We start from the raw sequence: 144,179 nt of genomic DNA on the forward strand, positions 1-144,179 counted from the left end.
CTCTCTTTGTAAGAGCCCCACAGTCTCCAGATTTACCATGAAGGTCCTCCTATGCAGAGTAAAGAACATTCAAGCCAGACCATGTGGTTGACACATTACATGAACATATTGAACCCAGTGTAAATCCTGCTTTCACTTAGTGTATACGAACAATAGAGCCACATTTTTTTTCAGGAGCGTTTCATCTCCATAACATTAAATTCGACGCAGACGCTGCAGAGAAACTTTGATGTGTTTTCCTCCCATATTCTGAAAATACGATAAAAAGGGAACACCCATTTTTAAAATGCCATCATGAGGTTTAATAATCGATGACACATCCTGTAAAACGGGTTAATTTATTGGCTCTAAACTCTAAACCGCCTCACTGAGTGTACTGTATGTATCTTAAGTCACGCAGGGTCTCAACACCAGCTGTGAGTGTGTGTACGTCCTGTCTTTGCAGATGAGCATGCTGCATAAAGGAGACAGAGTGTGGAGCAGATGAAAACATGTACGTCCACAGAGATCAGAGGAGGAACTCCCAGCCCAAAACCTTCCATGAGAGCTCAGAGCTCACTCTGCTTCCTCCCAGACCAAGATCCTCTGGACACACAGGGCTTTCCTCCAGATCTGAGCTGCTGGGTCTGCAAGGTGACGACACGATATCTGTTAGATGACAATGGATATGCATCTCAGATATATTCTATTGTCTCGTGCATTCATATATTCAGGAGCCTGGTTTATTATTCAGTCAGGTGTTTATGTGTCCAGATATTTTGGTGTGTTTCGTGTTAGATCAGGTGAAATTATTGTGATTGCATCAGCTTTTAAACGCTGTATGGCGTCTCTTACAGTAAAGTTATTGGTCCAAGAGATGAGCAGGTTCTAATGGCCCTTTTCCACTACACAGTTCCAGCTCTACTCGACTCGGCTCTACTCAGTTTGGGTTCCTTTTCCACCAGCCAGAGTACCGACTCACGGTGGGCGGGGTCGTCATAACACAGCTGAGCAAAACTGCGTTCACGTCATTTTGAATTTGACACAAACACAACAATCACAAACAATGGAGGACATGGTGTACTTGCTGCTTGGTCTGTGGCTTTTTGTCACAGGCCGAGCGTGAGAGGAAAGCAAAAGAGTACTGATGTCGTTTTTTAAAAATGGCGGGTTTGATTCCAGTGTTGGGCGTCGCCCTCGTGACTCTTCGGTGACAACATTCTCTGACCAGTCAGTGGCTGGCAGTCCGTCGACGTCACCTTTTAGTATCGGCTCAGTTTGCTTAGAACCAGAGCAGAGCAGGTACGAAAAACTGGTATCTGACACGAGGTACTGCGCCCGTGGAAACGCAACACAAACCGAGTAGAGTCAAGTCAAGTCGAGTAGAGCAGGGCTAAGACGGGCCGGTGGAAAAGGGCCACAACAGTCTACAGCAGGGGTTCCCAAAGTGTGGGTTGGGACCTCCTGGGGGGTTCCGAGACACAAATGGGGGGTCGTGAGATGTCTTTCAGAATGTTTTTTCACTAGCAAAGACCACGCCACACAAGGATCTAAGTTTGAACATGTAATGATTTATTGTGCGTCGTATAGCCCAGCAGATGGAGACTCAGGATGGGGGTTACGTCTCAGCGCTATCCTAGCTGGAGCTGATCTTGATCCCAGGCAGTACCTGGAATTAGACAAGGGCACAAAAGAGCAAAGACAAGTTGATTAGTAAGGGATAAGAAAAAGGGCAATTGAAGCGGGAGGGTGGGTTGAAGAGTAGCAGACGAAAGGTTGAGTAGGCTGGCTATGTTTCAGGAGGCTTGTCAGGTGGTTGAGGGTCTGGTTTAGGCGTGGTCCTGCTCCCTAAATTAAGTTAACACCTTAACTTAATTTGCTTCAAAAATATGTATCATTATTATCTATTTTTGTTTATTTTTTACCTTGTTTTCTTATGTCTATCTTCCTTTTTGTTTGTACTGTACATTATTATTATTTCTATATTATTATTATTATTATTATTATTATTATTATTATTATTATTATTATTATTTATTTTTTTATTGTTATTATTATTATTATTATTATTATTATTATTATTATTATTATTATTTTAAATATATATATTTTTTCTTCTCTTTGTTGATTTTGTGTTACTTATATATATAACTTGTTAACTTGTGGTGAACAAAGAAATCCTGAAAAAATGCAATAAAAAAGTTGAACAACAAAAGTTATGTAAAAATAGTAAAATTTATCCATTTATAGTAAAAAATATCAACAAAAATAGAAGCTAAAATTGAAATAAAACCTTGAAAATAGAAAATGGAATGAGTTTTCTGCCTTTCTTTTTGTCAGATGACTCCTTAGTTTAGGGTTAGTGAACAGGTAATTATCAAAAGCATCAGTAGCAGCAGGTTGATTCATGACGGCACAGGAAACACAGACACATGCTCATATAGGTAGGGTCATTTTCTGCAGACCAGCTACATGAAGCCACATTAAATCACTTTGAGGGACAGTGGGGGTCGCGAGTCTTTGGCACCTATATTCTGGGAGTCGCAAGCTGAAAAGTTTGGGAACCCCTGGTCTACAGCACTTTACACAGAAACAATACACTACTTATATTTTAATTAGAAGACATAAAAAATGTCATCTGATCCTGATGCTCTCCCCAGTGATGAATCCTCTCTTCTTGGCTGTACAGAGTCGTATTTGATCCAAGCATTGTGAACCAGCACCACTCTCTCACTTTGAGAGATAGTAGCATGAATGCTTTTGGAGACATATGCAGCTTCTATATTCCCCCAGGATTAACCAAGCTGTTCAACTAGGGGTGGAAATAATACTGAAACACTCAACTCAAGTAAACGTACTGTTACTTTAAAGACATTTACGCAAAAATGTCATTGTTTCATTTTGTACCGTGTCATCTATTTTCCCCCTCAGTTTCCCATCATCTCATCTTCAGCTCCTTTGTTCTTAGTCTTCTGAAATGTTTAGTCATCTCATTTTGTGTTTACACGTGTCATGATATGATTTATGTAGCGTCTTTTTCTTTCTTTTAATTTCATGTTGTTTTGTTTTGCAGTCTGATCTTTTGTTTGTCATCATAGTATTTCCCGGCTCTCTTACTAGGATTTTCTGGATGTGTTAGATGCTTTATTCTGATTGGTCAAAACCCCTTAATGAGAAGACACTCCAGCTGTAGACCTCCCTAGAGACGCCCCTCCACAGTCATGGATGGAAACACACGCAAAAAGTTTCAAAATAAAATCATGTTGAACTTCCGGTTTGACATTTCAGTCAACATTTTCCTCTAATTCCGTAAAAAGTATGCAAGATATTGGAAAATAAAACCGGGTGTTCACTTCTTGTTTAAGGTGGCGTGTCCACTACCGCCGTTTTTTGCACTGGGATTGCCATGACCTCAGCTTCAGAGCGCTTATCACCAGTGTTTACTGTTACTAGGTAATGAAAGTGGAAAAACAGTCACTTCCACGTCCCATTAGGTCTGTTTTAAAATGCTCTGCATGCTTCATACATTTTTTTATTTTTTTATTTTATTTAATCTTTATTTAACCAGGTGAGTTAATTGAGAACCAATTCTCATTTGCAGTAACGACCTGGGCGAGAAGGCAACACAGGTGGCATGACAATAAATAAAAGACAAAACAAAAAACAGAGAGGACATACAGACAGACCTAGAAACAGAACAGTACAATACAAACATATGACAGCAGTGAGCAACTTAAAAGCAATTTAAAAGCAAGTGCAGTGATGTTGAGTTATGGGGTGTATTAGGTTTTTGAAAGTGGCGAGTGGAATGAGAGAGGTCAGCTTTAGGGATTGTTGCAGGTGATTCCAGTCATTTGCAGCGGAAAACTGGAAGGAGGTGCGACCAAAGGAGGTCTGGGTTTTGGGTGGGATGAGTTTGATAAGGCTACTTGAGCGCAGGCTCCGGTTTGTGCTGTGAAGTTTGATTAGTGACTGTAGATATAACAGGGTTTTACCAGTGAGGGATTTGTAAATGAATAGAAACCAGTGTGTTTGTCTGCAAGAGTGGAGTGAAGGCCAGTTCAGTTGAGAGTACAGGTGACAGTGGTGAGTGGTGAATGTGGCTCCAGTGACAAAACGAATAGCAGTGTGGTAAATGACATCCAGTTTGTGAAGGAGGGTGTTGGAAGCAGACCTGTAGACTATGTCACTGTAATCAAGAATTGGGAGGACTGTCATCTGAACCAGAAGCCGTTTAGCAGAGTTCGTGAAGGAGGATTTGTTGCGATAGAGAAAACCAATACGGGATTTGACCTTAGTGAGTAGTGTGTTGATGTGTGCTTCAAAAGAGAGTTTGCAGTCAAGCCAGATCCCTAGGTATTTGTAACTGTCAACAAACTCAATCTCCGACCCATCCAGGGAGGAGATTTTGAGGGGGCTGTTGGGCAATGGTATGTTTTTGTTAAAAACCATACATTTAGTTTTATTGGAATTTAAAACCAAATGGAGCCTCATGAGAGCGTGTTGGACACATGCTTTCATTAAACAGCATTTTAACATGAAACTGTAAAAACTATTGATAGAAATCGTGTCAGCAGCATCAGCAGCAGCTCTAAACCAGGAAATGATACCTCGACAAAACTAGTGTGAGAACTTCTCTCCTTCGCACAGACCTCCGCCATTGTGTTGACAAAGATGATGTCAGAAGTCTCGTCCCTTCTTGATTCTGATTGGTCGGTAATCAAGAAGTGACATTGATGAGCGCTGCAGTGTTTCAAAAGTTGAAATGTTTTCAACTGAGAGTGCTGCAACTAAAATCAGCTGACGCAGAGAGCGTTTTTGCGCTGAGAGTGCCGAGCACTGAAACGCTGAATCACATAGAGTTTGAATAGAAAACCGGTGCTGCCAGTGCCAAAAAACGCCTGCAGTGGACACGCCCACTAACCTCTGAGTCATTTACATAGATCACTCAACATGATTTCTCATTTACGCTTGAAACTGATTCATAAAGTAAGAATGGAAAGTGATCTCTATTGAGTGTGAAATGCACGTGAAGGAAAACAAAGCTCATTGAGTCTGCAGCTGGAACCCAAGGCTCTCTTCTTTAAATGCATTGCTACTGAAATATCCCTTTTTAATATTTTAGAACATTGCTCTTTACTCTTATTTTATTCTTTATTCTTTGGTTCTTTATTAAGGAACTTTATTATGACCCTGTCCAGCCTTAAACATTATGAGGGACCCATCAGATATGAGACACACTGTGGGTTTAAATTTAGGACACAGTGAGCATTGGGACAGGTTACACCATTTGTTGCAAGTTCAGGCTTTTAGCTGCATGAAATGATGGAATGATGAAATGACAAACTATATGCAGCTAACGCTAACATCTGTGTGGCGTCGCTAATGCTAAAGTTTCTATAACTACTTTAAAACAAAAAATACACAATACTGGGGTCACATTCAGTAGTTTGATTAAAGTCTAAAACAATTGTAACCAGGTTCATTTCATCCTCACATGTTCATATTGTTAGCATCCACACTGCTGCTTTGGTAAGAGTATATCTTGAGTTTTACAAAATCGAATTGATCCTTTGTTATCGTCCTGTCACAGTGCGGGGGTTCTGCTGTCCCCTCCAGCAGAGGCCCAGCAGCGGGAGGACGACACACAGGGTGAGCCGAGGGGGAGGAGGGGGGAGCCTGACACTGCTGAACAGTCTGACAGGGAGGCTGGAGAGCGGAGAAAAAACAGAGACCAGGTCCATGACTGGGAGCATACCAGAGGCGGCCTCAGGAGGTGGAGAATCCAGCATGTGTCCTCGCAGAGATTCAGTCAGTGAAACAGCAGGTGAGTTAATCTGACTTTGGATCATATCTCTGTATCCTCAGTGCTGAGTGAACTTCTTCCCCCACACAAGCATGTGGGTCTAGACTGTACTCTATGTTCTATTATTAATAAAGACCAAACATCAAGACCAGATCAGATCCAGTTCCATCTTCCAGACAGGACTCAGTCTGATCTCATCTTAATCCACCATGAGCAGAGCACTTTGCAGCATTTAGCAAGTTACAGTGGCAAGGACAAACTTCCTTTAACAGGCAGAAACCTCCAGCAGGACCAGACTCATGTTAGCCACAAATCTGCTGAGACCTACTGTGTTGGAGAGAGGGATAGAGGGAGATGAAGAGAGAGAGAGATGATAGTGGGGAGACGGATAGTAGTAGTTGTAGCAGCTGGAGTCTGGCACGTCAACAGCAGCAGAGATCCAGAGGAACCTACGAGACAAGGGAGCTCAGGGACTCCAGAAAGGACTAAGAAAAGAGAGGGAGACCAGAAGGATGAAAAAGAGGAGAATACATGATGAAAGAATGACAGAAGGAAAGGACGGGATAAGAGGAGAAGGAGACATAAAGGATGAATAAACATGGAAAGAACAATGAAAGAAAGAAAGAAAGAAAGGAAGGAAGGAAGGAAGGAAGGAAGAATGAAAAAAGAAATAAGGAATGAAAGGAAAAAGGATGAAAGAAAGAAAGAATGGAATAAAGTGAAGAAGGAATAAAAGAGTGAAAGAAAGAAGGAAAGTAAGAAGGAATAAAAAAGAAAATAGAGAAAGAAGTAAAGAAAGCAACAAAGAAAAGAAAGGACAGAATGAGAGGAAAGAAGAAAAGAAAGGATGAAAGGAATCTACAGCAGAGATCCAGAGGAACCTACGAGACAAGGGAGCTCAGGGACTCCAGAAAGGTCTATGGTTAGTAACTTTAATGGGACAGGGAGAGTTAAAGTAAGAGACAGGCAGAGAGGGGAGAGAGAGGGAAAGACAGGATCCCAGTGTGTCAGTCTAAGCCTATAGCAGCATAACTAAGAGCTGGTTCAAGCCTGATCCAGCTCTAACTATAAGCTTTATCAAAACTAAATATTTTTAAACTTCCTCTCTGACATTTTGTCCAACCACAGCTGGTTTTTGTTTGTTTTTTGGAGTGAAACATATTTACACAGGAAGGTAAAACACATTACTTTGTCTATTATTTACAGGTGTTGAAGGACACCCTGGTTCATGATCTATTCTTACTTCAATAAACCCCTCATTTAAAAAATAAACATAATGTTTTCACTTAAAAAAGGATAAAAACTAGTGCTTGTGACTGTATAAATGTCCACTCTAGTGATAGATCAGTGGTAATGTGTCTCTTTTGAAACATGATTCACCTTTCTTGCAACCAGTGGAGCCGCCTCCTGCTGGACACAACAAAGAATGCATCATCGTCTTTAGTGTTTGAGATCAGGAGGAAAATGTTTCTTCTGTACAGATAATTATGGTCTGTTCATAAATGGTGTAAACCTCATGTCTCATAAAGAATAGCTACAGTGCAGAATCCTATGTTTAGTATAATTTAACCCAGAGACAAAGATCCCTCTGCGCACAGTGTGGTCTGTAAAATATCCTCATTGACACTGATTTCCTCTGGAGGGAGGGTTACTGAAGAAGAACTGAAGTAGTTCTTTAGAAGAGGAGCCTTGTAGCAGATATTATCTGTAGAGCCTGCAAGAAAAGGCATGACTGAACTGTAGGAAGAATAAACTTTGACTTTGAATGGGTATTTTTGCTTTTATTAGACGGGACAATCAAAGAGAGACAGGAAACATGGCCGTCAGTTGACCTCTGCAGCACTGTAACCTCACTTCATGGGGTGCAGCCTAAATCGCTATAGGCCAACCGACACACCTTCTTCCTGTGTCTTGTAAAGCCAGAAGGGTTGGGCACTTTGTCTGCATGACCCTTTACTTCACTTTGGAGAAAGCAGGAGCTTCCTCCTCTTCTTTTGTGCAGCCTAAGTTGTCCCACATGTAGATCATGTCGACCTTATGATCCATCCTCACGGCTCTTCTCGTCTCCACACTCTGGACCAAGCTCTTGTTTGAGAAGACGAGCTGATGGAAAGTTTGTTGTCTTCTGTAGGCTGAAACTCACGCTCTAATACTGTCCTAAACTTCTCACTCAAATTTAAAGCAGCAGAAGAGGAAGTTGATTATAGGTGCATTTCGACGAAGAGTTCCGGGGTCTTTTAGCCCCCTGAACTAAAAGGTTCCTGGGCCCCCATTGTTGTCTGCGTTTCGACCGCGGGCTGAAGTCCCGGGTAGATTGTGCAAATCAGGCCAGTGACGTATGGAGGAAATAAAAAGTAAATGCACTACACCACCAGACCAGTAGAGGGCAGTAAAACAAAGAGGAATGCCATTCATCACAGATGACACCATAGAAGCAGACGGACAGGCAGGTATCACAACAGTTAGCCTGTTAGCATGAAGAGACTCAGCTGGTGCTGTTTTAGATGGTGCTATATTTCATCACAGATGGATTCACTGAATCAACACGTGAGAGGAGATAAGCGCGAGTAGCAAAGACGTTTCAACACGGCTTTAAAATCCTTTTGAACTCAAAAAGCCGTGGCAGAGATCGGCCGGTGTTTTGGTTTAAATAGCGACCCTGTTAACTGGAGACTTTCAGCCGGATGCATCCCTCATAAACGTCTTCAGACGATCATTAAATATCTGATGAGGATATTTTGAAATCTTAATAAAAACTAAACTAGTTTGCATTCCCAGGAACTCCCTCTGTGTTTCAACAGCTGTGTAAACTCCACAAACACTGACACGTTCAGCTGAAGGTCTCCAGTTTACAGGGTCACTTTTAAAACCGGAACACCGGGAGAGACGCATTCACGGTGGGCTGAGAGAAGACTACTGTTACAAGCTGCTAAATCAAGAGAATCACAGCTTCTTCTTTTGAAAAGTACACACACATACAAAAAAGATAGAACAAATAAAGACTAATGAAAGAAAGAGAAATCAAGTGAATCACAGATGTGTGTGATGTTATTGTGGACGGCGGGCGGAATCAAAACACTGCGGTTAATCTACCAATCAGACACGTTCCCCGAAAGCCCCGGGACCTTTGAAAAGTACTACCCCCCTAGCAGGGGCTTTTCAGGGGGGAGATTATCTACCCCTGGACTAAATTTAGACCCTGGGTCCACCGGTTGAAACGCACCTCATGTGTACTTTCTGAAACTAACATTTGGATCAGACTCTAAGTGAAGATGTTATTTTACTCAGCGTCCTCTCAGGGCGTCCGTAGCTCTCTCACAGACCGGCAGTTTAAAACCAATCAATGACACAGCTGTAATCAGTACAACCAAAGCCAGATTTGATTCTGGATTAAGAGAAACAACAATGTCATCTCTATTGTCTCACTGTATCTGGAACTAATGTGCCCTCTTTCCTTTCATAATGGGGACTAAAGCTGCTGTTTACGCACTCTGCTCACCACTTTAAAGGCAGCACACAAACATTACAACTTCCATCTGCCTGCAGATCTCCATAATCAGATCCAGACAGCTTGAATTCTTATTCTTATTCTTCTGGCTTGGAGCAGGAACAGCTGGGCATGTTTTCTGATGCCTCCAAAAAAAAAACAATCCAATTTATCGCCAATTGACATGAAAGTTTCTGTGTTTTGCATTCCTTCTGTTTCATTTGGATTGAGGGCAGTGTGTGTTTCTGCTACAGTTTGGGGATTTGCCTTTTGGATATCCTCCTGAGATAAGCAGACGCAGTTGTTCACTTATAATCCGTCTTTTCTTTCTTGGCGTGCTGGAAATGACATCTGCATCATGAATGTGAGTGAGCTGTATCTCTGACCATAGCTCAAACTCTCTCTCACAGAAACACCCACAACCCCCTGCATGGAGAGGCCGGGTCTACACGCACAGCCCGGCGCCGCCACGAAGATGTCAGAGCTCCATTTGTATCTGCCTTCATCACTCAGTGATGATGAGGAGCAGGACGTGGAGACAGCAGAGATGAGGTATGAGCTGTCAGAGGTGGAGAGTCATATGAGAGCAGACATCTGCAGCGTTTTCAGGAACTGCCTGTTGAAAATGTCTGTCATGTCACATCTGGGGTTTTCACCCTTCTTTCCAAAAAGTGGAACGCTGCTCCAAGCTCGGTCTCAGAGGTGATGTCAGAAAGAGGGTGGGGGGACAGAAATAATTTTCCCAAGCAATTAGAAGAACTGCAGAGCATGTAGAAGCATGCCCACTGGGTCTATATCAGATCTGTTTTATCCATGGAGTCATTCTGTGCGAGCCAAAGAGGATGAGGTTACAGAGTATCCTCAGAAGACGGGTTCTGCAAAACCTCAATGTAGAGTGGGACGGCAAAACAGGGACTTTACGGAGAGGGAGAGTTACCTCTTCATTTAATACAGCAGCCCTGAGCGCTCAGAGGACTGCAGAATAAGAAAACACGAGGAAACAGCTTCATTAACTTGACAACACATGCACGGTTTGTAGAAAACAAGATGCACAAAAAGACACCACAATACAAGCAAAGACTCCTGAAGCAGGCAACACAACACCAGCCAATAACAGCAAGCAGACAAACACTGAAAACAACAACAAACACCACGCCACAATGATAACAACATGACCACAAGTCAACAAGATACAGCAAAACAGACAACACAGCCACACAACCACATCTAAACACAAAAACACAACACAGAAAATACAGAACACACAATCACAATTAAGAACTACAACTGAGGGAGATGTGACATCTACCCAGAGGAAAATAAACTTAGAGAGGAGATCTCAAAAGTGTTTCATTTCTGTCTCCTAGACAACAATGAGATCTGTTTGAAAGCAAAATGAGACTATAGCTTATGTCTCCTGTTTCTCATTCTTGCCTCCAGACAAAAGTTGCAAACAGTCTCAGCTTAGTCTCCCTTTCAGTTCAAAAGGAGATCTCATCAAAATCTGTAATGATTCTCAGGTATTTCTCAAGTGTTGTGACTCCTTTTGAGTTTTTAGTGATGTGATTTCTCAAACGTAACTCTAAACATTCGTGGATCATCCTTATTATGGAGTCCATGTAAAGAGCAGTGATGACATCGTACTGCTTCAAGCAACTCTCAACAACGGAGTCCAGCATGTCCGTAACAGCTGGAGTCCAGAACATCCACAGCAGGAGGACGTCTACGGCAGCTCAGAGGAACCTGAGACAAGGGAGCTCAGGGACTCCAGAAAGGTCTATGGTTAGTAACTTTAATGGGACAGGCAGAATTAAAGTAAGTGATGAGGGGGTTAGGGTGAAGGGGGTGAGATAGGATCCCAGTGCGCCAGTTCCCCCAGCAGTCTAAGCCTATAGCAGCATAACTAAGAGCTGGTCCAAGCCTGATCTAGCTCTAACTATAAGCGTTTATCAAAAAGAAAAGTTTGAAGCCTACTCTTAAAAGTAGAGAGGGTGTCTGCCTCCCGGTTTATAAGGTGGTCCACGAGGGACGTATCTGATCTGCAAACATCCTTTCTTCATTTGGAAGATGAGGCTGCAAATTCAGAAATGATCAAATTCGTCTTCTCATGCAAAAGTTAAAAATAAAGCAACAATGGAAATGTGCTTCAAATGAAAACAAATGCTATAAAAAGCCAAAACAACTGCATCAAAAGCAAACAAGCCACATATACATAAACAATGCAATCCAGAAACACATGAAGAATGCTGCAAATCCAGAACCACAGCAATGTGGACTTGACTTTCACTGCATGTCTCTGTGTTTCTTGAAGGACTTCAGCAGAAGACACAAATCCTCTGGTGTTTCCCAAACCTCCACACACCCATCAGGATGAGACCCACACAGGACCCACACTCCACCCAACACCTCCTGAAACCATCACAGAGGAGGACCCTGAGCACAGCTGAGGCGTGAAGGGTCAAAGACAGCAGAGCTTCCAGCAGATAACAGATCGAGCTAACCTGACCCCAAGGAACCTTCACATGTTCATCAGGACAGAAAGCAGTGATGGGAAACCAGAGCTCTGCTGATAAGGTCTGCAGCTGGAGGCCCCACACATGACAAGAAAACACAGACTTTGGGGAACATAAGAGCATGTGTGTGTGTGTGTGTGTGTGTGTGTGTGTGTGTGTGTGTGCGTGCGTGCGTGCGTGCGTGCGTGCGTGCGTGCGTGCGTGCGTGCGTGCGTGCGTGCGTGCGTGTGTGTGTGCTGCTGGGCAAGATGACGTGCTAGAGAGATACAGAATGGACGTTCCTTTAATTGGCACAGGTGTTTTAAAATTAAAAATCACAAGAGGCAGTCACAAACAAAGACCAAAGACTTGTCTGAAGAGATGGATTGATCTGAAAACAAGACAAGACAAAAATCTGGATATATATGTATCTGGTTATCAAAATAACACATGCCAGTTTTCCTGTAATAACAAGCTAAGTTCTCTAGAGGTTTTTTTCTTCCTGTCTCAGGATAATAAAGCTAGTTTTCTTTTGATAGCATGAGAAAAGAAGTCTTTTTTAACTTGAGATAATCAGATAAATTCACTTATTATCACCTAAAACCAGCTTCTATACACTGAGGAAATGGAAAACTATGTGAAGGTCTCAAGAAAACAACTGGGATAACTCGTTTTTACAGGAAAATAGAGTGAATGAAATGTGTGGAGTCAAGTCCTCTTAATGATCCTTCGAGACAAGGGAGCTCAGGGACTCCAGAAAGGTCTATGGTTAGGAACTTTAATGGGACAGGAAGAGTTAAAGTAAGTGATGGGGGGTAAAGAGGTGAGACAGGATCCCAGTGTGTCAGTTCCCCCGGCAGTCTGACGGCCAAATTCCACAAGATCTGTGTCCGATCTGTCTCAGATCCGTCACAGCACCAGATCTGATAGGTTTCTATTCTAGTCAATGTGTTAACTTCCACTGGATCCGCTCCATTACATTCCAGCTCTGGCAGGTCGGAGTCCTCCGGATCAGATACACAGGACTTCTATTTTTGCCAGATGCCAGAGCACGACGCATCAATCTCAACAGAGCAGATGGAGCGGGACAGGAAGTCAGGTTTCACCAAAACAAAATGAAAACATCCGGTTAATTTTCAGAATAAAACACTCTGTGTTATCACCAGATCGTATTTCACTTAACTACAACAACAAACCATCATGATGAGTGGAGCCAGGCCTGGAGTCAACAGGTCAGAGGTTTTCAGAGGACCAGAAAGACAACATGGATGAGGAGAGGAGGAGGAGAATCCTTGATTCAGTGATTACCGTGGGAAAACCTCGGTCACATGACTCCAGCTGTCCGGCGGTCCTGCTCCGTGCTGCGTTCTGAAAACACAACCGGTGGGTGTTGACGGGCAAGACAGCACGGAGCCGGACCGCAGCGGATCGAAGACGGATCTGGTGAAAGTCCTGTGTAAGCCTAACAGCATAACTAAGAGCTGTTCCAAGCCTGATCCAGCTCTAACTATAAGCTTTATCAAAAAGGAAAGTTTGAACCTACTCTTAAAAGTAGAGAGGGTGTCTGCCTCCCGGACCCTGACTGGTAGATGATTCCAAAGGAGAGGGGCCGGGGCGAGAAGGGTCTACCTCCCATACTACTTTTAGAGACTTTAGGTACGATGAGCAGGCCTGCATGTTGGGATTGTAGTGTCCTAGAGGGTTAATCATGAATCTATGTACATGTCTTGTGTGTTATGGCTCTTGATTTCATCATTTAAATAAGAAAAAGGCTTGATTCACCTTCAAGTTCACTAAAAAGTGTCTCCTTAATTTGCTTGCACATGCACACTTTTTTTTAAATTTGACATTAAAAACCTTTTAAACACATTTCAATTGAATCTTGTTGCCCTAAAAAAACTGTAAGACTTTTGTATCCAGTGATAAACAGACTTACTTAACAGGATATGTAGTAATATTTATATTTTGAGCACAATCGGGACATTATTGAGAGCTTACTTTGGAAAAAAGAAAATCATCTGAGCTGTTTTCTTCTGTGAAGAAAAAACAAAAAAAAACACAAACTTGAATGAAGTAAACTGTAACACCAAAAACATGAAGCTGGAAAAAGGGTGGATCACACAAACTTTAAAACACCCCATGACTCAGTTCCTCATGTGATCCTGTTTTTTTAAATGTCGTTGGTTTCAATTGACGTATTGTTTTTGTTGTCATGCAATCTTTTTCATTCCTCATTCTTAAACTACGTCTCCTGATCAGAAACTAAAAGGAAAAAAAAGTCTAATCAAAAAGATATTTACAAGATGTTCACAACTTCTTTCAAACTTTGTATAATGTGTACTAAACACCTTTAAGAGTCAGAATAAACTTAAAGCTGGGGTTGGTAATCAGATTTAGATACACTTTTTGTCATACTGGTTAAAATGATCTTTATGTCCTGATGGTAATCAATACATGATGTGTTCCTAAAAAAGAGTGAAAAAAAAACTGCTATCTACAGCCAGAGTAAACCTGGGAAAACACTAACCCAGGGGTGTCCAAAGTACGGCCCGGGGGCCAATTGTGGCCCCAGGTCCATTTATTTATGGCCCCAAGCTTCCATCTTAAATTGTGTTATTTATAGCAAAGAAATTAATCAGTTTCTTTCTACAAACAAAACTAAAGTCAATCCAGAAACGTCTCAAAAAGCTTCATATGGACTACCTGTCTAAAGCCAAAGCACTGGGAATTCTGCAAGACGGCAATAAAGAAGAAACACAAGAACTCTTGAAGCTGACAAGTTTTCAAATTAATGTTTTCATCATGATGTGAAAATGTTCTTGATGAACACTAAAACTTCAGAAGACACAAAAGAGGACACAAGACAAGATCAAAATTATGAAATTGTGCAGAAAAGGCAAAATTTGGTGCATCAAAAATGTTCAGAACTCAAGAAAATAATTATTTTGTTCTTAAAATGTTGCCTGCTTGTCAGAAAGGTCTAAAAAACCAAATAAAAAAGAAGTGTGATGAAATCTAGATCATGATCCTGCCATAGGAAAATAATGATACAATATTTTTCCCACATTGCGGGACCCTAATGAAAAACATTTTCCTCCAGAAGAAGATAAAGTTTGCTCATGTGTACATGGCTTGTGGAGAACTGAGGACTACCTAGTTACTGATTTATTGAGACAAAATTTAAAATGATTGTTATTAAATGAATATTTCATATATAACTTTTGGGATTCCTAAGTCTCAGTAGGAGCCACTGGCCCTGAGGTATTCTGACAACATCATATGTGGCCCTCTTTGAAAAAAGTTTGGACACCCCTGCACTAACCAATCACCGTTTTTTGGCTCCTCAAATTTTAAACCAATCAAATCCCATCCTGCCGTTCTGCCCTCCTCCTGCGCGTACATTTCCCCGGCGTGCACTCCTCCAAGTCCCCGTCTCCTGCCTCTACTTCCCCTGACTCTATTTACTGCCCCTCTCGCTCGTCCTCGGGCCTGTCCCCTCTGACCTGATGAGGTGCTTTGCTCAGGACTGTAGTCCGGATCAGAGTCTAAAAAGCTCTCACCAACAAGCAGAATAATTAATGACGTTCAGTAAGTCCTACAGAAAATGTATATGTACTGTAGCGTCCGTCTGGACGCTGTAGTGATGACGAGCCGATTGGTGAACACGTTGATCTTTAATAACCGTCACTGTCGGCCGTGATCACGCCAACCAACAAAATAACAATCAATGTTTGAATGAATGAAGAACTCTTCCTCTTGTCTCTCCTCTCTCCCACTCGCACACTCTACACCTCTCCTGATGCCTTCACTGACTGTCAACAGTGTAGGAATTAAGAACATCTACACTGAACAGGTTTAACAAACAGTAGAGCTGTTACAGTATTATATATGTGTTATAACTTTTCTCCTGATATCGTGTCACCAGTACAACTGGATAATGCTAGCATGATAGCTGTGAGTACTAACAGCAGCCATGTTTGTTTGTGTTTTTAACTTTCACTATGATAATGTTTTGGTGAGGACTGGTTTTGAATCAGTCACGATCATATGGTCATGAATCAGCGGCGCTCGTGCATGTGAGCGGGGGGCGTTGTTTTGGAGGAGCTCCGAGGGAGGAGGGGAGGGGTTAGACGGAGTCCTGAGGAAATGCTACATTCAAATTCATGCTGGTTTTCCGAGACTACCAACCCTAGCTTTAATAAACAGATGCATGGACTTTAAAACAAGCAAACAAAGTCACTGGATGCTAACTTATGAAGTTAAAATGCTTCACAGAGTCCGAGCCCGTCACTTTGAGCCGACTGTGAAACAATAACACCGTCCTGACTCCAGGCCCGCTGTGGGACACCACACCTTCAGGTCAATACATTTGACACGCTGAGACTTCCTGTCATGTTCCAGAGCGTTACAGCATGCTTATCCTTCACTGTGTGACATGTCTGCATAGTGTCCTCCTCTGGCCGGCCTTCTCTCGGTGCAGAGGTAGCAGATCATACACCACACGCTGTGCTCCGGAGAGATCTGAACGCCACTGCTGCTCCGGAAAGGCCTCAGAGCGCAGGAGCCTGAGGACACAAGGAGATGAGAGAGGAGAGAGGAAAGCTGGATTCAAACATGTGCAGAAATAACCCAAACCTTCACAAAGTTTCAGAGCGAGCTGCATACAAACTAAATTTCACCAAGAATGTTTCCTGCCTGCACCAAAGTAAAGTTTCCACATAAAGTCAGGGTGATGAGAGAACGCAGAAGGGAATACTCAGGAAAATTCATCTTGTGACCAGCGTGAGCTAGAAGCGACATAACAGGATGAATCAGAACATCTGAAGAGGAATAAGGAGAATCCCTGTCACGACAAGAACAGTGAAGACGTCCCAATGTCCGTCGGTTTACACGTAACATTGATATAAATGCAGAACTGTCATTATAGTGTCCATACAACCCAACAGAAAAATAAAACAATCCCTTTAATGTCTGAAACAGCTGTCACATGATCAACGTCTCACGAGGTAGCTGACAGAACGCTTCAGTACACATCAGTCCATATTGTTCAGCTTAACAGTGTCTTAGTTTTGACTCTAGACGTCTCTCCCCCTTTTGTTTGACATGCTGCTCTTCAACAGTTTTGTATGAGTTAACATATTCATAAGTTATGTGTGACGTCACACTCTTATGTCACCGCCCCCTGGAGGGCAAAAAAGGCTTCTTACTGCTAAGGGCTACGGGAAAATGAGCGGATTCTGCTGCCAACTACGAGTTGAAACACTTTTTAAAAGTGCCTTGAGGCGCTGGTGGCCTAGTGGTCTATCGCCCCACATACAGAGGCTTTAGTCCTCGTCGCAAAGTCACCTGTTTGACTCCCAGCAGCAACCATTTGCTGTATGTCTTCCCCCACTCTGTACTCCCCACATTTCCTGTCTATCTACAGCTATCCTATCAATAAAGGCAAAAAAGCCCAAAAAATAACTTAAAAATAATTATAAAAATGCCTGACAGCTGACGAGGAGTCAAATCCTTCTGCTTCTTAAGAATCCCATCTAGGAAAGAAAACTCTGAAGGGAGGAGATGTGGATTCATTCTATCAGACGCTCTTCTGTCCCTGCTGAGGGAATAAAACAAGGATCAGAGTCCACTCGTCTCTGAGCTTTGAACATTTCATTAGCAGTATCCATGCATCCATCTTCCTCCGCTTATCCGGGTCCGGGTCGCGGGGGCAGCAGCCTCAGCAGGGAAGCCCAGACACTCCTCTCCCCGGCCACTTCCACCAGCTCTTCTGGGAGGATACCGAGGCGCTCCCAGGCCAGCTGAGAGACATAGTCTCTCCAGCGTGTCCTGGGCCTTCCCCGTGGCCTCCTCCCAGTCGGACATGCCCGAAACACCTCCCCAGGGAGACGCCCGGGAGGCATCCTAACCAGATGCCCGAACCACCTCATCTGGCTCCTCTCGATCCGGAGGAGCAGCGGCTCTACTTTGAGCCTCTCCCGGATGTCCGAGCTCCTGACCCTATCTCTAAGGCTGAGCCCAGCCACCCTGCGAAGAAAGCTCATTTCGGCCACTTGTATTCACGATCTCGTTCTTTCGGTCACTACCCACAGCTCGTGACCATAGGTGAGGGTCGGAACGTAGATTGACTGGTAAATTGAGAGCTTTGCCTTCTGGCTCAGCTCTCTCTTCACCACGACAGACCGGTACAGCGCCTGCATCACTGCTGACGCCGCCCGGATCCGTCTGTCAATCTCCCGCTCCCTTTTCCCCTCACTCGTCATTAACAGTAAGTTGAAGTAAACACAGAGTATTTTAATTCATGTATGTGAAGTCCATGTCCTTCTGACAGGAGCGTGCCTATGTCCCCACATTTCCTTTTTCATAAATTTGTATCAGATTTTATCCCCCTTTCTTTCAATTTGGTAGCCAATTACACCCAACCTATTATCCAGTAGCAATGGACTACAGATGGAATCTAGCTTTTCGCTAAATCTGGTGCATCCATCTCTTTGTTTATTGCAAACATTTAATGTAAGTGCACATTGTCCTTTTTAATAAACAAACTAAACTAAGTAGCACAGAGACCTCGAATTGACTAGCTTCCAGTCTGATCAGTCGAACGAAGCGCAGCAACTGGACGCAAACCGTAGTTTGCAGTGTGGATAGGGCTTAAACTGAAGGGAAATGTAGGAGCACAAGACCTAATTTTGAAAATGTTCCAGAAATGTGGAAACATAGGGATGAGCCCGTTCTGACATGGTTCTGACATGGTCGCTGTGCGCGGTCCGATGCAAACAACTCCAGCGCTAACTTGTTGACACCACTAGCTAACCAGCTAACGCTAGCTTAGTAATAACGTCTCTGTTTTCACAGCCGGACTCTTTGATCCTGACAGTCTGGTGATAAAGTGTTCTGAGGTAAGGGGAGGAGAAGGTTTATATTTAGTGTTGAGGCTTCACAGTGAACGATTTACCACTTCTGCACGAATGATATCAGTCACCTTAGCTCTGATGAGGACGAGTTTCTGACCCTACACCTCAAACGTGGCAGTGTGAAGGGAAGGATTCTTTTTAGATTAATAAACATCACCAACGTGAAGTTCTGGTGAGGACTGAAGAGATGGACAATTAACAAGCTGCAGCTCCACAGAGCGTTCAATGGAAGACACCTTTTTACTCTTTATGACCTCCAGGCTTCACACTGGTCACGAGACTGAAAACTATAAATACATGCTTACTTACTTACTCACCTTTTTACCCTGGTTGTCAATGAGCTTAAGAAGCTTTACTTCAATCCACTACAGTATAATTATCTGACATGTTGGTGAAGTTACACCTATGTCAGCACAGTTGCATTCTGGGAGAAAGACTATCAGGTGCAGTAAACACACAAACAGCTGATGATCGTTCAGTAAAGCTTCAGTAAAGACAATGCAACAGTCTGGCTCTGTGTCTTGACATCATATTGTAATATTGTTTGAATGTGATTCAATGCATTACCAAGGATGAAGTATGCAGCAGCACTGAGGGAGAGGATGATGAGGAAGATGGTGCCCACACCCAGATCTCCCATGGCACAGGCGTTCGGACACGCACAGGGACTCTCCACCCAGATCTGCAGGGGCTCCTCTGCGCTCAGACTCAGGTCCTGGATGTAAGAAGCAGACTGGTTGGGGTTGCAGTGGTAATGCACCACTGTGAGCGGCTGCTGCTCGTGAGCTGACACAGGAGAAGAGGATATCATCACATAACACAGAGAAATGAGCAGTGAGTGGATAAACGTGATATTTAATGTATAACTCACCAAAGTATGAGACAGAGAGCGTCCTCAGGGAGTCGTTGTAGTGGAACTCGTTACCTTGATGTCGTCCATAGCTGTAATATCGGCTGATGAATCTGTTCAGCTTGTGATACCTGTTCATAAAGTCATCAAAGCTTCAGGTTTAGTTTTCTAATCATTTTTAAGATGGCTGAAGCACACAGAGCAGAATCTTTTAAGAGTTAATAATAAGAAGGATTGAATCTCTGAAAACAAAGGCAGCTTTATAAAGACCCAGAGCTGAAGTCAATCAAACACAGTCAGGTGGGGAGACTTCAGGTTGCACTGTAAAGAAAGGAGGTGCTGGAAAGGGCTCCCAGCCTGCTTTCAAATATTTTAATGTTGAACTAAATTTCTTCCTCAGACTTTCAAATTAAACAAACCAATGACACTCATGCTGCAATGCCCGTCCAAAAAAAAAGTCTCCACCTGGATTTAACAAAGAAGGTAGGTAAGTGGCTTCCATTGGATAATTACAAACGTTCTTCAGATCAGTGTGTTCATTTAGTCGTGGTGATGATGGCTATGACTGAGAAGGATGATGATTCTCTACCTGAGCACCACGACCATATTTTAAACCCACATTTGAGGTTGTTGAAATAAAGAATGATTGTTTGTATTGTTGTAAATCTCTGATCTGTTTACCACACAAACTTCATCACAGCCTCCAAAACATCAGCATCTAACCTGAGAAAGCATGTGGAGGTCTGGAGCTAACACACTGCTTTGATTCCAGATGAACATTGTAAACTTGTCTGTGCTTGTAGTAACTTAGTTTAGATTTCATGGTAGACTCTTTAGAGATGAAATCATGTTTTCTAGATAAACAGAACGGAGCAGAATGAACACCCATGCATTCTTGACTGACCTCATGCTTTGTGAAAATACGTTTAGAGATATTTTTAAAAGTATTTTGAATTCTTCAGTATTTTTAAAAGCAAGTACTCCAGGACTTTAACTCAAGTCAGAATCTGACTGAACAACTTTCACTTGTATTGGAGTAAAGTTAGATCAGGAGGATCTATACTCTGACTTCAGTAATGAAGATGTCTAGATCTAGTCATTACCAAAGGTTTTGATATTTTAAAAGTCACTGTGCTTGATGTTTGTTTATCAGATCATCCCTGTATAATTTATCTATAACTCTAAAAGTTGTAGCTGGATCAACAGTTATTGAAAAAAATATACATTCATGACAACACCACAACTGTTTTCATGGAAGCCATGAAATTTGAGACCACCTAAATTTGAAGTCATGTTGATGATCTACTAAAGTCATGCACCTCTAAAAGTGCAGAAGTAATTGATCATCAGAAGTCATCACTCCTGTTCAACTTAAACAGAAGAACAACAAGCAAAAGGCACCATGGAGAAACACTCCTTCTGTACAGGTCCAGAGAAGAGAGTGCCGGAGTGATATACACTGTAGTGATATAATGTGAATTTGAGTCTTGTCCACTTTACCTGACAATGAGACATGCAGCGACGTTGTTGCATTCGGCCCCTGTCATCTCCTCCGGCTGTGAGAAGGGTTGGCAGGGACTGAAGGACAGGAGGAGCTCTACACCAGGCTCCAGGTTCTCTGCGGACACAGGCCTCAGACGCCCCAGGAAACCGTCTGCATCTCCCATCGCTTTCAGGTTAATCACCCCGCTGCCATCCTTCATGATGCATTTACAGTTGTTGACTCTGAAGCAGCCTGACTTCTTAGCCGAGTGCGGAGGAGAGGAGAGAGTTAAAATGAACGGATAAAAACAAACTGAGAGAGTGAGGAGGACGGTCTGAAGACTCATGGTGACAGTGTGCTCAGCTGCAGGGGAAAGAGACGAGTGGTGTGTGGGGAGGTAACTACAGAGCAGCTGACAGCCTGGTGATGGTAGGAAAGTAATTAGAATAAAGGTGATTGTCATGCCGGGCATTCCTGAGGCCCACCGTGCTCAGATCAACATCTTTCCTAATGCAGCAAAACACAGACGTGCAACCTCAGCAGCCTGCAGCACAGAGGGACTGTGGATCCTCCAGACTAACCAGGATCATATCTGAAGAACTAGTGCTCTTTATGAAGGACTTTATTTACAATGTCAGCTCCATTATGATGGAATACAGACTACAGACAGAGACAGTTGTTTTTAGCTGCTGGCCAAAGATGAAGCCAAAGCAGAGATTATAACATAAAACCTAACTGTATGTAAACTTAGGACAAAGTTTTTCCAAATTAATTCAGTTCTTTCAACAAAGCATGATTCTAATTTCGCTTATCAAGGTTCCATTTAGAGTCAAACACTCCTTAACCCTATAACGCCAAGCGTATAATATTTGATACATCAGTTTTTGAGACCTCTACATCATCAGTGTGATATATTTTATCTGAAAAAAACTGAGTGCATGGATAATCCACCAGGTGTGAGTAATTCATGCCCCAGAAGGATGTCCCTTCAGACATCAAAAATGTCAGCTGTGGATCAGAGACCCACTGGAGGTTTTTCAGGGATATTTTTGACAATTTTGAAAAAGTTTGGATGAAAAAAACTTTAAAATTGTTCCTGAAACTTCAAGAGGAATAGTTACTGGATTGATGCAATGTAAAAGTAATTAATATTTCATTACTTCATTTATAGTCAAACCGTGTTGAAAGTTTCTGTATCAAAATGAATACAGCAGGTACATAAGGACATTTATTTGGAGATCTGTCAATCATAATTTTATTACATTTCATACATTATACATTCCATAAAGCAACATAAAGTCTTTTTATTATTTAAGAACATGTTTAAATGACATAATCAGGTATATTTAGAGGAGAAATTAAGATATTTATTAACGTATATTGTATTTTTATATATGCAACCTGCTGTATCATGATGATTGATGACTGGTTGAATGTTGCCATGGCTCCCTAGTAAATAATTATCTTTTGCTCATTAATTTCCACTAAAAACTGATCAATTCAGAGAAAAAATATACAGTAAATTAGTTTTTTTTTTGTTGTGTAGCAGATACAGAATAGATATGACATTGTCATGCAATATAGAAAGAAATACAATCTAGGTTTGAAATTACTTTGGGGTAAATTTGAAGGAAACTCAAAGTTTAATAAGTTAAAAATGTCGTTTGTTTAAAAAAATAAGAAACTTTGAGCAATACATTTGCACCAAATGCCTGATAAATCAAATATGATAGAAAATAAAACTCATATATGAAACTTGCTATTTAATTTATTTATTTTTTATTTGTCAGAAGTTCTAATAAACACTTTTTCAAATCATTAGAATTTTCTGACAATTATTTGATGGTTCAGGGTTTACCAGGTTGAAGCAGGTTTATGTTTGAGGGTGTGGGTACCTGGAATTGAAAAGTCCCTAATGAGGCTTTGCTTCCTCCAGTGTTTGGTTGAACCAAGGATACCCTGAGGAGGATGCTGTGCGGAGGCTGTTTCTCATAAGCCAAAATGATCATCCAATCATATCAAAGTTGGTGTATTCCAGCTGTATTCCAGTCTACATTTTGCTGATGTCAACAGTTCCAGTGACCTCTCTCTATTCTTCATCTCTGTGTTTAAGCCAGTATGATCATTTATGGCTCTAACATCCGGTTACAGCAAAGATTATGTTTTAAGGTCACGTCCCCCGCAGCTGCCATATCTGTCCCTTATGTCCCTTGTTGAGCATTGTAGTGCGCAGCTGTCTTGTGGCGTGGAGAGCAAAAGCAAAACTTGACTCGGTCCTGTCTTTAGCCATTGGTATATTTATTGAGGCCAAAAGGTTTCATCATGAAACACTGGCATAGTAACGGAACTGCAGGTGCCGTGCCGTGCATGCTCTCCTCTTCATCAACACAACAGGGTGCATGGGACGTGATGATGTCACATCTGGACACGCACTATGTAACCTTAAAGGTGACATATTATGCTCTTTTTTTCATCAAAATATATTGGTCTAAGAGGTCCCCAAAACATGTCTTTAGTGTTTATTGCTCAAAGAAACACTTATAAATCAGATTTTGGTCTGCCTGTAAACCCCTCTTTTTCAGCCCTGCTCAGAACAGGCTGTTTTCTGTGTCTGTGCCTTTAAATGAGAATAAGCTCTCTGACCACGCCCCCTCAGGAAGTGGATGTGGCCTCGGCTCTCCAGCACGTTGATCTAATGTTTACATGTTGGCTGAATATACACGGCTGCTCACAGACCCGCGTTACTTCAACCCTCTGAATCTGATCCAGAATCTGATCCTGACAGAGAGGCGCCTGCAGCAGGACCTTTCTGAACCATTGGTCACAGATTTAGTGTTTCTTGTTGTTTTATTTGTCAGTATGTCGACGTGTGTCTTGGTGCACAGCTACGAACATGTAGCTATGTGGCTATGCTAACTAGCGCTAGCACTTTTCCATGAAAAATAAAAATCATCCACTAGATCTTCAAATCTGCAGACGTGGGGAGTAAAACCGACCTTTGTGTTTATTAAGACAGCCTACAACTAGCATGCCTCCCTCCTGAGCTCCTTGTTAGCACACGTGTGCAGGGAATGAAAAACAGAGGAGGGGTTGAGTTGTATTTTATACAGTCTATGGGCTGAACAAGCTCCGAGCTCTGACTTCAGTTACAGACCGGATGGCGTTGTGACGTATGAAAAACACTGAAAACTGAAACGGCTGGTTTCAGCACACATTTACAGAAAGGTGGAGAAATCAGAACAGGGGCAGAATGGATTCTTTTCATTTTCGGGGGGTTTGTAGACATGCCAGGGAAACATATTTCAGGTAGAGAACCATTAAAAAGTCCATTTTGCATGATATGTCACCTTTAAACAGAACATTGCAGTTCACTGAGCAAGGGCGCCATCTAGTGACAATATTTAACAGGCACTCCAGATTAAATAAGGAACAATAATATAGAACCCATGTAGTCCGTGATTAAACCTTCAGAAGCATTTTGATGCCTCAAAGCTACCTTGAAAATGTTCACATCAAAAATGATCTGAAGTCCCTGTATAAAAACCTGAACACATACTCATGAATCAGAAAAAAAAACATTTGTTGTGTGTCAGAGAACATGGCCTTATCACACTTACTGATGATGTCAGCAAGAGAGGGAAAAACAGCCTAATTGTGATAAAGTGAGACATTTAATGACTTACAATTCCCCCTCTCTCTCTTTCTGGTATTTGAAAGCCTCCCTTGTGTACTGGTTCCTACATCCACCCAATCTGTGGCATAATCCCAATCTGGACCAAAACCCATCATCCAGATCAACTTTAGATAGACCTGTATTATTCTGGGATTGGCTCGTTGCTCACTCAACTGTGGACTCTGGAGGTAATCAGACAATCACATATTATATTCATCCTAAAATGAGTCTCTTGATGTTGAGGATGAGTGATGTTGATGAAGACTTAATGTTAGAGCTCCCTCTGCTGGGCTCAGCTGTGCACACACAAGCGGTCAATATCAATTTAACTGGAATCAGCTTACTACCACGAGATGATACACACGAGAAAAACCTGGAATGGATGAAGGAACAGGAACAGGCGTGTAACTTTGTTATTGGTCATGTAGCTCTGAGGTGAGATGCTGCTGTGTGATACTGGAGTTAATTACTCAGAGCATTAAAGGATGAAAATGTTGCTGCAGAAGGAGCTGGATACTTTCCTTCATGTGAAGCAATTTTGGATTTCTTTGTTTTGTAATCAAGCTTGTGATTTTGTCAGTCTTTGACAGTTTCCACAGTAACTGCAGCCGCCTCAGATCAAGAAAACAGAGAGATGAATAAAGAGGTGAATAAAGATACATAGAAACTAATCTGAGCTCTGTTCAGTTTTATCAATGTGTTACTTATTCAATATTAAATCAGTCCACACTGAGCTGCAAGGATATATTTTATTCATGTTTTTGTGATTATTGATAGAGACACCATGGATCAAACAAAGACCATACAACTGAAGATCCCTCTGAGTTATGTTTTGAGTAAATGGAATCAGTTTTAAAGCATTGATTGTTACTTAACATGAAAAACATAAAATAAAACATCATGTAGCCTCGTCAGAAGAGCACTTTAAACCATATTCATGATTTTCTATTTACTTTAAATTAGGGTACATTTTCTAAGGATGTCATGTGTCTGACCTCCAAATATGTTTTTGTACTTAATTACATCAAATACACATAAAATACATTATCTCTTTTGAGGAGTTTTCCTTTCTGAGCTGTTTACAGTTTTTATCTTTATATAATAACAAAAAAAGAGAAGAAGTCAACATAGATTAAATAGAAGGACCATTATTCTAATCAAAACAGAACAGAAAATAAAAAATGGCACAGCATTACCATTTTTTTACAGACTAAGGAGCCAGCTTGAACAACAGATCCCTGTACCGACTGTTTTAACATAAACAGCTTATTATAGATGGAAAAAATACACTTAGATCAAAGATTCAACAAGTACAGAGTTGATGAGTCATTCATTATTAAAGGTAAGATTACTTCCAAACTAACATGAAGGAAAGCAACATGTTGTGCCTTTGAGTCAAACTCAAGCACACAGAAGTCTCTTCTTTTGAGAACAGAAAACAAAAGGATCAAAGATTTAATTCAAAAATAAACTGAGCTTTTTTTTTTAGAGCAGGTTGGAAAATTGTTTCAACTTTTAAAAAGTTTTGTCTTATTTACTTGATCTGGTATACTGCACAGAAATCCAAACAACTTAATTTACATGATTCTATAAACTCTGTTTTGTGCTCCTCCACAGTGATCACACTTTGATGAAGATGGTGTTGTGTTCTGCACTCTGCTGTATTTTCACCTCTCAGTTATCTGCTGACAGAGCTCTTAGAATCACTGTTGTTGGTCCCTGGTTTAAATAGATCAGTTGTTTATGTTGCCATGGTTTCAATTACAGTTTAGTCTGCTCCAAAATATAAAAGTATAAAACCTCTGATTTTTCAGATGTCTGCCCTCCAAACCAAATGAAGATAGAAAGCGAGCCTGTGACTCCACATAAATTACATCTTATAGAATTGTACACCCTGATGATGAGTCCACTTCCTTCATGAGCTCCTCCAACAGATCAGTTATTTCTGATTCATGAGTTTCTTTCAGTTTCTCCCTTACCTCCTTAGTTTGTTCTTTCTTCGTTTCTTTTTCGTGTTTTTTCAGTAAGTTGTTGACTTTTTGCATATTTTGTTTCTTCTTGGTGACACACTTCACTGTTTTACAGAGTGCAGCTCGGTGTGTCTTCTTCATTTCTTCAGTGTTGTGGGCTGAAAGCGCCTTCAAGAGGTCGTAGTTCACATCTTTGTCTTGCATTTGTTTCTCATAATTCACATCTTTGTCTCTCATTTGTTTCTCGTACTCTTCCTTCTGAGCTTTAAAGTCTTTTCTGTGTTTCTCTTTGAACTCATTGAACTCTTCAGCTTTTTTTCTGGCTTCCTCTTCATGTGTTTTCTTCAGATTCTCCATCTGTGTCTTATTCTTCTCCTCCATGGCTTTCTTCTCTTTTTCTTCTTGTTGCTTCCTGATTCGGTCCTCTTCTTCTCTTTTCTTTTTGTTGTTTTCTTTTTCTGTTTCATATTCCTCCTGCAGCTTTTTCAGTTTTGTTTGTTCCTCACATCGTATCTGTTCATTTTCTTTCAGTCGTTCCTCCCACCATTCTCTCTGTTTGTTCTTCCAGTCGTCTCTTTCTTTTTTCAGTTGCTCTCTGGCCAGTACCAGCATTCTTTCATCCTTTTCTTTTTCCTCTGACTCTAACTTTATCTGTCTCTCCAAAGATTGAAGTTTCTGTCCCCACTCCTGTTGTTGAAGTTCTTCCTGTTGTTTTCTCTTCCTGTCTTCTTCTTCTCTCATTTGCTTTTCTTTCCTTCTGTCCTCTTGTTCCTTCTTTACGTTTTCCTCCTTTTCTTTAAGTTCCTTTTCTCTCTGTTGTCTCTCCTTTTCAATTTCTTCTCTCTGTTGATTCTTTAGCTTCTTTTCTTCTTCCTGTCTTTTCTGATCCTCTTCCTTCCTTTTTTTTTCATACTTCTCTCTTTCCTGTTCAAACTCTTCTTGAAGTTTTTTGACTCTTGTTTGTTCCTCCTGTCGCCTCTGTTCCTCTTCTTGATTTCGTTTTTCCCACCACTCATTCTGTTGTTTCTCCCGCCTCTCTCTCTCTTCTCTCATCTTTTCTCTGCTCTCCTCCAGCTGTCTGTCAATTGTTTCTTTTTCCTCTGACTCTGACTTTATCTTTCTCTCCAAAGATTGAAGTTTCTGTTCCCACATCTCTTGTTGACGTTGTTCTTGTTCTTTTCTCTTCTTGTCTTCTTCTTTCCTCCTTTCCTTTTCTTTCCTTTTGTGCTCCTTTTCCTTCTGTATGACTTTGTCTTTCTCTTGTAGTACTTTTTCTCTCTGTTTTCTCTCCTTTTCAATTTCTTCTCTCTGTTGATTCTTAAGCTTCTCTTCTTCTTCCTGTCTTCTCTGATCCTCTTCCTTTCTTTTCTTTTCATACTTCTCTCTTTCCTGTTCAAACTCTTCTTGAAGTTTTCTGACTCTTGTTTCTTCCTTATGTCGTCTCTGTTCCTCTTCTTTATTTCGTTTTTCCCACCACTCTTTTTGTTGTTTATTCTGACTCTCTCTTTCTTCTCTCATCTTTTCTCTGCTCTCCTCCAGCTGTCTGTTAATGGTTTCTTTTTCCTTTGACTCTAACTTTATCTTTCTCTCCAAAGATTGAAGTTTCTGTCCCCACTCCTGTTGTTGAACTTCTTCCTGTTGTTTTCTCTTCCTGTCTTCTTCTTCTCTCATTTGCTTTTCTTTCCTTCTGTCCTCTTGTTCCTTCTGTATGATTTCCTCCTTTTCTTTAAGTTCTTTTTCTCTCTTTTCTCTCTTTTTTTTCATCTTTTCTTCTTTTTTTTTCATGCTTTCCTTCATTTCTTTCATTTCTTCTTCGTGTTTTCTTTGAAGTTCCTCCCTCTCTCTCTTCATCTCCTCTTCTTTCTCCTTTAAGAGTCTGTCCATTTCTTTCTTTATGGAAGTTTCCGCTTCTTGCAGCATCTCGTTGGTGTAGCAGCTGCCTCCATTTGTCTTCACCATTGTGTCGATCTTTGCCATCAGCTCACTGACCTGAGTTCTGTTTTGTTCATCATTGTTATCAAACACGTGGTATCTTCCTCCACAGTCAGAGATCAGTTTCTTGAAGGAATCATCACATTCTTGTTTTATGTATTCTTCAATGGAGAGCTTTTGAAGTGAATCTCCTCCAGTTAAAAGGATGAAGGTGAACTTCTCAGCATCCTTCCCAAAGCCTTCTTTGATCAGTTTTAATGTCTCCTTCTCCTCTTGTGTTAATCTACCAATTCTTAGCACCAACAGGAAGACATGTGGACCTGGAGCCAGAAGACTGATGCTATTTATCATCTCTTCATGAACCTGATCATGAGACAGAGTCGTGTCAAACAGACCAGGAGTGTCAACCACAGTGACAGGACGACCGTTCACCTCACCGTGTGCTTTCTGACAGTCTTTGGTGACTGATATTTGACTTGGTTTGGCTTTAAACACCTTTCTTCCTAGAATGGTGTTTCCTGAAGAACTCTTCCCAGAGCCGGTCTTCCCGATCAGCACAATCCTGAGACCCTCTGAGCTCTGCTTCACATCATCACCTGTGAAACAAGAAGGGCTTGAGTTACTTTAAATGGAGGCAGATCAGTTAAATCTGAAACGCAATTTAAACAGGCTGGTTGTCATACAAAAAGAATCTGATCTCATATTTACAAAGTAAAAGTTTGTCACTCACGAGTAACCGGCTCTTCAAGCTTAGCTTGTAGTATGCTGATCTTTTCCATCAGGAAATGTGCATACGTTTCTGTTGTGTAGCTACTTGATTTGTCTTTATCTTTTTGCATGTTGTCCACCGTGTCCAACAGCTCTGGGATCTGCTGCTTGTCCTTGATGTTGCATACAAAAGATCTTCCTCCACAGCTTTGAATGAGCCCCTGGATTCCCTTAGTTTTCTGTAGAAAGTTAACAACAGCTGGAGCTGTAGGATCTGACTCTGCAGTGAACAGAATCATGGTGAAGTCATTGACTCGAGAGCTGAAAGTGTCCTGGATCATCTTAAACTCTCTCTTGTCTTCATCAGTGAGAGGACCCACAGGTAGGACCACGATGAAGGCATGGACCCCTTCAGGATCACAGAGGGAGACACACCTGAATGATTCCTTCATCACTGTCTCCGGAGGTTTTCCACACAGAGCAGGGAGCTCCACCAGGGAAACCCGACGTCCACACACCTCTCCCTGAAGTTTAACACACCCTGATGAGCTGGAGGCTGAATGAAGACCTGTCTGACCTAAAATGGCCTTTGCTGCTGAAGTCTTCCGAGCTCCTCTCCTCCCACACAGGACCAGGTTTAAAACTGGTTTCATGTGTTCAGACTTTGATGCAAAAGACTCTTCACTGAGGGTGAGGAAGTTTCCTTTGTTCTCACACACAAGGCTCTCAATATGTGTCATGAAGACATTAAGTGAGTGGATGTCGTTTTCAGCAAGGCTGTAGCGTCTGTCTCCACAGTCTTTAAGTAGACGTCTAAAAGAGTCTGATTGACCGACCTCATGTGTGCTGATGATCACTGAGTGTTTAAAGGCATCTTGATCAAACAGCCTGAGGATGAACTTCAGTCTTTGTCTCTTCTCTTCAGTGAAATCAGAAGGTTTCACTAACAGCAGCAGAACATTTGGTCCTGGAGGACAAAGACTCACAGCCTTCCCCATCTCTCCTCTGAGCTTCTCCACAGGCAGACTGAAAACATCTGGAGTTTTTACTACTTTTAGAGGCTTTCCTCTCCACTCTCCAGTCTCCACCTTTTGTTTGGCTGCAAAAGGGTTTTTAATATAGTTTGGCCAGTGTTGCTCTTTTGCAGTGATGAAATCCCCCAACTTTGACATTCTGTCATCATTTTTCCCCAGAAGCAAAATTCTGACTGTAACATAAAAGAGAAAAAGATGTTACAGACAAACACGTCATGAAATGTGAATGTTATAATATATTAGAAGTTGAAATCACCACAGCTGGATATCAGGCTGAAATAGTTATCACATTTAGAGAGGGGACATTATTCTATCCAGAAATAGTTACAAAAAACATGTTTCTAAAATATTCATTATTTCATTCAGGCACTAATACACTACTCTATACAGGGTGCAGAACGCAGTGTGATATGAAATCTTCTTTAAACAAAGCCTTGTTTAAAATCATTGTTTCAGCCTTAAACCACAGTAACACCTTCATCTGTCTGAATAAAGGGGAGTTGGATGGAGGTCCCTCTATTTGAGGGACATTTATTTCAAAACATTTATTTAAACCTAATCTGTAAACCAGGGCAACCTAAGGGAATTTACAGTGTTATTTTTGGAAATTAATCTATTAATTTTACCATCTAAGAAACTTTAGTTCACTACATTTATTTCTAATTTGACAACTACACACAGCACAGCCCTGAAACTTTCTCAATGATTCACATTATTTCAGCAGTACAAGCAGACGTTAGGTCTGATACTTTACCTTCATGAAAAATATACACAGACAGTAGGTGTGATTTTGTAGAAAAATTGAAGTAATTTTAAATATCTGATTTGATTCAGTTTATGATAAATACCTACAGACTATTTAATTTCTATCAAAGCAAAACTATCCAGAAGCAGATTTTGAGGGATAAAAAGACCAAGCTTAAAAATGTAACCCAGTGGCCGTAGACGTGACTGTTCTTTTTAAAGTATAAATTTTACCTGAAAGAAACAGGGAAAATGTGAGGAGGGAGACTGGAGGGCGGTCTGTTCATATTCATCGCTAATTTAATACAGAGGCTTTGTGGTGTGATGCATACAGTCTGTGTCACTGTAACTGCACAGCATTATGACGTGGCCTTATCAATGTACTATTTAAGCTGAAGATCTAAATTGCCCACAGAGAACAATGTAACGTAGTATAAGAGAATGTGAAAATCTCAATATTACCTGGTCCGGACCAGGTTAGCTTTGTTTATCAAGTTAGAATAGTGGTCTAGCCAGTTAACAGAGAGCGAGCTCCTTGACCCTTATACAATTCAGACTTAAGAAATAACAGACCAGATTTTTCCCTTTATTCTTCCTTTGAGGTACAGCCCTCGGTTGTCCATTCAGAATGTTTTTGGGTGTTTTTATGGCATTCAGGCTGCTACTCTGCCCTTTCAGTGCTATGGGCATCCTGCAACTTGGTGGATAACACTGCAGTGACTCTGCCTTCCATGATGCCATGTGCACACACTATATTTCGATAATCTTTTGTTGTCTGTTTGGCCTGCTGACAACTAGTGGTACTGTAGGTTGACTTCTTTGAGCTGCAGGAAATTGGGGTTGATGGTTTACAACACACATTGACATGCTCTTTTCAGAAACTTGTTTCAATGAGTATGATAAAAAAAAATGGACTGACATTATGAATATTCACAAATTCACAAGGAGCTAGGCGGATCTGCTTGTGGTCACCTGAGCGAGGGAGTATGATGTTGAGAGACCCGAAACACTAGATGACCTCAGGCACATCACCGATGATGTGAGGATGTATGTTTGATGCTGTTTACAACTCTGCCCCATTTTTTTTTGTAATTTTCCATGAAAACAAAAAATTAAAGGTGACATATCACGCTTTTTTCATCAATATATATTGGTCTAAGAGGTCCCCAAAACATGTCTTTAAAGTTTATGCTCAAAAAAACACTTTGAAATCAGATTTTGGTCTGCCTGAAAAGTCCTCTTCTGCATTCCTCATCAGAACACTCTGTTTTCCCCCTGACCACGCCCCCTCAGGAAGTGTATGTGCCTCGGCTCTCCAGCACGTTGATCTAATGTTTACCTATGATGTTTACATGTTGGCTGAATATACACGGCCGCTCAGAGATCGCGTTACTTCAACCCTCTGAATCTGATGCTGATGGAGAGGCGCCTGTAGCAGGACCTTTCTGAACGATTGGTCACAGATTTAGTGTTTCTTGTTGTTTTATTTATCAGTATGTCGACGTGTGTCTTGGTACACAGCTACGAACATGTAGCTATGTGGCTATGCTAACTAGCGCTAGCACTTATCCATGATAAATAAAAATCATCCACTAGATCTTCAATCTGCAGACGTGGGGAGTAAAACCGACCTCTGCCAGAAAGGGAGCAGGACCTTTTATGAAGGATTGGTCACAGATTTAGTGTTTCTTGTTGTTTTATTTGTCAGTATGTCGACGTGTGTCTTGGTACACAGCTACAGCTACAGCTACAGCTACAGCTACAGCTACAGCTACAGCTACAGCTACAGCTACAGCTACAGCTACAGCTACAGCTACAGCTACGAACATATAGCTATGTGGCTATGCTAATTAGCGCTAGCACTTAACCATGACATATAAAAATCATCCACTAGATCTTCAAATCTGCAGACGTGGGGAGTAAAACCGACCTTTGTGTTTATTAAGACAGCCTACAACTAGCATGCCTCCCTCCTAAGCTCCTTGTTAGCACACATTTGTGCAGGTAATGAAAAACGGGGGAGGGATTCAGTATTATTTTATACAGTCTATGGGCTGAACAAGCTCCAAGCTCTGACTCCGTGACAGACCGGATATTGTTGTGACGTAACAAAAACACGGAAGTCTGAAACGGCTCGTTTCACACACATTTACAGAAAGGTGGAGAAATCAGAACAGGGGCAGAATGGATTTTTTTCATTCTCGGGGGGTTTGTAGACATGCCAGGGAAACATATTTCAGGTAAAGAACCATTAAAAAGTCCATTTTGCATGATATGTCACCTTTAAAGCTGGGGTTGGCAGTCTCGGAAAACTAGCATGAATTTGAATGTAGCATGTCCTCATGACTCTATCTAAACCCTCCCCTCCTCCCTCAGAGCTCCATGCACGAGCGCCGCTGACTTGCGACCATATGATGGTGACTGATTCAAAACCGGTCCTCACCAAAACATTCTCATAGTGAAAGTTAAAAACACAAACAAACATGGCTGCTGTTAGTACTCACAACTATCATTCTAGCATTATCCAGTTGTACTGGTGACACGATATCAGGAGAAAAGTTATAACACATATATAATACTGTAACAGCGCTACTGTTTGTTAAACGTGTTCAGTGTAGATGTTCTTAATTCCTACAGTGTTGACAGTCAGTGAAGGCATCAGGAGAGGTGTAGAGTGTGTGAGCGGGAGAGAGGAGAGACAAGAGGAGAAGTTCTTCATTCATTCAAACATTGATTGTTGTTTTGTTGGTTGACGTGGTTACGGCCGACAGTGACCGGTTATTAAAGATCAACGTGTTCACGAATCGGCTCGTCATCCCTACAGCGTCCGGACGGACGTTACAATACATCTACATTTCTGTAGGACTTACTGAATGTCATTCATTCTTCTGCTTGTCAGAGCCCTGTAGTGAGAGCTTTTTAGACTCCGATCCGGACTACAGTCCTGAGCAAAGCACCTCATCAGGTCAGAGGGGACAGGCCCGAGGTTGAGCGAGAGGGGCAGTCAGTAGAGTCAGGGGAAGCAGAGGCAGGAGACGGGGACTCGGAGTACACGCCGGGGAAATGTACGCGCAGGAGGCGGGCAGAACGGCAGGACAGGATTTGAATGGTTTAAAATTTTGGCACCCAAAAAACGGTGATTGGTTGGTGTTTTCCCAGGTTTACTCCGGCTGTAGATAGCAGCTTTTCTTCACTCTTTTTTAAGAACACATTATGTATTGATTACCATCAGACCATAAAGATCATTTTAACCTGTATAACAAAAAGTGGATCTAAATCTGATTACCAACCCCAGCTTTAAGTTGACCAAATTCCAAGTTTGAATAGCAGACATTGCTGATTATACTTTATCTTTTTAATTCATAGTGCTCTTATTTTTATTATTTAAAATAGCCAGCTCTAAAATCTGGCACCTTTACCTTTTGATATTGCACATTTCCTGTTTTATACACGTGTTGTTTAATTGTTACTCCCTGCATATTTTATAATTGTATATCGGCTACAGTGTGCTGTACCTTGGCTCAACTGTATATGAGTCCTCCAGCAGTGTGTTTACTGAAGATGTTAGTTAAAAAATTATGATATTTATAAACATGACCTTACGGAGCGTATGACCTTCCCATTTCTTCTTTTCATTTTCCTGTAACTTTATCACAACCCATAAACATTTACTACTTTAATGCATGACATAAAGTTTATTTGTTCTCTCACTCTCATGAGTCACTTTTGTTTTTGTGTTGTATTTTCCTTGTTGTTCTCTTTCTTAGGTTTGGGTCTTTTCGTACCTTTTTCCCTCCATTCTGTTTATGCGGTGATGTTTCACCTGTAGTATTTAGTCTCTGGCTGTTTTCGAAACGGCCTGCTACATATTACCTACAAATGTCGGCACTGCCTACTACATACTGTGTTTGGATTTAGTATGTACTGTATCATAAAGACAGACACATATTAAGAAGTTCATTATTTATGTGTTGGCATCACAAACATCATTCACTTATTCAATTCAAAGCTTCACACACCAAAGGGATGGTGTCATTATAATCACTGCGCTTATTTTACATTTATTGTCCACTTGGTGGCGCTGTAGAGCAAATGGAGCACCATGAAGCTTCAGCCCATGAGTGAACCAATTGGATGGAAAGCCTCGATGCTTCAAGAAGCTTCATCTCACCATCACTAAAGATAACAAACTCTACAATCTTTACTATGACCACCGAAATTTAAACTTCAGAATTTATAGCTTAAAATTATGTCAAACTAAGATACAAAAAAATAAATAAATCTAAACTCAAAATGTATAATTGCACTGTGCAGAAGCCAAGTTGACTCATCCATCATAGACCTGAACAGCTCATCAGTGTAATGGTTCAGAGGTCATGGTTGATATATGAGCCTATGTACTGGTTCTCTGGCTAGTTTCTCTGAAAGTGGCTGATCCGACAGGATCCCCTGTGGGTAAAACATTTTCTACTTAATAGCACCTCATAAAACCACAAACTATTCTTGTAAACCTTTTCTGGAACTCTGCTTTTTATTTCATGTTTTAGATTTTTTTTTTATATACATGATTTCCTTTTAACAAATTTTGCTCTAGCACTGTTATAGAGCTTAAAACAAAGTGTTTTATCATCAAAGATAATATTGTGCATTTGAAGAAATAACTCAATACACATGAATAATGACTGGTGTGACCTGATTTTAACGACAATATCTCTCAGCTGTTATCTGAGCGTTTTAATCCTCCTGACGCTGCTTTTATTCAGACAGCATCACAGGTAGAATTTTATATCCTTGATTTTTTGATTGTTTTAGCCTTTTATCTGTTTGCTGGTTTTATTCTTCTTACAATGTTTTATGAACTGTTATCTGTTGGTGGTTCTTGGCATTTTCATCTTATTTCATTCAGTTTTATCTTTGGTGGTCTTAACCCTTTAATCTTTATTATTTATTTCTAATTCCTCTCATTTTGCAGCTGTTCTGCTCTTACCCCCCTGCTGTTTACATTCTTAAGTCATTGTATTCATCACATTTCTCTATTTTTTCGTTTTCTTTTATTATCTTTCTCATTTGTAAAGTCCTTTGTACTGCTGTTTTGAAAAGTCTTATATAAATAAGGTCTATTATTGCCATGATGCCTGTCAACCTTCACCACATAAGCCTATTTTCTTAAAACAAAATTAAGGACTGTCAATATTAACGTTTGTGCATTCATGATAATTTACTTACTTTCCTCAGAGGGCATGATGTCAACATTAGCAGGCGGCCCTATAATAAAAAAGACAGTTTCAGTTTTGGCTTCATGTTTCTTATGTAATATTTCACAGTTAGTGTAAATCAAGTTTTCATATTCTTATTAAAAATAATATTGCTCTTACCAGTAGCAACTCCACCAATGCTGCCAGGTCTTGTTTCCCTTTGATGTGTGATTTCTCTTTTAGCAGGGGGATCCATGAACACAACACAGTTGACATGCTCTCCATCGTGCCCCTTCACAATTTGACCCAGACGTATCAACAGCTCTGGAAGTTCAAGGTTCATCCGCTCCACATATCTGTTTCCACACTCTGTGATCATGTCTTTGAGGGGAGAATACTGAGTATGTTTGGAGCCCTGCTCTCTGGGTGGTGATATCAGTATCAATGAATGATCAAATGATCGATCACTGAAGCGTTTAAGGACATTGCAGAGTCTGTTTTTGAGTACCACCTCAAAGTCTTTAGGCTGTAGAACCAGCAGGAACACATGAGGTCCAGGATCAGAGAGTCTCACACAGTCTGTTACATGTTTTGTCACTCTGTCTTCAGAGATGTGGGGACTCAGCAGATCTGGAGTGTTGATGAGAACTATGTCTTTCTCCTTTATTTGTCCTCTGACCTTCAAACAGCCGTCTGGTTCTTCCTCAGTGTTGAACACAGTCTCTCTGAGTATAAAGTTTCCCACTGCACTCCTTTCACGCCAGCTGTTCCCCAGCAGAACCACCCTCAGCTCAGACACTGCAAATAGAACAGTTGTGCAAACAGATCATTATAAAATGTAGTGCCATGTCACTTTTAGCTTAGATGCACTAACAGGTTGAGACCCTATGCTCATTTATCTGGCCTGGTTTTGTTCCTTCCCAATACTGCAGACATATAGTACATTATCAGGTGACTCAACAAGGGTTGACGTTGGTATGAGAAAACTTTAAGACTTCTTTATAAACACAACGGGAAAACATATTTCAATAATGTCCTTCACTCATAAGTTTCTGTAAAATAATGTGACTATGAATGTTAAATTATTTTCTTATCACCATTAGTTTTAAAATCAGGGTTAGAAGTAGGGGTTTATGATCTGCTGTAGCTGCAGTGGCACCTCACACACCTCACTTCAGTTTACAGTCGTTGGTTCAACAGTTTTTAATTTCATTGTAAGATTTTAAAGAGTGTTCTGTACCACTGTACCACTGCAGTGGTGACGGCGCAGCTTAAAGGCACAGCGCATAAATTAGCCGCTGGTTGCGTCTACACCTGCTTCCTCTGTACCATAAGCTCTGTTGTTTTCCAAAACTTCCTTCATAGCAAAACACAAACATAGGAATTTACTTTGTTTGAGTTAGTCCTTCATACAATCTCCTGTTGCCCTTACTGCTAACCCAGTGATCTTAAAGAAAATATAAATATGTTAAAGACAAATGTTTAAAAATCAAGACAAAGAATGCTGTCACTGACAGAGATCAGGCATTTACAAGTGCAAATACACTGTTGGTTGGCCGTTTCAGTTGATTTGTTGACAACATTTGGAATCATCTACCAGTCAGGGTCCGGGAGGCAGACACCCTCTCCACTTTTAAGAGTAGGCTTCAAACTTTCTTTTTTGATAAAGCTTATAGTTAGAGCTGGATCAGGCTTGGACCAGCTTTTGTTATGCTGCTATAGGCCTAGACTGCCGGGAGAACTGGCGCACTGACTCACTGGGATCCTAGCTCACCCCCTTCCCCCCAAACCCCTCATCTCTTACTTTAACTCTGCCTGTCCCATTAAAGTTACTAACCATACACCTTTCTGGAGTCCCTGAGCTCCCTTGTCTCGTAGGTTCCTCTGAGCTGCCGTAGACGTACTCCTGCTGCGGACGATCTGGACTCCAGCTGATACGGACGTGCTGGACTCCAGCGGCAACAGCTTCTACTGCTCGTCTCATCACTATCACCTCTCTCTCTTACTCCCCTCTATCCCTCTTTCCAGACCCAACTCGGTCGAGGCATGATGGCTGTCTAACATGAGTCTGGTCCTGCTCGAGGTTTCTGCCTGTTAAAGGAAGTTTTTCCTTGCCACTGTAACTAGCTAAATACTGTGAGGTGCAATGCTCATGGTGGATTAAGGTGGGGTCAGACTGAGTCTTATCCTGTCTTGGTGTTGGGTCTCTGTTCATAATTTGACAGAGTGGTCTAGACCTGCTCTGTTTGTAAAAGTGTCTTGAGATAACGTTTGTTGTGATTTGGCGCTATACAAATAAAAGGTTGGTTTATTGATTGAACATCAAAAAGGTTCTTAAAAAATAAAGGTTCTTGTCTGTCTGATTAACAGATAAACGCAGAGCAAGCGAGATCCTGGTGTTGGTCGTCAGTCAACTTTAACAAACACAACGCAGATTCCCACCGGTTACATGTTCATATCCTGTCTAACTGCTTTCATGTTTGGTAAGATGTGTTAACATGGTTTAATTGAGATGTTTATCTCTGGATTTTGTTCTGGATTATACAGTATGTTGCTCTTTCTGAGTATTATTTGTGAAAGAAACTGGAGGATTTTTCTTTGTCTGTTCCTATTTGCATACATGACAAGTGTGTTCTGCTGTTAATTTTGTATACTGTATGCTGATATGTGTATTAACATGAGTGATACTGTCCTTTACCCTGCGTGTAACTGCTGACTTTTCATTGAGTCTATGTATAGCAATGTGTTAAGTGCAGGTTGGTTGCTTCTTTGGCTGTGTACTGCTGGGGACAGCCTTATTATCACCAGGGGGGAATATGTAACGGTCAGAATATAATTGTTGTAATGTACTGTAATTGGACTTTGCAGTAAATTAAACAATTATTCATAAAGTACTGTTAGAGATCAGTGAGATGTTTTTGTAAAAAGTGTTTCATTTTATCTATAGTAGTTCGTCAGATAACTGATTAAAGTTGTTAGATGTTGATGATAATTATGGCAAATAAAACTTCCCAATAGCTCACAAAATGTGATCTACTGTTCAATATGTGGTTCTAAATATATTATAGATACAGAGGAATTACTTCATCCATCAAGTCTTAAACAAACACATCTGTTGATATGGTCTGGATTACAATACAGACATTAATTATTAACAGTTTTTTATATTCTTGTCTTGGACACACGTGCGCTGATTGATTAACAACTTCTTATCTGCATTCGAAACCCTTGAAGAACTGTCAAAGACGGGTAAAAGAAAGCTTTCAGAACATATGTCTGACTTCATGAGTTAAAAATATGCATTTTCTGGAAAAAATGTACATATGTTTAATATTTTTTTCTGGATATTTTTCCCTTGAAATATTTGAACTTAGTGCACATACCTTTATACAAATGTGAACTCTGGAGCCGTGGCCGGGCCATTGTGTTTTTTACGAGGTAAAAAAAAGAAATGAAGTAGAATTTCCTTCCAGTTTTTAAGTAGTAGTGGCAGTTTCAATCTGTGCCCAGCCCATCTGATCACCAGACCTGAAGCAAAGATAACATCAATTCAGATGGCGAAGGCCACTCAAATGTGTATTTTTAAATAAGAGAACTGACTGAGTGACCACAGGTACAGAAACAATACAGTGTAAGATAATACAATTTAAAAATATATATACAAAAGCTTATCTACAATAGTCAAAGAAGCAGAACTTATTTTCTTCCTTAAAATGAATACCTTGATTAAACAGATCTTATAGCTGACCCTCTGATTACACAATAGCACCAAAAAGAAAAGCTAACCCTCAAACTCAAGAACTTCAAGTACTTTCTCAATAAATCAATAGATATATTGCCTTGATAACCCAGGAACAATTGACAGGCTTTTTAACTGTATTTTAGGTATTCATGTGTCATGGGTGGCAGAGAACTTTTCACTGCTCAGCCAGGACACAACTCAGGTTTTAATCATTGGTACAGGACCGCGGAGAGGGAAACTGCACACAAAACTTCATGCACTGGCTTTAAACCCATGTCAACAGGTGAAGAATCTTGGCGTGATGTTTGATTCACTCCTAAGTTTTGAGCCACATAGTGGACTTTAAATGGTACCTAAAGTTAGAACAAAGACTCACGGTGAGTCAGCTTTTTATCATCACAGCCCACGCCTTTTCTTTTCTTATTTTTAAATTTATTCTATTTTATTACTAACATTGTTTTTACCACAGCACTTTGTGTTACAATTTTTTTGTATGAAAAGTCATTTACAAATAAATTCTGATTGATTGAAAGACGCAGACAAACTGCCTAAGAGGAAGAAATGTCATCTGTGATTTTTTTGTTATTGGCAGAAGCCCCTGACAGAAGTCCCTGACAATAATTGTGTCAGAAAATGTAAATATAATCCATGCGTAATCCATGCGTCTGCACTTGTGCATATTTTATTATCATAAAAAAGGCTTGTTTTTGCTGGTGTGTGTGTGTGTCTTCTATAACATGTTGCTTATAAAAAGGTGTTTAGTTTAGCAAGTATGCTGGTGTGTTTAAGCCAACGAGGGTACTACCTTTGTCCCATTTTGATCCAGGAAAAACCCTGGTATCATGTTACTTATATTCATGTTGTTATGGTGGTGATATAAAGTTAAAATGTGATCAATGTCCCTTTTATTCTGAACTTCAGACTCTGCTTGTGGAAGCAGTCTTCTCTTTTTTATTATTCTCTCTCTCTCTCTCTCTCTCTCTCTCTCTCTCTCACTATCTCTCTATATCTCTCTCTCTATATCTCTCTCTCTATATATATATATATATATATCTCTCTATCTCTATATCTCTCTCTATGCAATCAATTGCCTGGGTAGGTGTTACTGCTGTTTAACAATACATTATCTACAGATATTCAGTTCTAACTAATCAGCAGATTTCACTCATCAGAATAACACAAGGACCAGAAACTGTTTATATTAACTCAGTAGTCCAAGATCATTGTCAGTCTCATGATAACTTAAATCTGCTTGTCTGTTTTTTATTTTAATTAATATTTCCATCGTGTCCACTCACCAGAAAAGATCCTCTTTGCTGCAGGTTGGTCTCAGAAGTGACAGGCTCACCTCAGACAACCTTTCCTTTTAGCAGAATGAGCAGGGCACATGATAGTAGGAACTTCTTCCCCAGTAAATACATCTTCTGGGAATGGGGGTTGGCTGGAGTTCTAAAGCAGAAGCGTAGCTGTGGGTGGGACCACTATCTGTTCCATCTCAAGGACTAATTCATAAAGCACTTTGATTTTAATATTCACACGCAAAAACTGCAACAAAGTCCTGCAGCTCTGTGCAGTTTGCTCCAGTCTCCAGTCTCCAGTCTGTAACCAGCCTACTGCATGGAGTGATGCAGCAAAAAGCAGCTTGTTTGATAAAAAATAAATAAATGCTGTACACGCAAGTTGAGGCACAGACAGCCCCTTTAACCTTTGATTGTTAGAATAGTAGCTTTATATACAGATAAAGTAATTTTAGGTTATCCAATCAAAAAGATAAGATAAGATACTCCTTTATTCATCCCACAACGGGGAAATTCATGGAGTTACAGCAGCAAACATGAAGGTGTACAGTACAAGAATATATATATTTTTAAAAAATGTTGTTTTGCCAAGTTCACAGAGGTGAAATAAAGTTAATGTTACAAATAACTCCTTATTCTTGAACTAAATCTTTATCCTCTTACCTGTTTTATGGACCAAAAAGAAAAAAGAATCAACCCAGTCCCTGTTACGGGTGTGAGGGTGAACCCAAAAGCAGCACACTGGAGACGGGAGGAAACAGCAGGTAACAGTCTTTACTAACCAGGTCACACAATGTCTGTTGAGAAGCTGGTTTCGCTGTGTGGAGGATCAGAGTGGAAACAGAAGAGGAGCAGGCAAATCTCTTGGTCGGGGACAGAAGGCTGAGGTAGTTACCAGGACAGAAACGAGGAAGGAAGGTCGGGGACAGGCAGGGTCGAAACCGGGAGATCAGTCCGAGGAAAAGTGCTGGAGAGTCTTGCATTTGCAGAGAGAACAATCTGGCACTGAGTGAGCTGAAACCGGGACTTAAATACTGGCAGCAGGTAATGAGAAACAGGTGATTTGTGTTGGCTTAATGAGGAGAGTGTGGTTCAGGTAAACGAAGGGGAGTGGAAATGTAGTGGGCTGAGAGGCTGAGCAGGTGTGGCAGGTGATAACTGTGACAGTCCCAGTCTTCAGAGTTTAGAAACTATAGCTTTTTTAAAAATGGACAAAATCTCCTAACAATTAATTACAAAGTATTATGTTCAGCTCAACCTAGCTATTTTGATACACAAAGACTGTTAATCTGTCTCTAACCTCATAATAAGGAGTTTGGGTCTTACTTAACAGCTTACCTGACAAGGAGAACTCACTGTACTTACCCATCAGGAACATTTGTTGTACTCACCTGGTAGTAGTCTGGAATCTCTGCCTGTGATAACATGAGAAAACCATAGAGGGTCTAACCATCAGGGAATGCCAAGTCTTCAGGACCGACCCCATGATTTACCTGCATGTGGTTGGTCTATGAGATGAGTTGTCTTGTCTGCAGTTTTCAGGACTAAGACTGAACTTTCAGTCTCAGCTGTGGGACTGCAGGTGTTTCTGAGGTGTAAGTCAGGCGTGAAGGATTCCTTTAGGTTTGAAGGTTAGCTGCATTAAACCATCATTCCGGACGTCCTAGTTGAGAAACTCTCTCACCTTGGCCTCTCCACCCCCATCTGCACCTGGATCAAGGACTTCCTGACAAACCGCCCTCAGTCTGTCAGACTTGTCCCTCACCTCTCGCCCACCATCAAACTCAGCATTGGTTCCCCACAAGGTTGTGTGCTGAGTCCGCTTCTCTACACTCTGTACATGCACAACTATACCGACCCATCTCTCGAACACCATCATCAAGTTTGCAGATGATACCACCATGATTGGGCTCTCAGAGTACAGAGGTGAGGTCAAGAGACTGTCTGCGTGGTGTTCAGTAAACAACCTCAAACTGAACACCACAAAAACCAAAGAACTGATCCTGGACTTCAGGAGAAACAGAGCAGACCTGCCCCCCCTCTACATAAACGGGGACCAAGTTGATAGGGTCCACTCCATCTGGTTCCTGGGCGTGCAGATTTCAGATGACCTCTCCTGGTCTGTGAAGACCACGGCGGTGGTGAAGAAGGCAGCAGCGACTCCACTTCCTGAGCGTGCTTAGGAAAAACAACCTGGAGAGGAGGCTGCTAGTGGCCTTCTATCGAGCTACCGTGGAGAGCATTCTGGCGTACTGCATCACAGTGTGGTATGATGGCTGCACTGCAGCAGACAGGAAAGCTCTTCAGAGGGTGATCAACACAGCCAAGAGGATCACCGGCTGCTCTCTGCTCTGCCTGGAGGACATTGCGAGCTCTCGCTATCACTGCAGAGCCACCAATATCATCAAGGACTCATTCCACCGCGGTCACCACCTGTTCAACCTGCTAACCTCTGGCCGGTGCTACAGGTCACACAGAGCACGGACAAACAGACTCAGAGACAGTTTCTTCCCGAGAGCCATCACAACACTGAAAGCTGGGGTTGGTAGTCAGATTTAGATCCACTTTTTGTTATACTGGTTAAAATGATCTTTATGTCCCGATGGTAATCAATACATAATGTGTTCTTAGAAAAGAGTGAAAAAATCTGCTATCTACAGCCGGAGTAAACCTGGGAAAACACCAACCAATCACCGTTTTTGGGGTCCAAAATTTTAAACCAATCATATCCCTTCCTGCTGTTCTGCCTGCCTCCTGTGCCTACATTTCCCCAGTGTGCACTCTCCCACCCCTGCCTCTGCTTCCCCTGACTCTACTGACTGCCCCTCTCGCTTGACCTCGGGCCTGTCCCCTCTGACCCGATGAGGTGCTTTGCTCACCACGATGACATTTAGTAAGTCCTACAGAAAATGTAGATGTACTGTAGCGTCCATCCGGACGCTGTAGTGATGACGAGCCGATTGGTGAACACGTTGATCTTTAATAACCGGTCACTGTCGGTTTTGATCACGCCAACCAACAAAACAACAATCAATGTTTGAATGAATGAAGAACTTCTCCTCTTGTCTCTCCTCTCTCCCGCTCACACACTCTACACCTCTCCTGATGCCTTCACTGACTGTCAATACTGTAGGAATTAAGATTATCTACACTAGGGGTGTCCCGATCCGATATTGATATCGGATATCAGCAAAAAAATGAGTATCGGATTATATCGGCCTGCATCTAAAATCTCTGATATAATCACTCCCATACAAGCAGTCCATTCCAGACTCCACTCCAGCACTTCTATCCAGCAGCGCCCGGATCCAGCATGCAGAACCCACGTGATCACATATTCATTATCGATAAAACTATACATAATATAATAATGAATGGGTCACTTTTTCTCATACCTACTGTTGCTGACTATTGTTCTCTGTTTGAGTAATATCACTTGATCAAGCCTTTTCTAACATTCCATACTACAGAACAAGTAATAAAAGTATGTATGATTTGTGATGTTGTATCGGATCGATATCGGTATCGGCCAATACTCAAGGCTGCAATATCGGTATCGTATCTGAAGTGAAAAGGTTGTATCGGGACACCTCTAATCTACACTGAACAGGTTTAACAAACAGTAGAGCTGTTACAGTATTATATATGTGTTATAACTTTTCTCCTGATATCATGTCACCAGTACAACTGGATAATGCTAGCATGACAGTTGTGAGTACTAACAGCAGCCATGTTTGTTTGTGTTTTTAACTTTCACTATGAGAATGTTTTGGTGAGGACCGGTTTTGAATCAGTCACCATCATATGGTCATGAATCAGCTGCGCTTGGTCATGTGAGCGGGGGCGTCGTTTTGGAGGAGCTCCAAGGGGAGGGGGGGAGGGGTTAGACAGAGTCATGAGGAAATGCTACATTCAAATTCATGCTAGTTTTCCGAGAATACCAACCCTAGCTTTAACACCCACAAACAGCTGACATAAACAGTCCACTCATGTGCAACATTTATTTTTATAACTGCAATAATACTCATGTCAAGTGCACTAACAGGAACTGTGAAAACTTTTCATTAAACCATCATTCCGGACGTCCTAGTTGAGAAACTCTCTCACCTTGGCCTCTCCACCCCCATCTGCACCTGGATCAAGGACTTCCTGACAAACCGCCCTCAGTCTGTCAGACTTGTCCCTCACCTCTCGCCCACCATCAAACTCAGCATTGGTTCCCCACAAGGTTGTGTGCTGAGTCCGCTTCTCTACACTCTGTACATGCACAACTATACCGACCCATCTCTCGAACACCATCATCAAGTTTGCAGATGATACCACCATGATTGGGCTCTCAGAGTACAGAGGTGAGGTCAAGAGACTGTCTGCGTGGTGTTCAGTAAACAACCTCAAACTGAACACCACAAAAACCAAAGAACTGATCCTGGACTTCAGGAGAAACAGAGCAGACCTGGCCCCCCTCTACATAAACGGGGACCAAGTTGATAGGGTCCACTCCATCAGGTTCCTGGGCGTGCAGATCTCAGATGACCTCTCCTGGTCTGTGAACACCACGGCGGTGGTGAAGAAGGCTCAGCAACGACTCCACTTCCTGAGAGTGTTTAGGAAAAACAACTTGGAGAGGAAGCTGCTCGTGGCCTTCTATCGAGCTACCGTGGAGAGCATTCTGGTGTACTGCATCATGGTGTGGTATGCAGGCTGCACTGCAGCAGACAGGAAAGCTCTGCAGAGGGTGATCAACACAGCCAAGAGGATCACCGGCTGCTCTCTGCTCTGCCTGGAGGACATTGCGAGCTCTCGCTATCACTGCAGAGCCACCAATATCATCAAGGACTCATTCCACCGCGGTCACCACCTGTTCAACCTGCTAACCTCTGGCCGGTGCTACAGGTCACACAGAGCACGGACAAACAGACTCAGAGACAGTTTCTTCCCGAGAGCCATCACAACACTGAAAGCTGGGGTTGGTAGTCAGATTTAGATCCACTTTTTGTTATACTGGTTAAAATGATCTTTATGTCCTGATGGTAAACAATACATAATGTGTTCTTAGAAAAGAGTGAAAAAAATCTGCTATCTACAGCCGGAGTAAACCTGGGAAAACACCAACCAATCACCGTTTTTGGGGTCCAAAATTTTAAACCAATCATATCCCTTCCTGCTGTTCTGCCTGCCTCCTGTGCGTACATTTCCCCAGTGTGCACTCTCCCACCCCTGCCTCTGCTTCCCCTGACTCTACTGACTGCCCCTCTCGCTCAACCTCGGGCCTGTCCCCTCTGACCCGATGAGGTGCTTTGCTCACCACGATGACATTCAGTAAGTCCTACAGAAATGTAGATGTATTGTAGCGTCCATCCGGACGCTGTAGGGATGACGAGCCGATTCGTGAACACGTTGATCTTTAATAACCGGTCACTGTCGGCCGTGATCACGCCAACCAACAAAACAACAATCAATGTTTGAATGAATGAAGAACTTCTCCTCTTGTCTCTCCTCTCTCCCGCTCACACACTCTACACCTCTCCTGATGCCTTCACTGACTGTCAACACTGTAGGAATTAAGATTATCTACACTAGGGGTGTCCCGATCCGATATTGATATCGGATATCAGCAAAAAAATGAGTATCGGATTATATCGGCCTGCATCTAAAATCTCCGATATAATCACTCCCATACAAGCAGTCCATTCCAGACTCCACTCCAGCACTTCTATCCAGCAGCGCCCGGATCCAGCATGCAGAACCCACGTGATCACATATTCATTATCGATAAAACTATACATAATATAATAATGAATGGGTCACTTTTTCTCATACCTACTGTTGCTGACTATTGTTCTCTGTTTGAGTAATATCACTTGATCAAGCCTTTTCTAACATTCCATACTACAGAACAAGTAATAAAAGTATGTATGATTTGTGATGTTGTATCGGATCAATACTCAAGGCTGCAATATCGGTATCGTATCTGAAGTGAAAAGGGACACCGGGACACCTCTAATCTACACTGAACAGGGTTAACAAACAGTAGAGCTGTTACAGTTTTATATATGTGTTATAACTTTTCTCCTGATATCGTGTCACCATGACAACTGGATAATGCTAGCATGACAGTTGTGAGTACTAACAGCAGCCATGTTTGTTTGTGTTTTTAACTTTCACTATGAGAATGTTTTGGTGAGGACCGGTTTTGAATCAGTCACCATCATATGGTCATGAATCAGCTGCGCTTTGTCATGTGAGCGGGGGTGTCGTTTTGGAGGAGCTCCAAGGGGAGGGGGGGAGGAGTTAGACAGAGTCATGAGGAAATGCTACATTCAAATTCATGCTAGTTTTCCGAGAATACCAACCCAACACCCACAAACAGCTGACATAAACAGTCCACTCATGTGCAATATTTATTTTTATAACTGCAATAATACTCATGTCAAGTGCACTAACAGGAACTGTGAAAACTTTTCATATATGTGCAATATCTTGACTCAAAATACCTTTTCTCCCAACTTGACTGCATATATTTGAAACCTGTTTTATATTAGTACTATATTTATATTGTCTTTTATACATATTTTCTACCTGTTTTTATTTTATTGTATTTATCACATGCACCTTCAGGAGCAGCGCTTCCAATTTCATTGTACACCTGAAAATGACAAATAAAGACTATTCTATTCTATTCTAAACACATGAAGTACAGTGGAGCTTTATAGATCAGTCATATATAGGTATATCCAAACAAAGTGCAAACATTTAAAAACTTTAATTCTATGCATTTAAAAAAAGGAAGAGCAATTACAAGTAAATATTGAAGAACATGATATACCGGTGGTAGCCTTAACCTATGATCATCACCTAAAAGTACTAAAAACATCAACAATGAGAAGAGGAATGGGAGACATAAGTAAGGTGTACATTTACACTGAGGTGAGAAGCAGTATTCAGACTGAATCTCACAAGTTTCATTTACATTCAACAGAGAATAAGCCTTTTCAAATAGACACAGCGCCCTCTGGTGGCAGCACAGTCACTGAATGTTAGAGAAAACTTGAGACATAGAAAGGACAACACAGTTTTGTTCATATTAATGTCGGTCACTCGACTATAACTTGTTTATTTTCATCACTTAAGCTTGCTGTTGAACCACACTTTTCTGAAACCTACAAGTCACCTGTTCCTACTCCGGCTGTGCACAGCAAACATCAACATTTCATCAGCTACACTGACACAACCCCTACGCTTGCACTGATCATGTCTCAGAAATGGATTATACAAAACCTTTGCAAAGAAAAAGAGCTGCGAAACACTTCCTGAAGAGCACTGCTGTACCCAACAGTTAGACAAACAATGACCTACCTCTGCATGTAAGGATGAATCAAACACCTCACCACACAAGTTGTCCCTCTCCTTTCCTCGGGCTGACTCCCTCTGCAAAAGTTAGTCATCTGAGCACTCTGGGTCACAAAAGTTTCCTCTGGTCTCCAAAGTAGGGATGTTCTGAGGCGGCGAGTTTAGACGTGTGAACGGAAATTTGAATTCTGACTGACTGACTAGTTTAAAGGAAGCAAACACTCAGAAACCAGTCAAAGCTGATATAACGACTAAACAAGATACCACAGAGTCTGTGGGTAAATTATGTCAAATTAGTAAGCAGAGTTTGACTAACGTCAGCAGAGCTAGCACCACCAGCTTTCAGTCCTCCTTGAAAGTTATTATCCACGTACCTGTGCCGGTCACTCATTGCTCTTGTTGAGTGGTTATCTGTCAGTTTAACAGTCTACATACAACTTTATCTCCATTTTCTAGATTAAAACACAACAAACCCATGGCACTTCAAAAGATGCCATCAGTGTTTGTTCACACTCAGGTAGTGGAGCATTTGTAGCATATTGGCAGTAGGTGTTAACCTAAGCTACAGCCTCAGCTAGTAGTGGGTGGCTATGCTACAGCTAAGACAAAACATAGGACCGACATCTCAAGCCTTCAATAATGAAAAATATTAATAATCCATCTAAACTGAATAGTACTTCTGTTTTTGATGAGCAAGGGTGATGACGTTTAATTCTCCAAAGTGACCTGTTCTGTTTCAATCTCAGTTTGATATCTCTGTGTCTCTTATCTTCCTTTTACCAGCTTACCTTAACACTCACTTACAATAGTCTCCATGGATTTGCTTCAAAGTGTTCTTATTAAACCTATACCAGTTTTATATTTTAAGCATTAAGCTGGTTACACTTTCATCTAATGGACCGTTTAGCTCTCTTTGAAATCAATCCCTTGAGTTGTTGAATGCTCACCAAGTATAGATGTTTCTATTCTCCTACAATGTCTTCAAAAATAAGATGATTTGCATCTTAGATTATAGCTTCATCTAACTGGAATGAAAGAGCTCAATAAGCTATAGAGAAGTGAAATCAACCTCTCTCCTGCTGTTGAAACAAATCGTTGTAATCTACAAAGCAGATATAAAATTGATCTACTTTATTTATCTGCTGGTATTGACCTCTTGCTGAGCTGACCTGATGTCAGTTTGATGAACACTTCTTTATCCCGTTTCTAATGCACTAAAAGCTGTTCACATCACCTTAAGCCTGATTTATACTTCTGCGTCAAATCATAGACTGTATAAAATAGCGTCAAATTGACGGCTTTGACTCACTGGCGCCATCTTGTGGGGCCCGTGCAGATGTGACTCAGCAACCCCTAATTTAGTATCCGGTGTCCTGAAATCTGTCAGGTTCCATTTTCTCCATCTGTCAAATAAAAAAGAACACAAATATGTAAAGTTGTGTGCAGGTCGTGATACGTATGAAGATTAAACCTTTAAAAGGTTTATATTACCTCTTGTAAAAGATTCACAGACCATGTGGTGATAATGTAGAAAGTTATGTAGTCATTTCTCAAGCAGCATATCACATACTGTTTGACTTAACATAACTAGCTTGATTGTTTCCATGACTCACATCGCTTCAGTCGAAGTCTCTGTCATCAAAAGTGGTTAACTTACAAAGTAAAAGTTAGTTTAAAGTTATTTTCTGTTGTTTTTCTGAAGTTCTCATTAAAAATAACTTTAAAAGCCATCTTCTGTTGTAATGGCAGACTTGGACAAGTCAGTTAGCGTTCTATCAATCAACGGTCAGCAAGTTGGTGAATTCAAAACGGACCGGTCCATGTAGTTGGTCAGCTTTAGACCGCTAACCCTGAAAGCAACGTAGGGAGGGGGGGTCAGAAAAAAATATTTTAAAAATGGCCTTCTGACAGTTTACCGCTTGTTTTCAATTCTTTATCTTATTAAAGGTAAAATGATTACCAAATCATCAAAAGAACATCAATTCTGAGGCAGGTGTTCCCTTCCTCCTCTTCAGATGCATCCATCCATGAAGTGTCAGCGGTCAGGCGCGAAATAATAAAATGATATCAGATCCTTTATGATCAGATCACAGTGAGCAGAGATGAATGAAAGCACAATTAAACTGGATAATAAAGGACCAGAGGAAAGGTACTGCAAACTGACTACACAGATAGGTGATAGTTGTTCTGTTACTGTTTGTTCTGTCAATCCTGTAAAGATATAAACAACTCAATTCTGTTAGAGACTGTACTTGTACACTGTAATATATTGCACAGTTCTGTATAGCTGTGATATAACATTAATTAGGTCAAATAAAACTATAATAATACTTGTATTAAACAGGGAGTGGTGCTTTGGATATCATTTATAATTCCTTCAGGAGGCTTCGTCTGTCTCAGACACATTGGCTCTGTTTTTAGTCATTTGACCTCAGCACAGGCTACATGAAACTAACTGAACTCCAGTTTGTAAAACAAACTGCACAGCACACTGTAAAAACACTAGTTCACTTCTTCTTGTCTCATATGTTAAAAAAAACTATTCAAACCACACTGCAGACTGTTTGAGCAGTAACCAATGAGAGTTTAACAGGAAACCAGCAGAGTGCAGCAGATACACAGACACAGGGCCAGATTAAATGTAACAAGGTGACTGATAAACCTGAAGAAAGATTTCTGTAAATCCTTCACTTACAGGAAAGTCAGCACCTGTCACATGCACCTCAATACTTCTTTTAAATGTGCGTCACCTGCTGTTGCTCTTCAACTGGACTGTTTTTCAATTTGTCACACTTTGATTTGTATCCCGCTAAGCATGTTATACAGTAAGGTTAATGTTATCACTGATAAATGTGAGGGCAAGAGGATAAAAGTTCAAGACACACCGATATAGGTCCCTATTGTATGCATACTGTAATAATTCATAAAGTATTGTTCATAGTTCAAAAACATGTCCTTTCACAGTCAGGACAGCATGTGTCTGGAGAACCCTCTACAGAAGTAAACATGTTTGTTTTCTAAATCCCACATGTTCACCTCTGAGTGTAATGAAGTCAGAAGAAACACTCACAGACACGTCTCTGGTGTTTTACAGATTTTATTTTACCGATAGAAAAAGCCTCTAAGCTTTGACAGCAAATTTGCGGATGGAGTAGAGGAGGTCTTTCCTCTGCTGTTTCTTGGTGCGCAGACCCTCTTCATGTTTGTTGAGCCGACGACGCAGAGCTCTGGTCTTCTTGGGTCTCAGATCCAGGGGCTTGTACTTCTTACCCTGAAAGATAGGAAATCAACTTTGAGTAGAGCTTCAAAAATACTAATCAGAAGAACTGATCACTTACTAAAGAAGAAGAAACTATTTGAAACATGATTCGTACTTCTTACTTTTCAATACTGTCATACTAATTATGCAGTAATATACCTTGTTTAATGAGTCCAGCACAGAAACATGCAAGAGATGGTGATAATACCATGTTCATTATGTTACACAGACCGCAATTAACCAGTACAGGACATCACTTTGACTTCAGGTGATCAACGTACAGGCTTTTAGACATCCTGCTGACTTAAGTTGCATTTTAAAAAAGGGTATCATCACTGATTGTCTTTAAGACATAGTGATAGAAATATAAAAAATTGTTTAAACATGAAGTTTAACGAGTTTACTTATAATCTTGCAGCCCTGGTAACATAATCCTGGATTGTTGGGAACGTTCGGGTGACTTTTGTCTCAGTCTTTTGGTAAGCAATGTGAAAGCTTCAGCAGATCATCAGCTCACAGGTATCATCTTTGACAAGAGCACCTAGTCCCAAACAGGCATGTGTGCGTGTGTACGTGTGTGTGTGTACTCAGGGAGAAGCTTTGGTAACTTCTTTCTCTTACCTTGTAGAACTTCCTCAGATTCTCCTTCTGTGTCTGGTTGATTACAGTCAGGACTCTGGCGATGGATTTTCGGACAACACGACTGCGAGGAAGAAAAGGCAGAGTCAAAAACGAGACATATAGCCGTGCACGCGTCAATAAGCTCATAAAGTCTGCTACGATCTGTCAGTCCATTTAAACCAAAGATACATGCATACTGTGTTTACAAGTCGTGCCTTCCTGCTTCATCAAACCAATATAACCCTGTCGCAGAGTTCAATGAATTAGAACCAAATCATAGTGACGGTGGGACTCTGCTCCAGCTCTGTGGCTTAAATGCTTGGTGAAAGGCGCTAGTGGGAGTGTTAAGTCTGGATCCAACGATCCCATTAGCTACAAGGGTTGATAACACCTACTAAAAGTGTAAATGGTTGCTTTAGACAGATTGGACCAAAAAAAAAAGGTAAAACTAGTTTCTTGTATTTTAGATTTGGACCTCTGCCAAATTTTACCTGCCATCAAAAAGGGTCAGAGATCAGTTTTAACAACAACTGACCGATCATTGAAGACCCCTACTTTCTCACATCTTGCATCAAAGTATGAGCCATAAATTCAGAGTTACAGGTATATGACAGTGGGAACATTCAGGTAACTCTTGTCTCAGTCTTTTGGTAAGCAATGTGAATGCTTCAGCAGATCATCAGCTCACAGGTATCATCTTCGACAAGAGCACCTAGTCCCAAACTGGCACATGTCTGTGTGTGTGTGTACTCAGAGAGAAGCATCTCATGTCAAAGTAGAAGACATATCAGAGCCCCAGGTACATGTTGACAGTATAAAATAGGATATATCATGCAGGCCCAAGCTTTTACCCATCAACCTGAATTATTTCTTAACTTGTTTGAATATAACACGTTTAACTATAGGAGGGAAATAAGGAAATAGAGAGTACGTACATCTTGGAGAGCTTGGAGGCAGCTCCTCCGGTCACCTTAGCCACACGGAGCTGGGACAGCTCGTTTTTCAGATCATCCAGCTGCTTCAGCAGTTCCTCCTTCTTCTTACCCCGAAGATCTCGTGCCTTGATCTTGGCCTGGACCAGGACAAGATGAACAGTTATTAGAGACTGACAGCACCACGTTTGTATCGACCATCCACCCCTCAACGTGAGAGAGCTGCCTCCACATGCGCTAGCCGAGCTAACACTTCTGCTAATCAGGTATACTGTCACATTATACCTTTACGCGTCATAACTCTAACAATACTTATATTAAAATCTCTATGAATACCAGTTAAATATAAATAAGCTGGCTGCAGTTTTAGTACAGCAGCTGAAAGCTAGCTAGCAGGCCGTGTATCGCCGGCCATGTTGTCATTTCACTACAGCTAGCATGGTAGCTTAGCGCCGTCAGACGCTACCATCGATCACAAATACATTATTTTAATCCATTATTAGAGCAGCCTTCTCATCAACGCGTACAGGAATAACTGTATAAGAGCCTTATACACTCATATACTCTGACTGAGATGGGTTAAGGTAAGCTTAACACCTCAAATAACGTATTTAAAGCCTGAGTCTCGGCTCCTCACCATGTTCCCTCTCGCTGCCCTGTTGGAAAGGCCGGACGCACCGCGTGTTCACTAAAAGTAGCTTCCGGCGAGTTTCTTCCTCGGTGGTTTTGGATTCATTTACACAACGTGGAGACAGCGCCATCAGTGGACAAATCATTGGAGAGATTAAAAAAATAACTTTTATATTTACAAAATATTTTTTTATTTTATTTAAATAGTTCCAACATTGTTTTTCCATATAAAATGTTATACAAGTATGATATCACTATTTTATTATCACTAACCTATGCGTATGTCTACATTGATTCTGTGTTTGCACATTTGTGTCTGTTTTTTGTTTTATTATGATTCTTTTATTCTATTCTATTTTATTTTCTGACAGTGTTTTATGTTTTGTATGTTTGAACTTATTTTACCTCACTGTGCAGCACTTTGTTTTATTAAATGTGCTGTATAAATAAAGTGGATTGGATTGGATTGGATGAGCTTGTCCAGCTTTTTGATTGGGATGGCCCAATATTTTATTTTATTTAATTTCATATTCATCTTATCATTATTACTATTACTTTTATTATTATTATTATTATTATTATTATTATTATTATTATTATCATTATTATTATTACAAATGTATTATTATTGTTGTTGTTATTGTTATTGTTATTGTTATTATTATCCTCATTATTATTATTATTATTATTATTATTATTATTTTAGATTAGGTTAGTTTTTATTTTTTTAATGATGTAAGCATATTGTTGTATTCTCCTGTCCCCTGTTGTAAGCTGCTGAAACAAAAAAAATACCCCCAATAGTGATCAATAAAGACTATCTATCTATCTACAGTGGTGAAAAAAAGTTTTTGGACACCCTTAAAATTGTACACAGTCTCAAATATTGTCATGAAATATTTGTGGAAAAATCTTGTTTGTGTTTCAAGTATTAGGCAGACACAAACAAATAAAAATGCTGATTTTGTTTGTTTGTTGTTTACAAGAAAAACTAACAAAACTAAATTCTTGAGAGTTTCAATATGTCAGTTCTCAACATTGTCGGTATCAAAGTCAAAAAAATTACAAAGAATGTGTTCAAAACTGAACAAAAAATAAACAAACCTGGCTGTGACTGTACTCAAAGAAATTGCACTTGAAGACCTAATAGTGACTATCTATCTATCTATCTATCTATCTATCTATCTATCTATCTATCTATCTATCTATCTATCTATCTATCTATCTATCTATCTATCTATCTATCTATCAAGTTGCATGTTTGCACTATCAAAAACTAAAAGCACTTAACCTCTCTGTAACACAGCAAAGTACAAAACATAAATCGGTAACACTTTATATTAACTACACACTTTTAAGCATTAGTTAAGCATTAATTAAGCATTAATTAATACTTAACTCATCATCTGTAAAGCATTGTTCATAAATTAATACTCATTTATATATCATGTACAAACACAGTTATAAATGTTTTATTATTCATGAATATGACTCTCTATGATGTGTTAACTAACTCTTTGTTCATACTTTATAAATTATGGATTCACCAATTACAAATGAGCTTTTATGGTCATTATAAACCAGTTATAAACACATTTACAGGTTATGGTCTAACATTTAGTAAGGGTTAGTGAACACCTTATTACATAGCAAATTATGATTAATTAAAGTAGACACAAAGGACTTATAAGCTGCTTGTTCATGGTTTTGTGAGCTGATTTAAAGTGAGGACTTTTTATGCTTTCAAAGCATTCATTAATGAGATTTAAGATCAGCAGCACCTTAAAACACAGAAGTCACAGATATTGATTCAATAGGATAAGGAAACAGACACAACACATGGACTTAAACTTGTGTTTATTAAAAGGAAACAACCTCTGTATAAAACCGCATTTATCAAAATAACTCTTCATATGAACTTAAAATACTCTGCAACTGAAAAAGAAAATCTCTCAAACTTAAAGTGCTCACAGTGGAAAAACTCAAATAAAATATGACATATCAAATATATAAAAAGACACAGTAACATTTAAACTGGCTGTATGAAACCATTTGTAAACACAAGTTAAAATGCAGCTGCAAAACTGAACAATGACTTGGATTCTGTGTTTTAAGGTGCTGCTGGTGCTGCATTAATGAATGCTTTGTAAAGGATAAAAAGTCCTCACTTTTGATCAGCTCACAAAACCATGAACAAGCAGCTTATAAGTCCTTTGTGACTACCTTGATTAATCATAATTTGTTATGTAATAAGGTGTTCACTAACCCTTACTAAATGTTAGAATCATAACCTGTAAATGTGTTTATAACTGGTTTATAATGACCATAATAGCTCATTTGTATTTGGTGAATCCATCATTTATAAAGTATGAACAAAGAGTTAGTTAACACATTATAGAGAGTCATATTCATGAATAATAATACATTTATAACTGTGTTTGTACATGATATATAAATGAGTATTAATGTATGAACAATGCTTTACAGATGATGAGTTAAGCATTAATTAATGCTTAATTAATGCTTAAAAGTGTGTAGTTAATATAAAGTGTTACCCATAAATCTTCTTTATTTAAATACTTGAGAGCTCAAAAAGAAGACCTTTGTCCAAAGTCACAATTGAAGGCAGGAGCAAAATAGAATATGCTACATTGAGATACTGCCAGCATGTTAGCATCCCAAATATTTGATTTTATGTAACAGATGTCTTACCTCTGATAAGGCAAAGAGCCAATCATAGTTATCAAAATAGGATTTTGGGGTGGTTTATCAGATTACAGCCAGTGCGACCCCTGGTCACCCCTCTGGTCACGCCATCTGGTCATGCTTACAGTATTCATATTTTGAACGTGTGTTTGTGATATACTGATATTCTTACTTCAAGATTTTATCTTCTTCTACTTGACTTCTGCTAAGGAAGTGCAACAGAATTTTGATGTACAGTATATAGTTCTCATCATTTTTAAATGTCTATTCAATGAGAACAAACAGAACAAAGATAAAACAATATAAAATGCATGTGCATATTAAATTCTGAACATTTTGCACCTGATATTTTCAGCCACTCTTTTCAAGAAAGTAACACTCTGAAACATGCCACACTAGAATAATAAAATGTGACATTTTTAACATTAGTATTTGTGAAATAGAAATCAGAATGGACGGACAGGTTTTTGCAACACCAGAATTCAAAGATGAGGAGACGTTCGACGTGATTTGATAATTTTAGATTTATTATTAATAAATGAGGAACAATGAAACATTTGTATTTGCAGCAACTGTTAAATTAACACAAGCAAAGGAAAAGATCTGTTGTGATTGTACAGAGGTGTGTCAGCAGAATCAAGCAGGTTGAAAAGTGCATTCATTATTCATGTTTTGTTTCTCACAGAGACAGTAGATCACCCAGAGGAGTCCCGGTATAACTTCATCAGTCTGCTACCTGTCATCAGTGACGTGAAGAGCTCTGCAGTCACAGATGGACTTCTGCATCCTGATTTATAAATGATGTAACCAGGAGATGAAGATACAAATGAAAGAAAGACAACGATCACACCTTTCAGACAGTTTTCTTTTCTGTGAGTGATCGTGTAATGCAGACGGCATATATGCTTCCCATTATGTGCATATTGCTGGATTCCTGCGTTCCCTAGAAATAATAAAAATTATACAGTATGTATAAAAAAAACAGACCAAATTGTTTTAGAAATTCAAAGTTGCAGTTTGACGGCAGGAGGCCGAACTCCTGGGCTTCTTCTGGTGTTTCAATGAACTTCAAGGTGTTTGTTGTGACCGTTGTCACACTGAAGGGGCGGGAGGACAGCGGGACACATGACGGGGAACACAGACGCAAGGAAGCATATGGGATCTGGTCCATGACGTTGATGATAAATACTGCAAACTGGTCACATCAAACCATTTACATCCACAGATTTATAAAGTTCTCAAAGCATACAGTATGTACAGACTTCTATGTATAAATAGACATGTGGAATGTACTTTCATTTACATTAGCAAAGGCAGGTAAAGGTAGAGCACGTCCTCAGGTCATCATTATCTCTTCACGTTGATGTTGCTGTAATCCAGGTGGACAGGTACAGCCTAGATTATCAATATGGGCATTAAAGGAAGTGAACCTGTGTTAGCTTTGATGGTCCTCATGTAGCAGCAAAGAGAGAAGACACTATTTGTTGAACCCTGAAATGAGCCTCTGAGGCAGCACCATCTCTTCTTCAACATGATCCCGCAACACGGTGTGATTATCCAGCTGTTTACATCACAGGTAGTTTGTTTTAGAGCCGTGGTTTACAAGAAGTGAGGACTGCTGTGAGGCTCGATTCAAGGTGATGTTAACAGTCAAATGGCCGAGATGACAGGATTTCCTAAATGTGCTGAGCCAGAGTGAGATCCAAGGATGCAGACAACAAGGAAGTGTGGTTTTCTTTGTGCATTTCCAAAACACCGTCACACTTCCATGATTTGTCCACCGGAGAGCGCTGACATGTTCATTTCTATCGTGGTCCCGATTTCTTACTAACCATGTTTGAGATCTTGTTTACTAACAGCTTAGTAGATCATTAGATTATGATGTTTTCAGAGATATGTGAAGAGATTTGGAGGATATGCAACTGAAGAGAAATGAGAGCATGAGATAACCGTCTCAGTTTGTAGTTGATTTCAGTTTGAACACGTCAGACTCTGTGGTGAAATGTCAGCGCTCTCATTAGGAAGAACATTCTGGTGTTTGAGGTTTGCTGCTAGACAGGAAGTGATTGTTACGGCCAAATTCCACCAGATCTGTCTCCGATCCGTCGCGGCACCGGATCTGATAGGCTTCTATTCTAGTCAATCTGTTAACTTCCACTGGATCCGCTCTGTTGCTTTCCGGCTGTGTCTCTGATCCGGATCAGATACGCAAGAATTCTATTTTTGCCGGATCACGACGCAGTCAAGTCCTCTTAATGATCCTACGAGACAAGGGAGCTCAGGGACTACAGAAAGGTCCATGTTTGGTAACTTTAACAGGACAGGAAGAGTTATAATAAGTGATGGGGGGTAAAGAGGTGAGACAGGATCCCAGTGTGTCAGTTCCCCCGGCAGTCTGACGGCCAAATTCTACCGGATCCGACTCCGATCTGTCACAGAACCTGATCTGATAGGTTTCTATTCTAGTCAATGTGTTAACTTCCACTGGATCCACTCCATTGCGTTCCGGCTGTGTCTCTGATCCAGCAGGTCAGAGCCCTGCGGATCAGATACACAAGACTTCTATTTGTGCCGGATGCCGGAGCACGACGCTTCAATCTCAACAGAGCAGATGGAGCGGGACAGGAAGTCAGGTTTCACCAAAACAAAATGAAAACATCCGGTTAATTTTCAGAATAAAACACTCTGTGTTATCACCAGATCGTATTTCACTTAACTACAACAACAAACCAAAGTCATGATGAGCGGAGCCAGGCCTGGAGTCAACAGGTCAGAGGTTTTCAGAGGACCAGAAAGACAACATGGATGAGGAGAGGAGGAGGAGGAGAATCCTTGATTCAGTGATTACCACGGGGAAACCTCGGTCACATGACTCCAGCTGTCCGCCGGTCCTGCTCCATCCTGCTTTCCAAAAACACAACCGGTGGGTGTTGACGGACGACTGAGCACGAAGCCGGACCGCAGCGGATTGGAGACAGATCTGGTGGAAGTGCTGTTTTAGAGGAGCTCGATAAAGCGGTCTTACTTGATTGCATTTCTTTGACCAAGCGTGCATATACTCTCTTTGAATGAAGAAAGTGAAACATTTCAGGGACAAATTTTAAGGGCTTTAAAATCTGTGAATCAAATTTGATCTGTAAACACATCTGTGTGATATTTATGATCCTAAATGTCACTGATACTGACGCTAATTCAGCGTTTGCATCCTGTAGTAGTCATTAAAAAGCCCTCTGTGCGTTATAATCAAAGATAAACAAAGCTAACATGTGTCCAGTGAAGACCGTCAGACCAAGTCACATGTGGTTTGAACAGAAATGTTTGTGACTGATTGGGAGCAGAGATGAGGCGGTTCCTTTTTTAATGCTGAGTCAGTGTGTCGTTTCTTTCAGATGTTTCCTGACGCAGACGAGAGGACATCAAGTGTGTCTCTGGTCCAGGGAGAAGAATGATGCTTGAGACACAACCCCAAACTGAACAGTGTCCATCTACCTTAACTATCAAAGGGGGAACAGTTTCAATTTAAAACCCTGGACTGATATAAATAGGCCTTTGTCCCTACATCCCATAATGTGCAGCCCTTCTCTGAAAAAAAAAACCCTCCCACGCAGAGTCCGAGTAAACTGAGGAGGTCTGTTCGAGTTTAAAGCTAGAGTCCTGCTCAGTAATGGGAGCCACAGAGGAAGGACCCCAGGATCCCTGGAGGTGGTCCTCTAGTTCCTTTCTCTCCATCACTTCAGCTCTCTCTGCCGCTCATCAGCTCATCCAGTTGGAGGAAGCACCTGAGACTGAGGGCCGGATGGTACCCTTTGGTGAAGGTTTGGATCCAAACCAGGACATCTAAAAGATTAAAAACCAAATGTTAGGCCAGGATAAAAATCAAAGACATAAACATGGGGACCAGCTGGACTCCAACTGCTACAACTTTGGTCTCAGCAGATGTTTGTCTAACATGAGTCTGGTCCTGCTGGAGGTTTCTGCCTGTTAAAGGAAGTTTGTCCTTGCCACTGTAACTTGCTAAATGCTGCTGGTAGGGTCTCCCAAGTGTTCTGACTCTATCACTATCCCTGTCTCTTACTTAACTCTACCTGTCCCATTAAAGTTACTAACCATAGACCTTTCTGGAGTCCCTGAGCTCCTTTGTCTCGTAGGTTCCTCTGGATCTCTGCTGCTGTGAACACTCCCAACATGCAGGCCTGCTCATCGTACCTAAAGTCTCTAAAAGTAGTATGGGAGGTTGAGCCTTCAGGCACCTCTCCTTTGGAATCATCTACCAGTCAGGGTCCAGGAGGCAGACACCCTCTCTACTTTTAAGAGTAGGCTTCAAACTTTCCTTTTTGATAAAGCTTATAGTTGGAGCTGGATCAGGCTTGGACCAGGTCTTAGTTATGCTGCTATAGGCTTAGACTGACACACTGGGATCCTGTCTTTCCCTCTCTCTCCTCTCTCTGCCTGTCTCTCACTTTAACTCTCCCTGTCCCATTAAAGTTACTAACCATAGACCTTTCTGGAGTCCCTGAGCTCCCTTGTCCCGTAGGTTCCTCTGTATCTCTGCTGCTGTAGACGTGCCAGACTCCAGCTGCTACAACTACTACTATCCGTCTCACCACTATCATCTCTCTCTCTCTTCATCTCCCTCTATCCCTCTCTCCAACACGGTAGGTCTCAGCAGATGTGTGTCTAACATGAGTCTGGTCCTGCTGGAGGTTTCTGCCTGTTAAAGGAAGTTTGTCCTTGCCACTGTAACTTGCTAAATGCTGCAAAGTGCTCTGCTCATGGTGGATTAAGATGAGATCAGACTGAGTCCTGTCTGTAAGATGGGACTGGATCTGATCCTGTCTTGATGTTGGGTCTTTGTTAATAATAGAACATAGAGAACAGTCTAGACCTGCTCTGTTTGGAAAGAGTGTAAGGATAACATTTGTTGGGATTTGGTGCTATAGCAATACAGATTGTTTGATTGAACTTTAACTCAGTTTGACTTGATTCATCATCATAATAACAGTTCATGTCGATCTGTTTCAATCTTCCCCATATTATCAGTATTAAAGCTGTTAATCGAGGGACTTGAGGTGTTACAATTATACATCCTCTTCTTTCATTATTATTATTTCTAATGTTACATATTGTTGCCCTTCTTTCTGGTATCATGTCTTTGTGTATCTTGCTGTTGTTTCTCTGTTTGTCTCTCTCCTTTTCTCTCTTCCTGCATATCTCTATCCTCTCTCTCAGCCGTTCAGCTCAAGGTCTCTGCTGTGATGTCTTTTTTTTTGCCAAGCATTTAACTCATGGTGGATTCATAAAATAATAAAGAGTACAGTTTAAACTTTCTCTAAAGTGTCTTGAGTTAACTGTTGTAATGAATAGAAGCAGTGGCGTACTCAGGCTGTGTGAGATGCAGGGGCGAAAACACCCCAAAAAGGCCCCCTCCTTTCAAACCCCTGGTTCTTAGGTACCCCTTTTTGACCGAGGCATTTTCAGGGCTGGTTCGGAGTCGGCGCTCAATTGAGAACCGTTTTTTTTGTGTTTCGACTGTGAGTCAACCGGTTCCAGAGCGGCTCCAACTCTTTGCTGGTCTAGAACTGTGAATCTGCTAAAACCTCATTAATATATGTTTCACTCTGTTTGTAGTCTCACTCCAGAATGCCATGTGCACACATGTTTATCAAATTGTATTTAGTTCTAAAAAAGATCATACAAAGAAAAGACTCTGTAGTCTGACACACTGGGATCCTGTCTTTCTCTCTCTCTCCTCTCTCTGCCTGCCTCTTACTTTAACTCTTCCTGTCCCATTAAAGTTACTAACCATAGACCTTTTTGGAGTCCCTGAGCTCCCTTGTCTTGTAGGTTCCTCTGGATCTCTGCTTTAGATTCCTTTCATCCTTTCTATTCTTCTTTCCTCTCATTCTGTCCTTTTTTTTCTTTGTTGCTTTCTTTACTTCTTTCTTTCTCTCTCTCTCATTCCTTTTTCCTTTCTTTCCTTTCTTTCTTTCTCTCTTTTATTCCTTTAAATCCTTCTTTTTTTCATTCTTTTCTTTCTTTCATTCCGTTCTTACTTTCTGTAATTTTCTTTTCTTTCTTGCTTTCTTTACTTCTTTCTCTATTTTCTTTTTTATTCCTTCTTACTTTCCTTCTTTCTTTCACTCTTTTATTCCTTCTTCACTTTATTCCTTTCTTTCTTTCTTTCTTTCTTTCATTCCTTTTTCCTTTCATTCCTTCTTTCTTTTTTCATTCTTCCTTCCTTTCTTTCTTTCTTTCTTTCTTTCTTTCTTTCATTGTTCTTTCCATGTTTATTCATCCTTTATGTCTCCTTCTCCTCTTATCCCGTCCTTTCCTTCTGTCATTCTTTCATCATTTATTCTCCTCTTTTTCATCCTTCTGGTCTCCCTCTCTTTTCTCTTTTCTTAGTCCTTTCTGGAGTCCGTGAGCTCCCTTGTCTCGTAGGTTCCTCTGGATCTCTGCTGCTGTGGACGTGCCAGACTCCAGCTGCTACAACTACCTTGTGCACACATGTTTATCAAATTGTATTTAGTTCTAAAAAAGATCATACAAAGAAAAGACTCTGTAGTCTCGGCCTTTCTGAGCCACACAGACTCTGACAGGAACAGTACAATAAAACGGACTACCTCAAAAACTTGCACATTGTACATTTGCACATTCAATTGCACAATGACATAAATAACTCAATCAGTCCATGCACAATATTTATATTTGTATTTATATTTGTATATTTATTATAATTATGTCTTCCTTTAATTGTGTGTTCTTTGTGACTTTATACAGGACCTGAGAAACAAAAGTTGGTCCCATATCATGCGACAGCTTGTATTGGTAAGACAATAAATAACATTGAATCCTTAAAAAAGACTGCAGAAGAAATGAACCTTGTTTCAAAGAAAACAAAAAGAAGGACTAACTCCTGGTGGATTTTAAAATAAATAGTTTGAAGCTTCAGTGAAACACCAACCTTGTACTCCAGAGTTTGTTTCAACATGTCCTCTTCCTCACGAGTGAAGTTTAGCAGCACAGAAACAGCTCGGATCAGCTGGAACGCCTGACCGTGCGAGACACATAAATTCAGATTTGTAACAGAGCCAGGAGGTCATTCAGTCGATGAATACAAGGCAGAACAAGAGAGCTGCATACAAGAGTTCTCCGGTCAACATCCAAAACAAGAATCCAGGACTCACCTCGGCCTCCCTGGAGGACATAAACTTGAGCACCACGTGTTTGAGATACTCAAAGTTGATTTCCCGTGAGTCGTTGAGGTCTGATGTGTTGGTCACTGTGGTGTTGGAGGTCGGGGGGCTCGGGGACGATGCTGGTGGTGGGTCTAGATAAAGCCTTTCTTGTTTTTCTGCTTTGCTTTCTGGTAACTTCTCCCTCCCCTCCGTTTCTGGCTCAGGCTTCAGTTTCTACAGAGAACACAGAATACAAGTAGTACCAGCAGCAGTCTGTAATGACCAGAGGAGAGCTGTGTGTGGTGATTTTTAAAAATCCTATTCTCTCATCGTGTGTGAAGCGTCTTTATTTCATTTATGCCTGGCAGTAAGAAGTGTCACTGAGTCTCACCAGCTCCTTCTGCAGGGTCCTCTTCAGCTCTGCAAGTCTCTGCTGGAGCTGCTTGATGATCTGAAACGAATCAACAGGAGAGTTTTATTCATGTTTGAAGACCGGTGCATCATCACGGTGTCTCTGTTTGGGGCTGATGTGGAAAAAGAGAGAGAGAGTTCAAAGATCACTGACCCTGTTCTTGTCACTCAGCTGCTGCTCCAGCTCTCTGTTGACTTTCTGAAGGTGGTCCAGATCGTCCACCGTCACGCTGCCGTTCTGATCCTCCTCACACACCACAGGCGTGTTGAGCTGCTCCGTGAGAGTTTCCACTTCCACCTCCAGGTATGAGATCTGGGCGACAAACATCCAAACATGTGAGCACTCATTTCAAAATAAAACGTCACATTTCTTTATTTATAGAAACATCATTCAAACAAGATCACAGCTGACTGATGGTGGCACACATGAAGAGAATGAATCTATAGAAAGTCGGCTCATTCCATAGACTGTATAAAATATGGACGTAGTATCCGTGACGTCACCCATCTGTTCCTGAGAGCTGCTTTGAAGCAAATCGACGGCAGCAGCCATATTGGTAATGCGGAACTCAACTAGGCAGAGTGTGACGTAGTGTGAGTCTCTTAGCCGATGGCTGTGTGTTCCCGACCGGGAGTCACGTCAGTCATGTCCTTATTTGGGCAAAAACTGGTAATCTTAATATCTTCTGAACCGTCATGTTAGAAAAAAATTCACCCCCCGTACAGTGTGTGCCGATAGAGCGATTATCTTTGTAGGGCCAAGACGTTTTTTGAACCAGGCTGCAAACATGTTTATTAATGCTGCAAAGATCGTCTTTTTTACCATTCATGTCTATGTAGTTTCCGGTGTTTCTGCAGCCAGCCTCAAGCGGGTTTTCGATGTATTGCAGTTTATAGCACTTCCGCATTGGCTTCATCGTTTGCCGCTTGGCTCATTCCCTCAGATCTGAAAACCTCTCCTGGATTCTTTACCTTCAGATCTCAAACATACACTGTTTAAAGGCCACTACCCTTCAGAGGGGAAGAAAACGGTGCCTAGATCTACATAAGGGAAGACGCATCCAACATCACTTTTGTACTAATACTTCTCCCTTTTACTTTTCTCTCTGCTTTTTTGTTTGTTTGTTTCTTTTGTTTATTCAAATCTTATGTGTTCATGTCTTTTCTGTCTGATCTCCTCCACATTGTCACCCCCTCTCACTCCCTCAGGTCTTCCTCTTCCCTCCACCTCTCTGTGCCCCCTGCCCGTCTCAGCACCATGGGGAGCAGAGCTTTCAGTCGCTCTGCTCCCCAACTCTGGAACTCACTCCCACCAGACATCCGAAACTCTGACTCACTACCTCTGTTCAAATCCAAACTCAAAACTCATCTGTTTCAAACTGCATTCCCTGTCTGACTTCACTGCCTCATTTTAACTTGATGTAACTCTGCTTGTTTTTCTTTATTTTATCACATTGTTTTTATTTATTGTGTTTTTAACCTCTCTGTAAAGTGACCTTGAGTGTTTACAAAGGCGCTTCTACAACCCCAATTCCAATGAAGTTGGGACGTTGTGTTAAACATAAATAAAAACAGAATACAATGATTTGCAAATCATGTTCAACCTATATTTAATTGAATACACTACAAATACAAGATATTTAATGTTCAAACTGATAAACTTTATTGTTTTTAGCAAATAATCATTAACTTAGAATTTTATGGCTGCAACACGTTCCAAAAAAGCTGGGACAGGTGGCAAAAAAGACTGAGAAAGTTGAGGAATGCTCATCAAACACCTGTTTGGAACATCCCACAGGTGAACAGGCTAATTGGGAACAGGTGGGTGCCATGATTGGGTATAAAAGGAGCTTCCCTGAATTGCTCAGTCATTCACAAGCAAAGATGGGGTGAGGTTCACCTCTTTGTGAACAAGTGCGTGAGAAAATAGTCGAACAGTTTAAGGACAATGTTCCTCAACGTACAATTGCAAGGAATTTAAGGATTTTATCATCTACGGTCCATAATATCATCAAAAGGTTCAGAGAATCTGGAGAAATCACTGCATGTAAGCGGCAAGGCCGAAAACCATGCCGTGACCTTCGATCCCTTAGGCGGCACTGCATCAAAAACCGACATCAATGTGTAAAGGATATCACCACATGGGCTCAGGAACACTTCAGAAAACCACTGTCAGTAAATACAGTTCAGCGCTACATCCGTAAGTGCAACTTAAAACTCTACTATGCAAAGCAAAAGCCATTTATCAACAACACCCAGAAACGCCGCCGGCTTCTCTGGGCCTGAGCTCATCTAAGATGGACTGATGCAAAGTGGAAAAGTGTTCTGTGGTCTGACGAGTCCACATTTCAAATTGTTTTTGGAAATTGTGGACGTCGTGTCCTTCGGGCCAAAGAGGAAAAGAACCATCCGGACTGTTATGGACGCAAAGTTCAAAAGCCAGCATCTGTGATGGTGTGGGGCTGTGTTAGTGCCAATGGCATGGGTAACTTACACATCTGTGAAGGCACCATTAATGCTGAAAGGTACATACAGGTTTTGGGGAAACATATGCTGCCATCCAAGCAACGTCTTTTTCATGGACGCCCCTGCTTATTTCAGCAAGACAATGCCAAACCACATTCTGCACGTGTTACAACAGCGTGGCTTCGTAGTAAAAGAGTGCGTGTACTAGACTGGCCTGCCTGCAGTCCAGACCTGTCTCCCATTGAAAATGTGTGGCGCATTATGAAGCGTAAAATACGACAACGGAGACCTCGGACTGTTGAACAGCTGAAGCTGTACATCAAGCAAGAATGGGAAAGAATTCCACCTACAAAGCTTCAACAATTAGTGTCCTCAGTTCCCAAACGTTTATTGAATGTTGTTAAAAGGAAAGGTGATGTAACACAGAGGTAAACATGACCCTGTCCCAGCTTCTTTGGAACGTGTTGCAGCCATAAAATTCTAAGTTAATGATTATTTGCTAAAAACAATAAAGTTTATCAGTTTGAACATTAAATATCTTATATTTGAAGTGTATTCAGCTAAATATAGGTTGAACATGATTTGCAAATCATTGTATTCTGTTTTTATTTATGTTTAAAATAACATCCCAACTTCATTGGAATTGGGGTTGTAAATAAAATGTATTATTATTATTATTATTATTATTTATGAGTCAAAGGCCTGTTATTATTGCTGTTATTATTATTGTTATTATTATTATAATTTAATTACTTCATTATTGTTTCTTTTCTGTACTTGGGGGAAAGGGTGACAGTACATATCTTTGTCTGAAAATATGTTTTTACACAAATGAGCCTTGAATTTGGTTATTTTGTTCTGAAAATGATAAAATAATAAAAACATATATTGAAAAAAATGTATATTTATATAGAATGTAACTCCAGCATTAAATGTGTGCAAAATACAGGTGGTCAGTAGAATGAATATAATATTAAGGTGACTTCATCAGTTGATTTGTGTTATTTTTTTCCCCTAATACTGAACACTGTCTTACCTGGACAATGTTTTTGTTAACATTAAAGTAAATCTGCAGTGGAGGACCTGTATCTCAAATCTAGGCAGTCTCATTATGAACATGGAGAACGGGCCAGTAAGTTACTCTCCCACCAATTAAGACGATCGGCAGCAGACAGCCTTATAACAGAAATCACAACAACAACTGGGGAAACTACGACCGACCAGGGGTGTATTAACGATCAATTTAGGAACTTCTATGAGTCGCTGTACTCCTCGGAGGTTGCCGATAGTTCTTCTGTTTCTAACTTTCTCAACAATCTGGAGCTCCCTACACTGGGCTCGGGAGAGGCTGCGTCTCTGGAGGGGGACATATCTAACAGAGAAATAGAGTGTGCGATTAAGGCAATGCAAAGCGGGAAGGCCCCGGGGCCAGACGGCCTGCCGATTGAATTCTACAAAAAATTCTCTAGCAAAATAGTCCCAGTACTTCAGGAGGTATACTCAGAGGCCTTCCGCCGGGGGACACTACCCCCTACCCTATCTCAAGCGGTTATTTCAGTCCTTCTCAAAAAGGACAAGGACCCGACAAAGTGCGATTCATACAGGCCAGTGAGCCTGGTCTGCTGCGACAACAAAATACTTTCTAAAGCCCTAGCGATACGTCTGGAGACGGTTTTAGATAAAATTATCCATCCTGACCAGACCGGGTTTATGAAGGGTAGGCAGTCCTTTGGTAATCTTAGGCGTCTCTATAACATAGTCTATACTGATTTTAGCCCCACCGCAGAGGTCCTTATCTCACTTGATGCGCACAAAGCATTCGATCGCATTGAATTTGAATACTTGTTTAAAACGCTTGAAAGATTTGGCTTTAGTCCAGGCTTCGTATCCTGGATAAGGATTTTGTACTCGGCACCACAAGCAGCAGTTCGTACTAATAATGTTATTTCACAGTACTTCCCCCTCCAGAGGGGTACACGTCAGGGCTGCCCCCTGTCGCCCCTCCTGTTCAACTTGGCAATAGAACCTCTGGCTGCCGCCCTTAGAGGCAGGACTGACATCGCCGGTATTATGAGGGGGGGCCACATGCATAAACTGGCCCTATATGCAGACGACCTATTATTGTTCTGTGCGGACCCTCTCAGATCAATTCCAACTGCACTTGATACAATTAGCTCATTCAGCTCGGCATCTGGATACAAAATTAATCTTAACAAAAGCTTACTGTTTCCCATCAATCCCTGTGCATCTGAGCTCTCCTATACAGATTTCCCCTTTAAAGTGGTTACGGACTCGTTCACATACTTAGGGGTGCGCGTTACACGACAATTTAAGGACCTGTTCAAGGAAAACTTTCTACCAACACTAGAAAAGGTTAAAGAGGACCTCAGGCGCTGGGCGTCCCTCCCCATATCTCTGGCGGGGAGAGTAAATACTGTAAAAATGGTTGTCTTGCCGAGATTACTGTATTACTTTCAGCAGATCCCTATATTTTTGCCTAAGTCCTTCTTCAAAGAATTAGACAAGCATGTCTCTACATTTATATGGGACAAAAAAATCCCACGCCTTCGTAAGACGTTTTTAGAAAAATCTAAGTCAGAAGGGGGTCTCTCTCTCCCAAATTTCTTGCATTACTACTGGGCTGTAAATACTCACAAGCTTGTGTTTTGGTTGTCTCACTTTAGGGAGGGGTCGGGACCAATTTGGTCCAGCATGGAGGCGAATTCTTGTTTACCACTGGATCTGGCCTCCCTGATGTGTGCTCCCCTGCCACTCAGTAAAAAATATCACTCAGCCAACCCGGTGGTTAGCAGCTCCCTTAGGATCTGGTCGCAGTTCAGAGTACACTTTGGGCTGAAACAGATGATTCCGTTGATTCCTATACTCCGCAATCCAGTTTTTAAGCCTGCCCTGTTGGATTCTGCTTTTCAACGCTGGTCTCGTAATGATCTGAAGAGCGTGGCCGATCTTTTTCAGAAAGGGGTATTCATATCTTTTGATAATCTAGTTAGAGACTATGGCATCCCAAGAACACATTACTTTAGGTACCTGCAAGTGCGAGACTTTACCCGTAGACATGTCCCCTCCTTCCCGACTGCCCCATTAAGGGGGTGGTTGGAAGATTGTCTTAACATCGACCCCTATCGGAGGGGATGTGTCTCTAAGTTATACAATGTGGTCCAAGATATATGCAACCCCTCCCTTAGCCATCTTAAGGACGCCTGGGAGAAGGAATTGGAAATTAAATTGTCTGATGAGACCTGGCGGCTAGCTGTTGAGAAAATACATAAATCCTCCCTGTGTGTGAGACACGGTGTGCTTCAGTTTAAGGTGTTCCACAGATTACATCTCTGCAGAAGTAGGCTTGCAAAGCTATTCCCTGGTACTGATCCCACCTGTCAGAGGTGTCATAATGCCCCTGCGACCCTTTCTCACATGTTTTTTTCTTGTCGATCTATTGTCCCATTTTGGACCTCCGTTTTTGAGACTCTCTCTCTTATGTACTCATGCAACTTAACACCTAACCCTGTAACTATTATATTTGGCGTGGCTCCAGAAGGGATGTCCCTTTCAGGTTGTCAATCAAGCTCTCTCGCCTTCGCCTCTCTTCTGGCCCGCCGACTTATTCTCCTTAAGTGGAAGGACAGGGCTCCACCTTCACACGCTCGGTGGGTCAGAGATGTGGCGACACATTTAAAGTTAGAAGAATTACGGTACCGTAGCCAGGGTTCTGCTAGGAGGTACTCTGAAACGTGGAAGCCCTTTTTGGACTATTTCAACAACTTACCAGGTGCAAAAGTAGCAGACTGAGGCCCTCGTGAAGCCCCCCCCCCCCTCTTCCCCCTCTCTCTCTCGTGTTTTTTTGTTTTGTTTTGTTTTGTTTTTTGTTTTTTTAGTTTTAGTTTTTCCTTTTAATTTTAATGTATTTATTTATCTGTGATCTACATGTGTATTTCAGTCTATTATTATTATCATCATCATCATGGCTTTATGTTTCTTTATGTATATATGTATGTATTTATATGTGTGTGTATATAGTATTGGTGGTGGAACCAATCTTTTCTATTTATTTATTTATTTATTTATTTTTTAGTATTATTTTTACAAGGGATGTTTGTACTGTTTGTATTATGTATTATGTTAAGGGTGAGTCGTTCCCCCCCTTACTTCATTTCATTCTAGACCAGATTTTGTAAGCTGATGTGCTGATATTGCCACATAAGAATGTCATGTGAGATTTGTAATTAATGCAAAAAAACCAATAAAAGACAGTTGAAATAAAGTAAATCTGCATTTGCAATGACCAGCAGGGGGCGCCTCAACTGATTGCCAGAACATAAATCAGCTTAAAAAGTCTGCTCATTCATGAGTTCCCAGTCTTAACCTTTAGATTTTATTCATCTTCATTAAAGCACTAGTTCCCAAAGCGGGGGTCGTGAGGCACTGATGGGGGGATTCAGAGATCCCATCGAAAAAAGTGTTTCTTTCAAAAGCCTTTTTTGTTTCTTTTGTTTGTATATCTTAAATTGTATATTTTATCCATTCTTATAAAAATATTAATAAAGATATTGTTTAAAATGTATGCAAATCAGAATCTGTAAATCCTATCGCTGCTACAGACTAAACATGGAGATTACTCGCATTATGCTTTCAATCTTTTTTGAATAACTATGAAACAAAATGATGGTATTTTGGCTTTCAGTTTCTAATGTCTGTTTTTGGATTGGCCTATTAGTGCTTGCCTATGGCTGTAAGCAGTGTTGTAGTACTCGAGTCCAGGACTCGTCGAGTCACGTTTTGCAGGACTCGTGACTTGGACTTGGACTCGAGCACTGATGACTCGGATGACCCGGATGATTGAGAGGAGGACTCAGCTTACAGATTGATACAGACTGTTTTAACGGTCATGTTAGATTTTGTATGTTTCATAAAATGTATTCCGTTCAGAGCGAGGGCTGGCATGAGTGTTCGCCTGCATGCACGTGCACGTGACGTCTGCCAGGATTGAAAGACGCTACCAGCCGTTCATTTTTCTTTCAAAGATTTCACAGTAAATGCAGCGAGAGCAGAGTGACATTTTGGAGATTTAAGAGACCCATCAAAGAAAGAGACCAGCTCAAACTTTAACAGACATCTGTACAGGATGAACCGAAAAATGAGAGAGATGCTAAAGTTACTGAGACCGTTCATCACTTTACTGTGTTAGTATAACGGTGATATTAGCGACTAAAATAACTAAACCAAAGTTATTAAGTTGTTTGATTTATTGTTAGTTTATTGGACACCGGCAGTGACCCCAGTGCAGCAGAATCTCTGAGCGCGTCCCCTCATCAACTGAAGCGCAGCTGAAGCACATTTACGCACGTCACACAGCGCTGTGGCTTCATTCATAAATTAATCTCCAGACACACCGGCCGGATTTCATTAGAATCTCACTGCAGTGACAGTCAGACCTCGTCAATTTACTAAAATCGAAACTGGAAATCAAACCAGCCACAGCTCTGGGGGAGAGCGGATCATACAGGATCAGACACATTTCAAATGTCCAGTAAAAACTTAAACAAGATAGATTCTCATTGAACAGTCTGTAGCGTCCTCATGCTCTAATGTCTTCTGGTAAAAAAAAAACCCAACAACATTCACCTCTCCCTGTGTCCGCCCCTCCTATCTTATCTGCCCATCCAGGTGAAAACAATCAAACTATCAAAATGTTTACTAAAATAAAATAATGATAATGCACATGACATTGCCCTTAATACAAACAACAACATATAAATGACATAAAGTAAAATGAGTATGAATATATTAGAATAATTTATATTTATGGCATAAAATGATGGAAATAGCTCCAACACTAATGTTAATTAAATAAATGTGTTTCCTACACATCCAAAAGGTCCCACACAGCCAGTCTAACAGTCAATAGTTTGGATTCAAACGGCTGCCCTCCTTGTAATATATAATATTATCGGTGAGGACTCGACTTGGACTCGGACTCAAGTCATGACGACTCGACTCGGACTCGTATTTTTCTCTGGTGACTCGGACTCGGACTCGAACACAGAGGACTGAGGACTCGACTCGAACTAGGATTTGGGGACTCGACTACAACACTGGCTGTAAGTAACGTTTAACCACCTCAAGTAATATCATGGGTCCTGAGTCTCTGGCACCGTTATTTTTGGGGTCCTCAGCTGAAAAGTTTGGGCTCCCCTGTGTTAAAGGATGATGTTCTTTTTGTGTAACATGGTTTCATTCAGAGTATAACAGGGTACAGAATGGAGCACAGTTAAAATATGACGGATGCTGCCACAGAAACCTGAACATGGCCTTGTTCAGCCATCAGCTGACTTTAAAGATACTCTGAGGAGTCTACTGAACATTTGCAAAGTACGTTGTGTTTAAGGTCTGTTTGGCTGTAGGACAAGATCAGCTTCCTGTTAATACCAGAGAGATAACTTTGTTCTCTAAGAAAAACTAGACGGCAGCCAAAATATTTAAAATGTAAATTGATCATTCAAAAGCCAATTAGAGCCTCAGTTATTAAATTCAGTCCATAATGTTTGTGATGTGTAATGTAGGGGTTAAAAGTGAGGCAGAGATGACAGATAGTTTTGTTTACTGCCCCCTAGAGGCCAGAAAGTCCACAAACATTAGTGGCAAAACCCTAAGTGAATTAAACTAAATGACTGTGGAGCTGCATCAGAACTGCATGCTCCTCATTAGAGTGAATTTGTAAGCCTGTAAGTGTCTGTTTCTGACTCTGTGTGCAGATACTAACCCGTGCCTGGCAGCTATCGAGCTGCTGCGTCTGATTGAGCAGCTCCTCCCTCAGGCTGCTGAGCTGGGAGTCTTTGTCCCGCTCCATCTGCTCCAGCTGAGCCCGCTGCTGCTCCAGCTCCTCCTGCAGCTGCACCAGTGAGTCCTGCCGACACTGCACCTCTGCAACACACACACACACAAAAAACATCAAATACAGTTGGATTAAATAAACCAATGTTGCAAAACTTGTGTAAATTGGAAAAATCTGTGAAAAAGCAGTTACATCTTGGATTAAAAAAAAGTGACAGACCACCAATACGGCCCAAACTCAACACTGTTTTTTTATTTTAATTTGAAGTCTCTTCCTTAAAAGGTGCATCATTTTAGACTTTTCAATGTCAGTTGTAAAGCCCTTAAATGAACTATTCAACACATTTTTATTGATTCAGTTCTACATTATGAAAAGTTTGTTTTCACATATCTTTCTGTTGACATTACCTCAAAAAGAAAACATATATTTGTTGTTAGAACCTTTAAAACAGCAACATGATTCCCGCCTTTACAGCTGGTCTCATGACAGCTGGCTGAATGTATCTACAAAACTTCTGATGAGGTCATTTAGACACCAGAGCCAGAGCCCTCTAATCCTGAACCTCCTGATGATGGAGATCCAAACTATGAACTGCATCAGATTTGTAATAAAACAGCACCTTGATCCCCGTCTTTAAGGGAACTCAAAGCAGCAGGGCAAGTTTATGGATGTTTCTGAAACTGCCTGCTACATATTACCTTCAAATACAGTATGTACTGCATACTGCATACTGTGTTTGAAGGTACTCTCTATTATGACTGTCCTGTTGGATGCTGGGTCAGGCGTCACTGGATTTTCCTCATCAGAAAGCGGAAGTAAACAACGACCAAGCTGATAGATAAACTGCTTCTTTAGCATCACTTATGATTTAAAAAGTGGTTTATATGGAGTTTAATAATTCTCACAGACATGAACAGTTACCTGTGAGATGTTTATCTCCTCTGTAATTACTGGAAGTTATAAGATTGCATTACTTCACTGTAAATGCACCGGAATGTTAAACATCTGATACCACTCCAACACAGTAGGTGGCGCTAATGCACCTAAAAACTGAGTGTCAACCGCCATATACGGAAAAAAGAAGAAGGACAACATTAGCGCTGTGCATTGTGGGAAACAGTATGTGAAGTAGACTGGTCCGCTGCAGACTGAGACATGTTCCTGAATCAGTACGACATCAGGGGAGTTTTGGCATACTGCAGATTTTGCCCTATTTCACACACTACATACTGAATTAAGGCCAAATCAGGACGCACTGCTAGTATAGTAGGCGGTTTGAAAACAGCCACAGTGTCCTACAGACTGTGTGATCACGTGTGTGTGAATGTGTGTTTATTTACCATCCTGGAGTTTTTGGATGTTTTCCTCTCTCACTGCTAGTTTCTCCGTGACAGAAGAAAGTTCCTGCTGCGATGTCTGAAGTGATGAAGTCAGCTCTCCGACCTGAGAACAAGCAAAGACGCACACTTTTTAAAACACACAGTGCAAGCTTTCATCCTGACACACACACACACACATAGACAACCTGCTCTCTATCCCCTTCTGTAATTAATCAGATATCTGTGAACAAGAGCAGCACACAATCAGCTCTAGATACAAAAATGCAACTTCGGCAACAAGCGGCTGGACATGGTGTCACTAAAGACAATCAGCATTTAGATTTCCCGACTTCCCTGAAGGCATCAGAAATGACGGATCTTAAACTTGATTTCTTCCCCTCTTGAGGATAGATCTGATGAAGCTGACCTGTTGCGAGTCAATCAAAAGCCAGGGAGGTTCCTTTTAGAGTTCACACCACTGAAGGTGGAGTGAAGCCTCTGTGTGGCTCACTACAGACACAGATGAGCAGGCACTACAGAAGCAGGAAGCAGCATTGTTTATTTTGCAACCATATTAAGATGGAGAATTTCACTTTACTCTTGATCTGAATACAGTTGCTTCTGAAGTTGTTAACTGCCCTGCAAACAATGCCATACATGGAAAAGGCTCTTGGCTGCAGGTTGCTCATCACTAACCACTGGCTACACCGTTAGATCAGAGAAGGTAACCATCCTTCTGAGATTGCATCCTTGCTGATATAACTGCTTTTAACGTGTTACTGCTTTTAAATGTATTTTATTCATGTTTTTATTATTCTATTGGTTTATATGATGTTTGATCCTTATGCATTAAAATGTATTATTATTATTATAACATCCAGTGTGTCACATACCTGTGTTTGCAGCTCCTCCTTCTGCCGTCTGGTGTCCTCCAGAGCTTTTGCGATCTCTGTGCTCACAGTTTGTCGACTGATCAGCTCCGTCTGAGGGAACACACGCCGAGACAGAGACAGAAATTAGGATGTGGTGAAATATTGAAATTGTTCCAAGCATTTCAAAGCTGTTTATGTCATTTTCCTAAAGTCTACTTGGACTTGGGAAGGACTTTATGGTCAGAAGAAGCTGTTGTGAGCTCCATTCCGCCATTATATTTGATCGGCCATTGAATTATTTCCACTTGATGGATATTGCAACCAAAAAAGGATAACACACAGCCTCATGAGGTGGTTCCTAATTAGCAGAAAGACTTCATAAGCAGTGAACATGTTGATGAAACGTTTGTTTCTCTGCAGATAAAACACAGATCTTTGTTTTTTTAAAAGAAGATCTTCCCTTTAATCCATCTTAACTTTTAAAGCTCACACCTTTTTCTGTTTTAGTATTTAAACCTTTAAATATCACGTGGATCAGACCATTTTTTAAGATGTTGAATGTTTAGTCTTTGTGTTTTTGCAGTCAGTAAAAGTTTATCTTAGTATGTTAACCATAAAATGTTCAAAGTGACGAGTGAAGTCAGGACAAACAAGTTAAACATGCAAAACAAACAAGAGTCCCAAGCTGCAGTGTGTTGCAATAAATAAGACTCTGGGTGTCGTCATTTAGACTTCAGGTACGTTTAAACTGAATTATGCAAACAGTGATCTCACAGCAGCTGCCTGCAGGAGGTCACAAAACAATGAGCATCAGCAGAGAATGAGTTTAAAAAGTCAATGATATGTAAATGTGTGTAAATGTACCTTGCACTGCTCCAGCTCTTCTTCCTGCTGCCTCAGCCTGGAGTTCGCCTCGTCCGCCTGTTTGTTCAGATCGGCCTTCAAACAGGCGCAGGGAGAGGGAGGTGTTAGTCGAAACAGAGCTCAGTCAGGCTTACTGTCATTTTAAACCACTTACAGGATAACTCGGCTCAGATCACAACATTTTAAGACTGATATCAAAAACAGAACTCACCAGCCTGTCCTGCAGCGTCTGCCTCTCTGTCTGTAAAGAGGAGACGCTCCCCTCCAGTCGACTGGCCTTCTCCTTACTCTGCTGATTTAACAGAGACAGCTGCTGCTCAAAAAAGGCTTTCTCTGCACTCCACTCTCCTTCCTGAAACAAAGACACACACAATGTCACTGCAAAATAAAAGGATGCAAAGTCTGTTTCAGCTTAGTTTTAACCAGATTAAATGTCAAAGCAGGGATGTAAGGATACATCGTAAGATGGTAAAAAATCAATACAAATAAGGGTGGATTAAAATCGATTCAATAAAATTTGTATCTGGATATTATTTTAAACAGTTGAAGGCGCTATCTGCATCATACTCCGCTTGTTCAGCATCATGAAGTCTCGTGGGCTGCTCTCTCGTCACTCGCTGAGTGGAGGTGTTTTAAGTTTAAAGCATGTTTGAGAATCAGCTGACTGAAGGTGTTAATCACAGCGGAGACGCTGAGCTGGGGTCTGCTGCTGAGTGACAGGTCTCCATGAGCGCTTTTTTTCCCTCCGTTGTCGGACTGATTCTGACATCCGGACACCTGACCGCGTTCACATGCTGACTTTTCTTAATTGTGACATAACACGCTTTTTTCATCAATATATATTGGTCTAAGAGGTCCCCAAAACATGTATTTAAAGTTTATGCTCAAAAAAACACTTTGAAATCAGATTTTGACATGCCTGAAAAACCCTCTTCTTCAGCTCTGCTCAGAACAGGCTGTTTTCCCTCTGACCACGCCCCCTCAGGAAGTGGGTGTGCCCTCGGCTGTCCAGCACGTTGATCTAATGTTTACATGTTGGCTGAATATACACGGCTGCTCACAGACCCGCGTTACTTCAACCCTCTGAATCTGATCCAGAATCTGATCCTGATGGAGAGGCGCCTGCAGCAGGACCTTTCTGAACCATTGGTCACAGATTTAGTGTTTCTTGTTGTTTTATTTGTCAGTATGTCGACGTGTGTCTTGGTACACAGCTACAGCTACGAACATGTAGCTATGTGGCTATGCTAACTAGCACTAGCACTTTTCCATGAAAAATAAAAATCATCCATTGGATTTTCAAATCTGCAGACATGGGGAGTAAAACCGACCTTTGTGTTTATTAAGACAGCCTACAACTAGCATGCCTCCCTCCTAAGCTCCTTGTTAGCACACATGTGTGCAGGGAATGAAAAACAGAGGAGGGGTTGAGTTGTATTTTATACAGTCTATGGGCTGAACAAGCTCCGAGCTCTGACTTCCGTTACAGACCGGATGTCGTTGTGACGTATGAAAAACACTGAAAACTGAAACGGCTCGTTTCACACACATTTACAGAAAGGTGGAGAAATCAGAACAGGGGCAGAATGGATTCTTTTCATTTTCAGGGGGTTTGTAGACATGCCAGGGAAACATACTTCAGGTAGAGAACCATTAAAAAGTCAATTTTGCATGATATGTCACCTTTGATAAGAAGGAGAAAACTGGACACCGTGAGTCTGAAATCTGATTCTGTTCAGTTGTCCTGTTGCAGTAAATCCACATGTTGTAATCTGAGTCTTCACTCTATGACCATGCGTCCACAGAGATTATTTATAAGCCTGCTCCTCACGTTGATATTCAGCGTGTTAACATTTTGAACACCTCAATATGATCCGTAGCTGTTTAATACCGTCAGTAATATACACTGTGTCAGGAAGGAACATTTTGGCATTATTTTTGACATGGAAAACATTTAAGCTTTTTTAATGATTAATCGATAACTGATCGTTTTAACATTTCCAAAGATTGATCACGGAAAATACTTTCAATTTACATCGCTAATTTAAAGAGATTGACCTTATTTGTTTTAATATTTAATACTTTCCTTTGAGAATCGTTCACTTTCCATTTCTCTATAATTGTTCTGAAATTTTCTAACAAGGTATTTTTGTAACAAGTTTTTTTGCAAGGTGCAGAAAATAAGTTTGCAGTGGTTTTAAATGAGTTACAACACACCTTAAAAATGAAAATGGATGACTTTGTTTACAAAGAAATATAAGAGAACAAATATATACCGCAACTGTCCATATCTGAGAATTGAAATAAAATAATAGTTATTTAAATTTTGAGTTCAATCCTGCTTGAAAATCATGAGTGAACCAAAAATCAGGATTCGAATCAAATCCTGGGTTGAGTGTATCCTCACATCACTATCTATATGTGGACAGATCTGAGCTGAGACAGGATGAGAGCACACAGCGCAACTCCATATGGCAAAGAGGAGAGGTGCTGAGCTTGTATTTCCACAAACAAGAGCAAAATGCACGGAGCTAAAGTATACAGGCGTGTGTGTGTATTTGAACATCATTAGGGTAGTATACAGAGCAGAAAGCCTCAGTCAATCCCCCTCTATGCTTTACAAATAGGTTTATTTTATAGATCAATAACTTATATTATTAATTTATAACTGACTGCACACTGAAGCCTCTAACTATTGAATGTTGAATCTTCCCTTATGGAAACATCAAATCTTGCTCGGTGCAGAATACTCCCTTGTGCTCTTGACTGTTGTGGTACTCACCAGTTTCTCCATGTGCTGCTGTTTCTCTGTGATCTCCTGATCTGCACCCTTTGACCTCTCGTTACAATCTGAAACCTGCTGCTCCAGATTAGCTATCTGAAACAGAACATATCAAAACAAAGGGCTGTGATCTCACTTCCACACTGTGAGCATCACTGAAGCTTTGAAAATGTATGATTTGTTTTTATTGAAATGAAGAGGCTGTTTTTAGGACTCTACAATGTTAGCTTACTTGTGTGTCTGTCCGCTCTCTGTACGCTCTGGAGGAGTCGTCTTTGTGTCGGAGGAGGGTCTGGAGCTCGGTGATGCTGCAGCTCATTTTGGAAACCTGGATTAGACAGAGGAGACAAAGTGAGAGGCATTCTGAAACACTGGTTTGTTACTGTCACATGTGAAAGCATTTTTCCCTCAGGCTAGTACTTCGTCTTAATTACTTGGATAGAGAGCTTGAAGAATTAGTCCACAGTTCCAAAGGCAGCCATGCAGCAAATCTGAACCTCAGTCATTATCATAATAATGTTATTATGTATTAAATATATTAATGGTAATAAAAATAATAATAGCAATTAGTATTATTATTATAATTATAACTATTATTATTATTATTATAGTAGGAGTATTATTATTATTTATAGTATTATTATTATTATTATTATTATAGTATTATTATTATTACTATTATTATTATTATTATTCTTAAAAATAATAATAATAATAATAATAAATAATTTGTTTACTATCATTTTTATTTTACAACTACTTATTTCATTCTAATTAATTTTTATTACTTTTTTTATATAATATATCATTTTATTTCACTATTATTCTTATTATATTTTTTTAATATAATTTTTATTTTACTATTATCATTTTAATGTTTTTATTTTAAAGTATGATTATTATTATACATAGTAGTAGTACTACATAATTATTTTCATCTGACAATTATTGTTATTACTTTAATTATTATGATCATATACTTTTTATGATTATTATTCAGATTATTATTAAGATTATTCTTGTTATTCTTCTTCTTATTATTATCTCAGTTTTTGGAGGATAATTCTATTACTGCTGGTCTCTCTGAGTATCCCTCCCAGTCCAACAAATCAGACCTTTTCCAGTTCCTGCTTAAGCCCTCCTTTTATTTGAGTTTGGACCACAGAGCTGCTGCGGTGTTTTACTTTAAGCCAACATTTTTACTGTTGCAGATTATCTGTATCAAAGCATTTCAGCTGAGAAACTGAGTCTTTTCAGAAGAGGAAAAAATATGTAGGAAAATTAAATAGACCAGACTTGAAACAATGATAATAACATGAGTGGAAACTGGGCGGAACATAAAGGAGCATCCTTTTTATTCTTCTGAAACAGCAACAGAATTTACAATATATGTTAAATCAATTCACAGGAATTATCAGTCCACTTATCCTTCACTTCAGCATAGATAAGGTTTCAAATTACCTGTGCCTCCAGGGAGCTGACGTTATCAGCATGGTTTGTCCGAACCACCAGCAGCTCTGCTCTGGTCTCTTCCAGACTCTGCTCCAGGTTGGACTTCTAAAAAAGGTAAAATAATAAAAGGTTAATTTTAGCCAGAGCTATAATCACTTCCTCAACCTCGACAAAGTGTGACAGCTCAGAGAAACAAAGTGGAGCAGTCACAGGCTGCTTAGTTTAGAGAACATGGTGGTCTGAGATACAAGTGAAAAATCAAGAGATACAAAATTGGTATAAAGGAGTTCCAGGAAGCCGTTATGATGGGTAATTAGATAAGAGAAAGTCTAGTCTAGTACTGCAGCAGTGATACAACAAGAAGCAAAGACCTCAGACAAAAACCTGAGACAAAGATTAGCTGGGTCAGACTGTACTTCATCCTCTCACTTCCATTTCACTCCCTAGATGTTAAAGGTGACATATCATGCAAAATGGACGTTTTAATGGTTCTCTACCTGAAATATGTGTCCCTGGCATGTCTACAAATCCCCTGAAAATGAAAAGAATCCATTCTGCCCCTGTTCTGATTTCTCCACCTTTCTGTAAATGTGTGCTGAAACCAGCCGTTTCAGTTTTCAGTGTTTTTCATACGTCACAACGACATCCAGTCTGTAACTGAAGTCAGAGCTCGGAGCTTGTTCAGCCCATAGACTGTATAAAATACAACTCAACCCCTCCTCTGTTTTTCATTCCCTGCACACATGTGTGCTAACAAGGAGCTTAGGAGGGAGGCATGCTAGTTGTAGGCTGTCTTAATAAACACAAAGGTCGGTTTTACTCCCCACGTCTGCAGATTTGAAGATCTAGTGGACGATTTTTATTTTTCATGGAAAAGTGCTAGCGCTGGTTAGCATAGCCACATAGCTACATGTTCGTAGCTGTGTACCAAGACACACGTCGACATACTGATAAATAAAACAACAAGAAACACTAAAATCTGTGACCAATGGTTCAGAAAGGTCCTGATGCAGGCGCCTCTCCGTCAGGACCAGATTCTGGATCAGATTCAGAGGGTTGAAGTAACGCGGGTCTGTGAGCAGCCGTGTATATTCAGCCAACATGTAAACATTAGATCAACGTGCTGGACAGCCGAGGGCACATCCACTTCCTGAGGGGGCGTGGTCAGAGAGCTCATTCTCATTTAAAGGCACAGAAAACAGCCTGTTCTGAGCAGGGCTGAAAAAGAGAGGGGTTTACAGGCAGACCAAAATCTGATTTATAAGTGTTTTTATGAGCAATAAACTTTAAAGACATGTTTTGGGGACCTCTTAGACCAATATACTTTGATGAAAAAGAACATAATATGTCACCTTTAAAAAGGTATAAAAGGAGCGCCCTCAAACACTAAACTCCCTTCAGGTGCTCGACCACACAAAGACTGCAAACTGAAGAGTCGGCTGACTTTTCTTTCCCGAGATGTTGCTCACCTCCTGCAGAAGCTCCTGTAGATGTTCATCCTGACTCAGGTTTCCCTGCAGCCGCCTCTCCAGAGACGTGACTTTCTTCTGCAGGTCGGCTAACACGCGCTCCTTGTCCTCCTCCATGACAGCAGCCTGGTGACGAGAAGAGAGGAGCGTACCTGGATTTAACCTAAATGATCTGAAACTTGAGTTTAATAGAATCCTAACATAATGTTGATTACTGGATGTTTTACGTTATTATTTAAAATCGATATTATCGTGACCTTTTGTTGTTGCAGCTTCAGGGCGTCGTGTTCAGTCTGTAAATCCTGGAGGGACCTCTCTAAAGTCGACACCATACTCTGAGACTGAAAAACAACATTTAGTAAACTCTCTTAATTTTTCTTTGTATTCATTATTTCTGAATGAATACTAATATATGATAGATACTAAGAGTTGTGCTGAGAGCTGACCTTCTGGAAGTCTTCAGAGACCTGATGAATGACTGCCTGTAACTCCTGGCATTGTCCCTCCAGCTCGCTGACCCTCTTGTCTCCTTCCTCTCGGAGCAGCAGCAGTTCCTCTCTGCAGAAATACAATGACATGCACCGTTTTCTGTTTGTCCTTTCACAGCTTAGTAAATGCAAACTCACAATGCAATGCAATTTTTATATTGTTGTGTTTTTCTTACCGCTCTATTTCAAACTCAGAGTTCAGCCTGCAGCTCTCCTCATGCTGCTGCTGCAGGGATCGGAGTTTCCCTCGAGCCTCAGAGAGCCCTCTCTTTGCTGACTGAACTTCGGCCTCCTTCTGCTGGAGCTCCTGCTCCTGCTGGCTCAGCTGTTCCTCCTTCTTCAGCAACTGATGGACAGGAGAAGGAAATACATCATAGTTACAGAAAGTGCTGATACTGAACCACATGAAATGAAACCTCATCCCAACGAACCAACAGATTCAGACAGAGTCCCATCCCATGCACTGTTTCAAAACGCCTAACCCCCACTCCAGCTCATCTCCAGTTTTCAATTGAATTTGAAAAAGGGAAAAAGAAGCTGGCAAGCTAAAAAAAATGGTGTATGTCAAAACCTTCAGTTCCACACATACGCACCATGTGTTTAACTTTAGCAAGCTCCTGCTGCTGAAAGCCCTCCAGTTCATCCAGGTCATCTCTTTTCTGAAAGAGTGCTAAGCTTTGCTTCATCGACACCTCTAGCCGGGATGACAGGGTAGCCTTCTCCTACACAAACACAATAGTTTGATTTTAGTTGGTAAAAATGCACCAATGCACCGCTCATTCTCAGGATCTGTGCATGTGTGAAGAGACGCAGGAGAGTTTTCGTGTCTCTGGTGGCACCTGAGGCGATAAAGGTTACTGCGTTACTGCAGGTGTGTTTTTCTACCTCAAGCTCTGTCCTAAAAAGGTGCTAGTTTACACATGTTGGGACCAATGGGGGGACTATTCCAAGGATGCTATAAAAGCTAGAGTGAATGTTTACAACATGATGGCAGACAATGGCTGTCTTGGCACCTTGTATCACTCAGTTAACTGTTTTTAATTTAAGGTAAGGAAAATAATTATATCTCAAATAATATTACCCATCATGGACTATGCTGATGTTGTCTATCAGTGCACATCAGACACTCCCCTTACGCCTCTCAATACTGTTTTAAATTCTCTCTGTCGCTTTGTTTTACGGTGTCCACACCGAACACACCATTATGATATGATATTCAGTGTGTTTAATGTTGGAAGACCTCAATATGCTCTAGCATGCTGCTGTAACCCAGAGTATACAGCAAAATAGAAAGAGCTGGAAATATCACAGTTAGATATCCCACTACAATCCATACTGGGCAATAAAAAACAGTTTGAGAAGCATTTTGACTCTTTAAATCACTGGACAAAAGTTTCTCTGAGAACCTGGTTTAAAGAATGTAGATCAGCACTATTTCAGAGACAAACTAGACAGCTAAGATGGATTGCTTTTGACCCAGACTTTAAACCAGCAATGACTGACGGGAGGTTTAAACATTGGTATAAGGCTGGTATTACCTCTTACTGCTCAATACCCTCTAACGGTCAGCTGGACAGCTTTAAAAAAATATCTGATTTATATGGACTAGAAAAAGTTGACTTCTTCCGGTACCTGCAAATTAGAGCTTATTTCAATAAGGAGGTTAAACCTTTAGAGAAATCTGACTCTGACCTTGTTGATATCTTTGTTGATATGTACAAAGGCAAGGGCACAAGGAAGCTAGTCTCAGTTTTACACTCAAGGATTCAATCCACTAAGACACACACAACAAACAAGGTTAGATTAAAGTGGGAGAAAGAATCTGGACTTGTTATTTCTGAGGAGGATTGGCTAAATGTATGTTCTGTGCAGTCCACTTCCACCAGCTCAGGTCTTTGGAAGGATGTCTGTTGGCGTAATGTATTAAGGTATTTTGTAACTCCAAAAACAAAATGTATACAAACAGCTGAGGCTGGAAACGGTCTGTGTTGGAGGAAGTGTGGAGAACAGCTGGCAGACCACTTTCACATATTTTGGAATTGCCCAAAAATCAAGTCATATTGGGGGGGGAGTAATTAAGGCATTACAAAACATTTTTGGAGCAGGGATTGACTGCTCATTCTCATCAATTTATCTAGGTAACATCGCAGCCCACCTCTCAGTTAAGGATAAATACTTGATAAAGATTTTATTAGCAGCCAGCAAAAAGGCCGTGACACGAAAGTGGCTGCAACCCAATCCTCCAACAGAGACTGAATGGATAGAAATCGTGTCTAGTATTGAACATATGGAAAGAATGACTTACTCACTAAACCTTAGAGCAGAAAAATGTTTGCATTACTGGGAAAATGGACTGTGTACGTAGCATTGAGGGATTAATAAGCCATTACTGTATGAACTGACTGTATTTCCACAATTATAACTAAGATGTATAGATGACCTATTGTTTCTGTTTCACTGAGCTGTGCTGTCTAACTATGCCTGTTCACAAAAATAAAGTATAAAAAAAACAAAAAAGACCTCAATATGATCCGTAGATATTCAATACCATCAGTTATATAAAGTGTGTCGTGAAGGAAAATTTGATTCAGGAGAAAAAAATGCATTTAAAAAAATCGACTGTACAGGTGAATATAAATGGTTTCTTCTTTTGTAGAGAGGACAGTGGGTAGTGTAGGAAAGTGGGAGAATAACATGTGGGTAAGAGGCCACAGGCTGGAACATTTAAGTTCTTGGGTGAAAAACGAAAAAAAAGAAAACGTTTACATTTTTAAAAAATGACTAATCAATAATTGATCGTCAACATTTCCAAATATCGATCACGGAAAAATACTTCAAATTTACATCCCTAATTTACATCAATGCTTCAGACAGATGTGTAGACATCTTCACGGTTCTTGTCTGGAAATGTATTCTCTTTTTTCAACCCTGGATGTTTTTATTCATCCTCTAAGTTTCCCCTTTAGGATCCCACCAGTCACATGATACTAACATCATCGGCCTCCCGTCTCTCATGAAATCTTTCCAGAATCTTTCTTCCTGAATTCTCAAAACGGTTCTTCCTTAACTCTTGCACACACTGTACGTGTGAAGTCGGGGTGAAAAGACACACATTAATGCTTCTTAAAAGGCTGTGACTTCATTAAGCTCTCAAGTTTGGACACACCTTCTCATTCAATGGGTTTCATTTATTTAATTATTTAACATGGTAGATTAATACTGAAGACATCAGAACTATGAAATAATCTGGTTTTACCATAATCTGGATTACAACAGTAGTCAAATAGGACTATCCATTGTGTACTAACCCTACCTCTGAACAACACAACTGATGGTCTCAAACACATTAAGAAGGCAAGTCATTCTACAAATGAACTCTTGACAAGGCTCATGTTCATTAGAAACCATTCCAGGAGACCACTTCATGAAGCAGACTGAGAGAATACCAAGAGTGTGCAAAGCTGTCATGAAGGAAAAAGGGGGCTACTTTACAGAATCTAAAATATAAAACAGATTCTGCTTTGTCTAACACTTTTTGGTTCATTCAATAATTCCATATATGTTCTTTCATAGTTTTGATGTCTTTGTTATTAATCTACAGTGTTTACAATCATTAACACAAATACAAACCCTTGAATGAGAAGGTGTTTCCACACTTTTGACTGGTAGTGTATCTCTGGCTCAAAGTCAAGATCAAGTGATTATTTGCTCAGAAGTTAAGAATCTGTGAAAAGCCTTTGAAATTCAAGCTAAAATCACATGGCTGCTAAAAATCCTTCAGCTTGCCTTTCCTTTCTTTTACTCCACAAACATGCAACACTAGCAGGGTTCCCACTCTTTTCCAGAGATACTTTTCCAGGACATTTCCAGGACATTTTCAGTGACGTTTTGAAGATCTCTCAGAGATTTAAAAAAGTTTAAACTGTCTTCCTGCATGGCGATGTCTATTGTGATCAGCGATGTCTACAACTTGCGGTTTCTGTGCAGCTGTGTCGCTCCTTTTGTTCCGTTTGTTTTCACTATCAGGAGTTTGCACTCCTACTAGCTACAGTAAGGTAGCACAGACCCCGTAGCTCTCTGTCTGACTCCGCTGGTCATTCTTTAACTTAAATATAGGACTCTTTGAATCAAAAGAGCACTCCATAAGGTTAATTTACCATAAAATATAAACAATATACCCCTGTTTTCTGTGAATGCATGATTATGACCAAGTGAGGAAGAAAAGATGTGAAAAAAGTCCTGCAGCCGGACCGGTCTGTGTCGCTGTCTTTTCCAGCACATTGTTCATTCAGCTTTCAATGAATGGGGATGTGTTTTTTTAATTGTGTCAGGTCGCACGCAGTCATGTTGGAATAATTTTCCAGGACAAAATGTGATTTTCCAGGACATTTTACTTTTTCTCCCATTTTCCAGGAGTTTTCCAGTACTGGAAAACTGGTCAACTGTTTTCCAGGTTTTCCAGGGCGCGTGGGAACCCTGACTAGAGTTTGATTGGGCACAAAGACAAACCGCCTCTGAAATCATGAGCGACTGCATAGCGGTCTGAAGTGCCTCTACTTCCAGCTGTCAGCTGAGGGTTAAAGTTAATGAAGACTTTAAAAGCTTCAAACTCTTTTCTACTGTGACTGTTGACACCAGCTTTAGTATTTATCATCCATGTCATTTCTATTTTTACTTTAATCATGCTCTTCTGTTTTGATTTCACTTGATCATTCCCCACTTGACCTCTGATCTGATATCAGAATCAGAAATACTTTACTTATCTGGGAGGGAGATTTGGTAATTACAGAGCTCTTTTAAACAGTATGTAAGAAAGTCAAAATATTAAAGGCCCTGTGAAGAGTTTTGAAATGGCTGAGAAACTGACTGAAAATGATACTGATGCCTCTTTATAACCTTCAATAGCAAACAAGTCCATCAGCAGCAACACTGGCACCTTCTCTGTTGTAATTTTTAATGCCTGAAACCGCCCTGAGGGGTAGGTGTCAGACCAGATGATGGACATCTCGCTTCAGAAACAGCCTTTATTTGACTGTTTTCATGGAAAATAATCACATTGCCTGATAAAGTTGACTGTTGAACACAACAGGATGAGGCTTTAGTTGAAAACACTACTTTTGCATGTATAGGACAAGAGATAAGAGGTATCACTTTGTCCACAAGGGGGGCGCCAGAATCGATACAAAACAAAAGTTCCTCAGAGCAGCTTTAATAAAAGAGGGAATAAAATAAGACATAAATACGAATTAAATAAACTAAAATAAAGATGAAATAAAAAATATTTAAAAATTAAAATAGAAAAAATAATAATAATAATAATAATATAAAATTAAATTAAATTGAATTAAATTGAATTAAATTGAACAATAGAGTATATACAGAAGCACAGAATAGTTAGAATAATCTATGTACAAAGCGCTGGGAATGAAGGTGATATATACAAGGATGTTCAAGGGGCAGGGATATTGCACAGAGTACAGGTTATTGTTCTGTGATCAGAGGGATGAGTTGTACAATCTGATGGCCACAGGCAGGAATGACTTCCTGTGTTGTTCTGTGGTGCATTTTTATCACAAGGGCAGATCCCCTTTCAGGACCTGGGGTAGGTGCAGCCAGTCTGTATCACTTCACCTGTCATACAGGAGAGGTTTCCTGTTGACATCACTTGGGGAAGTATCCGGACATGCTCTAATTCTAGTTGTTTAGCTGCTGACAGACTGAAAGTGACGACACTCACAGCCAGCAGAACAAACTAACTGAAAGAGGTAAATCACGCCAAACATGTTGAGTGTGAATATGCTTCATGACTCATGAACTGTTGACATTCCTTCTGTTTCAGGTGTGGCAAACTGGAACACTTTTTACTTTTAACTTTTTGATAAAGCTTATAGTTAGAGCTGGATACGGCTTGGACCAGGTCTTAGTTATGCTGCAATAGGCTTAGACAGACACACTGGGATCCTGTCTCTCCCTCTCTCTCCTCTCTCTGCCTGTCTCTTACTTTAACTCTCCCTGTCCCATCAAAGTTACTAACCATAGACCTTTCTGGAGTCCCTGAGCTCCCTTGTCTCGTAGGTTCCAGACTCCAGCTGCTACAACTACTACTATCCGTCTCACCACTATCATCTCTCTCTCTAATTTACAGTCTATGGCTCAGACTGACACACTGGGATCCCATCTTTCCCTCTCCCTGTCCCATTAAAGTTACTAACCATAGACCTTTCTAGAGTCCCTGAGCTCCCTTGTCTCGTAGGTTCCTCTGGATCTCTGCTGCTGTAGACATGTCAGACTCCAGCTGCTACAACTACTACTATCAGTCTCACCACTATCATCTCTCTCTCTCTTCATCTCCCTCTATCCCTCTCTGTCCAACACGGTAGGTCTCATCAGATGTGTGTCTAACATGAGTCTGGTCCTGCTGGAGGTTTCTGCCTGTTAAAGGAAGTTTGTCCTTGCCACTGTAACTTGCTAAATGCTGCAAAGTGCTCTGCTCATGGTGGATTAAGATGAGATCAGACTGAGTCCTGTCTGTAAGATGGGACTGGATCTAATCCTGTCTTGATGTTGGGTCTTTGTTAATAATAGAACATAGAGTACAGTCTAGACCTGCTCTGTTTGGAAAGAGTCTAAGGATAACATTTGTTGGGATTTGGCACTATGTAAATAAAGATTAATAAAAATGTACCTGTTCCACCGCAGCAACTTTTTCCATCCACTCCTGCAAATAGAGAGTAACCTGAGATCAGTATGTCAGCCATGAAACAGGACAGTACGACGGTGACACAGAGAGAGTCTCTCACCTGATCCTTCTTCTCCAGAGCTGAAGCCATCCCCTCTGTGAGCTTGGCTCTGCTGGCCTGGTGAGACTCGTTCTGGTCCTGTAGTTTCTTTATAGATACTGGGCAGTGAAAGTGAGAGATAAAAAAAAAGGAGATAGGGAAAGATGGAAGCCATATAGAGAGGTTTGTATGCAATCAAAGAGAACAGAAATATTAAAAAAGCACATGAACCGTTAGTAGCTGTGAAGAGTTAGAGGCCGGTTAAGAGGTGTGTTCATCCCAGAGGAAAAGAGAGGCAGAGACAAGCAATGCACGGAAAGTGGAGGAGTTTGTGAAAGCTAGCACTGCAACAGCATAGTGAAGAAAATGAAAGAAATCCACCCTGCATACAACCTCGAGCTGCATGTCCAGCACAAAACCACAAGATGAGGATTTCACTCTCCTTCTAGTCTGAGTGATCCTTCAAAATAAACCTCAACAATGTGTAGATCTGTGGGATGACTAGCTTGGGGAGGTGCGAGTGGTGAAGCTGCATCATTACACCTTGATGTGACACTATAGACTTTTAGAAACAGTTAATACTACATGCTTTAACACAATCACTTCTTTGCTTAGAGTCAACAAGATGCATCCCTAGTGAAGAAAAAGTTTGGACACTTTGTAAAATATTGATAAAGACAGAACTTGATCGCTTCAAATCATTTAAACTCTTTGAAAATGAACCTAGTTTCACGTTTTTGTAGTGCAAAGACAAAGTATCAAATGTTGAAACTACATTTTAAAGTTTTCTGAAAAACATATGCTCATTTTAAAGTTGATGCCAGCAACATGCAGAGGTGGGTAGAGTAAACCGAAACAGTACTCAAGTAAAAGTAGTTACTTTCTAATGATGTTACTCAAGCAGAAGTAAGAGTACTCATAGAAATAAGTACTTGAGTAAGAGTAAATAAGTACCTAAAAAAAAACTACTCAAGTAGTGAGTAACTTGTGAGTAGTATCATATATAAGATTGTATTGTATTGGAAATGCTAATAACAATGTGAAGTGCACACTGCCTTTAATAAAGTGACATAAATAGGAAAATGCCAAAATAAATGCTGTTAGGCATGGTTTACTTTCAAACATTAAAGAAAGAGAAGCTGCACTGTGCTCAAACTAATGTACCCACTTTCATTTTTTAAAACAAGCTAGAACTTCAAACTGTGTCTGAGATGTGATCAGAACTCCAGAACATTAATACTCCAACATCACAATTCAAAATATATCTATGCCTTCCAAACTTTCTTTTTTAACCTTTAACTTACTTTCAGTACATCTTACTTAAAAACAGAACTTGAAAGTGCTTAAACATAGAACCCTAAAGTGTTTAAAAAGGCCTGAACTCAGTCCTGAAGAATCTCTCTGAGGTGACTGTTGAGCTTCAGAAGCAGCTGTTTTTATTAGCATGCTACCTTACTGCTCTTATAAGTTACTTTAGATTACTTTACAACATTTCTAACATGCTTTTAAGATTTAATGTTAACCAGTATGATCCTTAGCTTACCTAACTGATTACTCACTATAACATGTTTTTAAGATTTAATATTAACCAGTATGATCCTTACCTAACTGATAACTCATCATGACATGTTTTTAAGATTTAATGTTAACCAGTATGATCCTTACCTAACTGATAACTCACCATGACATGTTTTTAAGATTTAATGTTAACCAGTATGATCCTTACCTAACTGATAACTCACTATAACATGTTTTTAAGATTTAATGTTAACCAGTATGATCCTTACCTAACTGATAACTCACCATGACATGTTTTTAAGATTTAATATTAACCAGTATGATCCTTACCTAACTGATAACTCACCATGACATGTTTTTAAGATTTAATATTAACCAGTATGATCCTTACCTAACTGATAACTCACCATGACATGTTTTTAAGATTTAATATTAACCAGTATGATCATTAGCTTACCTAACTGATAACTAACTATAACATGCTTTTAAGATTTAATATTAACCAGTTTGACCTTTAGCTTACCTAACTGATAACTCACCATGACATGTTTTTAAGATTTAATTGTTCTATAAGCTCAAGATTTCCACCGTATAGACAAAGTAAGCAGCGCATAATGTGACTGTTTCTCCTCGTCATTTAGAAGTTATGAGAGAGTCTGAATGTTGGGTACAGGGTAAACATGTTCCTCCAAAGGGGACGCAGGTATAACGCAGCCTCTCTCCCCAGCTGTAGGTGGAGGAGGGGGCGGAGCTACTTCTCCGTGCATTCAGTGTTGAGGCTATTTATAGCTCTGGATCAGAAGGTGCTAAATGAGAGATCGGCTGAGTATAAAACATATAAAATGAAGAACAAAAGGAACGGTAAAAGTAGCGACTGGACCATAGACTGTAAAAAATACTGGACTGGACAGCCCAATGTAACAAAGTAAAAGTACATATTTTTTAACATAAATGTACTTGAGTAGGAGTAAAAAAGTACTCTGCAAAACAAATACTCTCAGAAGTACAATTTTTTTTTAAAACTACTCAAGTACATGTAACAGAGTAAATGTAACTCGTTACTACCCACCTCTGGCAACATGTTTCAAAAAAGTCGGGACAGGGACAACCAAACACTGAGAAAACAAACACCTAATGGAACATGGTCAACTAATGAGGTTCATTTGCATCAGGTAAACGAAAAACAAAAGCTTGATGTCTGTGATCTTCAGACCCTCAGCCAGCACTGCAGTAAAAACAGACGTGACTCTATAGTGGAAATTGCTGCATGGGCTCACAATCAATTTGAGAAACCATCTTCAGTGAACAGAGTCCACAAATGCAGGTCCAAACTGAACCATGCAAAGTGGAAACTATGTATAAACACACCCCGAGCCTGTTTGAGGTGGAGTGAGGGGAAAACTGTCCTGTGGTCTGATGGATCAAAATCTGACATTCTTTTTAGAAATCATGGACGCTGTGTCCTCCACTCTAAAGAGGAGAGGGACCACCCGGCTTGTTATCAGCTCACAGCTCAAAGTTCAGCTTGATGGTATGGGGATTATAGGAGTCCATGGTATGGGCAGTGGTGGTTCTAGACCAATTTTACTGGGGGGGCCAGGCTGGGGCCAAGGGTGATGACAGAGGGACACATTCAACCCTGACAAAAGAGACTGAGAAGGGCGAGGACCGGCTGAGAACAAACTGGCAAAACATCAGTGCATCCCTATATACTAGACATATATACTACTGTGTACTAGATCAACATGCAGACTGACAGCAGCTGATTGGCTGTTTACACTCAACATGAGTCCCTTAGCGCTCTAAGGGACTGGAACCAAGTGCATGTGTTCCGCCTGTAACATGGCCGCAATCCCGAAGCTTTTTTTATCTCGTTTAATATTTGTTTGGTGTGAAGGGGGGGCCACAGGGGGGTCCAGGTTCAGTTTTACAGGGGCACTGGCCCCTGTTGGCCCCTCCCCAGAACCGCCACTGGGCATGGGTAGCTGCCATGAAGGCCCCATTAATTCTGAACAATATATACAGGTTTAGAAGCAACATATGCTGCCGTCCAGACAATGACGTCTCCAGGAAGACCAGACTCAGTCCCTAGAGTCAGAAGGAAACATGGTGAAGCAGCGTTTAGTCATCATGCACCACATATCTGAACACACTCCCTGAAAGCTGCAGGTCCGCTCCAACTCTCACCTCTTTTAAATCAAAGACTATGACCTTTTTATTTGCCACTGCCTTCCTATCTTAGCTCATTTTAACTCACTTTAAATTCAAATTTTAATTCTATCTTTTTATATATTTGTAATTTTCCTTTTCTTTTCTATGTTTTATTTGTCATCTTAATTGTGTTCTTTTATGCTTGTCTGATGGTTTCAAATGCTTTTAATGTTTTAATGTAAAGCACATTAAGTTGCCCTCATGTATGAAATGTGCTATACGAATAAAGCTTCCTCGCCTTGCCTTACATATTTCAGGAAGACAACGCCAAACCACATTCTGCATGTATTACAACAGCAAGGCTCTGTAGTAGAAGAGTCCAGGTGCTGAACTGGCCTGCCTGCAGTCCTGACTTGTCCCCCTTTGAAAACATTTGGAGTAGGGCTTGGCGATAATTCAATAATTATTGGGATACTATTTTTCTCAATATAAATATAACAAATGTCAGGTAACATTTGATAGAAATAAACCTGTAATTACACCCGCCCACTGGAAAGGGAGGGGGCGCTACTGTGCCTTAGAAGCTAGTTGCCACCACATGTTGGATGGAAGAAAGTGGCAGCATTGAACAGCCAATCATGTCGCTGGGTTAGAGGTAGGCGGGGCTTAAAGACGCTTGGAGCTGAATGTAAACACAGACGAAACGTGCGACAGCGACACTGAAGAATACTTAAAACCTACCAGATCAAAGCAGAGTCGTTAGTCTGACACTGAGTGACCTCGGCTTTTACTATTAACTAAACACACTTCATTAAATAAACTTTCAGAATGCAGGCAGGAATGGGAAAGCTCCATTAATTGGCCTCAAAGCATCACATTTTGAATAAAACCATAACATTTTGTAGTTTCAACATTTGATTTGTTGTCTTTGCATTTCTTTGACCCTGAGGTTGTTCATCCATCCATCTTTTCCTGCATCTCAGATTTTCTAAACGTGTGGGTATATCACTATTTCAGATTATTAATGACATTTGTAAAGATATCTTAGACATCATAGATGCATGCTGTTAAAATAAGATCTATGGAGGCACTGCTATGCTCAGTTCAGCCTATAACAATCCTCGGTTTAATATTGACAGCTCAACTGATGTCACAATCATCACAAGAGCAAAGACAATCGGATACGAGGAGCCAGATGAACCTGTTTCTCCTCCGGCTGCACAAAAGCCCAGAATGCACCACAGCCTTCAGCCATGTTCACATTTAAATGAAGGGTGTGTCGCTAAAACTAAACGTCAATGCTGCAGCAGCTAGATCCTCTGTGTGTCTAACAGGCGTAATGATTTTAATCCCATCTATGGTTACCTCACATTTAAGGAAACTACAGTCTGTTGAGGAAATGAAGGACAAATAGAAACACCACCAACATCACAGACGGTGCACGAAACACTCCAAATTAAAAGTCTAAAGAACTCAAATATCTGAGGGTGGATTTTTAGATTCAAAAGAAAAAAGCATTCAGCGCTTCCAAAGCAGATCTCTAAAGCTCATACGTTTAGCAGCTGGGATACAAAGAATGATCTCAACAGGAGGAAGTGATGGCACATCAGGTGATAACTACGAGAGCTGACAGACAGATGACAGAGAGGAGCCTAACTGGGAGGAGAGTAAAGGTACGTACAATCCTGATGCTTTTCTAACGCAATTTCAAGCTTGTCCTTGGTCTTCTGCATAATTCGTAGCTGCTCAGCGTAGTCTAGTGTCAGGAGGGAGGGAGGGAGGGAGGGAGGGAGGGAGGTTGACAGTATGATAGGAGGGGGGGATCAGCAAGTCACACACACAAAAACACACAAACACACAAACACACAAAACACAAACGGACAAATGATGATGGTAAAGAGAGGCGGGAGAGAAAGTGAACAAAGGAGAGGGAGAAAGCAAAAGGAAAAACATGGTTGAGAAATAATGGAAGGTAAAACTATTCAATGATTTTCTTGACTGAGAAAACCATGCTGGAGAACGAGACACCTTTAACCTGAGTCACAAAAGACGCCCAGAGGAAACAAGAGGTTTTAAACTCTAAGAACGTCTCACACATCTAACAAACACATATTAGACATTAAGACACATTCTGTATTTTTAAAAATATACAAATCAACAAACACAAGAAAAATAACATCCTGTGTGCTGCACTTTGCAACATGTACATGCAGGGCAGGTTAATAACTGCATGTCACGGACAAATTCTGACAGATCCGTCTCAGCACTGGACCCGCACTGGATCTGATAGGTTTCTATTCTAGTCAATGTGTTAACTTCCACTGGATCCGCTCCGTTGCGTTCCGTCAGATCGGAGCCCTCCGGATCAGATACACAAGACTTCTATTTGTGCCGGATGCCGGAGCACGACGCTTCAATCTCAACAGAGCAGATGGAGCGGGACAGGAAGTCAGGTTTCACCAAAACAAAATGAAAACATCCGGTTAATTTTCAGAATAAAACACTCTGTGTTATCACCAGATCGTATTTCACTTAACTACAACAACAAACCAAAGTCATGATGAGCGGAGCCAGGCCTGGAGTCAACAGGTCAGAGGTTTTCAGAGGACCAGAAAGACAACATGGATGAGGAGAGGAGGAGGAGAATCCTTGATTCAGTGATTACCGCAGGGGAAACCTCGGTCACATGACTCCAGCTGTCCGACGGTCCTGCTCCGTGATGCGTTCCAAAAATGCAACCAGTGGGTGTTGACGGACGAGAGAGAACGGAGCCTTGCCTTGATGGAAGTCTTGCGTGTCCAATCCGGAGAACTCCGACCTGCCGGATCAGAGATGCAGCCGGAACGCAACGGAACGGATCCAGTGGAAGTTAACACATTGACTAGAATAGAAACCTATCAGATCCAGTGCTGTGACGGATGTGAGACGCAGCTGGAGATGGACCGGAGACAGATCTGGTGGAATTTGGCCGTATGCATCTCAGGCACAAACTCAGTATCATGTTAAAAAACTGAAACTGATTTAAAGTGACAGTGTCGACCAAACTTCAGAAATGCAACTGCACAAGGACTTCTAAATGAGACTCCGACGGTTACATAAACCAGCTTTAACCAGTCCCTGAAGGGGTCTGGTCAGCCTCAATTTTCATGATTACTTAGTTCAAGTGAGACCAAAATTTAGGGTTTGCACTCTCACATGATTGAATGTGATTTGACTGACCGACTGTTACGATTCATCTCTCATAGACCTGTGAATTACTGGTGAAAGATGCTCTCGTGTCTACATTCCTCTGGTTCTGTGAGCCGACCTCCCCCGAGAGCTACAGTCCACATCACTCCAGTTGCTTCACCTGAGTCTGACAGGATGTACCTGATAGCTTTGCCTCCAGCTTGCGTATCTGGTCGTTCCTCCTGAGCAGCTGGGCTGGCAGGTCGTCCCTGGAGCTGCTGCCATCAGAAGCCTGAACACACACACACACAAAGAGAGAGATATGTATCTCAGTATTCACACAGTCCACAGAGGAATTTAAAGCAAACCTCTGAAAAATGATGCTCCTTCATTGAGCTCCAGCTCTCTGAGACCCTAAACGACAGAGGAGTCAAACATTTTGAAATCAAAAGGCACACATCTGATATTTAAAATCACACAACTTCTTTAATAAACTGCTGTTGTGGTTCATCGACTCAGCCAATCAGCTCATGGAGGAATGAAAACATGTGAAATAAATTGGGAAGTTACCGTTGATACAATCTGGTGCAGCGGAAACTGAGTGTTCATGGCACCAGAAACACAATGTTGCATATCAGCTGGCTGTATTGCTACTCAGAGACTTCTCTAAATTATTTAGTCAAGTGCAACTGAGACAGCACAACAGCCTCAGGATAGCTTGGCTAACAGGGGAGGGGTTGCACAACTACCACTGTTAGCTTCCCTGAACGTAGCTTTAACCACGAATATTGATTTCCTTTAAAACGGACAAGACATCATGAGTGAAAAATAAAATATGGCAAACTGATTAAAGAATGAGCAGACACAACCGAAGAAGAAGAAGAAGAAGAAGAAGAAGAAGAAGAGAGAAGAAGAAGAAGAAGAAGAAGAAGAAGAAGAAGAAGAAGAAGAAGAAGAAGAAGAAGAAGAAGAAGAAGAAGAAGAAGAAGAAGAAGAAGAAGAAGAAGAAGAAGAAGAAGAAGAAGAAGAAGAAGAAGAAGAAAGAGACAGAGTAATACACAGACAGGGTTGGCTGTAAGCGTTGTCTGCAGGAGCATCAACAGGGTGTCACGTTTCACCGGTCAGCCCAAAGACTGTAACACAGTCTCCTCTCTATATGCAACAGATACAACAGAGACCAACCAACCTTTCAACCTCATCTTATAGTAAAGTCAGTGTGTAGCAGTGTTGACAGACAGCATGTGTTTTTTTGATGTGTGCAGTCCACAGACTGTATAAATAATGGACGTAGTATCCGTGACGTCACCCATCAGTTTCTGAAGCGCTGTTTTGGAGCAAATCGTCGCGTGGGAGCCATATTGGAAATGCTGAACTTAATCAAATAGTGTGAGGTAAAGAGGCGGGGTTTGAGCCTCCTCACCAACAGCTACAGTGTTCCCGCCTGTCAATCAAGTCAGCTGTGCCCTTATTTGGGCAAAACTTGTAATCTTAATATCTTTGAAATTGCCGCGTTGTGAAAAAATTCACCCCCTGTACAGTGTGTGCCGATAGAGAAATGAGCTATCCAGACTACACTTGTTTTTTTGGACCAGGCTGTAAACATGTTTATATCTGCTTTAAAGATCGTCTTTTTTGAATTGGTGTGTATGTGGTTTTCTGGTATTTCCGGAGCAAGCCTCAAGTGGACATCTGAGACACTGCAGTTTTTAACAGTTCTGCATTGACTTCAATTCTTGCAGTCGGAGGTTGCCATTTGGCGCAGTTATTAAAAGGTTTTTATAAATCATATGAAGAAGAAAAAAACTCCGGGGATATTTTGGAAATGGTGACACCACTTATTTTGTCTGAGAAAGTGATCTGACTGCACGACTATGATCCTCTCAGCATGGTCTGCCGCATGTGTTACAGACAAGGGAGAAGTTCCGTTGGCTGGTGGTGAGGCTTTCAGCAGAGTGTCTGCCCCCTGGTGGCTGTCTGCAGTATAGGTCAAAAAATCTGTCTCCTCCATTCATTTGAATGGAGGAGCAGTCAAACTTTAAAAAATAAATACACGTCGGACGAATGTTTCTCACATCCGTATGCTGTGGTGATATGTAGTTAGTATTTGACTGTTTTGTGTTCAAGTCCTCTTTTTTCTGAAAAGTTTCTTTTTCGTTAGTTATTAGAGGTTAAAAACGGGGTTTTACTTCCTGTTTCCTTTGATTCACAGCCGCCGTGGAGTGAAACTTTAAAGGACACAGCGTCTTGTGACCAAGCGGCAAACTCCGGTCTCAAACGATGAAGCCAATGCGGAAGTGATATAAACTGCAATACATCGAGAATCCGCTTGAGGCTGGCTGCAGAAACACCGGAAACTACATAGATATGAATGGGAAAAAGACGATCTTTGCAGCATTAATAAACATGTTTACAGCCTGGTTCAAAAAACGGCTTGGCCCTATGAAGCTAATCTCTCTAATGGCACACACTGTACGGGGGGTGAATTTTTTTCTAACGTGACGGTTCAGAAGATATTAGGATTACGAGTTTTGCCCAAATAAGGACATGACTGACGTGACTCCCGGTCGGGAACACACAGCCATTGGCTAAGAGGCTCACACTACGTCACACTCTGCCTGGTTGAGTTCCGCATTACCAATATGGCTGCTGCCGTCGATTTGCTTCAAAACAGCTCTCAGGAACAGATGGGTGACGTCACGGATACTACGTCCATATTTTATACAGTCTATGCTTGTGACGCTACGCTATAGGGCGGAGCTTATTACAGTGGCTTCAGAAGCTCTGGCTGCACAATGGCGGCGCCCAGGAGCGGGATTTTTTGGCTTCAGAACCGTACAACGGGAAGAGGCGGAGCAACACTGTCCATTTTTATTTACAGTCTATGGTTACAGAGCATCACAGCAAAGCTAACAGTGCAGTAGCAGCATGAATGGATCTATTTTCAGTGTAGTTCCTAGGTTCTTTCCAAGCAGCAACCTCTGGTCTAAAAACATGGGGCCAATGTGGAAGTGTTAAAAACTGCAGTTCATTGAGGATCCACTTGAGGCTGGCTCCGGAAGTACCGGAAACCACATACACACCCATTTACAGCCTGGTACAAACAACAAATAGTCTAGATATCTCATTTCTTGATCGGCACACTGTACGGGGGGTGAATTTTTTCCTAACGTAGCAATTTTGAAGATACTTAGATTACTAGTTTTCCATTATGAGAGGGGACACAGCTGACTTGATTGAAAGGCGAGAACAATGTAGCTGTTGGCAAGGAGGCTCAAACCCTGCCTCTTTACCTCACATTCGCTCGACAGCAGTTATGTTGAGTTCAGCATTTCCAATATGGCTGCCGCTGATGATTGGCCTCAAAACAGCGCTTCAGGAATAGACGGGTGACGTCACGGATACTACGTCCATATTTATACACTCTGTGGTTCTTTCATAATGGGGTCTTTATTTTCAATCAATGAGTATGATCTGAAATATCTCTGCACACATCAGGCTTATACTTTTTAAGAGTAGGCTTAAAACTTTCCTTTTTGATAAAGCTTATAGTTAGAGCTGGATCAGGCTTGGACCAGCTTTTGTCATGCTGCTATAGGCCTAGACTGCCGGGGGAACTGGCACACAGACACACTGGGATCCTAGCTCACCCCCTTCCCCCCAACCCCCTCATCACTTACTTTAACTCTGCCTGTCCCATTAAAGTTACTAACCATAGACCTTTCTGGAGTCCCTGAGCTCCCTTGTCTCGTAGATTCCTCTGAGCTGCCGTAGACGTCCTCCTGCTGCGGACGATCTGGACTCCAGCTGATACAGACGTGCTGGACTCCAGCGGCAACAGCTCCTACGACTCGTCTCATCACTATCACTTCTCTCTCTTACTCCCCTCTATCCCTCTTTTCAGACCCAACTCAGTCGAGGCATGATGGCTGTCTAACATGAGTCTGGTTCTGCTCAAGGTTTCTGCCTGTTAAAGGAAGTTTTTCCTCTCCGCTGTAACTAGCTAAATACTGCGATGTACAATGCTCATGATGGATTAAGGTGGGGTCAGACTGAGTCTTATCCTGTCTTGGCGTGGGGTCTCTGTTCATAATTTGACATAGAGTGGTCTAGACCTCCTATGTTTGTAAAAGCGTCTTGAGATAACGTTTGTTGTGATTTGGCGCTATACAAATAAAGATTGATTGATTGATTGATACAAGAATATCCTCTGAGTTGAGTACTTACTGCTTTACATCCGTCCTGCTACTGATGGACGTGCACATTGCATTGATTGGATTCAGATTCCTGTCCTGCCTGTGACGCTCCAGTCAGAGCAAAAATCTCCTCTTTCTGAGTCCAACAAGAAGCTGCTTGTTCTACTTAACCTTAAAGACTAATAAAGATTTACTGGGTATAAAGATTTGGTGTCGAGCAAACTGTAAAAGAGGTCAAATAAAAATAAAGCATGCCATTAGGCTGGCAGTGATTTCACAGAGTACTTACAAAGTCATCCCCTGAGTCTGCCCCCATTGAAGTGATGGATTCCTTGCTGATGGTGCGTGGTATACGAACGCCGCTCCGAGGCGCTGTGGCCGCCTCCTCAGCGATCTTCTTCTTCAGCTTGGCAAACATGTCTTCTCTCTTTTAGTGTCTCTTTATGCGTGCGACGTGCAGTTTGTGGAGAGGACGTATCTTCATCCGATGCATGGAGTTTATGGCTGCTCGCCGTGAGGACTGAAACAGAGCCGCGTCCTGAAGCAGTAACACTCAAAACTGGTTTGCAGGGGTAGTTCCATCGTGTGGTATCTGGGGGAGACGAGCGAAATGAAGAATTAGAATGCAAAGTTGACACAAGCAGTTACATTTTTACAATGAGCCCCTTATCTGATAATACAAACTGTTCCTACAGGATAAAGTGCTGGAAAGTTTAGACTGTAGTGGTTTATGTATCCAATCCTTCCTGGTAAAAAAGAACCCTTTAATATTTAGTCTATGCATCTCACAGAGTCAAATATTTGTGGCTCCTGACCTATGCAGGAGTGGACTGAAGTAAACATAAATTAAATCCTTTAGTCACCCTTTCTGTCCCCACTAAATACTCATTCAATTCTTTCATTCTGTCCCCACTAAACAAATCCACTTCTAAAGAATCCTGACACACACAAGAAAATTTGACGATATCACCCCCGGTTCTCAAACACTTCATTGGCTCCCCATTCAATACAGATTCACTTTCAGAATCCTATAATTAGTCCATAAAGCACTCAATGGTTCAGCTTCCTAGTACATCTCTGACTTGCTCACAGGCTATAACCCGACCTGGACCCTGAGGTCATCAGGGGGAAGACTTTTAAGTGTACTCAGAGTCAGATCAAAGTCTGGTGAAGCGGCCTTCAGCTACTGTGGTCCTTCTCCCTAGAACAAACTATCTGCTGACCTAAGACCATCACTACTGTCTCTACTTCTAAAACAAAACCTCAACACATTGAGGCAACACTTGCTCTTAGTTTGATTGCTGTGTTTGATGTTTGTTGGGTGTATCTATTGTTTTTCATGTTTTTATTCTGAAGCACATTGAGCTCACGTGTAAGGCTTACCTGCTTTATAAATTAAACTGCTATTGCTACAACTTTTATTAAAGCATCCTGCAGATGTTATATTACTATGCATCATTTTTTAACTTCAAAAACAGAATGGCAACACATACAGTTGTGCTCATAAGTTTACATACTCTGGCAGAATTTGTGATTTTTTTTGGGGGGGGGCATTTTTCAGAGAATATGAATGATAAGAGAAAACCTTTTTTTCACTCATGGTTAGTGGATTGGTGAAGCCATTTATTGTCAAACAACTATGTTTACTCTTTTTTTTAAATCATAATAACAGTGAGTTTTGGTTTCTGCTCTTCTGGCTCAGGCCAGGGTGGTGGTGGTGGTGGTTCAGACCACTCGTCCCCCTCATCATAGTCTTCCTCTTCTGATGAGGACATGGTGTATGTACAGGTGGAGGAATGTAGCCTGGCTACTCGCCGGGCACTTTGTACAATGACAACAGAGACTACCCAAGAAATCATACATTCTGCCAGGGTATGTAAACTTATGAGCACAACTGTAAATCTTCCATGCTTGATTCTGTATGGACTCAAAAATAGGAAATTGTACAGAGTCACAAAATAAAATGATGAAAAATTGCAATACCTGTCACAATTTTCAAGGACTGATTCTTCTCCAATGCATCTGTCTGATTAAACAGACAGATGCACTGTCTGATGTTTTGTTTTATGATTTAAAGTACAAATAAAATAAGCTTAATTCAAATGCACATGTACAAGAAATCTGTTGCATAATTAAAAATGGTTAATTTCAACACATTTCTGATCATATTTTAGTTATTGATGGGTTGTCATAAGATTATAAGGGGGCTCCATGCCACCCATGGTCACTCCTCTGAGCATGCCCCTGCAGAGAGGTCTGGAAACCTAGAACAGGGGTTAAAATGTATTGCATTAAAGGGACTTCACTCAGATTTTAGAGTGTCTATTGATTAAGAGGCAGGACGACACTGACCAGTCCTGATCCAGATCCAAACCTTCTACCCGAGGAATGGATAAGTTCACAAACTGCTTCAAAGTGGACTCTCTGCCTCTTATTCCTAGTTAGTGTTAATCCCATAAAGAAGTGTAAAGTTACTCTCAGATTATGTTGTGACAGTAAGCTAGCAGCGAGCTTCTCTAGTCACAACAATAAGAGTTAAAACCACCGGGGGATGCTAGCTGTCATTAGCCTACTCGTTCACTGCAGTCCGTCTTCCTCTTACCATGAAATATCACACAGAGGCATGTTCAGGTGTTCAGTCGCAGCAGGTTCCCGTTTTATCTGTGTCAAGAACAGCTTTAGTTGTCGCAGTCGAGATGAATTCGCCTGGTTCTGTCTCGTCAGACTAGCTAGCTGCTGCTAGTTGGTGAGCTACACGTAATCACCCCAACACAGATGACTGACGACGTCACCGGTAGCGTGTGCGCTCATTGGTCAGAAGGACTGAAGGGGCGGAGACTGGCCTGTGCGAGATATCCAATAACATGCGCCCCCTACAGGGGAAGTGAGAGCAGCAGCAGAGATGCAGAGTCAACAACTTGTAGTGCTTATGACTTGATCAGGTAAATTCAGACATCTAAAACGTTTTAAATACATTTAAAACATACTCTCTCTATATAAAGTTGCATAAGCAGTTAGTGGTACGGAACTATATAACAGGAAGTTGAACATTGCTGTATTTTTGCAGGTGTGCATTGACTTACTAGGGAAGAGGATTAGGGCCACTGAAAAAAATATATATAATTAAGGTCAAATTTTTTAAAATTATTATCATTTTGAAAAAAAAGTCAGAATTCAGCCTCTTTTTTTCTCAGAAATCTCAGAAATCTCAAAATTCTGAATTCTGACTTTAATCTCAAAATTCTGACTTTAATCTCAGAAAAATAATAATACAAAAAATGTAACCTTAGTTTGTTTTGGGTTTTTTTCAGTGGCCCTAATCATCTTCCATACTAACTTTCACATCTGCAAATTCATGCAAGTATTTTATTTAATGATTTGCATAGTCAAGCAACTGCTCAAGCTACAAACAATTTTGCATAATTAAAGAAAATGAAAGTAAAATAATATTTTTTCCCTCACTGTCTTGGTTTCAGTCACATGAAACAAAACCCAGATCACTTCTCCTTTCATTTCAGTGTTTTGGTAGCTTGTTGTTGGGGAGACGGATAATAGTAGTTGCAGCAGCTGGAGTCTGGCTCGTCCACAGCAGCAGAGATCCAGAGGAACCTACGAGACAAGGGAGCTCAGGGACTCCAGAAAGGTCTATGGTTAGTAACTTTAATTAGACAGGGAGAGTTAAAGTAAGAGACAGGCAGAGAGAGGAGAGAGAGGGAAAGACAGGATCCCAGTGTGTCAGTCTAAGCCTATAGCAGCATAACTAAGAGGTGGTCCAAGCCTGATCCAGCTCTTACTATAAGCTTTATCAAAAAAGGAAAGTTTGAAGCCTACTCTTAAAAGTAGAGAGGGTGTCTGCCTCCCGGACCCTGAATGGTAGATGACTCCAAAGGAGAATTGAGGGGTCTGATAACTTAAGACTCTACCTCCCATACTACTTTTAGAGACTTTAGGTACGATGAGCAGGGCTGTATGTTGGGAGCGTAGGAGCTCTTTAAGATACATGAAATGCACTTTTTCAAAATGATTGATTATGATGAAACACCTTTGAACTTTTTTGTATTTCTTTATTTAAAAACTGGAGACATACACAGAGGAATAATTACAAGAGCAGATTACAAATCTGTCAATAACAGAAATCATTTTAGGTTCCACAGGCTTAGCAATACTGAAGACGGATAAATGTTTGTACATGAGCTCTCAGGTTTTCATCATGTAGGACATAATTACAGGAAGTCTAAACGTCAATTGAAATGTGTAAGGATAGAGAGGATCTTTGATTTTTGTACAGTGCTTTGTTAATTTACACCAAGATGTGATACATCACTGTAACAAAATAAAGTGAAACATTTTATATATCAGTGCACATACTTCTCTGTCTGCAGAGGGGTTTTCAGCTGAAATGTAGGATTCTGATTTGGTCTGTTGACATCAATGATTGTTATCTCTTTTAATAACAGTCAATAACACAGTAATAACACCAACACTGCGGAGCAAACGTCCTTTGCTGTGAATAAATCTGTGGTTTTAGCAGCAGAATATCTGCATTAATGTCAGTGGGCATGATAATTGACAGTTGGCACCATTAAATGCACTGTAAACAATCTAAATATACTATACAACTTCATATGGGTTCACAAGTGCTAATGCTGCTGTCGCACGTCTGTGCAATGAAACGAAACGCTGCCTTTTTTCAGTTTTACAGGAAATAGGGTGTCGTCGTCCGGGGCGGGATGACCCTCTCGGAGTCAGGCACAGCTCTGAACAGCTTTGGCTCTCTGGTGTTTGCATCTTTGAAGACCATGATGGAGGCGATGTTTCCGCAGCGGTAGCAGTAGTTGGGAGCCGACCACACGGTGACCAGCTTCTCGTCGAACATGAACTTGTAGCCTTCGTGGACGAGTTGATGCGCTCTGCAGATCAGCTTCAGGTTGTTGATGTGGACAAACTGCAATTTGTTTAGAAGACAGAGAGACGGAGAGGAATTAACACAGAGATAAAACATCAGCTTTTATTTACTTTGTTTTTTTGTGACACCTAGGTTGTTGGGGTAAAACCTGATTCAAACTTTTAAGTCGAATCGACGGCATAGCCCACACCGTAGGTCTCTGTGTAGCTCCTGTACCTACGCAGAGACCTAAATCCCTAGTTATTTTATTACTGCTTAAGCACTTCTGGTCAGATGTAGGGATGTAAGGATACACTCAACCCACAGTTCAATTCAAATCCCGATTTTTACTTCACGATACCATTCACTCACGATTCTCTAACGTTTTCAAGAAAACTGGATTGAACTTAAAAATTAAATAACTGTTATTTTATTTCAATTCTCAGATATGGACAGTTGCAGTATATATTTTTCTCTTATATTTCTTTGTAAACAAAGTAATCCATTTTCATTTCTAAGGTGTGTTGTAACTCAAATAAAACCACTGCACACTTTTTTTCAGCACTTTGCAAAAAAAAATTTAAATCACTGTACAAAAATACCTTGTTGTAAATTTTCAGAACAATATAGAGAAATGGAAAGTGAACGATTCCCAAATGAAAGTATGAACTATTAAAACAAATCAGGTAAATCTCTTAAAATTAGGGATGTCAATTTCAAGTATTTTCTGTGATCGATCTTTGGAAATGTTCAAGATCAATTATCGTTTAATCATTTTTTTTTAAAATTCCATGTCAAAAATAATGCCAAGTGTGTTTTTTGCCCCTGAATCAAATGTTCCTTCCTGACACAGTGTATATTACTGACAGTATTAAACAGCTACGATCATATTGAGGAGTTCAAAATGTTAACACGCTGAATATCAACGTGAGGAGCAGGCTTATAAATAATCTCTGTGGACGCATGGTCATAGAGTGAAGACTCAGACTACAACATTTATTGATTTACTTGGATTTTTATTGGATTTACTGCAACAGGACAACTGAACAGGAACAGATTTCAGACTCAGCGTCCAGTTCTCTTGTTCTTATTGAGAAAAATAAACATTTAAACGCCTGAGGTGTAAAACACCTCAACTCAGCGAGTGACGAGAGAGCAGCGCAGGAGACTTAGCCCTAACCCTAACCCCTAACCCTAATCCTAACCCATAACCCTAACCCATAACCCTAAACCCTAAACCCTAACCCTAACCCTAAACCCTAACCCCTAACCCTGACCCTAACCCCTAACCCCTAACCCTAAACCCTAACCCTAACCCATAACCCTTAACCCTGACCCTAACCCCTAACCCTGACCCTAAACCCTAACCATAAACCCTAACCCTAACCCTAACACTAACCCCTAACCCTAACCCTAACACTGACCCTAACCCTAACCCATAACCTAACCCCTAACCAATAACCCATAACCCTAAACCCTAAACCCCTAACCCTGACCCTAACCCCTAACTCTGACCCTAAACCTAACCCTAACACCTAACCCTAAACCCTAACCATAAACCCTAACCCCTAAACCCTAACCCTGACCCTAAACCCTTACCCCTAACCCTAACACCTAACCCTAACCCTGACCCTAAACCCTAACCCATAACCCTAACCCTAACCCTAACCCATAACCCTAAACCCTAAACCCCTAACCCTGACCCTAACCCCTAACTCTGACCCTAAACCCCTAATCCTAACCCTAACACCTAACCCTAACCCTAAACCCTAACCATAAACCCTAACCCTAAACCTGACCATAAACCCTTACCCCTAACCCTAACCCTAACCCTAACCCTGACCCTAAACCCTAACACTAACCCTAAACCCTAACCATAAACCCTAAACCCTAACCCTGACCCTAACTCTGACCCTAAACCCCTAACCCTAACCCTAACACCTAACCCTGACCCTAAACCCTAACCCTAAACCCTAACCCTGACCCTAAACCCTAACCCTAACCGCTAACCCTGACCCTAAACCCTAACCATAAACCCTAACCCTAATCCCTAAACCTAACCCTAACCCAGATACAAATTTTGTTGAATCGATTTTTTACCTTCATGCGATATATCCCTACATCCCTAGTTAGATGCATTCTGTGTTTCACTTTGTACCAGTGACACGCGCAATGACGATAAAGTTTAATCTAATCTAACGCCGCTCCCTCATCCTTGTTTTCTGCTGAGTCTCATTACTCATCGTCCACTCGTCTCCTGTGTTTGTTACGTCTCCTCCTCCTGTCCTGCTCTCTCTGACTTCTAACAGACTCAAAGTTTAAAGCTTGAGTCCATCATTATATAATTTATACAACGTTACATCAGGTTGTCTGTTTTTAATGAGAAAGTGAAATAAAACCTGCAAAACAGACTCCATAAGTTACTGCAGCCTGTTTCCTGCACTCTGATGCAGCAGAGTCTCCAACCTGCAAGATGCACTTTCATTTAACTGCAATGAGTCTGAGTGTTCATTATGGACTTTATCAAAGAGCACTCGCTGCTTGTTGTAAATGTGTTGACTTAAGATAATAAAGAAGAAAGATTTTTGAAAGCATCAAATAACAATAATGCTCATATTAGTGGAGATTAAATTCAGCAAGATAATCTGGAACTGAACGAGATGACAGTAACGTACCTCATTCGTGACCTTGGCACCAAACAGCCAGCCGGCTCCTCGGGGACTGATGGCCCAGGTGTCCACGTCTTCAGGGTCCGACCACACCAGATCACAGAAAGCTCCTTTGTGAGGGATCTCCTGGTTCCGCTCAATCGTTCGAATTTGATCGAGAGTTTTGATGTCCGGGGAGAGGCCTCCATGGACGCAGAGGATCTGCTCGTCCATCAGCTGAAGGCCAACAAGCAAAAACACACACACACACACACGCACACGGACACACACATAATCACAGAGAGAGAGAGAATGGTTGAATACTTACTGTGAGATTTCCAAACAGAAACTTTTTAAGTAAGTGTTTGTTTCCTGGTTTAACAATAACGGAACAGCAAACTGACAAACCTCTGTCAATACTATATATTATCTATTATATATTATATCAATCTGAAAGATCTCATATATCAGTTTACTACAATCAGAAAAATGTGTCTGAATGTAGAACCATCTATTTTCTAACTGCGGTGGATTTGGGGAAACTTTGGGTCCCGGACCGGTTCACTAACTTTCCCCAGGACCGGTTCACTAACTTTCCCCAGGACCAGTTCACTAACTTTCCCCAGGACCAGTTCACTAACTTTCATCAGGACCGGTCGACTAACTTTCCTCAGGACCGGTTCACTAACTTTCCCCAGGACCGGTTCACTAACTTTCCTCAGGACCGGTTCTCTAACTTTCCTCAGGACCGGTTCTCTAACTTTCCTCAGGACCGGTTCTCTAACTATCCCCAGGACCGGTTCACTAACTATACCCAGGACCGGTTCACTAACTTTCTCCAGGACCGGTTCACTAACTTTCCCCAGGACCGGTTCACTAAATATCCCCAGGACTGGTTCACTAACTTTCCCCAGGACCGGTTCACTAACTTTCCCCAGGACCAGTTCACTAACTTTCCCCAGGACTGGTTCACTAACTATACCCAGGACCGGTTCACTAACTTTCCTCAGGACCAGTTCATTAACTTTCCTCAGGACCGGTTCACTAACTATCCCCAGGACCGGTGCACTAACTTTCCCCAGGCCCAGTTCACTAACTTTCCCCAGGACAGGTTCACTAACTTTCCTCATGACCGGTTCACTAACTTTCCCCAGGACCGGTTCACTAACTTTCCTCAGGACCGGTTCACTAACTTTCCTCAGGACCGGTTCACTAACTTTCCCCAGGACTGGTTCACTAACTTTCCTCAGGACCGGTTCACTAACTTTCCCCAGGACTGGTTCACTAACTTTCCTCAGGACCGGTTCACTAACTTTCCCCAGGACCGGTTCACTAACTTTCCTCAGGACCGGTTCACTAACTTTCCCCAGGACAGGTTCACTAACTTTCCCCAGGACCGGTTCACTAACTTTCCCCAGGACTGGTTCACTAACTTTCCTCAGGACCGGTTCACTAACTTTCCCCAGGACCGGTTCATTAACTTTCCTCAGGACTGGTTCACTAACTTTCCCCAGGACCGGTTCACTAACTTTCCTCAGGACCGGTTCACTAACTTTCCCCAGGACCGGTTCATCAACTTTCCTCAGGACCGGTTCACTAACTTTCCCCAGGACCGGTTCACTAACTTTCCTCAGGACCGGTTCATTAACTTTCCCAAGGACCGGTTCACTAACTTTCCCAGGGACCGGTTCATTAACTTTCCTCAGGACTGGTTCACTAACTTTCCTCAGGACCGGTTCATTAACTTTCCCCAGGACAGGTTCACTAACTTTCCCCAGGACCGGTTCACTAACTTTCCCCAGGACAGGTTCACTAACTTTCCCCAGGACCGGTTCATTAACTTTCCCCAGGACAGGTTCACTAACTTTCCCCAGGACCGGTTCACTAACTTTCCCCAGGACCGGTTCACTAACTTTCCCCAGGACAGGTTCACTAACTTTCCCCAGGACAGGTTCACTAACTTTCCCCAGGACCGGTTTACTAACTTTCCCCAGGACCGGTTCACTAACTTTCCCCAGGACCAGTTCACCAACTTTCCCCAGGACCAGTTCACTAACTTTCCCCAAACAGCTCAGAGTTTAGACAAACAGCTCCGTCTGACACCCGGAGCCGAGCTCCTCTGCGTGAACATACTCCACTTCAGCCTCCTCTGCTCCGGGCGTCCCATGGTCCTGATGACCCGGAGACTACGGACTGATAAAACTAATAAATGATAGAAGTCCTGATTCTGAAGTATTTTGTGACTCAGCACTCAGAGATCATTGTAAATGAATCATTTTCAGATTCTGAAGTTTTGATGTCTTTAGATTCAGAGTCAGACGGCTCAAACATGCAGGCTGTGAACTCTCTCTTGACCTGTCAATCAAAGAGTTAGGCCACGCCCACACAGTCCTGAGAAATGCTCTGACCTGTAAAATAAGATGTTTTTGAACAGAGTTTCTTCAGAGTTGTGGATGTTTATTTTCACTCAGATTTTTGTTGAAGCTTGATTACACATTACATTTTGATATTCTATATGAATTTGAAATATTCCATTTACTTTTCCAGAGGCTTTAAAGAACTATGTTTTATCAACCTTAACCTTTTCACACCTTTTACATTCATAACAAACAGAAACGACTCCTCAGTACTCACAGCTGCGACTGTCAACATGTCGAACACTTTGGTGCAGTAACGCCAGGCGTTAGCGTTCCCATACTTGGTCTGGCACTCGTCTGAAAGACACAAACAGAGCTCGTGTGTTTCAAACAGAAGGATGCGGTGATTTCTCAGAGAGGGAGATTTATTGTGACGGTGAAGTTTGTTACCATAAAATCCGTAGACTTGTGTGATCTGTCTGCTCTCGTGGTTTCCACGTAGAAGCGTGATGCGGTCAGGCCACTTGGCTTTCAGGACCAGCAGGTAGGTGAACGTCTCCAGACTGTAATACCCTCGATCAACAAAGTCCCCCTGCATGTGACAGAGGTTACTAACCAGCACAGTGTTGAGTCATCATTAAACAGCATGCATTAGTTTAAATTAATCTCCAGATACGAACCATAAATATGTAGTTTGTGTCCGGAACCTGGCCGCCGGTACGGAAGAGTTCACAAAGATCATAGAACTGAGACGCAAAGAAATGAAAGTTAGTGTCGGTGTAACATTCTTCATGTTAACTAAATATCATGTGACATTTTAACACTGAGTGTTTTTACCTGTCCATGAATGTCACCACACACGGTCACAGGAGTGGACACGGGCTGCACGTTGGACTCCTCCAGGAGAAGGTCGCACACATAGTCACATAACCTCTGTGTGTATGAGAATATAACACAAACATGAGGGTTCAGACAGCTTACAGCACAGGAAGTAGATCTCAAATAACTTCAGGGTTAGAATAATGAGTACACAGTCAATTAGGAGTGCCCCCTTCCTGCCTCTGAAGCATCATTTTAGTTAGTGGTGTGAAGTGAAATTCTACCTCAGCCCTGTGACAATCAAACTGAGGTTACCAGAGGGAGCAGAAGAGGAGTAAAATCTGTGACTGTTCAACACTGAGACGGAAATATGACTTGGGAAATAGGAACTGCAAATTTTGCCATGTTCTTTAGTCTCTATTCTGCATATTCAATCCATAAAAACAATAACTCATGAAACAGAATTGCTCTTCTTTTCCACCTCAAAGTCTAAGTTATCTCACCACTTTCATCTCTATCTCTCTCTCTTCATCTCCCTCTATCCCTCTCTCCAACACAGTAGGTCTCAGCAGATGTGTGTCTAACATGAGTCTGGTCCTGCTGGAGGTTTCTGCCTGTTAAAGGAAGTCTGTCCTTGCCACTGTAACTTCAGGCCCCTCTCCTTTGGAATCATCTACCAGTCAGGGTCCGGGAGGCAGACACCCTCTCTACTTTTAAGAGTAGGCTTCAAACTTTCCTTTTTGATAAAGCTTATAGTTAGAGCTGGATCAGGCTTGGACCAGGTGTTAGTTATGCTGCTATAGGCTTAGACTGACACACTGGGATCCTGTCTTTCCCTCTCTCTCCTCTCTCTACCTGACTCTTACTTTAACTCTTCCTGTCCCATTAAAGTTCCTAACCATAGACCTTTCTGGAGTCCCTGAGCTCCCTTGTCTCGTAGGTTCATCTGGATCTCTGCTGTTGTGGACGAGCAAGACTCCAGCAGCAACAACTACTACTATCCATCTCACCACTATCATCTCTCTCTCTCTTCATCTCCCTCCATCCCTCTCTCCAACAAGGTATGTCTCAGCAAATGTGTAATTTTGTATGTATGTGCTTATATTTTTCTTTAAAGTTTACTGTATGTAATTTTCCATTATTATTATTATCTTAACTACTATTTATAAAATCATTTTGATTTAATCATCTAACTTCTTTTAATTATAATTAAACACTTTATTTATTATAATTATAATTATTTTGTATTAATGTATTTATCTATTTTTTTTCTGAATTTACAGTATATATATTTTATTATTATCCCTATTACTATTTATAAATTATTTTGAGTTATAAATTTTACTTTGTTAATTTGAATATTATTATTTTGTATTTTTGTATGTACTTATATTTTTCTTTAAAGTTTACTGAAGTTTATTATGTATTTTTTTTGTATTATTATCTTAACTACTATTTATAAAATAATTTTGATCTGATCATCTAACTTATTTAAGTTATAATTAAACTTTTTTTTAATTAAAATTTTTTGTACTTATGTATTTATCTATTTTTTTTATTTGCTGTATATCGTTTTTTATTATCATCCGTATTACTATTTATAAATTATTTTGAGTTATAAATTTTACTTTGTTAATTTGAATATTATTATTTTGTATTTTTGTATGTACTTATATTTTTCTTTAAAGTTTACTATGTATTTTTTTATTATTATCTTAACTACTATTTATTATTATCATTATTATTATTATTATTATTATTATTATTATTATTATTAATGATTATTTTGTATGTCTGTATTACTTTCTTTTAATTTTGTATTATCTTCTATGTATTTATCTTTACTTTCAGACTCTAGGCTGGGTTTTTTTTTTTAATTTATTTTGCTGGCTGAGTCTAATAAAAACATTAAAAACAAAGACAGACCCTGTATCTGTGTGGATTGTTATTATAAATCAGTGTAAACACATGTTTGTTAATAACAATCAGCTGTCATCCTGCATCACAACAGTCAGCATCATCACATTATTATGTTAGCAGTAATAGAGCAGTCTCATCCCTCATTCAGTCACATAGTACACAAACTTACACATAGATAAATATATATTGTTGTTGATATAAACATTAAACGTGTTGACTTCCTCACTGAGGTCAGCAGGCTAACACTACAAGCTAGCAGAAGCTCCCGTTAGCTACAACACAACACAACAGTGAGCTAGCGTTAGCATTCCAACACCAACACAAACCTCACTTCACAGCGTTTATTCAAAGTCTCTTTTACCTTCAGGTCATTCTCTGGGAGATATTTACACTGCTTTGCGATCTCTGCATATTTATCCAGATCCAGAGGCGCCATTATTCTACAGCGGTGATGCGCAACCATACTGCGCAACTTCCTGCAACACGCGCCAGCAGGTGGTGCGTTCACGGAGTCTGAGGAAAGTCCTGAACTCACAACGTCAATGTGTTTGAGAACTTCATGGTGTCGTTTGAAGCTGTGCATGTGAGAGAGCAACCTCACAGTGAAGATGATATGATGTCAGTCCTTTTCAGGTATAATACGTGACATAAATAATAATAAAATAATAATAAGATAATAATAAAATAATAATAAAATAATAATAATAATAATAATAATAATAATAATAATAATACATTTTATGTAAAAAGAACTTTAAAAGATTCTCCAAGACACTTTACAAGAAAATAGATTATACAGTAGAAAAGTAAAGGAAAACAGAAAAGCAAAGAAAAGCAAGGCAGCAAAATAAAACAAAACAAGAAAAAAATAAAACAAAACAAAACAAAGCAATCAATTATAGTTAAAAAGCCTTTGTAAATAGGTGGGTTTTGAGTCCAGATTTGAATTTGGTGAGTGAGGAAGTAAAAGTTATTATTCAGCAGTGGACAGCAATAAAGTAAATCTACTGGAGTACTGTACTTAAGTACATTTTTTTGGAGTATCTGTTCTTTACTTGAGTATTAATTTTTTGAGGAACTTATTACTTTTACTCCACTACATTCAGAAGACGATTATTGTACTTTTGACTCCACTACATTTCTATCAATGCTCTAGTTACTCACTACTTTCCTTATTTACTTTTGTGCATTGCCTTTACACTGCTTGGCAGTACCTGCACCCAAATTGACTTGAAGCACTTTGTTAGTCTTACTGATCTTGTTTCCTCTTGTCTAGATCTCTGCTTGTGTTGTTCTTGTTCTCGTATGTACGTCGCTTTTGATAAAAGCGTCTGCTAAATGACATTGTAACATTGTAACATTGTACTATTTGGGGCTGCAGTAGCTCAGTCCATAGGGGCTTGGCTTGGCAACCAGAGGGTCGCCGGTTCCCAGCATGGATGAAGTCTGGCAAGTGGACTGGTGGCTGGAGAGGTGTTGGTTCACTTGCCTGGGCACTGCAGAGGTGCCCTTGAGCAAGGCACCAAACCCCCAACTGCTCAGGGTGCACTGGTTGATGGCAGCATCCTCACTCTGACATCTCTCCCACAGTGCATGTCCACTGCATGTGTGTGCATAAAATTGTATGTATATACACTACCGTTCAAAAGTTTGGGGTCACTTAGAAATGTCCTTATTTTTGAAAGAAAAGCACAGTTTTTTTCAATGAAGATAACATTAAATTAATCAGAAATACACTCTATACATTGTTAATGTGGTAAATGACTATTCTAGCTGCAAACGTCTGTTTTTTAATGGAATATCTACATAGGTGTATAGTGGCTCATTTCCAGCAACCATCACTCCAGTGTTCTAATGGTACATTGTGTTTGCTAATCGCGTTAGAAAGCTAATGGATGATTAGAAACATCTTGAAAACCCTTGTGCAGTTACGTTAGCACAGCTGAAAACGGTTTTGCTGGTTAGAGAAGCTGTAAAACTGGCCTTTCTTTGAGCTAGTAGAGTATCTGGAGCATCACATTTGTGGTTTCGATTATACTCTAAAAATGGCCAGAAAAAGAGAACTTTCATATGAAACTCCACAGTCTATTCTTGTTCTTAGAAATGAAGGCTATTCCATGCGAGAAATTTCCAAGAAACTGAACATTTCCTACAACGATGTGTACTACTCCCTTCAGAGAACAGCACAAACAGGCTCTAACCAGAGTAGAAAGAGAAGTGGGAGGCCCCGGTGCACAACTGAACAAGAAGACAAGTACAGTAGAGTCTCTAGTTTGAGAAATAGACGCCTCACAGGTCCTGAACTGGCAGCTTCATTAAATGGTACCCGCAAAACGCCAGTGTCAACGTCTACAGTGAAGAGGCGACTCCGGGATGCTGGCCTTCTAGGCAGAGTGGCAAAGAAAAAGCCATATCTGAGACTGGCCAATAAAAGGAAAAGATTAATATGGGTAAAAGAACACAGACATTGGACAGAAGAAGATTGGAAAAAAGTGTTATGGACAGAGGAATCAAAGTTTGAGGTGTTTGGATCACACAGAAGAACATTAGTGAGATACAGAACAAGTGAAAAGATGCTGGAAGAGTGTCTGACACCATATGTCAAGCATGGTGGAGGTAATGTGATGGTCTGGGGCTGCTTTGGTGCTGGTAAAGTGGGAGATTTGTAAAAAAGTTAAAGGGATTTTGAATAATGAAGGCTATCACTCAATTTTGCAATGCCATGCCATACCCTGTGGACAGTGCTTGATTGGAGACAATTTCCCCCTACAACAGGACAATGACCCAAAGCACACTTCAAGATTATGCAAGAACTATTTAGGGAAGAAGCTGGCAGCTGGTATTCTGTCTGTAATGGAGTGGACAGCGCAGTCACCAGATCTCAGCCCCATTGAGCTGTTGTGGGAGCAGCTTGACCGTATGGTACGCAAGAAGTGCCCATCAAGCCAATCCAACTTGTGGGAGGTGCTTCAGGAGGCATGGGGTGAAATGTCTTCAGATTCCCTCAACAAATAAACAGCTAGAATGCCAAAGGTCTGCAATGCTGTAATTGCTGCAAAGGGAGCATTCTTTGATGAAAGCAAAGTTTGAAGGACAAAATTATTATTTCAACTAAAAATCATTATTTCTAACATTCTCAATGTCTTGACTATATTTTCTTTTAATTTTGTAACTCATTTAATAAATAAAAGTGTGAGTTTTCATGAAAAACACAAAATTGTCTGGGTGACCCCAAACTTTTGAACGGTAGTGTATACCAAACTGTGTGTGAAGCATGACCAAAAAATATAACATGAGTGGAAAAATTGAATTTCCCCCCTGGGGATTAATAATGTATGTTTCTTTCTCTCTCTCGTTTCTTTTACTTTGAAGTCAGCTCATGAATGTCCTTCTCTTTTCTGTAACCTGATCCTAAGACAGTAAACTGTGTTTGTGTAGTTCTGTTTGTCTCAGTGGTTTAGTCGTACCTGTATATCGTGCGTCTCCACGGTTGAACGTGGAGCAAACACAGATTTCACTCAGATCAGACAGTTCAAGTAGATGTGGTAATGATGGCTATAATTAGAGGTTTTTGAAATGAAGAATGATACGTATGGTTTGAAATGTTCTCCCTGTTTCTCACTCTGTCCAAACATACAAACATTCACAGTCCAACCTGAGAAAGCATCCTGAGCTACATAACGTTTGTTTCATTCCAGATCATGATTTGTTAGTATTCAAACATTGTTTCATCTTAACATCTTGTCTTAACCTTTTTTTTTTATCTTCCTTTCTGTCATTTCTTCTTGCTGTCACCTCCCTGCAGGTTATTGTTTTTATTTTAATTATTTTTCATTGTCTTCCTCACATTTCTCTTTTATTGTCTTTTAGTTTCTTTCCTATTTGTAAAGCACTTTGTAACCCTGTTTTGAAAAATGCTTTTTAAATAAAGATTATTATTTCTTATTATTACTTAAACCTCAAACATATTGTTTACAAGACTTATAATGATGGTTTGATACAAAAATAAATCAACTAAAGTCATCTTTGTAGACATCAACTAAAGGGAGCTGATTTGTCCGATCATTCTGACATAGCTTGAATGCATGTTAGTCCCGCACCTGTTCTGAACCCTCTACTGCCCCCTACCGGACATATTAACAACTGCAGCCTTTTATTATTGTAATCTAGACAGCAAGAAATACAAAAAACAAGCTGCAGCTTTAATATAAACTCCAGAAAAAAAAGAAGAATTGAGAAAAAAGTCACTCAGCTACTTTATGAAATAAAAGAATGTAGAGAAGAATGAAGGCTACAACTTTTGCTCCCTGTTTATTTTGATAGTATACACCGGAAGTAATGCTGTAATGTGATGTCTGACTTGATGTTTGTGGCGTCAACATGAACTATTATGTATAACATTATCCCTTATTCTAGTCTAGCTTCAGCTATAGTTGATTTTACACTTGTCTATATATATTTTGCATAGTCTATAACTCTGCATCTTAACTCCTCTGCACTGAGGAGTTTGTATTGTGACAATCTATAGGTCTATAGTGGTCTAATACATGTTTTCTGACATATTATTTTTTACAGATATCATACTTATCTCATATTGTTTGGGAGGAAATTGTATTTTTTATATTTTTGATCTTTTTTCTGATGTTGGAGAATATTTTCCATAACACATAGGCCAGTTATTTATCTCTATTATGTATTTATATCTATTTATCTATCTCTATACTCGAGTTTGTGTTGATTAATTAATTGCTTAATCTTTCATTACCAACCATAATCACACCATGTCAACCTGTCACTACTGAAACATCTTTAATACTGCCTGTAATTACTGCTATTTAAACCATTTGTAACATTTGTATTTATCTAAATTCTATTTGTAACATTGTATATATCTAAATTGTATTCTATCTTTATTCATCTATTTTTATTTTTACTTATTTTATTTTACTAATTGGAACTTTTTCTTGTTTGTACTCATGTCTGGGTTGCTGCAGCAACTGAATTTCCTCCCCAGGGATCAATAAAGTAATGTCTTATCTTATCTTATCTTATTTATCTTTCCCATGCTGATATTCATTATTATTAATAATAATGCAGATTGGACTTCAAAACTTGGAATAGAATAGAATAGAATATCTTTATTCTCATTATCACAGGTACAACAAAATTAAGTGCCATCGTATTTAAGTGCAAACTAGATAATACAATAGCTCAAAACAGACAAACCCACACATACATCTACATTCAACAGTTCTTGCACAATTCCCTTTATAATTTAATATTTTGAATTCCATAAATAATTGAATAAGGTAGAAATTAACGAAAGGAAGATCAGAATAAAACACTAGAGAGCACTAACATGCAGTGGCACATGATAACATCCTGAGGGCAGTACAGGAAGTCTATTTCACAAACACTCTCCCTCCTATCATCTCAAACCTATGTATGCAGCTACACTCAGAGACATAAACACAATTATTATATGTGGAAATTATTGATAAATAAGCTGACTGTGAGGTAGATTTTGATTTGATCGTTATAAGCCTTTTAAATGTCAAGAGACTGTATGGTCAGGACAGACAAAACACAACGCTACCACTTCCTGCTGCAACTTTCAAAATAAAAGTTTACAAATGCACCGTGCAACCTGCCCTGACATGTTGAAGCAAACAGACATACATTCTTTAAATATTTATATATGCCCCAAAGCTAGGTTTTTACATAAAGATGTCAATCTCTGCAAACAAAGTCCTGCAAAAAATGACTAATATTAAACTGCTGAAGATGTTTTCTTTTCATAAGGATTACATCTAGATTGTTTATGAAAATGTGTTCTCAATTTAAGAATAGAATTACCAAAAGGCAACCAAGTCACTGAGTCAGAATCAGTATTTTCCGTCAACAGGGCCCCTGTTTCCTTATAACAAATTTAAAACGTAATGAAATTCTGTAAATAATGCTCAGAGGCTCAGCTTTCACTTCAGATGTTTTATTATTTATCAGGCAGTATAACTGGCAGGATTTTACTCTCTGTTTTCTTTTTATTCTTTAATATTTTAATATATTTTTTAAATTTATTTTTATTTTTTTAATATTATTAATTATATTTTTTTATTTCTGATCTTTTTATCTTTTATCCTTTTTCTTTAGTATTCCAACATTGTTTTATCTTAACATCTTGACTTAACCTTTTTTTTTTTTTCTTCTTTCTGTCCCCTTCCTGCAGGTTATTGCTTTTTTATTATTTTCCATTGTCTTCCTTACATTTCACTTTTATTGTCTTTTAGTTTCTTCCCTATTTGTAAAGAACTTTGTAACCCTGTTTTGAAAAGTATTAACTAAGATTATTATTCTGATTATTATATATATCAAATACTATTATATTAACCCTCTTGTTATGTTGCGGGTCAAATTGACCCATTTAAAAGTTCCAAAATCTAAAAAAAAAAAGTTAAATGTTTTTTTTGCTATGAAACTTCTTCTGCTTGGCTTAATTAACGTAAATAACATATAAAATGAAAATTCCTTGCCCAGGACACTTTGCCATTTGACTGCAGAAGCTGGGGATCTTAGAGCGAAAAGCTGGCAGCCCTTAGAACAGTGAGGGACAAGTGGGTAGAGCAGCTTCCACTCCTCTATAACCCAGGCCCTAATGTCACAGTGGATGAAAGGCTACAGGCATTCAGAGGTTCACTCCATTGTAGGCAATATATGCCTTCCAAACCAGCTAAATACAGCATCAAAACCTGGGCAGCTTGTGACAGAAGAGGTGTCTCCTGTGAATTTATCAACATCACTTCATTAAAAAGAAAAAATGTCATGTAAAACTATTGTATTTATTTTTAGGTCTTTCAAATGTACATTAAAAAAGTTTTAATGTGAATTTTGATGAAAAACGAGTGAGTTTTTGAACCATGAGCTGTGAGAATTAGAGAACACCAATGGACTAATTATTGATTTAAATGGTTAGTTATGGAGTTAAAAATTAGATTCAAGAAAATATGTATTGGTATTTTTGTGGGTCCTAACACTTTTGGGTAATTGAATATGCCCCGGGTCAAATTGACCAAGGGCCTCTCTGTAATCAAACATGTAGATATACAATGTAACAAATCTCCAAGCAGAATTCACATATTTTCATTTATTTTATTATTTAACTCACCTACATATACTTTTTTTTAATGTAAAACTACCTCACGTTCACGTCAGCATCTTTGCACTACTCCCCACTGCACTATTATCATAAGATAAGACAGGATAAGATATACTTTATTGGTCCCCCATTGGGGGAAATTCTTTTGTTACAGCAGCTTACAACACGGGACAGGGGAATACAACAATGTACTAACATAGTTTAAAAATATAATAACAATAATCATAGCAATGACAAAGGTAAAATAGAATAGAATAAAAGAAAATAGAATAAAAGAAAATAGAACAAAATAAAATAAAATATGACAACTATTACAGATGTATACACACTATGTACACTTCTATCTGAAATGTCATGTTTTATTTTTAGCCTGTACATATTAGTCATGCCTATTTGTTATCTTTTTGTGTTTATAGTTGATGTCATTATTATTATTATTATTATTATTATTATTATTATTATTATTATTATTATTATTATTATCATCATTATTATTATTATCATTATTATCATTATTATTATTATTATTATTATTATTAATATTATTATTATTATTATTAATATTAATATCATATTTATATTATATTTGTATTTTTATGTCTTATTATTATGCCTTTGTACAAAGAGAGCACAGTTCACGAAGTCAAATTCCTTGTGTTCAAGCATACATGATTGCTGTTCCAGAGAAACGAACATAACAGGAGGGTTAGATAAAAACAATATTTCTCCTTTGATAGATGTGTCATTGATTTATGAATGGAAATGATTATGTTTTGATTGTTTTCAGAGGAGAGAGGACATGAAATGATTTACTAAATATTGTCTCATAGGGTGTTTCAGCAGCCGGCCAATCAGCGACGAGGAGAGCGCTTGGCAGCTGTCTTCCTATTGGCTGATGTCTACGTCACTCAGAGGGGGCGGAGCATGGTAGGTTGCAGCGCAGGTGAAGTGTTGCCTGTGGTTCATAGGGCAACAAACAGCAGCATCAATGGTGGAGTACGCGTCCATTCAGGGAACGGTCTGAGAGAGACCAGTACTGGGGCTTACATGGAGAGCTGAAAGAGAACATGAGGCTAACATCCTTAATGATGTACATATCTCCGGGTCTGCTGGTTATTTTCTATATATATGTTGGATTTTCTGAAGCCGCACCTCGCATCATCCCCTACGATGCGTCGCCTATCTCCAGGAAGCCCGGCTCAGCCTCCGACACCTGGGAGACCCTGCACACCGACATGCCTCTGCCCGAGAGCAGCTCCTCTCTCGGGCCTTTAGGTGGACTCACACCGGCGCCTGCTTTTGTTACAGCCGGCCCGAGCACCACCTCCACTACAACAAGCCCTAATTCTAAACCTGCAACCACCTTCCAGCCTCCAACTACCACGGCCAGGGTGACCACTACCACCACCACCCAGGATACTGGATTAATCTCGGCCTCTACAGATCAGATAACAGCGCCGATTTCCAGATTAACGAGCAAAAGATCCACCGATGTTCAGACCCCACTGTTTACTCCGGAGAAGACTCTGCAGACCATGGTGTCCATGGTGTCCCAGCGCACTGCAAACGATGCCTGGGCTGCAGATAACATTGGCACATCTGTTACCTCAATAGAGAATAGTCAAGGTGAGTACTTTGCACTCCAGGTGCAGTGGAAATTACGTCAGATTGAGAATTTGTGCAATTAAATCATGCAAAAAACATGAATGCATGGGATTCAGGGATCGATCACTCATGTTCGGGTGAAAAACATCCATGTCTGATGGAGAAGGAGCAGGGTGGTCGCACGGTGGTTTTGACGCAGAGACCGAATAAACCAGATTGCAACAATGGGCAGACCCCTCAGATTGCATGGTGCACCCCTGCATGAATCAGGAAGCTACAAAGCCTAATCTGAGGAATTATATTCCTTTTACGCAGCGTTTCCACCGTGCGTTTCGCCCTCAATCATATTCAGGAGGCCTTTTTTTTTTTTTTTTAAAAGGATGCCACTCTTACTGTGGGCTGGAAAAAAAAGAGGAGGGGGGCTGTGAGGGGGTGTGAGGTTGATCCTCTTGTTGTTCAGTCAATTTATCCAATCCATCAGTGCACATCAGACCCGTGATCCCCTTTGTGCCAAAGCAGGCATGTTTGATACTCACAGGAAATTACAAGAAGCTGCTAAAATAGCTGCTTCGTCCCCTCTATTGTTGTTTGCATGGCATGCACAGAACAAGGCCATGCAACCAAAATGGCCAGGCAGGCCAAGCAAGCTATGAATGAGCAATGACGGTGGAGCCCCTCCTCTCACACACACCTCACACACACACACCAGTATCCATGTGGATGTGTTGTTCTCCATCCCAGTACAGCAGCACAGGCTGGAGGATGTCATCCAGAGCGGGTCCTCAATGGGTGGGTGGGGGGGAGTGTGCTGGGGGATGTGGTTATCAGAGCACACCAGAGCAAGGTTCCTGCTTTGTCATTGTTTCTTTACTTAGAAAGAAAATGTGAGAAGTGAAAATGAAAAAGCCACTTCACACATTTTCAGATTTTATTCCCTGTTTTCATCCATCAGTTCTTTTTGTTTCCCCGGCCGTACCTGCCCCAGTCTGGCTCTTCTTCTGTTCTTCTGCCCCGAAGCCAGAACATAACACAGAGCAGATTTTATTTCATATTCTGACTGATATTGGCTCTTCACACCGGGGGTCCTGTCATGTTTCTTACATTGACCCTTTGTTCTCAGTGCTCTGTGCCACCTTACAGGCAGCATTAACCTCAGTGAAAGGAGGGAGGAGGGGATTAGAGGAGCTAATCAAACTGGCTGTTTCAATGTGCTCATAAACAGATCTGAGGCTGCAGGGCCTCTGATTGTACTCACAACGCTCTAATGCGTGCATTAACCCTCCTGTTACCCTCAAATTGACTAACACATTTTGTCCTTGGGGTCAATTTGACCCCCGGCAATTTAAACCTCCAGAAACTGATGTTACCCAGGTGTATGTTTCTTTGTTGACTACCTAAACAGCTCTTTAAATAAAACATATTTAAGCATAAACACAATTTAAAGCATTCAGAAGGACTTTATTATAAAACAGAACATCAAACTGTTGTGAGTTTATCATGCTCTCATCGGCCCTGCCTTGTTTCTATGTTATCAGAACGTATGACACAGGACTCATCATTGAATGTCTTCAGAGACATGGTGGCTGGAAATATTATATCTCAATCTAAAGGTTGGTGGTTCGATCCCAGCTCCTGCAGTCACATGCAGAAGTGTCCTCGGGCAAGACACTGAACCCCAACTTGCTCCTTCTGTATTTTTCTCATGTTATATGCAGCTAAAACAGCCTGGGGTCAAATTGACCCCAAGGAACACCGATGCGTTATTTTTAGGGATAGACAGATTATTGTCCGGGCCGATTATCGGCACCGATAAGAGATCAATTTAAAACTGAAATATCTCCATAAAACAAAGATAAGTGAAAGATTGACATTTTGGAAAACTTGATTTACTCTAGAAAACTTTAGGGAGCTGTTTATTAGACCAAGTTTTCATTTAACTTTATAAGACATGCTGCTGAGCCTGAGAGCTCCCTGCACTTTGTGTTGGAATTTTAAAACAAAGATGTCTGTTGTCTAAGATAAAAAAACCTTTAACATGTTGCATATCTGAACAGCTGTTTAATAAACATATGCTTAAAGCCATTTAAACAAAGTTAAGTGTTGGAGTTTGTATTATTCAACATTTTGACGCCAATATTTCCCCTTTTACTGCGAATGAATAATGGCTCCAAATATCAGTTATCGGCCTCCTTGACTACTAATAATCAGTATCAGTATCGGCCCTGAACAAAAACATATCAGGCTATCTCTAGTAATTTATTTCACATGAAATTGGAAGATATCAACATTTTAATTATATATAATCCCAGTTGTTCCCATCAAATTAGGAAAAGTAATGAAATATGAAGCCAAACAAATGATGTTCATCATTAAATTAGAGACGTTAAACATTGAATGGGGTCCAATTGACCCCAAGGATAATAGGAGGGTTAAAGGGCCAACTGAGTCTGGACGGATTTTTCTGAGAGTGGTTCGGTTCATTACTACATCGGCTCAGAAAGAAACGTTTGGCGTCTTGTTTGAACCGTCTTGGGATCCTTAGTGATGAAACCTGAGCACATCCTCAGAGATTCACCAGTTTATATATAAATACGTATAAGACGCTAAAACATCACTATTAAAAAAATACAGAAAGATCGTGTTTCTACTTTTTCCATCTTCTCCAAGATTCTGACACGTTGATCGTCTCCAGCGTCTCTGCTATGAGCCGCTCCTCTTTGTCTGGTGTGTCAGATTATGTCTGAGGGACACAAAGACGCCGCTTAAAGAATATCTGCAGTTTCCTCTCTTTCACCGAAAACGAAGAGAGAGAAGGGGAAGAAGGGTCCGACATCTTGAACATAGCAACCATTCAAAGATACTCAAAATCTGTGTTGCACCTCCTTCATTAAATATCATGAAGTATTATCTCATGATTGCAGATGTACGGAGGGTCATTAGGGCAACGTGAACATGTCTATTCAATCCCTGCAGTCTGAATTAACCTCGGCTCTCTTTCTGTAACCACATGAGAAGGAATTGTAACAAAAACAATGTAAAAGTCATGACTCGTGGATTTGTAACGTGGACCCGATCCAGAGGAATCCAGCTAAAATGGCGTCGTGTTTATGTTTCCGTAGTTTCCATTTTAAACCAGATGTTTTTGTCATTCATTTGGACGTCAGAGTCAAAGCGTGTGTCCTTGTTTTAGGTCATACTCTAAAGTCTCTGCGTTCCTTTTCAAAAGTTAATTCAGGAACTTCGGCGTGAGCTCGTCATTGTTGTAGCCTAAAGGTCTCTGACAAGATAATATCACGTCAACAACAAAGGGCGTCACCTGAGTTAACGCCTCACATCATCTCCTCGTACACATTCTCTGACAGGGCGGGGAGGGGGAGGGGGGGGGTGTTCTCACCTCCTCTCGGCTCCTTCTTTTCCAGTCTGATCTGAAAACTGATGAAGCCGTTTCGATGCTCGGACATGAATTGAAAGCGAGTAGTTGTTTGTCACTGCGTCTGTTTTCTCTCTCCAGAAGCTCAGACAGGTGAATTAGGCGTGAGAGGAGCTTTGAGACGAGACATGTCCTGAACAGCCTGCTGCTGCCCCGTGTCTGAATACCAGCCACGCTGTCACGCCACTTTTACAGCAGTCAGAGCGATAGCAGAGAGATGAACTCTTTTTGCCCTTTTCTCTCGGCTAAACGCGGGTCCAGTCCGATCTTCATCAAACCTGTGGTGTGGCCGCACAGATCCCCCCCCACACACAATCTCACACACATGGCCCCTCTTCCACACACCTAGAGGACGCCTGCTTTTAACAATGAGCTGCAGTGTGTGTGAGGTGGAAAGCGTTCAGTGGATCTCACACATTCTCATGCGTGATCAGGGTCGACACTTCCTCTTCAGTGGCCTTTTACTGTAGCGAAGAGGCTGACAGTACGCTCCACAGGCTTGCATAACCACGGGCCTTTCTTAGTTACATAAAAAAACTAAGCAACAGTGGAAGGAGAGCATAATCTGAGTGGGACGCCGGGGCAGAGGAACATTAAAATTCAGCTGTCTTTTCCACTTTATCTGACTGTTAGCTCAACCTGAGACACACTCACTGAAAACCTTTACGTTTTAATCTCACCTCTCTATCTCCACCGTCTCTTTGTTCGCCTGTTCAGCACCAAATGGAGACCTAGAGGCAGGCATTCAGTCGTCACATGCCACACCTAACCTGAGATCAGATGAATAATAGATCAGCACTCTGTGCAGGGTCATCCATATGTGTGTCATTATATCCTTGGTGCACTAGTGTGAACTGCACAAACGCCTTTAATGCAGAACGACTCACTTTTAACAGGTTTACAGTCTTTGTGTACACTGACATAAATCTTCTTTAGGTGAATTAATCAAATACAGTGTGAGTTATGGTTGCATATAAAACAGATATGATGGCATTTTTAAGAGCATTGATGAAGCTAACTGGAAACACAGGCTGTAAATATTTAAGGGTGGTTTATACTTCTACGCAGGCAATCCAAAGCCCCCGAGCAGACCAATCAAAGGGCTTGAGGACTGCGCCGATTCAACGGGTAGTTACATTACACCCAACTCAGTCGAGGCATGATGGCTGTCTAACATGAGTCTGGTTCTGCCTGAGGTTTCTGCCTGTTAAATAGAAGTTTGTCCTCTCCACTGTAACTAGCTAAATACTGTGAGGTGCAATGCTCATGGTGGATTAAGGTGGGGTCAGACTGAGTCTTATCCTGTCTTGGTGTTGGGTCTCTGTTCATAATTTGACATAGAGTGGTCTAGACCTGCTCTGTTTGTAAAAGAGTCATGAGATAACATTTGTTGTGATTTGGTGCTATACAAATAAAGATTGATTGATTTATTGATTGATTGATTAGTAGGCCTCCGTGTAGGTACGGGGGCTATACGGACCTCCGGTGTAGGCTACGCCGTCCATTAGACGCAGAAGTAGAAATCAGGCTTTATATGCTAAAGGCTGATTTATACTTCTGCGTCTCCCCTACACAGCAGTGGTCAAGGCAGGCATGAGCACCATATACTTGTGCGTCGATGTGTCTGTGTCGCTCAGCAATTCTCAGCCGAAACGCTTGAGGGCAGTGTGGTCTCTCTGATAGCCGTCGCCTGCTTCCGGCCCCGCTACGATCTCTGTTTCCTTTTCCACAGAGATTCAGAGCGTGTTCTGTTAATCTACAGCTGATACATGTTGCTGTTTATCATACAGACATGATTACATGAAGAATAGAGAGGAGGAGATGACATACATGGCCGATGAGCGGGGTTCCCGGAAGTGCTGTAAATGCAGGCAATAGAAAGCCGCCGAGCTGAACAATCACAGGGCTTGAGGTCCGCGTTGATTTGACGGGTAGTTACATTTTGGAGGAGGTTCACGTCTGTTACCTGCGTAGGCCATAGACTGTAAAAAATATGGACGTAGTATCCGTGACGTCACCCATCTGTTTCTGAAGCGCTGTTTTGAGACCAATCGTCGGCGGCAGCCATATTGCTTCTGTGGAGCCAGTGTGACGTAAAGAGGTAGAGTTTGAGCCTCCCAGCCAACAGCTGCAGTGTTCCAACAGGCAGCTGTGTCTCTCATTGGAAGACTAGTAATCTCAATATCTTCAAAATTGCCGCGTTAGAAAAAAATTCAACCCCCCTCACAGTGAGAGGACATCGAGCAATTAGCTATCCAGACTACACTGGTCTTTGTACCAGGCTGTAAACATGTTTATTTCTGCTGTAAAGATCGTCTTTTTCCCATTCATGTGTATGTGACTTCCGGTACTTCCGGAGCCAGCCTCAAGTGGATCCTTGATGAACTGCAGTTTTTAAGACTTCTGCATTGGACAGTATTTTTAGACCGGAGGTTGCCGCTTGGTGTAGGTCTCTGTGTAGGTACGGGGGCTATGGGGACCTCCGGTGTAGGCTATGTCATCGATTCGACGCAGAAGTTTAAATCAGGCTGTATATGGTGAGTCTCAATAAGATGTTTGCGTTCATTGTTCAGGGTTCAATGAACGGAGGTCTCTTCCTCTCACAACAAACTGACACAGTCATGAAGAGCAGTAAAAACACATAGGCTGCATAAGTAATGGACGTAGTATCCATGAACACCCATCTGTTACTGAAGCCCTGTTTTGAAGCCAATCGTCGGCGGGAGTCATATTAGTGTTAAAAACTGGAGTTCATCGAGGATCCACTTGAGGCTGGCTCCGGAAGTACCAGAAACCACATACACACCAATTAAAAAAAGACAATCTCTTCAGCAGAAATAAACATGTTTACAGCCTGGTTCAAAAGACGAGTGTAGTCTGGATAACTCACTTCTCGATTGGCACACACTGTACGGGCGTTGAATTTTTTTCTAACACAACTTTTCAGAAGATGTTAAGATTACCGGTTTTGCCCAAATAAGGACATGACTGTCTTGATTGACAGGCGGGAACACATAGCTGTTAGCTAGGAGACTTAAACCCCGCCTCTTTACCTCACACTAAGCTTGGTTGAGTTCAGCATTTCCAATATGGCTGCCGCCGACTATTGGCTTCAAAACAGCGCTTCAGAAACAGATGGGTGACATCACGGATACTACGTCCATTATTTATACAGTCTGTGGTCACGTGATGAAGGTAGACGTTCAAACATTGTCATCTGCTTTACTAAGTCAGAGTTTCCCTGTTTGGATTTTGCAGACCTTAAAGTCAAAGCCCTGAGACTCTAAGACTGAATCTAAATGTCTAAACAGTACGACACTCATTGTCTGTTCTGCAGTTTCACTTCGACGACAAGTGCAACTTATTTACTGAAATGTCTACATCTTATGGAGCTACGTCCGTCTTTATCTCCATTAAATGAGGTTGATACACTTGACTGGACTTGGTTCCGTATCATCCACACCTCTCTGCAGGGAAACGGCTTGTGATGGTCCCCTGAAGTTCCCAAAAGAGGAACCAGTCGGTCAGAAAGAAGTCTCTGTGGCTTCATCTGAAAAGGGGAAATGTTGTTGGTACTGTACTGAGCCGACCAGACATAACAGTCTGTGTTTATGATAATCAATGCAGCGCCTTCACTCAGTCGTCTGCAGACACAGCTGTGATGGAGCTCACTTGAAGTCGTCTCTCAAACACTTTGGTGGAGTAAGTGTTTATTAAATATTAATGCTTCAGAGTTTATTGTCCGAGGAATTGTCTTTGACAGGTACGTGGTGGTTAACATTTGAAGAATGAAGATTTTTAATTGGTTGATTGGCGTTTTATAATCGACTGAATCGAGTCTGTGAACTTTATCTCTACTTTTATCTTCATGTAGTCTCTTCTCCTTTTTAAAGCTCTTTCAGCTGCATTTATATCTGAAAGGCAGATGAGTTTTCTTATTCTTGATTGCATGAAATGTCTGTCCATGAACTCGTCTCACTAATAAAGCAAAGTGAAGATATTGTGACTGACTGTTCCTTTCTTTCCCTCAGAGGGTCTTTGTAACTGCAGCAGTGGTAGCGAGGGGATTCTGGACCCGGACGAGTGTGACCAGAACACCGGTCAGTGCTCGTGTTTGTCAGGCTACACGGGGCTGCAGTGTGAGGACTGCGAGGAGGGATACTTCACCAACGGGACCAGCGGCTGCCTGCCCTGCGCCTGCGACTCCTACGGTGCAGTGAACCCCCTCTGTGACAGGTGAGGCCGCGCTCTCTCTCTCGTTCTGCTGTCTGGTTTTCACCCTGTGGTTCCTGCGGAGGAAGTGATCTCTGCTCGGCTGTTTTGGGGAAGTGTTAATGGAGTTGCATTTGTGTTCCCATGAAACTAACATGTCTGAAACTAAACTACAGGAAAGGGTTAAAACTGCAGAAGCGATCAGTGACTGCTCTGCTTCATGAGAAGGATCGTGTTAATTTGTTTATTGGAGGTTTACTCGTATGTCTTTTTTATTTGGACTATAGCACACTCATTCCAACATTTTTTCAGTGTATAAATTCACTCCCCGTCCTGGCTGCAGCTTCACAGTCCTTCTGTTGGACCCACTGAGGCAGTTATATGAGCATTGCACAAAGTGAGTCATGTCAAATGATGGAGTTGTGAATACTGATGAATCCACAGAGAGTAATCAGTGCCTAATCATGCAGTTTCCATCAGCTTTCTAAAGGTTTAAGAGCCTCATAAGCTCATTATTTGGTCGTACAGCCTGCCACTAAACTCCTCGGTTCAATCTCAGCTATTATCAAACTCCTTTTTTTTTCCAGGAGCAACTGTTTTATAACATAAAAGCTCTGATAAACCCTCTTTACACCACCTGCCAAGCACCGGACGCAGCATTTGAGCCTTTAACATCCAAAGAGCAAGATATTTCTCACAGGAGACGGAGGAGACCAAAACAGAGTGAATTTTGGACTTCAATTCCTGTGGTGTTAAAATCAGGAAACTACTCACCAAGACTTTTTCACTTGTTATTGCGTCCTTATATTTGGTATTTTAAAAAAAGAAAGCTTGAGAGTACGTGGTCAAGATGATGGTAATCTTAAAAACACACACAGTGATGAGTCTTAACTGCGAGCTAGCTTGTTGGTCTTGTAAAAGCTCTGATAAAAGCAAGATATTTCTCACAGGAGATGGAGGAGACCAAAACGGAGTGAATTTTGGACTTTTATTCTTGTGGTGCTAAAAATAAAAAAAACTGCTCTCCAAGACGTTTTCATGAACGAGTTAAACTTGTTATTGCCTCCTTATATTTGGTCTTCTAAAAACAGAAAGCATTAGAGGGGATGGTTGTGATGATGAGAAACTGAAAAAACACACAGTGATGAGTCATAACTGCAAGCTAGCTTGCTGGTCTTGTAAAAGCTCAGATAAACCCTCTTTACACCACCTGAAAAGCACCAGATGCAGCTTTTACACCACCTGCCAAGCACCAGCTGCACATTTTGAGCCTTCAGCGTCCACAGAGCAAGATATTTCTCAAAGAAGATGGAGGAGACCAAAACGGAGTGAATTTTGGACTTTCATTCTTGTGGTGTTACAATCAGGAAACTGCTCATCACGACTTTTTCATGAACAAATTAAACTTCTAATGCAATTGCTGCCTTATATTTGATCTTTTAAAAACAGGGGGATGATGTTTGTTGTAAACAGAAGCAAATCATACTCAGTATGACAATATTTAAAACACACACAGTGATGAGTCATAACTGCGAGCTAGCTTGTTGCTCTTGTAAAAGCTCTGACAAAAACCCCTTTACACCACCTGCCAAGCACCAGTTGCAGCTTTTGAGCCTTCAACGTCCAATGAGCAAGATATTTCTCACAGGAGATGGAGGAAACCAAAACGGAGTGAATTCTGGACTTTTATTCTTGTGATATTAAAGGAAACTGCTCACCACGACAGTTTCCCTTGTTATTGCTTCCTTAAATTTGGTCTTTTAAAAACAGAAAGCTTGGGAGGGGGTGATGAGAATCTTAAAAACACACACAGTGATGAGTCATAACTGCGTGTTAGCTTGTTGGTCTTGTATAAGCTATGATAAACACTATTTACACCATCTTCCAAGCACTAGGTGCAGCTTTTGAGCCTAGCAGAGGATTCAGCGTCCAAAGAGCAAGATATTTCTCACAGGAGATGGAGGAGACCAAAACGGAGTGAATTTTGGACTTTCATTCTTGTGGTGTTAGAATCAAGAAACTGCTCACCAAGACTTTTTCATGAACAAATTAAACTTCTGATGCAATTGCTGCCATATATTTGGTCTTTTAAAAACAGGGGGATGTTGGTTGGTGTAAACAGAAACTAATCAGTCCCTCCAGGAAGTTGTGATTTCGCGATCGCAACTATCAACGCAAATTCAACCAATCAGCACGATTTTTGGCGGCCTTGCAATTTTATACAATCACCGCAACTTTGACCAATTACCTTAATCTCAGCCCCTGTACGTCATCGGTTTTGTCATCAATTTCACTTCCTAGGAACATAAACGTAAGTCCTCACTTGATCGGCACTTTTCAACAACAAAACACGCACAGAGAACGGGTGAAGAGAGGGGACAGCAGGCAGGACAAGTGACCATGACAACGTTGTTATTTATAGATTGAGGGGCTCAGTGTTAGCTTGGTCTCTACCTGCAGCAGGTGTGCTTTATGAACCAGCTCTCCTTATCTCCATGCATCTGTCTCATCTTCATTGAGGATTTTTACCCCCGGTGTGTGTTAGTGACAAAGACACAACCGGGGGACGTCTGTTTACTATTTGATGTTTGACCTTGTTGCCGCTCTCACTGTAAAAAGCTCTGCATCTACAGCTTGATTTATTCTAGTTTGGTGAAACATCAGACACATTCAGTAAGTTTTGATCAACTCCTAGTCATCAAAGATGCAGATTAATTTCAGAGTGCGTGAACTGACTGTCAAGTGCCTCCGTCACTGGGAGGTGCATTCAGGGACCGTCGTAAATGTGCAATACAGTCCTTTCATGGCATTTTTCTGTGAATCAAGAGAATCAAAATACAGTCAGTGGCCACATCAAGAACGTTTTCTAAAAACAACTGTAATTTAGCGTATTTACTTGCCCCTGAGATGTTATTGGGGGACAACAACAACAAAAAAAATTGCAACTTTCACTGCAATTTTCCAAAAAGCTGTCGCAAAATCAGGCTTTTTGGGTCGCAACAATCATAAAAAAATCCTGCGAAATCCTGGAGGGACTGGCTAATGATGCTCAGTATGACAATATTTAAAGCACACACAGGGATGAGTCATAACTGCGAGCTAGCTTGTTGCTCTTGTAAAAGCTCTGATAAACCCTCTTGACAACACCTGCCAAGCACTAGATGCAGCTTTAGAGCCTTTAACATCCAAAGAGCAAGATATTTCTCACAGGAGATGGAGGAGACCAAAACAGAGGGATTTCTGGACTTTTATTCTTGTGGTATTCGAATCAAGAAACTGCTCACCAAGACTTTTTCATGAACAAATTAAACTTCTGATGCAATTGCTGCCTTATATTTGGTCTTTTAAAAACAGAAAGCTTGGGTGGGGTAGATGAGAATCTTAAAAGCACACACAGTGATGAGTCATAATGCGAGCTAGCTTGTTGGTTTTGTGGGTCGTGCAGGGACAAACATTTGACACAAAGATGAGTTGTGTGGGATGGGTGTATTTGAAGTTTCTGGAAATTACAAAACATTCATAACAATACCTGCAACACTTTTTGTATTTGTTTGGATGCTGTAGGTTGATGATCTCGAGTCATTACAGATATTAAGTAATGTGTTGAATTTATACCTTGTCCAGAACACATGAACTCTGATGACCTTCCACTAACTTTCAATCTGATTAGACATCAAATACAAACACTATTTGTCACAGAGGATAAAAGAATGACAGAGTGTACTCTTCAGGGATATTATTAGCAGCACGCTGGCTAAACACGCATTTGCTGACACGTGAGATAACACAGAGATGATAAAGATGCTCGGCAGCCGAGCAGAGATGAAGAAATATGTTTCTATACTCAGGTTTTAGTCTGTGGTTCAGTTTAGACCCCCATAAAAGCTGAGCTCACTATTGTTAGTTGTCAGCTCACGGCACCAGGTGAGGGTGGTTTCTATTTGCATAAACAGACATGGGATTGGACGGGTTTGCATGCATGTGCAGGATTGGTCCAAAGCACACCAACACTGACTGCTCCTCCTCAGTGTGAGTAAATAAGAGCTGATGTGTTGACTTTCAAAGAGATACTCAGGTACGTCCTCTGATGGTGTGAGGTGTACCAAGCTTTTTAAAGGAGCACTATCCTGAGTTGCTGAAGTGATACTAAACAGAGCGTCTGCAGTGAATTAGAGTTTGTTATCTCATCAGACTGAGTCAAGATGTTTTTGGACTCAGATGTTCTGGATTATTCTTCATCAAAACTCCACGACCCTGCAGAATCATTCTCCGTTCATTAACTCGGGGCCGTTTTCATGCAGACCTCCCAGAAGGCTGCAAAATGTTCAGACCCTGCTCAGCCGTCAAACTCAGAGCCAGAGAACACACAGCAGACCTTCCATGCAGCTTCTCCACAAGTCACAAGAGCTGCGACTTGGAAAGGAGGCTGCGTGTGTGTGGGTTAGGAACGTGGTAAAAATAGCGGCTGTACTTTCTGCCTCTAACCATGAAAAGGAATGCTGCTGCTGCTTTTCAGCAGCGTGTGGAGGATTTGTGTTGTCATGCTCTAAAAAAAAAATACGTCACCGACCGTTCAAGCTTACATAAGCTGAGTCGTAAAAGGTGAAGTCCTGTGCTGGAAACAATATGTCTTTTCTGTGTAAAGTGCTGCGTCTCGAGCTCTTTGGGATGTAGGTGAAGGTGCATGCTGGAGGGTTATTTCAGGGCTTTCTGCTTTCTCATAGTAACACACCTAATTCAGCCCTTCTCAGACAGTCTGAGCCTGGCCTGCTCGCTGCTAGCCCTGCTAGCCTAGCCCACCCCCCTCAGGAGCTTATCACTGTGAGTTCTACAGATTAGCCAGCTTTCCTGCCCCCCGGCATGCTGCTTTAGGTTTCTTTCCCATTAAGTAATGAGCAATGAAGCCCGGATAGAGCCTGTCAGGGCTTTAGTTGTGTCCTCTGAAGTGACAGTGAAAACGGAATAAACAGTGCAGTGAGTTTCATACAGTCACTGGAGCTTTAGTGCAGCAGGTGTATCTGCCATCGTCCTGCAGGATGATGACAGAGACGGGTCATCTTGTGTTTGTGGGGCCTTATAGATGACTTTAATCGTACCTGGAACCTTTTTCTTGCACTTAACCTCTTATAGAATCCTAACTTTTTCTTTTTACACTGTTTCTCAAGTTAAAATTTGTAAGATATACCTCTTTTTAGCTCACTAATGAGGACATTTATGACATTATGTTTCCTTCATCTCCACCCTTCATACCTTATTCCCTCATCAACAATCTGCATTCATCAGGCCGACACCATGAAGTGCAACATTTGAGCATACAGAGGGAGAACTCAGCAGCTAACCTAGAAAACACTTCAATGATAACAAACTGGAGAGACATCAAGGTCCTGGAGCTTCTTATCCTACGAGTGGAGGACAAGATTAACCATGATGACACAGGGATAGTAAAGTGCTCAGGCTGGTGTCGTCTGGCTTGGTTCCTTTAGGACTTTTCTTTGAGTGTTGGAGCCTCAAATACCTGATTTCAGAATCAGAATCAGAAATACACTATATTACCAAAAGTATTCGCTCACCCATCCAAATGATCAGAATCAGGTGTCCTAATCACTTGGCCTGGCCACAGGTGTATAAAATCAAGCACCTAGGCATGCAGACTGTTTTTAGTCTGTGAAAGAATGGGCCGCTCTCAGGAGCTCAGTGAATTCCAGCGTGGAACTGTCATAGGATGCCACCTGTGCAACAAATCCAGTCGTGAAATTTCCTCGCTCCTAAATATTCCACAGTCAACTGTCAGCTTTATTATAAGAAAATGGAAGAGTTTGGGAACAACAGCAACTCAGCCACGAAGTGGTAGGCCATGTAAACTGACGGAGAGGGGTCAGCGGATGTTGAGGCGCATAGTGCAAAGAGGTCGCCGACTTTCTGCACAGTCAATTGCTACAGAGCTCCAAACTTCATGTGGCCTTCAGATTAGCCCAAGTACAGTACGCAGTGAGCTTCATGGAATGGGTTTCCATGGCCGAGCAGCTGCATCCAAGCCATACATCACCAAGTGCAATGCAAAGCATCGGATGCAGTGGTGTAAAGCACGCCGCCACTGGACCATAGAGCAGTGGAGACGCGTTCTCTGGAGTGATGAATCACGCTTTTCCATCTGGCAATCTGATGGACAAGTCTGGGTTTGGAGGTTGCCAGGAGAACGGTACATTTCGGACTGCATTGTGCCAAGTGTGAAATTTGGTGGAGGAGGAATTATGGTGTGGGGTTGTTTTTCAGGAGCTGGGCTTGGCCCCTTAGTTCGAACTTTGAATGCCTCAGGATACCAAACCATTTTGGACAATTCCATGCTCCCAACTTTGTGGGAACAGTTTGGAGCGGGCCCCTTCCTCTTCCAACATGACTGTGCACCAGTGCACACAGCAAGGTCCATAAAGACATGGATGACAGAGTCTGGTGTGGATGAACTTGACTGGCCTGCACAGAGTCCTGACCTGAACCCGATAGAACACCTTTGGGATGAATTAGAGCGGAGACTGAGAGCCAGGCCTTCTCGACCAACATCAGTGTGTGACCTCACCAATGCGCTTTTGGAAGAATGGTCAAAAATTCCTATAAACACACTCCTCAACCTTGTGGACAGCCTTCCCAGAAGAGTTGAAGCTGTAATAGCTGCAAAAGGTGGACCGACATCATATTGAACCCTATGGGTTAGGAATGGGATGGCACTTAAGTTCATATGTGAGTCAAGGCAGGTGAGCGAATACTTTTGGTAATATAGTGTACCTTATTTATCCCGGGGAGAGAAACTCAGGAATTACAGAGCTCTTATAAACAGTATGTGAGAAAGTTAGATATTAATAGAAGAAGGAATAAAATAAGATATAAAATAAAATGGCAGCTTTACATCTATCTATAACCAACAAGAGACTTCTCTAGAGGTGGAGTGATCTGTTTGTCTTCTGACATCATTTAAATGTCAAGATGTCAAATGAAATGCCAATGATAAAGAGTCGACATGGATTTAATGTGAGATCACTGTGTAAAAAGGCTACACTGCACTGGATAGCAGCAGCATTGATAGCCTCCAACAGCCTCCAGTGTCAGCTTGTTCTTGAGCTGCAGTTTATTAAAAGCCATCGGCTCACATGCTCTCTAATGTCTGTTCAGAGGAGACCTCTCTCTTTGGGATTTCACTCCATCAGCTCTTTAAGATACTCGGAGCATCATCAGACTCTCACTCGTAGAGGTAGGATAACTTCCTGATTCCTGAAGAGGGAAAAGCTGGAAAGTTCTGTCTGAATTGAGAAAGTATCACACGTATATCTCAGATGGAGCGGCCCTGCTGTTTGTCTGAGGCAACATTACATAACTGCAGAACAATATATAGCTCAAAGGCAGACCGAGCTCGCTTGTAAAAGGCTTATTTTCACTTGTGGTGTGAAACCAGAGGTCTGGATCTGTGCATGGCTTTGATCATGACGTGATGCTGACTCGGCTGCATACCTGCTAAGCACTGTTCATAATCACCCCTGCATTTCTTTGACTCATTGTGTTCTTGTGGTTGTGTATTTGTGTGCGGTCCAAATATAGACAAGGTGACATCACAGGGAGATATTTCCAGGAGCTAGGATGGACTGTAATAGAATACTTATTTTCAGCTTTCCAGAACTTCAATGTAAATGTCAAAATCCTGCATCACCTCCACAGATCACAGAGCAAACAGAGTGCCCAGTCATTCAGCAACACCACAGAAGAAGAAGAACCCTGAGTTTGATCTCTGAAAACCTGAAAGTGAAGTCAGATGACATGTTGGAGTGTTGAGGAGAATAAGGGTATTTTTCAAGCTGGGCCCTGTGGTTACATATTATTGGGTCTTAATGACTAATGGGAACAAGAAGTTTTGGAAACACAGATTAGATCACTTAATCTGGCATCAAGGGGACAGGCTGTAATGGGTGCAGCTTAATCTGCCAGAGGGAAATAAGCCCGATCAAAGTTCTTGTTTTTGCCATTTCAGATTGTTATTCAAACTTTCAGATGTAAACAGAAATGGTCACTCATTTTTGAAGTTGTGTTTTTTGGGGGGGCATTTTAGGACAGCTGGAGAGAGAGAGGAAATGTGGGGCGTAGAGAGAGGGGGGAAGACGTAGCAAATGGCAGAGGCTGGGAGTCAAACCTGCGACCGCTGCAACACGGACTACAACCTGTGTATTTAGATTGTGTTCTGGGCTGGCGTCGGCCTAGTGGTGTAAGGGCGCACCCCAGAATAACATTTTGAATGCAGGATCCTTCACATACAGCTATTAGCATTGGGAGGTGTTAAGATGGCGGTATAACCATAGACTGTATGTTGTAGTATCCGTGACGTCACCCGTCTGTTTCTGAAGCGCTGTTTTGAGGCCAGTCAGTGGCAGCCATGTTGGATATGATGAAGTCAACACGGCTCACATGCTCTCTAATGTTGTTTCTAAAGTTTTAAATGGGCTTGCCCCTCCATCATTGCTCAAATGTATAAAAAAAAACCACACTATGATAAATACTAGAGCACAAACTAGAGGGGACTGTGATGTACCATGACGAAAAACCAAATTCACCCAAATGGTCGAGTCTGTCAGAGGCACACAGTCCTGGAATAAACTACCAGTGAACATTAGGAAGCTTGAGAACTATGGGACATTTAAAAAAAACACTTAAACATTGGTTAAAAACAAACCAGTCAAGGACACATGAATAATCTGTTTCCTCACTTGATGCCCGTCCCCGGGGGCTTTGGCCTCACCTTCCATCCTGTTTTTAGAATGTCACAAACGTTTTGTTTGTAAAATTTGTTTGTAAGTCAGTCCATGTTGTGTCCTGTTAACTGTTTTAATAATAATAATAATAATAATAATAATAATAATAATAATAATAATAATAATAATGCATTTTATTTATAGGCGCCTTTCTTGTCACTCAAGGTCACCTTACAGCATTAAAAACAAACAGAGTTTAAATTCAAACAGTAAATAAAACACAGTTTAAAAAGTTTCAAGTGAATGGACAGAGGAGTTGTGGTCAGATGGAGTAAGCCAGTTTAAACAGATGGGTTTTGAGTTTGGATTTAAAATGTGGGAGTGAGTCAGTATTACGGAGGTCAGGTGGGAGAGAGTTCCAGAGCGGCTGAAGGCTCTGCTCCCCATGGTAACAAGGCGAGCAGGGGGGACAGTGAGGTGGATGGAGGAGGAGGATCTGAGGGTGCGGACGGGTGTGGCAGTATGGAGGAGGTCAGAGAGATATGGAGGGGCGAGGTTGTGTATGGATTTGAAGGTGAGGAGAAGTATTTTGTAGTTGAAGCGGTGTGTGATGGGGAGCCAGTGGAGCTGTTGCAGGATGGGTGTGATGTGGTGGATGGAGGCGGTGCGTGTGATGATACAGGCGGCTGAATTTTGAACCAGTTGTAGTTTATATGGAGGGTTTTGGTGGGGGAGACCAAACAGGAGGGAGTTGCAATAGTCCAAACGGGAAGGACGGAGACGGTTAATATTGCGGAGGTGAAAGTAGGTGGAGCGGATGACGTGGTTGATATGGGGGTTGAAGGAGAGGGTGCTGTCGAGGATGACACCCAGACTTTTAACCTGAGGGGAGGGGAAGAGGGGCGAGTTGTCGATGGGAATAGAGAAATTATGGAGTTTGTTTGATGTAGATTTTGTGCCAATTAGAAGAAGTTCAGTTTCATTGCTGTTTAATTTGAGGAAGTTTGAGATGAACCTAGATTTTATTTCAAGGAGACAATCAGTTTTGTGACATCCTGTAGTTTTAAATCTTTATGTTTTATGCGAGTACCTGCCTTAGGACTACAGATTAAATTTAGCTATTGTGCTAATTCCGGCTGCTGTCGAGCGAGTGTAAATGGTAAATGGACTTGTACTTATATAGCGCTTTTCTAGTCTTTCTGACCACTTAAAGCGCTTTTACACTACTTGTCACATTCACCCATTCATACCCATTCACTCACTGATGGTAGAGGCTGCTACAGTAAGGGACCATCAGTGTTAGCTAATCTCATTCGTACACATTCACCCATTCACACACCGCTGAACAACAGAGGGAGCAATTTGGGGTTCAGTGTCTTGCTCAAGGACACTTCGGCATGTGACTGCAGGAGCTGGGATCGAACCGCCAACCTTCTGATTGATAGACGACCGACTCTACCCACTGAGCCACAGCCGCCCCCAGTGTGTGCCGTTTGATAATTTAGCTATCCAGACTACACTCCTTTTCTGTACCAGGCTGTACAAGTGGACATTCTAGAAACTGCAGTTTTTAACACTTCAGAATTGGCTTCAATTCCCACAGCCGGAGGTTGCAGCTTGGTTTGAATTCAAATTTCCATTCAAAGGAGCAAATTAGTCGCTTTGGGACATCCCTAAATACAAGCGCCAGTTTTGGTTACTCCAAACCAAGATTATAGAGTTCTGTGTGGACCGTTTGTACAGATTTAGAAGAACAATCCAAACCAGTAATAACAAAAACAAGCTCTTTATGGACCCTTCTTTTGCTTGGACACATTTACCCCCCTGAGCACAACAGCGCAGTCATTGCAGCCCCTTTGCAGCTGGCAGCTGAAGCAATCTGTTGAAGCAACGCCAAAACTTTGCTCATGACTCATTTAGACTAAACTTTGAAAAGCAGAGTTTGTAGAAATAACTGAAGGCCCAGTTTGGTTACACCTCTTTACTGAGACAAGCTAACGGCGTGTGATTATTATTACTGCCGTTTTAATGCCAGATGTAAGATGATTAAAGTGGACTTCATTTGAGAAGGCTGAACGCTCTGGGAGTTTTCCTCCCTGTGTGAGTGAAGTTTAGTGCTTAATGGCCTCTAACAGTAGAGATCCCTGTTGGTGCATGAAATGGGGAACCAGCCGCCCATGGTTCCAAACAGTATCAATGATTAACTCTTCCTTTTAAAGAAGTCTCTGATAACGACGGGAACTGTGCTCACTGCCTCCACGGTCAGAGTTCACCTCTGACTATCAGTGTTCAGCTGTGTGTCGGTCTGTGTTTGTGTATTCTGTCTCACTCATTGTGTTGCTCTTCTGGGGAGCTGCTGTATATATCTGCACAGACAATGACAAGTTGTTGTTATAAAGAAGGAACTCTGAGATGCAGCCTTTATCGCTTGGCTGGGACTTCAATCAGAGGCTGAAAGGAGTTTATTTTGACCTTCCATCTGTGCTTATTTAATGCTAAATGTAGCTGCGCGTGTTTTATCTGCTTGATATTGTTCAGCCCACTCCTCAGTGATTGTCAGTGTATTTCTTCAAGGCGGTGCAATCCTGTGCTGCAGTCCATTTTAAGTGTACAGATAAAACTAAGCTATACATCAATCAATCTTTATTTATAAAGCACCAAATCACAACAAATGTTCTCCTCAGACTCTTTCCAAACAGAGCAGGTCTAGACCGTACTCTATGTTCTATTATTAACAAAGACCCAACATCAAGACAGGATAAGATCCAGTCCCATCTTACAGACAGGACTCAGTCTGATCTCATCTTAATCCACCATGAGCAGAGCACTTTGCAGCATTTAGCAAGTTACAGTGGCAAGGACAAACTACCTTTAACAGGCAGAAACCTCCAGCAGGACCAGACTCATGTTAGACACACATCTGCTGAGACCGTGTTGGAGAGGGATGGAGGGAGATGAAGAGAGAGAGAGATGATAGTGGGGAGACGGATAGTAGTAGTTGTAGCAGCTGGAGTCTGTCACGTTCACAGCAGCAGAGATCCAGAGGAACCTACGAGACAAGGGAGCTCAGGGACTCCAGAAAGGTCTATGGTTAGTAACTCACTAATGTTACTTACTAACTAATGGGACAGGAGAGGGAAAGATGGGATCCCAGTGTGTCAGTCTGAGCCATAGACTGTAAATTAGAGAGAGAGATGATAGTGGTGAGACGGATAGTAGTAGTTGTAGCAGCTGGAGTCTGGAACCTACGAGACAAGGGAGCTCAGGGACTCCAGAAAGGTCTATGGTTAGTAACTTTAATGGGACAGGGAGAGTTAAAGTGAGAGACAGGCAGAGAGAGGAGAGAGAGGGAAAGGCAGGATCCCAGTGTGTCAGTTCCCCGGCAGTCTAAGCATGTGAAGAGGACATGAATGGATTTATTACTGATGTCACTTTTATTAAAGGTGCCTCTTGGCAGCCGGGCCGCAGCGGATCCGAGGCAAATCTGTTGGAAGTCCTGTGTTAGTAGTGGCTGTTAGGTCTGTTTGAACTACTACTGCATCAGGAACAAAGTGAAACAAACCGTCACTCCACACTGACGTCATTAGGATTCATGTGATTAATGTCACTAAGTCTGACTCCTCTAGATCCTCCGAGTCCTAACGTCATCAGTCCCCGAGTCCAAGTCGAGTCAGGAGTCCTCTTCCTGAGTACAACAGCAGTTTTATAAACAACAAGCTGAAACCAGTAATTGTTGATCTCGCTGTTGAAAAGGGAAGTCAGGGAGTCATTAGAGTTCATCCTCTAGAAATCATTATGTGGTCATCAACCAGTGTTTGTTGTTTCAGGTTATCAATCAATAAATCAATCTTTATTTGTTTAGCGCCAAATCACAACAAACATTATCTCATGACTCTTTTACAAACAGAGCAGGGCTAGACCACTCTATGTCAAATTATGAAAAGAGACCCAACTTCAAGACAGGATAAGACCCAGTCTGACCCCACCTTAATCCACCATGAGCATTGCACATCGCAGTATTTAGCTAGTTACAGTGGAGAGGAAAAACTTCCTTTAAAGGTGACATATCATGCAAAATGGACTTTTTAATGGTTCTCTACCTGAAATATGTGTCCCTGGCATGTCTACAAACCCCCTGAAAATGAAAAGAATCCATTCTGCCCCTGTTCTGATTTCTTCACCTTTCTGTAAATGTGTGCTGAAACCAGCCGTTTCAGTTTTCAGTGTTTTTCATACGTCACAACGACATCCGGTCTGTAACTGAAGTCAGAGCTCGGAGCTTGTTCAGCCCATAGACTGTATAAAATACAACTCAACCCCTCCTCTGTTTTTCATTACCTGCACACATGTGTGCTAACAAGGAGCTTAGGAGGGAGGCATGCTAGTTGTAGGCTGTCTTAATAAACACAAAGGTCGGTTTTACTCTCCACGTCTGCAGATTTGAAGATCTAGTGGATGATTTTTATTTTTCATGGAAAAGTGCTAGCGCTAGTTAGCATAGCCACATAGCTACATGTTCGTAGCTGTGTACCAAGACACACGTCGACATACTGACAAATAAAACAATAAGAAACACTAAATCTGTGACCAATGGTTCAGAAAGGTCCTGCTGCAGGCACCTCTCCGTCAGGATCAGAGTCTGGATCAGATTCAGAGGGTCTAAGTAACGCGGGTCTATGCAGTCAACTTGTAAATATTAGATCAACGTGCTGGACAGCCGAGGCCACACCCACTTCCTGAGGGGGCGTGGTCAGAGAGCTCATTCTCATTTAAAGGCACAGACACAGAAAACAGACTGTTCTGAGCAGGGCTGAAAAAGAGGGGTTTACAGGCAGACCAAAATCTGATTTATAAGTGTTTCTTTGAGCAATAAACTTTAAAGACATGTTTTGGGGACCTCTTAGACCAATATATTTTGATGACAGAGAGCAGAATATGCCCCCTTTAATAGGCAGAAACCCCGAGCAGAACCTGACTCATGTTAGACACACATCTGCAGAGACTGAGTTGGGTCTGGAAAGAGGGATAGAGGGAAATGAAGAGATAGAGGGAGTGGTGATAGTGATGAGACGACTAATAGAAGCTGTTGCCACTGGAGTCTCAGCACGTCCGTATCAGCTGGAGTCTTGAACGTCCACAGCAGGAGGACGTCTCCGGCAGCTCAGAGGCACCTACGAGACAAGGGAGCTCAGGGACTCCAGAAAGGTCTATGGTTAGTAACTTTAAAGGGACAGGGAGAGTTAAATGTCTTAAGAGGCAATCAGCCTCAACCAATCAACACAGTGAAGTTTAAACCCTGATGAAGCTTGTTCTCTGCCAACTTGAAACTGCTGCATCAGGAATTAAGAAACTAAACCGTTCATTTAAATTCCAACATGGATTCACAGATTCTGCTGCTCTGATTGGTTGTACCATCAAAGCACATTTTGGTCCAGGTCTCTTGTTAACACTCAGAAATCAAAGATAAACATGCACTCTTGATTTTCCTCATTTGTTGATGTATCCATGGATGGATGTTGGAATATAAATTATAGACGGAGAGATATTGCTAAACCAATTGACCATCCAGGAATTCCTCCTAACCAGGGACGTAAAACTTCAGTGAAACCAAAGCTAATGAAATTCCCTCAGTGTCCGCGGCACTTTGGAACCG

The 144,179-nt window shown here is 41.0% G+C and overlaps 8 protein-coding genes across 11 annotated transcripts in view; 2 read left to right on the top strand and 6 right to left on the bottom strand.

Annotated features, from left to right (window-relative positions):
* The first annotated feature begins 491 nt into the window (after positions 1–491).
* Positions 492–11,931, top strand: LOC117818634. Its single transcript, XM_034691586.1, has 4 exons — positions 492–633; positions 5,573–5,806; positions 9,683–9,824; positions 11,584–11,931. The coding sequence occupies exons 1-4, from the start codon at positions 492–494 to the stop codon at positions 11,717–11,719; spliced, it is 654 nt and encodes a 217-aa protein (XP_034547477.1). The 3' UTR covers positions 11,720–11,931.
* Positions 11,932–15,928: 3,997 nt separating this feature from the next.
* On the bottom strand, positions 15,929–21,114 carry LOC117819464. The gene is made up of 4 exons (XM_034692855.1): positions 21,029–21,114; positions 19,550–19,659; positions 19,246–19,464; positions 15,929–16,329 (listed from the first exon to the last, which is right to left on the bottom strand). Exons 1-4 carry the CDS (start codon positions 21,073–21,075, stop codon positions 16,181–16,183), a joined length of 525 nt encoding a protein of 174 aa, XP_034548746.1. The 5' UTR covers positions 21,076–21,114; the 3' UTR covers positions 15,929–16,180.
* Positions 21,115–25,419: 4,305 nt separating this feature from the next.
* LOC117818415 (vicilin-like seed storage protein At2g18540) lies at positions 25,420–27,444 on the bottom strand. The gene has a single exon (XM_034691275.1). It carries the CDS (start codon positions 27,393–27,395, stop codon positions 26,562–26,564), a length of 834 nt encoding a protein of 277 aa, XP_034547166.1. The 5' UTR covers positions 27,396–27,444; the 3' UTR covers positions 25,420–26,561.
* Positions 27,445–27,766: 322 nt separating this feature from the next.
* LOC117818635 (GTPase IMAP family member 8-like) lies at positions 27,767–41,414 on the bottom strand. The gene is made up of 7 exons (XM_034691587.1): positions 41,308–41,414; positions 39,651–39,795; positions 36,448–37,065; positions 36,299–36,337; positions 29,317–30,501; positions 28,033–29,182; positions 27,767–27,794 (listed from the first exon to the last, which is right to left on the bottom strand). Exons 2-7 carry the CDS (start codon positions 39,688–39,690, stop codon positions 27,767–27,769), a joined length of 3,060 nt encoding a protein of 1,019 aa, XP_034547478.1. The 5' UTR covers positions 39,691–39,795; positions 41,308–41,414.
* A 10,324-nt stretch (positions 41,415–51,738) lies between these two features.
* On the bottom strand, positions 51,739–54,227 carry rpl35 (ribosomal protein L35). The gene is made up of 4 exons (XM_034692920.1): positions 54,107–54,227; positions 53,473–53,609; positions 52,538–52,619; positions 51,739–51,928 (listed from the first exon to the last, which is right to left on the bottom strand). Exons 1-4 carry the CDS (start codon positions 54,107–54,109, stop codon positions 51,779–51,781), a joined length of 372 nt encoding a protein of 123 aa, XP_034548811.1. The 5' UTR covers positions 54,110–54,227; the 3' UTR covers positions 51,739–51,778.
* Positions 54,228–57,311: 3,084 nt separating this feature from the next.
* golga1 (golgin A1) lies at positions 57,312–103,572 on the bottom strand. 4 transcript variants are annotated; one of them, XM_034692120.1, is made up of 24 exons: positions 103,371–103,572; positions 101,058–101,360; positions 96,777–96,867; positions 95,089–95,163; positions 89,760–89,857; positions 89,645–89,677; positions 83,553–83,681; positions 83,136–83,305; positions 82,918–83,029; positions 82,729–82,812; positions 82,472–82,597; positions 81,012–81,107; positions 79,783–79,878; positions 79,551–79,646; positions 76,980–77,120; positions 76,769–76,843; positions 75,926–76,015; positions 75,054–75,156; positions 73,642–73,802; positions 64,549–64,707; positions 64,375–64,434; positions 63,993–64,217; positions 63,770–63,856; positions 57,312–60,642 (listed from the first exon to the last, which is right to left on the bottom strand). In XM_034692120.1, the coding sequence occupies exons 2-24, from the start codon at positions 101,184–101,186 to the stop codon at positions 60,559–60,561; spliced, it is 2,520 nt and encodes an 839-aa protein (XP_034548011.1). In that variant the 5' UTR covers positions 101,187–101,360; positions 103,371–103,572; the 3' UTR covers positions 57,312–60,558. The 4 variants fall into 4 exon arrangements, with proteins under 4 accessions (XP_034548011.1, XP_034548012.1, XP_034548013.1 ...); XM_034692121.1 differs by lacking the exon at positions 95,089–95,163; XM_034692122.1 differs by lacking the exon at positions 83,553–83,681.
* Positions 103,573–104,811: 1,239 nt separating this feature from the next.
* LOC117819509 (serine/threonine-protein phosphatase 6 catalytic subunit-like) lies at positions 104,812–113,898 on the bottom strand. The gene is made up of 7 exons (XM_034692902.1): positions 113,759–113,898; positions 111,496–111,591; positions 111,339–111,404; positions 111,109–111,250; positions 110,936–111,015; positions 108,329–108,538; positions 104,812–105,713 (listed from the first exon to the last, which is right to left on the bottom strand). Exons 1-7 carry the CDS (start codon positions 113,858–113,860, stop codon positions 105,465–105,467), a joined length of 945 nt encoding a protein of 314 aa, XP_034548793.1. The 5' UTR covers positions 113,861–113,898; the 3' UTR covers positions 104,812–105,464.
* A 7,584-nt stretch (positions 113,899–121,482) lies between these two features.
* LOC117818637 (multiple epidermal growth factor-like domains protein 9) overlaps positions 121,483–144,179 on the top strand; it is a 55,094-nt gene continuing 32,397 nt past the window's right edge. Inside the window, exons 1-2 of the mRNA XM_034691588.1 lie at positions 121,483–122,176; positions 129,617–129,821. Coding sequence (XP_034547479.1) covers positions 121,618–122,176; positions 129,617–129,821 — 764 coding nt within the window. The 5' untranslated portion in view covers positions 121,483–121,617. The remainder of the gene's footprint in view (positions 122,177–129,616; positions 129,822–144,179) is intronic.

This window comes from Notolabrus celidotus, chromosome 9, assembly GCF_009762535.1.
Source record: "Notolabrus celidotus isolate fNotCel1 chromosome 9, fNotCel1.pri, whole genome shotgun sequence".
Taxonomy (NCBI): Eukaryota; Metazoa; Chordata; class Actinopteri; order Labriformes; family Labridae; genus Notolabrus; species Notolabrus celidotus.

Bases quoted from the DNA above. Each gene is read 5' to 3' on its own strand.
- LOC117818634 (XM_034691586.1), top strand. From the start codon at position 492: ATGTACGTCCACAGAGATCAGAGGAGGAACTCCCAGCCCAAAACCTTC. The intron at 634-5,572 runs GTGACGACACGA...GTCCTGTCACAG, and splicing joins TGAGCTGCTGGGTCTGCAAG to TGCGGGGGTTCTGCTGTCCC. The intron at 9,825-11,583 runs GTATGAGCTGTC...TGTTTCTTGAAG, and splicing joins GTGGAGACAGCAGAGATGAG to GACTTCAGCAGAAGACACAA.
- LOC117818635 (XM_034691587.1), bottom strand. From the start codon at position 39,690: ATGGCCCGGCCACGGCTCCAGAGTTCACATTTGTATAAAG. The intron at 37,066-39,650 runs GTATGTGCACTA...TTCTATTTGCAG, and splicing joins GAGTTCACATTTGTATAAAG to TGTCTGAGCTGAGGGTGGTT. The intron at 30,502-36,298 runs GTAAGTAAATTA...TTTATGTTACAG, and splicing joins CATCATGCCCTCTGAGGAAA to TCAGAATTTTGCTTCTGGGG.
- rpl35 (XM_034692920.1), bottom strand. The intron at 52,620-53,472 runs GTACGTACTCTC...TCTTCCTCGCAG, and splicing joins GCCTCCAAGCTCTCCAAGAT to TCGTGTTGTCCGAAAATCCA. The intron at 51,929-52,537 runs GTAAGAGAAAGA...CCTATCTTTCAG, and splicing joins ATCTGAGGAAGTTCTACAAG to GGTAAGAAGTACAAGCCCCT.
- LOC117818415 (XM_034691275.1), bottom strand. From the start codon at position 27,395: ATGAGAGAAGAAGAAGACAGGAAGAGAAAACAACAGGAAGAACTTCAA.
- golga1 (XM_034692120.1), bottom strand. From the start codon at position 101,186: ATGTTTGCCAAGCTGAAGAAGAAGATCGCTGAGGAGGCGGCCACAGCG. The intron at 77,121-79,550 runs GTGAGTACCACA...TCTTTGTTTCAG, and splicing joins AGCAGCACATGGAGAAACTG to GAAGGAGAGTGGAGTGCAGA. The intron at 60,643-63,769 runs GTTGGTGTTTCA...TTAATCTTTTAG, and splicing joins AACAAACTCTGGAGTACAAG to ATGTCCTGGTTTGGATCCAA.
- LOC117819464 (XM_034692855.1), bottom strand. From the start codon at position 21,075: ATGACAGGGGCCGAATGCAACAACGTCGCTGCATGTCTCATTGTCAG. The intron at 19,660-21,028 runs GTAAAGTGGACA...CTTTATGAACAG, and splicing joins GCTGCATGTCTCATTGTCAG to GTATCACAAGCTGAACAGAT. The intron at 16,330-19,245 runs GTAATGCATTGA...TTGTGTCCTCAG, and splicing joins TGCTGCATACTTCATCCTTG to GCTCCTGCGCTCTGAGGCCT.
- LOC117819509 (XM_034692902.1), bottom strand. From the start codon at position 113,860: ATGGTTGCGCATCACCGCTGTAGAATAATGGCGCCTCTGGATCTGGAT. The intron at 111,405-111,495 runs GTAAAAACACTC...TTTGCGTCTCAG, and splicing joins GTGGTGACATTCATGGACAG to TTCTATGATCTTTGTGAACT. The intron at 108,539-110,935 runs GTGAGTACTGAG...GTTGGCCTTCAG, and splicing joins ACATGTTGACAGTCGCAGCT to CTGATGGACGAGCAGATCCT.